This window comes from Arvicanthis niloticus, chromosome 20 (genome assembly GCF_011762505.2).
Source record: "Arvicanthis niloticus isolate mArvNil1 chromosome 20, mArvNil1.pat.X, whole genome shotgun sequence".
Classification (NCBI taxonomy): domain Eukaryota; kingdom Metazoa; phylum Chordata; class Mammalia; order Rodentia; family Muridae; genus Arvicanthis; species Arvicanthis niloticus.
The window spans coordinates 23,093,988-23,225,893 of NC_047677.1; the positions used below are offsets into that span (position 1 = coordinate 23,093,988).

The 131,906-nt window shown below is 39.8% G+C and overlaps 1 protein-coding gene across 7 annotated transcripts; it reads left to right on the plus strand.

Annotated features, from left to right (window-relative positions):
- Nucleotides 1–3,449: 3,449 nt before the first annotated feature.
- LOC117724966 (amine sulfotransferase-like) lies at nucleotides 3,450–81,354 on the plus strand. Of its 7 annotated transcripts, none has more exons than XR_013105440.1 (8): nucleotides 3,451–3,606; nucleotides 5,785–5,936; nucleotides 11,565–11,773; nucleotides 19,310–19,436; nucleotides 20,440–20,534; nucleotides 57,073–57,259; nucleotides 59,730–60,023; nucleotides 80,711–81,354. XR_013105440.1 is itself a non-coding variant. In XM_076917045.1 (8 exons), the coding sequence occupies exons 2-7, from the start codon at nucleotides 5,795–5,797 to the stop codon at nucleotides 57,386–57,388; spliced, it is 792 nt and encodes a 263-aa protein (XP_076773160.1). In that variant the 5' UTR covers nucleotides 3,451–3,606; nucleotides 5,785–5,794; the 3' UTR covers nucleotides 57,389–57,401; nucleotides 80,711–81,354. The 7 variants fall into 7 exon arrangements, 6 of the variants coding, with proteins under 6 accessions (XP_076773161.1, XP_076773162.1, XP_076773160.1 ...); XM_076917045.1 differs by lacking the exon at nucleotides 59,730–60,023 and adding an exon at nucleotides 57,357–57,401; XM_076917043.1 differs by lacking the exon at nucleotides 59,730–60,023 and adding an exon at nucleotides 71,263–71,436.
- The last annotated feature ends 50,552 nt before the right edge of the window (nucleotides 81,355–131,906 follow it).

The following is a 131,906-nucleotide window of genomic DNA, read 5'->3' on the forward strand; positions in this document are numbered from 1 at the left end:
CATATTTTGCACTATGATTTCCTCACAACATGGATTATTTTACAAGCATTTCCTTAGTTTTGTCATTATGTACACTGGGACAAACTCAATATTTAGAGGCTAAAATTACCCTTAGATGATCTCCTATTCTTTTATCGGGAAATATTTGTATGTTGAACAGACCAAGAATCTCTTCTGGGATCAAATTTTGTATTTTGTGGGAAACTGAGAATCATTACCTAACAGCAGTGTATATGAGAAAGAAAGGACTGAAAAATAGGCTAAGAGATGAGATTAAATGGTGGGACAGGTCTCAAACAAAAGCCTGTAATTGTGGAAAACCAAAAGCTACATTTAAGAGGAACAAAGTTGGAAGGAAATCACTAAGGACACTCCAAAGGTGTTGGAAAATAAATTAACATATGAAATGATTTTATAAAACTATTAGAACCTCGTTGGTGTGATCTGTTTTCATAATTGTAGAAACAGATCAGGTGCAAACAAGAACATGGTGTCTTAGGGCTACCATTGTTGTTGACCACAGGAACATTGGAAGGACAGGGTTTATTGGGCTTACACTTCCATATCACTGTTCATCATCAAAGAAAGTCAGGACAGATACTTGAACAGGGCAGGAACCTGGAGGTAGGGGCTGATGCAGAGGCCCTACATCATGGAGAAGTGTTTCTTAGTGGCTTGCATCCTATGGTTTGATCAGCCCTCTTTCTTATAGAACCCAACACTACCATTCTAGGAGAGGTACCACCCACAATGAGCTCGTCCACCAATCACTAATTAAGACAATTTCTTACAGCCAGATCTTATGGAGAAAATCTCAATTTTCTCAAGTGAGATTTCTTTTCAAGTAACTCTAGCTTTTGTCAAATTGACATAAAACTAGGCAGCACAACTGTTCTCTTAAAAGCTTGACATACAAACACATTATTGTTAGCCATAACCTCTTCTTTCCTGTTCTTTACCGAAGATCAATACATAGTATTAACATTACAACATAAACATTCCAAAATTTAAAATTCTCACCATTTAAAAAATCCAAATGCTTAAAAATTCAGTCTCTTTAAAGTCTTTTCAAATTAAACATCTCTCAATTGTAGGCTTCTGTACAACCAAAAAGAAGTTAAATATCTTCTTACTTCAAGAGGTAAGAACCAGGTACAGTCACAATCTGAGTAAAGAAAGTCAAACTTTAAAAGTGTAAATAACTCAATGTTCAATTTTCTGGAAATGACTTATAATTTTGTCCTCCATGTTCTTTTGCAGCACATACAACTTATATTCTAGGCTCCACTCAACTTCTGCTGCTGTTCTTGGTGGTCATTTTATGTCAGGCATCTCCAAAATGCTAAGGTCCTTTGCTGCAGCTGGACTGCAATTCTAAAAATATCTTCTTTGGGTTCTTTTCGGTGGACTCTACCCCTGCCACACTGTGTCAAGCCTCAACTGCTCTCCACAACTCCTTTATGCCTTCAAAGCCAGTACCACCTGGGGGATTCTGAACTACGAAGTTCAGAAGCAAGTGGGAGGTCCAACCTTGTCTGCTTCTGGAACATAGCTTCTACAAGGTGACTCTGAGGAACTTTCCCCCAAAGACTTCACTTAATAATGCTGATGAGTCTTAATGAATCTTCAGCCCCAGCTGACCAGCAGCTATTACTCTTGCAAGGCAAAGGAGTTACTTTGGTGGTTCTGATCCTAGGTGATTCTTCAGTCTCAGCTGACCAGCATCTATTGCCCCAGCAAAGTGAAAGTTTTACTGATCTCTTGTTTAATCACAGCCATTTCTTCAGCTCCAGTTGACCAGACACCACAGATTCTTCACATAAATGGCCCAGTAGTGTCTTCACTTCCCTCTGAAACATCACAAGCTACGCTTCCAGTCTGCATTGTTCTCGACATTTTAATCTTCCAAATTCCTATGGAGCAGCTCACTGAGCTCTCAATACTCAATGGTTCTTCTAGCCCAGAGTTCCAAAGCACATCCTTCCCAAACAACATGGTAACTTCTTTCTCAGAAATACATCACTATCCTGGTACCAATTTATCTTAATTAGGTTTACTGTTGCTGTGATGACACACCATGGCCAAGCAACTTGAAGGAGACAGGCTTTATTTGACTTGCCCTTCCATATCATCATGAATCATCAATGAAAGTCAGGACAGAAACTCAAACAGGGGAGGAACCTGGAGGAAGGAGTTGACATGGAGGACATGGAAGGGTACTGCTTCTTGTTTGCTCCTCTTGGCTTGCTCAGCCTGCTTTCTCATAGAACCCAAGACAAGCCACTGATGGCACCACTTACCATGAGCCAAGCCCTTGATCATCAATCTCTAATTAAGAAAATACCTCATAGCCAGTTTCTATGGAGGCCTTTACTCAATTGAGGTTCTCCCCTTTCAGATGACTCTACCTTGTGTCAAGTTGACATAAAGCTAGCTAGCACATATAGTGACTTAGTTTTCCCTCTGTTGCTGTGATAAAATTATGATTAAAAGTAACTTGGGTAGGAAAGATTATCTTGTAACTTATAGCCCATCGTAAAGGGAAGTCAGGCCAAGAACTCAAGACAGGAACCTCCAGCAGGGGCTGAAGCAGAGGATATGGAGGAATATTGCTTATTGGCTTCCTTTACATGGCTTGCTTACTGTTGTTTATTGTATAACCAAGGACAATTAGGGGGTGGCACGCTCATAGTGGGCTCAACTCTTTACATCTATCATTAATTGAGAAAATGTCCTACTGACTCTCATATAGGCCAATCTGATAAAGCCTCAATTGAAGTTCCCTCTTCTCAGATGACACAGCTTGTATCAAGTTAACAATCAAAACAAACAAAAGAATTAATAAACAAACAAACAAACAAAAAACCTAACCAGCAAAACTGGGATGAAGACAAGAGTAATAAAGCCCTGAAAAACTTATGCTAGCCAATGAGATATTCTTAAAAGTATTTAGTTTCCATCCTGTGCTGGAAGTTATCCAAGCAAGCTGTATCTATAGATGTCAAAGATAATTTGCTGATTACCTAATAATTCTCATAATTAATTAAATATGAAATTTATCTTTCATATCTTTATAATGTTTAACTTCTTTTATGCCTCTAAAACATCTAATAAGATTTTTTTTCTTTACCAAGAAAATATTACCCAATGTATCATGTAACTGTCCAGCAGCTTAAGGTCAAGCAGGGATCTCTTTGATCAAGGCTTAAAGTTTAACAATTAGCACAGTGCTTGAAAAGGGAAAAACCACAAAATCCAAGCCCAGAGCAGGGTGTAATGCAGGTTCGCAATAGCATAGCAGCCAATCTGGTAAATTTCCATTTCTCGGTGACCACTATTTCCAGTAAGTCAAAGCTTGCAGCTGAGCCAAGGCAAATGTATCTGTCCAGGCTGATAAGTCCTGTTGTGGCAAATGTTCAAGGACTTCTTAGCCAGTTCAGGCTGAAGAGGTCACAGTATCACAGGTTAGTTCAGTTTACTTAGAACACTTGCCATTGGCTAAGAAAAATATGGTGGGGAATATTTATACCTCAGCCACCCATCATTTCCTGCTTCTCTTAACATTTCATCAGAACTGGTTTTGCTTCCTCATTTCATCTGCAAACGGTGAGTAGAGCAGAATAGATTCAGATAATACCAAGGTTCTCCCTTTCTGCATAACATATGCACAGTCTGTGTGTATGGTGGTGCATGATTCTAACCCCAACACACTGGAAGAAGAAGAAGGTAGATCTCAGGGAGTTCAAGATTAGCCTGGTTTCTATATTGAGTCTCACGACGGGCAGAGCTACATGAGGAGACTTTGTCACAATATTTTTCTGACTAATGTTGTTTTCCTCCTTTTCTTGAGCTTCAGTGAAAAAATAAGGAGAGACATATATATATATATATATATATATATATATATATATATATATATGTCTTCTCTTTATATAACCATTTTTCTTCCGTCACAAAAATCCTCTGATGTCCATTTGCAAAATGAGCCTTCTTCACTTCCACTTTTCACCATTTTAGAGAGTGAAATTCTACCCCTCTTGTAACCCTACCTCCTTCTATCCTCTCTCATTTCTCCTTCTCTTTCTTTCTTTTTTCTCTTCTCCCACATCTCTGTCTCCTCCTTCTCTTCTTTCTTATGAAGCACAGCCTATTGTGACTGAACACAATAAATAACAAGTGAAAATACCCTTCAGAAGCGTTCAGACACTTCTATCCAGGAAGGTCAAGATAAAATACATAATGTGTATTTAGAGAGTGTGTAGAAGGTATTGTGGATAATAGGTGAGAAGTGACAGTGACTCACTTCTATTTCCTCTTCACTTCAGCAATATTCTCTATGAATGGACTCTCCACTGATCAGGGTTATATCCTGTCTATTCTTTTTAGCATACTTCAAGAGATAAATTTAAGTTTTCATTTTCAATATCAATGTTATCTGTTATCTACTTCCATTAAAATAATAGTGTGTCTGTGTGTGTGTCTTTGTGTGTGTGTGTGTGTCTGTGTGTGTGTGCTTTCTGTCTAGCCTTTCTATCTCCAACACACTGTGGTCAGGATGGTTACATTTGAGTTGTCAGAAAGGGAACTTTTAAAACAGGAGGGCCTCAATTAGATACCTTTAGTTGTGTTCTGGAACCACAGAGATTTACCCAGGTGATTCTAATGTAAGTGATTGTCTGTATGATAGATGTCTGTAGAGATATTAGTCTGGTATGATAGTAATTCCAGTATAGGCAAGATCATCCATGCATATTGAGGCTAGCCTAATCTACATATTAAGTTCTGGGCCAGCCTACACTATACAGAGGGTGCTTGTCTCACTCAGATCATCCACATACAAAATTATATTGTTTATTAACATGTAATTAATTGGACTCTATATTTTCAGGTTTAATCAAATTGAATTTCTTAGAAATAGAATTTTTAAAAATAAACAATTCAAGAGAATACCACTAGTGGTAACATAATATAAGAACTGTTAGCATTCCCTCACTACTTTAACCTTCAAGTAGAAAGAGAGTTCTTTGGAAGATTCAGATCAAACTGTGAGAAGATCAGTTAAGTCTTATGATGGTTTGCTTTATATTTTAGTTCATTTGTTATTTAGACCTCAGTTACATTTCTGATGTCAAATTCTTTGGGTGGAAACTGAAATTATGAAAAGTTTTATAGGAGACTTATAAATATGAGTGGGTAACCTGTCAGAAGCATCCACATTGGTGTTAGTAATTTCAAGTAGCCACTTAGTAGCTAATCATAGAAGCCTCATTCAAAAAGAGCAGGTTATTCAAACTCAAAATTAAAGACAAATACACACCTTAAATAAATAATTTCTTATTTTTTAAGAATGAAAACATGCAGGTAATAAAAATAAAAAATATCCTAGATTAAATGCATGGATTCTGTGCCCAAATTTTTGCTATGAAATCTTCTCGGGCGGGGGCTAGCTCTGTGACTTTGGATAATTTGGTTGACATCTGTGTAGTCCCATTTCCCCATCTGTATGTTTAGATCTATGATAATCCTTCCCACATGTAATTACAAGAAAATATATTTAACATATTACTAGTTGTTTCCTCATGTGTAGTAAGATGATTTATGGCTGCAATAAAGTACTATTAGATTCAGTTAACATCATTGATGTTATTTGTTTCTTTAGAGTAAATATTTGTGCAAATATGATGCTTAAATGGTGCTTGGCACTTATTGACTTCTCAGTAATTAGTGTTCAGGATTGCAATAAATACTTATTTCACAAAATGAATTCTGTGTTTTTACTTCTAGGAGAATAATTATGGACAATACAAATGAATATTTGCTTAACTTTAAAGGATATAATTTTGAGAAAGCTTTTGTGAACATTGAGCAATTAGAAAAAATGGAAGATTTTGAAATTAGAGATGATGATGTCTTCATCATCACATACCCAAAATCTGGTAAGTGCCATCAATGTCTCCTTTGGTTTAGTACTATGTGTGTAAAACAGGTTTCTGTCCACTCACCAAGAGGAGAAAAAACACATTCACATAAGAATTTATGATCAGATAAAATGTAAATGAAACTTCCATCTCTAGGACAGAAGGCCACTTTCAGTGCATATACTGTACACTATGATGGCAAGTAGGAATGTTATGGGAATGAAATGTGCAGCATAGGGCCAAGAGCAGACACTTGTTCAGCACTGACCTCTTCTGGCAGACAGGAATGATACAATCTGAAATATTTTCTTCTGAATGCAAATGCTTCATGATTTAGTATGAATTTTATACTGAATATCATTTACGTTAAAATTTTTCCACAGAAACCAAGATCTACTTAACACAGTTTAAGATGCATGTGTAAAATCTAGTTTTTCCTCCTGGCCCCAGACCCCTGGAATAATGGCTCAGAGACTCAAAATATATCTACAAACACCTTGACCATAAGCTTTGCTTAGTTCCTTGATTAGATCATGACTTAATATACCATTTATTTGAATCTAAATTCTACTATATGACTGGTTACCTCTGTTCAACTCCCATGCTTCAGGTCTTCTCCATATTTCTGGACTCCTTCCCCCCACCCACATGTCTTCCTCTATCTCTGTATCAGATTTCCAAGCTTCTATTACTTTGGATGACATACATTCATGACCCATATGACAGTTCTTTCTACATCTTCTTCTTTTCATGGGCAACTTTTCCCCGAGTCATTATAATTATAGAAAAATTTATCCTTAGGATCTGTTTGCTTACAGTCATTTAGGGAATCACACAACTACAGCAATAGAATTTTTGTGCTGTAATTGTCCAACCATAATTCAATTGTGAGCAATAAACTCTACATCCTCAGTAGTTTTAATCCATTTATAAAGAGGTGTGTTATTTGGCCCTTAAAGGTCTAGAAGCCTTTTTTGTGTATTCAGCATTAACATTTTCAAAAGCTAAAGATTCAATAAAATTTTCCCTAGCAGTTGGATCTCATATTGCTTTTTTTAGAGCTGTAGTAAAAAGATTTATCTGAACCCTGGGTTATCTTTGTATACAATTCAGTTTGTCCCTTGTGTTCAACCTTGTCCCAACCACTTAAAGCTATATTTTATGATACTGTTCCAGGACATTGTTGTAGGACATCATCATCAAGGGTAATCTGTACTCTTAATTCAGAATATGGACCTTCACTTGGTAATTCATTCTTGATGATATCAATGCTTCTAGTCCTATTTTGTTGTTCTATGACTGAAGCCTCATCTTTCCAGAATATCAGCCATTTTAATTGAGGGCAAGGCCATAGGATGGCTATTATTAAATCTCACCAATCTTTTGAAGTTATGTGATTATGTGGCCCAGTTATTAAGTATCTGATCTATGTTGAATATAGGCCATAATTTGTTATTGCTTCCTTAAATCTTTTAAAATCCTGTGCTTCTATAGGTTGCCATTTGAATTCTTAATAAGGTCGTGGGTTTCTCTCATTTCCTGATAATTTCTTTATTGAGGCTTGAAAAAAATCATTTTAAGTTTCTTAACAGATATAGATTACCCTGAAGTCTTGTTACAAGATGGTGTAGTATGTTCTGACCTTGCTTCCTCTGTTCCTATCTTAGTGTTTGTTTTATTTAGATTTATTTGTAAAATTTCAGCCTTTTTTTGTATCATTATCATCTTTGTATCTTTTCCATACTTTTGTTCATCCATCCATTGGTAAATTCATTCACTTTACATTGCAGTATCACCCCCCATCTCCTAGGACTCCCTTCACACAGCTCTTCCCTCCACTCCCCTGTCCCCTTCTTCTCTGAGTAGGGGAACTCTCCCTGCCCAGCATATCATTCTACACTGGCAGATCAAGTTACTGAAAGATTAGATGCATCCTCTTCTAATGAGGCCAGACAACACATCTAAGTTAGGGAAACAGGATCCACAGGCAGGCAACAGGTTGAGGGACAACTACCACTCCAGTTGTGGGACCTATATGAAGACCAACATGCATATCTACTGCATATGTGTGGGAAGCCTAGTTCTAGCTCATGCTCACTCTTTGGTTGGTAGTTCAGTGTCTGGGAGATCCCAAGGGTCCAGGTTAGTTGACTGTTGCTGTGGAGTCTCTATCATCTTTGGGTTCCTCAGTTCTACTTTCAACTGTTCCATAAGACTCCTTGATCTCCATCTGATGATAGGCTGTGGGTCTCTTCATCTGTTTCCATTGGCTGCGGGTGGGGACTCTTAGAGAACAGTTATGCTAGGTTCCTGTCTACAAGAATAACAGAGTATCATTAATAGTGTCAGGAATTAGTTCTTGCTCATTTGTGAAGGTTTCAATTTGGGTAAGCCATTCAGTTGGCCAGTCCTTCCATCTCTGCTCCATCTTTGTCTTTACCTATCTTCTATGGCCAGTGGTTTTGTGGGTTGCTGCCAATAACACTCCACTGGGAGTACTGCTTGGCTACAGAAGGTATTCATTTCAGTCTTCATGTCCCTGAACTGCTAGGAGTCTCAGGTAGAATTATTGTCAGACTCCCTGGGGCCTCCCCCTGTCCCAGGTTGCTGGCACATTCTAGAGGTGGTGCACTGCCCAGTGCTGATTTCTATTTTCTCTCCTCTACTCTTCCTACACCTGATCCCACTGCCCCCATTCCCTTCTTCATCTGTTCTCCCACTCAGATCCCTCCATCCATCTACCTCCAATATCTATTTTATATCCCCTTCTGAGAGATTCAGGTATCCTCTATTGGGCCTTCTTCATTATTTGTCTTTATTGAGTTTGTAGGTTATAGCATGGGTATCCTGTATTTTATGACTTATACCCACTTATTACACACCATGTCTATCCTTTGTGGGTCTGGGTTACCTCATTCAGGATGACAATTTCTAGTTACATCCATTTGCCTGCAAAATCCTTGATGTCCTTATTTTTAAAAGCTGAGTATTATTTCATTGTGTAAATGAACCACATTTTCTTTATCCATTCTTCAGTTGCAGGACATCTGGCTTGCTTGCAGTTTCTGGCTATTATGAATATAGCTGCTATGAACATAATTGAGTAAGCATTCTTCTGGGATTGTGGAACATCTTTTGGGTATATGCCTAGGAGTGATTAGTCTTGAGGTACAACTATTCCTAATTATCTGGGACACTGCCAAATTGATTTCCAGAGTGCTCAAACAAGTTTGCACTCCCACCAACAATGAAGGAGTGTTCCCCTTGCTCCATGTCCCCATTCCTGTTCCTTGAAATGTGTGCTGCTTTTTGAGTCCTTATGTTAGCCACTCTGAAGCATGTAAGGTGAAATATCAGAATCATTTTGATTTGTTTTTCCCTGATGACTAAGTACACTGAACATTTTTTAAAGTTTTCTGGCCCATGAGAGATTTCTCTGTTGAGAACTCTGTTTAACTCTGTACGTATTTTTATCTGGGTTATTTGAGTTGTTGGTGTCTATCTTCTTGAGTTCTTTATATATTTTAACTATTAGCCCTCTGTCAAATATAAAGTTGGTGAAAATGTTTCACTAATTTGTAGGCTATCATTCTGTCCTTTTAGCAATGTTTTTTGCCTTACAGAAACTTTTCACTTTCATAAGGTTGCATTTATTAATTGTTGAACTTAGTGCCTGATCTATGGGTGTTCTGTTCAAAAAGTTGTTTCCTACACCAATGAGTTCAAGACTACTCCCTACTTTCTGTTCTATTAGGTTTAGTATATCCAGTTTTATTTTGGGGTTTTTGATCCACTTTGGACTTGATTTTTGTGCAAAGTAATAAATATGGATCTATTTGCATTCCTCTACATGCAGAATCCAGTTAGACCAGCACCATTTTTTGAACAGGCTCTCCTTTTTCCATCGTATGGTTTTGTGTCTGTTTCTATACCAATACCATGGGGTTTTCATAACTATTTATCTGTAATATAGCTTGAAGTCAGGGATGGTGATATGTATTGTTTCCAGAAGTTGTTTGTTTTTGTTTGTTTTTTTGTTTGTTCAGGATTGTTTTAGCTATTCTTGAATTTCTTTTCTTTACATATAAAGATGAGAATTGTTTTTTCAAGATCTGTAAAGAATTGTGTTGAAATTTAATGGGAACCCCATTGAATCTGTAGATTGCTTTTAGTAAGATGTCTGTTCTCACCATGTTAATCATACCAATCCATGAACATGGAAGCTTTTTCAAACTTCTGGTACTTTCTTCAATTTCTTCCTTCAGAAAGTTAAAGTTCTTGTCATATAGGTCCTTCACTTGCTCTGTTAGAGTTACACCAAGATATTTTATATTATTTGTGGCTATTACAAAGGGGGTTTTCTCCCTAACTTCTTTCTCAGTCCATTTATCATTTGTAAAAAGGAGGGCTACTGACTTCTTTGAGATAATTTTGTGTCTAGTCACTTTGCTGAAGTTCTTTATCACCTGTCAGAATATTCTCGTAGAATTTTGATGAGTCTTTTATATATACTATCATATCATCTGTGAATTGCAATACTTGGACATTTTCCTTCACAATTTGTATTCCCTTGATTTGTTTCAGTTGTCTTATTGCTCTAACTAGGACTTGAAGTACTATATGGATGAACTTCAAGGAAGTCTCAGAGAATATTACCACTGCCTGTGATGCACAGGATAAGGGGACACAATACACGAAATGAATATATTCCTGAAGACCAAGAAAAAATGTGTCATAAGGTTCCAAACAACAGTAATATATAAATGCTACTGACCCTGGTGTAAGTTTAGCACAATATATACATGTAGGGTATAGTAAGACTGTATCTATTAACATCTACAAATAGTATCTGTCTAAGAGAAATTTAGAGTACTACAAAAAGACGTTCCATAAAACATAGAACACAGAGAAATTATAAAAATAATTTGAACAATCACTACCAAGAAATCAGGACAAACATTTTCTATACAATTAAAACATGAAAACAGAGTTGTTGTTCTGTTAAAAAAAAATCCCATTCGATTTTACCAAATGAAGACTCAAGAGCCAGATGATGGGTTAAAAGCCTGTCTAGCTTAGAGAGACAGAGATAGAACCCAGCTGACATTCCTCCTCAACCAATATCCCAGAAAGAGCGTCTGCTTTTGTTCTCTACACTGTCTTAAAAACCCTTCAGATCAAGTGTTTCCCTTTTCTACTTCCTGTGTCTCTCTATTTGACCTCTTGACTTCATCCACTCTCTATGTTTTTTCCTATGTTCACTCTCTGTCAAAAAGATGCTTGTTCGGCTTGTTAACCTACTTTTGACTTTATTTCATCTTGTTTACAATTATCACAAAGCTCTAGGGTTAAACGTAGGTACTAAGATGGAGCCACAGCACAACCAGAGACAGATGTTTCTAGAATACAATCTCACTATGTGATCAAATATCCTGCAACACAGGGCCTTTGTTTCTATCTTTTCTAATTTTATCTAATTATTCAGAAAGACAAAGCAAAAACTCCACATGTGCATTAGTATACATGGAGTGTTTTTTTTTTTTCATGGATTGTTTTTTTAAAGTCATCAATGACTTTGTGATGAATGGCATTACCATGAATACTTATTATTTAAACCCACTTCAGGATTGTTATCTATTTTTACAGGTACCATCTGGACTCAGCAAATCCTCAGCTTGATTTATTTTGAGGGTCACCGGAACAACACTGAAAACATATCAACAATAGATAGAGCACCATTCCTTGAGTACAATATTAATAATTTAGACTATGCCAAAATGTCATCACCTCGAATCTTCACTACCCACCTTCCATATTACTTAGTTCCAAAAGGTCTAAAGGAAAAAAAGACTAAAGTATGTAAGACAGCTTATTACTTTTTGCATAGATAAAATACTTTAATTATTGGATAATATCATTACTTCAGAATTTGTTCTTGAGCATTCTTCTGCCAGCTACCCAGCTATGTGTGGATCATGCATGGAACTGCAGATCCACACATAGCAGAGTACTCAACTGATGGAGGTGGTGTTGTATTTCTGAAGAAAATGAATAATCATGTATTGCTGAAATCAGCAAAGGATGGATTCTGATGTTTTCCTTTAGTAACTTGACACATCAGGCTTAAATTTTCATCAGTGTGGTAGTTATTGGATGATGACTCACAGTTTTAATTTGCATATCTGTACTCAATAATGAGATAAAATCTGTTTGATATTTACTAGCTATGATCAGTTATGATTCTGTGAAAGGGCTCTACTATGTGTCTCGATTCTTCATTACTATAACTTTAGTATAATTTTTCTACTGAATTTAATTCTGTCACTTTTGGATACTAATATAGGTATGCTTGTGACCTTTCTTATATTTTATAAATCTTTATAATTTTGGGCTTTAATTTGACTAGAATCTTCTTATTTATAGTATCAATCATGTTGACTTTTAAAAAATATAAATTCATTACTTAACTATTTTTATCATATTTTATTATTTAAACAATTTTAAATTAAATATATTTTGTCCATATTATACCACTTCCCAAGTCCTTTCAGATCCTTTCCCCATTCCTACCACCCAACTTTAAGTTCATCTAAAAAAACTCAAATAAAGCCCTAATATAATATCAAGACTCTATTTAAGAAATTCTTCCTTGTTTTAAGACTAGAACTATATCTATTATTGATCTAATACTTGTAATATACTTGTTAATGATTATTCATTTCTCACATCCTTCTAGATCGTCTCCCTACTCCTATCCTCCCTACTTTAAGTTCTTTCTCAAAAGAAAAACCCAAATAAAAACCTATTAAAACAAGACCTCATGTAAGAAATCTTTCCTTGCTTCAAGACTAGAAATATATTTATTTTTGGTCTAAAGCTGTTAATATACTTATTAGTTATTATGTATGTTAGTATGATGGAATGTTTAAAATGTATTAATTAATTAATTAATATGACAAATACTGTCCCCCCTCCCAGTTTTCCCATAACAGAGTCCCCTCCCATCCTTCTTTCTCTTCTCCTCTGAGAGGGTGGCCTCCTTGGGTATCTGGTGCATTAAGACCCTATAGGATTGAGCACATCTTCTCCTACTACAGGCAGCAAAGTCTACACAATATATCAGTAGTTCGGTTCAGCATGTGTATGCTCTTTAGTTGGTGTCTTAGTCTCTGAGAGCTTCCAAGTATCTAGGTTAGTTGATTATATTAGTCTTTCTGTGGAGTATCTATCTCCTTCTGCACCTTCAATCCTTTCCACAACTCTTCTGTAAGAGTCCCTGACATCCTTCCAATTGTTGGCTGAGGGTATCTGCATCTGCTTCAGTCAGCTGGTGGGCAGAGCCTCTCAGAGGACAATTATACTAGGCTCCTCTCTGCAAGCATAAAAGAATATCATTAATAGTGTCAGGTATTGGTGCTTGCCAGTGGTGTAGGTCTTAAGTTGAGCAAGTTATTGGTTGGCTATTTTTTTAGTCTCTGCTCCATCTTTGTCTCTGAATTGCTTTCAGATAGGACAAATTTTGGGTGGAAAGTGTTGTAGGTGGATTGGTATCCTTATTCCTCACTTGTGTCCTGCCAGGCTACAGGAGGTAGCCTCTTCTTGTTTCATGTCCTCACTCTCCCACTACATTCCCTTCTGCTCTCTGCCTCCTATGACTATGTTATTCCCCCCATCTAACTGAGACTCAAACATCCTCGATTGAGTGAACCTTCCTTCTTTTTTAACTTCTTTGAGTCAGTGGGTTGTATCACAGGTATCCTGCACTTCCTGGCTAATATCCAGTAATCAGTGAGTACATACCATGCATGTCCTTTTGGATCTGGGTTATCTCACTCAGGATGGTATTTTCTAGTACCATCCATGTGCCTGCAAAGTTTATGATGTCCTTGTTTTTAATAGCTGAATAGTACTCCATTGTGTAAATGAATCACATTTTCTGTATCCAGAAACTGGGTTGTTTCCAGTTTCTGGTTATTATGAATAAAACTAGTATAAACATAGTGGAACATGAATCCTTATGGAGTATCTTCTGGGTGTATGGCCAGGAGCTGTATAGCAAGGTCTCCAGTTAAAACTGTTTCCAGTTTTCAGAGAAACTGCCAGATTGATTTCCAGAGTGGATATGCAAGTTTTCAATCCTACCAGTAGTGGAGGTGTGTTCCCCTTTCTCCACATCCTCACCAGGATGTGCTGGTGCTTGAATTTTTGATCTTAGCCATTCTGATTGTTTTAAAATGGAATCTCAGGGTCATTTTGATTTGCATTTCCCTGATGACTAAAGATGTCAAACATTTATTTAAGTGCTTCTCAGCCATTTGACATTCCTCTATTGAGAATTTTCTGTTTAGCTCTGCACACTAATTTTAATTTGATTCTTTTGGTTGGTTGAAGTCTAACTTCTTGAGTTCTTTGTATATTTTTGGATATTAGGCCTATGTCTGTTTTAGAGCCAGCAAAAATCTTTTTCCAACTGGTAGATAGCCATTTTGTCCTGTTGACATTGTCCTTTGCCTTACAGGATGTTTTCAGTTTCATGAGGTCCCATTCATCAGTTTTTGATCTCAGAGCCTGAGACATTGATATTCTGTTCAGGAAATTGTCTCCTGTACAAATGCATTTAAGGCTATGTCCCATTTTCTCTTCTATGAGATTTAGTGTATCCAGTTTTATGTTAAGGTCCTTGATCCACGTGGACTTGAGTTTTATTCAGGGTAATAAATATGAATCTATTTGTATTTTTCTACATGCAGACATCCAGTTAGACCAGCACTATTTCTTGGAGATGCTTTCTTTTTTCCAATGTATGATTTTGGCTTCTTTGTCGATGATCAAATGTCCACAGGTGTGTTGGTTTATTTGTGGATCTTCCATTGAATTTCATTGATCAACCTGTTTGTTTCTATGCAGATACAATGCAGTTTTATAACTAGTGCTTCATATTACAGCTGGAAATCAGTTGTGATGATGCCTCCAGAAGTTCTCTTATTGTTCAGGATTAGTTTAGCTTTCCTTTTTTTTTTTTTCTTTTCCATGCGAAGTTGAGAATTCCTCTTTCAAGGTTTTAAAACTGTAGATATTGCTTTTGGTAAGATGGCCATTTTCATTGTGTTAATCCTACTGATCCATGAGCATGGGATCTTTCTATTTTCTGATATCTTCTTCAATTTCTATCTTCAGGGACTTGAAAGTCTTTTCATGTTGAACTTTCACTTGTTTGGTTGGAATTACATCAAGGTATTTTATATTATTTGTGGCTATTATGAAGAGTATCTTTTCCTGATTTCTTTCTCAGCCAATTTATCATTTGTGTAAAGGAGGGCTACTAATTTCTTTGAGTTAATTTTATAACCAGCCACTTTGCTGAAGTTGATTGCCAGCTGTAGATATTTTCTTGTAGAATTTTTGGGATTGCTTATATATGCTATCATATCATTCATAAATGGTGATACCTTGACTTCTTTCTTTCCAATTTGTAACCCCTTGATCTCCTTTTGTTGTTTTATAGCTCTAGTTAGAATTTCAATCACCATATTGAATAAGTAGGGAGAGAGTACGCAGCCTTGTATTGTCATGATGTAGTGGGATAGCTTTCTGTTTCTCTAGATTTAATTTCATGTTTGGTATTGACCTTCTGTATTTTGCTTTTATTATGTTTAGGTATGTGCTTTGTATCCCTGATCTAAGACTTTTTTTTTTTTTAACATGAAGTGGAGTTGGATTTTGTTGAAGTGTTTTCAGCGTCTAGTGAGATTATGATGTGATTTTTTTCTTTCAACTTATTTATATAGTGGGTTATGTTGGTAGATTTTCATGTATTGAACCATACCTGTATTCCTGGGACAAAGCCTAGTTGATCATGGTGAATGTATTTTTGATGTGTTCTTGGATTTGGCTTGCAAGAATTTTATTGAGTATTTTGACATTGATGGTTATGAAATTTTCTTTGTTGAGTTTTTGTGCGGTTGAGGTATCAGGGTGACTGTGGCCTCATAGAATTAGTTAGCTAGTGTTCCTTCTGTTTTTATTTTGTGGAATAGTTTGAGGAGTATTGGTAATAGCTCTCCTTTGAATGTCTGGTAAGATTCTGCACTAAAACTATCTGACCTTGGGCTTGTTCTGGTTGGGAGATTTTTTTTACATGACTGGTTTTATTTCTTCAGGGGTTATAAGATTGCATAGATAGTTTACCAGATCGTGATTTAATTTTGGTAAGGTGTATCTGTCTAGAAAATCATCCATTTAATTTAGATTTTCCATTTTGTCTACTACCTCAGACTTTTGAAATAAGACTTGATGATTTTTTGAATTTTCTCAGTTTCTGTCATAATGTTTCTCTGTTCATTTCTAATTTTGTTAACTTGGATATTGCCTCTGTGCCTTTTAGGTATTTTTAGCTAGAAGTTTGTCTATCTTGTTGATTTTCTCAAAGATCCAATTCTTGGTTTTGTTTATCCTTTTTATTGTTCTCTTTGTTTCTAATTGATTGATTTCAGCCCTGAGTTTGACTGTTTCCTGCCATCTACTCTTCTTGAGTGTGTTTGCTTTTTTTTTTTTTTTTTGTTCTAGAGTTTTCAGGTGTGCTGTTAAATTGCTAGTAGAAGACTTCTCCAATTTCTTTATGAAGGCACTTAGTGCTATCAATTTTTCTTTTAGCACTGCTTTTATTGTGTTTCATAAACTTGGGAATGTTGTGTCTTTATTTTCCTGATTTCTAGAAAGTCTTTATTTTCTTTATTTCTTCCCTGACCAAGTTTTCCGTGAGTAGATCGTTGTTCAGTTTCTAATAATATGTGGGCTTTCTGTTGTTTCTGTTGTTAAAATCCAGCCTTATTCTATGGTGATATGATAAGATGCAAGAGTTTATTTCAATCTTCTTATGTCTTTTGAGGCTTATGTTGTTCCTAAACATATGGTCAGTTTTGGATAAGGTTTCATGAGGTGCTGAGAAGAGTTATATTATTTGGTTTTGGGGTGAAAGTTTCTGTAGATATCTGTGACATCCATTTGAATTATAACCTCTATTAGTTTAATCATTTCACTGTTTAGTTTCTCTTTCAATGACCTGTCCATTGGTTAGAGTGGAGTGTTGAAGTCATCCATTATTATTGTGGAGGGTTCAATGTGTCATTTGAGGTTTAGTAATTTTTTTAATGAATGTGGGTATTATCATATTTGGGGCATAGATGTTCAGAACTGAAGTGCCATCTTGGTGGATTTTTCCTTTAATGGGTATGAAATGTCCTTCCACATCTCTTTTGATTATGTTCGGCTTGTAGTGTATTTTATTAGATATTAGAATGGCTACTCCAGTTTATTTCTTCAGTCCATTTTCTTGGAAAACCTTTTTCCAGCCCATTATTCTGAGGTAGTGTCTGTTTTGTTGCTGAGGTAAGGTTTTTGTATGTAGCAGATTGATGGACACCATTTAAGTATCCAGTCTGTTAGCCTTTGTCTCTTTATTGGTGAATGGAGTCCATTGATGTTGAGAGATACTGATGACAAATGGTTGTTAGTTCCTGTCATTTGGTTGTTGGTGATGATACTGTGTGTGTGTGTGTGTGTTTTCCTTATTTTGGTTTTGGTGTAAGATGATTAATTTCTTGTGTTTTCTTGGGTGTAGTTACCTTCATTGTGTTGGAATTTTTCTTTTAGTATACTCTACAGGGCTGGATTAGTAGAAAGATATTTTTAAAAGTTGGTTTTGTCATGAAATGTCTTGTTTTCTCCATCTATGGTGATTGAAAGTTTCAGTGGGTATAGTAGTTTGTGTTGGCATCTGTGGTTTCTTAGGATACGCAAGACATATGTGTAAGATTATCTGGCTTTTATAGTCTCTGTTGAGAAGTCAGGTAAAGTTCTGATAGGTATGCCTGTTTATGTTACTTGGCCCTTTTCCTTTGTGACTTTTAATATTCCTTCTTTGTTTGGTGCATTTAGTGTTTTCATTTTATTATGTTGCAGAAGTATTTTCTTTTCTGGTCCAATTTATTTGGTGTTCTGTAAGCTTCTTTTATGCTTATAACCATCTCCTTCTTTAGGTTAGGGAATTTTTTGGTCTATGATTTTGTTGAAGATTTTTTTCTGGCCATTTAGACTAAAAATCTTCATCCTCTTTTAGTCCTATTGTTCTTAGGTTTGGTCTTTTCGTAGTGTACCAAATTTTCTGGATTTTTTTCTTGTTAGAAATTTTTACTCTTTCATCTTCATGACATAAGATTTAAGGTCTTGCTCTTCATATGCGTTAGGGCATCTGGGCCTTCCTGTAGTAGGAGAGCTAGCTTCTGGTGGTGTCATATTGCACTAGCATCTGTTGATTCTGTTCGTGTAATTTTGGGCATTTTCGTTGACCAATGTATCATTTTCTTCTATGGTATCTTCTACACCTGAGATTTTCTCTTTCATCTTTTATATTCTGTTGGTGATGCTTGAGTCTGTAATTCTTGTTTGATTTCCTAGGTGTTCTATCTCCATGGTTGCCTCCATTAGTGCTTTCTTTATTGGTACTATTTCCATTTTTAGGTCTTGGACTGTTTTATTCATTTCTTTCACCTATTTGATTATATTTCTTTGTATTTCTTTAAGGGATTTATTTGTTTCTATCTGCTTGATTATGTTTTCATGAGTTTCTTTAAGATATTTATTTATATCTTCTTTAAAGGCCTCCATCATCTTCATGAGATGTGATTTAAGGTTAAAACCTTGCTTTTCAGGTGTGTTATGGCATCCAGGGATTGCTGGGTTCTGATGATGCCTATTGTACTGGTTTCTGTTGATTCTGTTCTTGCACTTGCCTTTCAACCTTTGGTTGTTTCTGGTGTTGGCTGCTCTGGTAGTCTCTCTGGGAGTAGTAAGCCTCTGGTTGTCCCAGATAGCTGCAGGTTTCCCTGGAAGTAGGCAGCAATGTGGGGTGACATGTGGGTTGCTGATCCATGATTGCAGGTGGAGGTCTGGGCTGGAAAGAAGACGGAGCTCCCAAGAATTTTCTTTCTATATGTGGGTACAGTTGATGCATGTACCAAGATAATACTTCATTTAAAAATATTTTCTACTTATTTCCAGTGCTACCCTCACTATATATCAAATACATCAGATAACTGAATCAATGTCATCTGGTGTAGCCTTAAAAATGTGCTCACTGTGTTTACCTACTTTACAAATAATATAATTTCTAGAAAGCTGACTTGTTTTCATGTATGCATATGAAATACTATGTAAATAAAAATGTTCATTTATGTTTTATAGTGTAAAACAAGTTCATAACTAATAAAATTTTCATAACTATTACCTGGATAAATATAAAGATTTTTTTTAGAAAATGAATTATGTAATTGTTCAGGATTTATTAGGATAACTAAGAACTACTAAAGCAACTTTGTGTTTTTTTTCTACAGACTCTTTATATTTACAGAAATCCCAAAGATGTTTTGATATCATTTTTTCATTTTTCAAATTGGGTGGTTACCTTTGAACCTACAGATACCATAGACAATTATCTGGAAAAATTTCTAGATGGAAAAGGTAACAACATTTATCCCTCTCACTAATTTAAAAAGGAGTGGTGACACTTAAACCATCTCAATGAAGGGAACATTTATCAAAGAGATGAGGGAGGCAGTGGGATGCATATATAGAGTAATAATTTTGATCAACCCAACCTAATGCAGAACAGTTATTCAGCCATTGGTAGGACCATGTGATAGTTGTTAACTTTACAATGCTGGGTTATTTAGGTGGTATTTTGTAAGACCATAAGATGTTTACAAATACTTTATTCATTTTCCCCTAGCTTATGGCATAGGAAGAGCTATACAGCTAAAGTTGAGAGTGAATGTGTGCTCTGCATAGCATACACTTGGAGGAATACTGAGTTTTTCATTTTTTCCTTTAACTGGAAATCAACAATAAATTAATCTGGCAATTATATTTCTTAACTAGCTAATTCACCAATAACCTCACAGAAAGACTAAGATTTATTAAAATTGCCTTGAGAAAAATACTGAGCAATTATTATTCCATTCTAAAACTCCAAGTTAGTCAGGTTGCCTCTCAGACTATATTCCCATCTTACTTGAAATTTATCAATCTTTCTTGATTCCATTCTCTTCTCCACATGTTTTTCTCCACTTCCCTCATATCTCCTTCCTCCTCCTCTCTTTCTGTTTTTAACTTTCTTAGAATCAGAAGTCCCACCTATTCTGTTTCTAGAGCTTTGTATTGGCTAGGTAGAGTTTATTGGCAAGGCAGAGAATGAAAGAGAAGGAAAGTTCATGCAAAGTTGATATAGGAATTTTAAGAATTAACATAACAAAGCCATATTTAAGTAACACAAGAGTAAACTTTACACAGTATTTAAAAATATTGTGCCTACACAAATAAGTTTTTAAAAGTAGTCATATAGACATTCAATTATTTGGGTTTCATTTTATTTTCCAACAGTCTAATGAAGAAAAGAAAAAAAATCGAGTTTTTTGTTCAGTATGCGTAATGCCTTCACTTTGGTACTCAGTAACTTGCTCTTCAGTTTTAGGAAGCCGTTGGTTTGATCACATTAGAGGCTGGTATGAGCACAGACATGACTTCAATATAATGTTCCTGAGCTATGAAGATTTGAAAAAGGTAAGATGAGAAAGTTGTGTCAAAATTAGTTCTCATCTTTGAGTTTAAACCACACACTACCAGGTATCCTCATACATTACTGTTCCTTGGTCTTCCTGTTGAAGGAGGTTCCTGACACCCAGGTCCTCTTTTATTGACTGGTGTGTTTCTGGGCTCTCTTCTCTCTGTATCCATCCCTTGGGATTCCTACTAGTATAGCTACCTGTGTCAATAAAGACAATCTTAAATATTTAGGGTAGACTTGCCTTTTTAAGAAATTATTAACCTTCATTTGTATTATTAGATTAGTTGTGGTATTTCTACCTATGAACATAGCATGCATGGGCAATCACTCTCTCACACTCTCACCCTTTCTTTGCTCAGGACCCATTGTAATTCCTAGTAATCATAGTTAAACATTAAAATGACAAGTTTTTTTGTTTGTTTGTTTTTTTGCTTTTTGTTTTTCTACATGGGAGAGAGATGTGGCAACTATTTCTCTGCATTGGCTGGTTTCACTTAATTTGGTGTTTTAAGGTTCATCTATTTTCATCAATGGGTCTTTACCTTTCTTAGTGTATTTTTAAATTATATATATATAACATTTTTATTCTTTTCTATATCGAACCATTGCATGCTTTGACTATAGAGAAAGTGGGACAACATTGAATGCTAAAAAGGGTTTGAAATGGTGATGCTATTTCATTGGCTATATAACTAGTACCCTAGTCACTGATCATATGGTGGGCTATTTTTAATTATGAAGATCTACACTGTTTTCCATGGTGGATGCCCTCAATGTCTCATCTGGTATGTCACCTTGAATATCTAGTTATTTGGTTGTTTTGTTTGTTTCTATGCTTATGATTGAAACCAGAGTCTCATACAAATGTTCCACTAACACACATTTCCAGCCAGAATCAAGGGTTTTGGACAATTTTTAATTTTATATTTTAATCTCCTTGAATGTAATACCCAGAGTTATGTTGAAAATTTTCAGTATTTTTAACATGTATTTCTATTATCATATTTATTTTTTCTTGACCATGTTGTCTTACTTTTTATGTCCCTTCATGTTTATTGTACAACAAAGTTATTTGTGGAAATAAGTTAATTACTATGACATAGTTATCATATGAGCCATATAACTTTATTTCACATGATCACTTACAATAAAAACACATAAGGCAGCAGCAAGCTTAGAAAGCCCTTCCTTTGTTCCCAACAGTGATCAGCTTTGTGTTATTGGGAGACTTTTGTGGATCAATCTGTGTAAAGCTTAGTAGTTCTTCTCATATGGAAAGCATTTCAAGTTCCTCTGCACTGATACTTAATGTAGACTCGGAAAGGAAATCAACACATTTAAACACATCTCTTCTCATCATGAAAAATTAACCTCTCTGAGAACAAATTAGAAGATCATCTCTTTTTCTGTCCACTTGTCCATTGTACTGCACCTCCTCCTTCCCTCATCTTGGTGTCTTCAAACCCTTGATTGCTTTGCCATCATGCTTCACTTCAAAGAAAAAATTTCTCCTTTTTACCTTTTTTTTTCTTTTCTTAAACTTATTTTCTACTAATTTCTTAGGTTGGAATACCCAAACACTTTTATTTACATCATCACATTTTCTCATTTCTTGTCCTTCTCCTCCGCAGTCCTTAAACCACCATTTTTCTCTAGCTAGTTCCATTTTGTTCTCCAGTCAGTCCTGCCACCCCTGCCTGCTTTCTTACTATGTGTGTTCAACAAACACCTTTATTCTTCACTTTTCATAAGCCCTTCTCATGAGCTCCTGTCTATTTTGTGATCAAACACACATAGAAATGCATATGCATGTATATAATTTTGTCTGTTTTCTACATTTAAAAGAAAACTTGGAGTGTTTATCTTTGTGAATCTATCTTATTTCAGCTAACATATTGATATGCAGTTCTATCCATTTTCATATAAGTGTCCTGTTGTAATTTTTCTTATTGCTGTACAAAACTCCATTGTGTACCACTTTTTTCTCTATTCGATCAACTATTGATGGACTTTGTGTCTTTTTCTTTTTTTGGCTACCATGAAAATTAAAGCTATAAAAATTGATTCATGGTGTTAGTGAGTGGGCTCAGATGGTAAAGGTAATTGTCTGACAACTTGAGTTTGATCCTTGGGAGCCACAAGGTAGAAGAAACTCACTATGAGACATTACCCTCTGACCTATATAATCATGCATGTGTGTATTCAGAGACAGATGTAACATGCATATACATATACTTGTAAAAAATTTAAAGATATAAATAGATGTCTAAGTGTCTATATGTTGTGCTGATTTAGAAAACACTATCACAAGGTCACACAGTAGTTTTATTTTAGTATTTAAAAAAATGAAACCTTCATGTTGAATTCTATAGTAAATGCGCCAGGTTATAATCTTATTTGCAGTGTATGGCATTCTCTCTGCACACATTTGAGAACATTTATTTTCTTTTTTAAAGAAAATTTATATATGTTTATTTGGTTACATATCAATGTAATAATAACAATTAAACACAAAGAGGCTATGAGTTTAAAGGGGAAATTATGGGAGGGGCTGATAAAAGTAAGAGGAAAAGGGAAAACAATGTTATTATATTTTTAAAAAATAAGCTATAATAAAATAAAATAAAATTTAAATATATTAAAAATAAATTTAAAATTTTTTGAAAGCTTTGCAGAGTTACAATTTTTAATCACCAAAGTGTGCCCATTTTAGGTGTATAAGTTCACAATTGTTTGTGACATCATCATGTTAAGAAATAATAGTTATAATTTAGTTGTAGAACAGTCTTATAATCCCATCAAGAATCTTTGTATCCATTTGTGGTGCCACCTGCTTCCAAACATCACTCCCAATAAGCCATTATCTGCCTATGTCCCTGTAGGCTTGTCTGCTCTGGTTATTTCATATAAAAGTAACCATATGTGTTGGTTGCTCTTATATCAGCCTGGCATGCAATCTAGAGTTTTCTGAAAGGAAAGAAACTCAATTGAGAAAAAGCCTCCATAAGATTCAGCTGTAAGGCATTTTCTTTTATTTTTTGAAAATCTTTATTGGATATTTTATTTACATTTCAGATGCCATCCCCTTTCCCAATTTTCCCTCCCTAGACAACCCCTATCCCATCCCCTCTTTTGCTTTTATACTATTTTAAAAATGTTAATCAAAGGCTTTATAAGTTTGGTAATGCTCAATATCAATCAGAAGTGTAACCCAATACCCAATCTAGATATATCAACTATCTTTGACTGGTGGAGACCTGTGAACATTCACCTCCATGTTCCCCCTCTCTTGTCACCTAGGTCCTCCTCTCCTTCTCCTCCTCTCCTTACTCCTCCCACCTTAGCTCTTCCTACATATCACCCTTCCTGTTAAAATAAAACTTTTCTCTTAGAATACAATTAGAGCATAATTATACCAATTTGTGTCAGTAAGATACAAGATAGTCCTAATACCCAGTCCATCATTTTGTTGACTAAACAGAACCTCTGTTGTCCCTCCTAACTAAAAGACTTAATTCTGAACCTGGCTTTTTTTCTTGGCTTTAGAATGAATGTCAGCTGAAAACTATCCTCTCAAACTTTTTCTCTCAAAGTAAATGGCCAAGAGTGGCTATGAGACTATAAGTCTTCAAACCATCAGAAATCCAGAATGACTGAGTTAACTGAAATTATGGGAAGCACAAAGCATAGCTTCTAAAACTTAGCTAAATTATAGAGACCGCTGAGCACCTGGTCAGTCCCTATACTACAAAACATTGGAGCATTCAATCTTCAGCCTTCTGGCCCAGGATCATCTGACAGACCTTAGTGATGCAGAATTATTAAGGGATGATTACTTTGTCTTGGCAGATATAATCAGTCGACTATTCCGCAAGTGTGTCCTTTTCTGGAAAGTAATTTGTTTGTAAATGAAAAGAGGCAATTCTTGCCTAGTGGCTGTCTCACCACAACTGGAATAACTCCAAAGATGCCCAATTTCTTCTTAGAATCCAAGACAGGAAGCTGTCAGGAACAGACAAGTCTCTAATCAAAATGAACATTAATACAGAAATGTTTGTAATGTCAATTCTGTGGACTTCTGATGTTTTGAAAACCAACTATCCATGTAAGGCAATCTGGACTATTGTTTGTTAACTCCTCTCAGCTAAATAAAATATAGACAACACCCTAACAATAAACTCAAAGCCATGAATTTCCTATAGGCCCTTAACTCACAGGCTAACCATCTCAAAAAAGTTAAAGAAGGACTGGGTCTAAGCCTTGTATTCCTAAATGTGTTATATAGGCACAATGCCTATGAAAGTAACAATATTAATCTTACTTTTATATTAATAAGAAGCTGATACCAAGGAAACCTTAAATTTGAAATCAAAGTAAATTTTGTACCATTTAAGAAATTATAACTTCATCTTGATAACAATTATACAGATTTCTACCACTAGGTTATGGCTATAAAATAAATCCTAGCTAATCCTCCCTGTTCCAACAAAACCATTACTTTTCCCTAGAAAGGCAGACCAATATTAACCACCTCAGTCCCCAAGCCCAGGGAATAGGGCTGCCGACTCTTCATTAACTTCTTCAAGCTGGTTATGGGCGTTGAGATATTAGAAGAGGGGCAGGGAGAAGAGTAAGTTTATAAGCCTCTGATGTCTGTGTCTCCACTGCATCCAGCTGCAATTCCAGGACATTAGAGGATTGAGCAGGTCTGCTCACCTCACTTGATGAGTAGATACACCAAGGCTGTATATTCTGCAATATACAATTCTCAAAACAAATTTTAGTATCAAGATAATTTTTGTTTGAATTCTGGAATCTAGTCTTCTGGCGGTCTGCCTCTGTCATGTCTAATCCATATAATTCTGGGAATTTCTATGAGAGGGTACTACCACCCTCCTCTCATTCCCACCTCCCTGCTCTCGATATTCCCCAACATTTGGGGATCCACATTTTCAGGCACCAAGTCCCTCTACTTTCACTGATGCCTAACCCCTTACTCCACCCCTCTCCTCCAATTACTATGAGGGTGTGCTCCCACCATCCTCTCATTCCAATCTCCTTGCTCTTGAAGTTACCCAACACTAGGGGATCCAAACTTTCAGGTACCTGGGCTGTCCACTTCCACTGATGCCTGGCAAGGCCACCCTCAACTACCTGTACAGTTGGAGCCATGAGTTCCTCCCTTTGTGTTCTCGGGCTGGAGATTTTAGAATGGCTACTTCAGCTTGTTTCTTAGCGCCATTTGCTTGAAAATTGTTTTCCAGCCTTTTACTCTAAGGTAGAGTCTGTCTTTGTTACTGAGGTGGGTTTCCTGTATGCAGCAAAATGCTGGGCCCTGTCTATGCATCCAATCTATTAGCCTATGTGTTTTAATTGTGGGATTGAGCCCATTGATGTTAACAGATGTTAAGGAACAGTGATTGTTGCTTCTTGTTATTTTTGTTATTAGAGGTGAAATTATCTTTGTGTGGCTATCTTCTTTTGGATTTATTAGAAGAGGACTACTTTCTTGCTCTTTCTAGGGTACAATTTTCCTCCTTGTATTGAAGCTTTCCTGTTATTATCCTTTGTAATGCTGGGTTTGTGGAAATATATTGTGTAAATTTGGTTTTGTCATGGAATATCTTGGTTTCTCCATCTATGGTAATTGAGAGTTTTGCTGGGTATAGTAGCCTGGGCTGGCATTTGTGTTCTCTTAGGGTCTGTTTGACATCTGTCCAGCATCTTCTAGCTTTTATAGTATCTGGTGAGAAGTCTGGTGTAATTCTGATAGGTCTGCCTTTATATGTTACTTGGCCTTTTCCCCTTACTGCATTTAATATTCTTTCTTTGTTTTGTGCACTTGGTGTTTTGATTATTATGTGACGGGAGGTATTTCTTTTCTGGCCTAGTTTATTTGGCATTCTATAGGCTTCTTGTATGTTTATGGGCATCTCGTTCTTTAGATTAGGGAAGTTTTCTTCTATAATTTTGTTGAAGATATTTATTGGCCCTTTAAGTTGGGAATCTTTACTCTCATCTATACCTATTATCTGTAGGTTTGGTCTTCTCATTGTGTCCTGGATTTCCTGGATGGTTTGTGTTAAGAACTTTTTGCATTTTCTTTGACAGTTGTGTCAATATTTTCTATGGTAACTTCTGTACCTGAGATTCTCTCTTCTATCTCTTGTATTCTGTTGGTGATGCTTGTGTCTGTGACTCCTGATTTCTTTCCTAGGTTTTCTATCTCCAGGGTAGCCTCCCTTTGTGATTTCTTTATTGTTTCTACTTCTATTTTTATGTCCTGGATGGTTTTGTTCAATTCCTTTACCTGTTTGGTTGTGTTCTCTTGTAATTCTTTAAGGGATTTTTGTGTTTCCTCTTTAAGGGCTTCTACCTGTCTACCTGTGTTCTTCTTAAATTCTTTGAGAGTGTTATTTATGTCCTTCTTATAGTCCTTTATCATCATCATTAGAAGTGATTTTAAATCTAAATCTTGCTTTTCTAGTACTATGGGGAATTCAGGATTTTCTTGTGTGGGAGAACTAGGTTCTACTGATGCCAAATACCCTAGGTTGATGATGCTTATGTTCTTGCGCTTGCCTTTTGCCATCTGGATCTCCTTAGTGCTACCAGCCCTGTCTCTGACTGGAGCCTGTCTTTCCTATTATCATGGATTTATCAGAACAGTGTGCAGTGGGTGTTACTACTGGGGTAAGAGCTGGGGTCCAAAATCTTCTCAGTGCTCTGGTCCAGGAGTGACTTCCTGGGTCCTAGTGGATCCCAGTTACTCCCTGTTTGGGGTGAGCGCTGCTGTCTGCTTACCTAAGATAATATCAGGGTTAGAGCACCTGGGATCCCTGCTTCCATTGAGTTTTTAGAGATTGGGGGCAGAGCTGCCACCCGGGATCTGCTCAGTGCTCAGGCCCAGACTGGAAGACTGTAAGGCATTTTTTAAATTAGCAATTTATGTGGGACAGCCTACATCCAATGGTTGGCTGTGAGCATCCTCCTCTGTATTTATCAGGCTTTGGCAGAGCCTTTCAGGAGGCAAATATATCAGTCTCCTGTCAGTATGCACTTCTTGCCATTCACAATAGTATGGGGTTTGGTGACTGTATATGGAATGGATCTCCAGATGAGGCAGTCTCTGGATAGCCTTTCCTTCAGTCTCTGCTTCACACTTTGTCTCCATATTTTTTTCCTGTGAGTATTTTGTTTCCCCTTTTATGAAGCACTGAAGCATCCACTCTTTGGTCTTTTTTCCTTTTGAGCTTCATTTGGTCTGTGAATTGTATCTTGGGTATTCCAAGCATTTGTGCTAATATCCACTTATCAGTGAGTGCATACCATCTGTGTTCTTTTTTGATGGGGTTACACTCAGTTTGATATTTTCTAGTTCCATCCAAGTGCCTAAGAATTTCATGAATTCATTGTTTTTATTAGCTGAGTAGTACTTCGTTGCGTAAATGTACCACATTTTCTGTATCCATTCCTCTGTTGAAGGACATCTGGGTTCTTTCCAGCTTCTGGCTATGTAAATAAGGATGCTATGAACATAGTAGAACATGTGTCTTTGTTATATATTTGAGCATCTTTTGGGTATATGTCCAGGAGTGGTATAGCTGGATTCTCAGTAATACTCGGTCAAATTTTCTGAGGAATCTCCAGTCTGATTTCCAGAGTGGTTGTACCAGTTTGCAATTCCACCAACAATGGAGGAGTGTTTCTCTTTCTCTACATTCTCACCAGCATTCGCTGTCACTTGAGTTTTTGATCTTAGCCATTCTGACTGGTGTGAGTTGGAATCTCAGGGTTGTTTTGATCTTGATAACTGAAGATATTGAACATTTCTTTAGGTGCTTCTCTGCCATTCAAGTTTCCTCAGTTGAGAATTTTTCAAGTTCTCAGTTGAGAACTTTGCTTAGCCCTGTGCCCCATTTTAAATAGGGTTATTTGATTCTCTGTAGTCTAACTTCTTGAGTTCTTTGTATATATTGGATATTAGCCCTCTATCAGGTGTAGGATGGGTAAAGATCTTTTCCCAATCTATTGGTTGCCATTTTGTCCCATTGACAGTGTCCTTTGCCTTACAGAAACTTTACAATTTTATGAGGCCCCATTTGTCAATTCTTGATCTCAGAGCATAAATTTACCCCTGTGCCCATATGTTCAAGTCTCTTCCCCACTTTCTCTTCTAGTAGTTTCAGTGTATCTCATTTTATGTGGATGTCTTTGATTCACTTGGACTTGACCTTTGTAAAAGGGTATAAGAATGGGTCAATTTTCATTCTTCTACATGCTGACCTTCAGTTGATCCAGCACCATTTGTTGACAATGCTGTCTTTTTTCCACTGGATGGTTGTAGCTTTTTTGTCAAAGATTAGTTTACCATAGGTGTGTGGATTAATTTCTGGGTCTTCAATTCCATTCCATTGATCTACCTGCCTGTCTCTGTACAAATACCATGCAGGTTTTTCACTATTGCTTTGTAATACAGCTTAAGGATGGTAATTCCCCCAGAAGTTTTTTATTGATGAGAATAGTTTTTCTGTCCTGGGTTTTTGTTATTTGAAATGAATTTGAGAATTGCTCTTTCTAACTCTGTGAAGAATTGAGTTGGAATTTTGATGAGGATTTCATTGAATTTGTGGATTTATTTCAGCAAGATGACCATTTTTACTATATTAATTCTGCCTATCTATGAGCATGAGAGATCTTTCCATCCTCTGAGATCATCTTCTAATTCTTTCTTCAAACACTTGACATTCTTGTCATACAGATCTTTTATTTGTTTGGTTAGAGTCACAGTAAGATATTTTATATTATTTGTGACTATAATGAAGGTGTCATTACCCTAATTTCTGAGTGTGGAGATCATGCTCAAGATCTTCTCAGGACACTGGCTCAGACAGGAAGTACATAAATAAACATTTTAAATTACCATACACTGTGCACATACCTATTTCATTGTCTCCACATTCTTTTCAACTGCTAATTGCTATTATGATGGTGGTCTTTTTGTGGGGTGTAAAATAGTACTACACTGTGGCTTTAATGTCTATTTTTCTGATAATAAATAATGTTATTCCAATGATTATTCATATGTAATCTTTAGTGAACTATCTATTCCTGTTTCTGCCTACTTTTCAAATGAATTATCTTATTAATTTGTAAGATTTCTATATTCTGGAAAGACCAGGAGTTCAAGGCATATACTGAAACATAATAAAAGGAATATACAGCAAACAAATAGTCAACATCAAATTAAATGGAGAGAAACTTGAAATAATCCCACTAAAATAAGGGACAAGACAAGGCTGTCCACTCTCTTCCTATTTATTCAATATAGTCCTAGAAGTTATAGCTAGAGCAAATAGACGATAAAAGGAGGTTAAAGTTATACAAATTGGAAAGGAAGAAGTCAAGATATGTTCAATATCTTTACTCATTAGGGAAATGCAAATCAAAACAACCTTGAGATTCCAGCTCAAACAGTGAGAATGGCTAAGATGAAAAACTCAGACAGCGTGAAATGCTGGTGTGGATGTGGAGAAAGAGGACTCCTCCACTGCTGGTAGAATTGCAAGTTGGTACAACCACTTTGGAAATTAACCTGGCGGTTCCTCAGAAAATTGGAAATAGTTCTACCTGAAGATCCAGCTATATACCCAAAAGATGCTCTAACATATAATGAGAACACATGCTCAACCATGTTCATAGCATCCTTATTTACAATAGCCAGAAACTGGAACCACCTAGATGTCCCTCGATTGAGGAATGGATACAGAAAATGTGTTACATTTCCACAATGTAGTACTACTCAGCTAATATGAGAAAGTCATTAATTTTGCATACAAATGGATGGTAGAAAATATCATTCTGAGGGAGGTAACACAGACCCAAAAGGTATGTAGTCACTGAGAAATAGATTTTAGCCCCAAACTCTGAGTGGCCATTATACAACTCACAGATATGAAATGTTAATAATAATGACCAATTGTTGATTCTTCAGTTCTACTTAGAAGGAGGAACAAAATAATCATGGAAGGTAGAGGGAGGGAGATAGATATATGGAGGTAGAGAGGTAGAGGGGGGTAGGGAGGTGAAGAGAGGGAGACAGTAGAGGGAGAGAGAGATCTGGGAGGGAGAGAAGAGAGGGAGGGGAAAAGGAGTGGCAGAATCAGGTGGGAAGAGACAGGAGAGAAGTCCAGAGGGTCAGGAATATGAATAGAAAGATGTAGCAGTGGGGGGGTGGGGATCTGGTGTTGGGGGAAGCCACAGGAAAGCAAGAGGTTTGCAGGATTAAACAGGGATGGCAATAGCCAAAATACCCAGCAGATGGAAGATAGAACCTGAAAAGAATCTCCAGTAGATAGACACAGACCCTGAGTTGAGGAATGGGACCACCCACCTAATTCAAAATTTTTAACCCAGAACTGTTCCTGTCTAATGGAAACTTAGGAACAAAAAGTGGAGCAGAATGTGAAGAAAAGGCCATCCACAGACTACCCTATCTTGGGATACATCCCATCTGCAGACACCAAACCCAGACACTATTGCTGATGGTAAGAAGTGCTCACAGACAGGAAGCTAATGTGGCTATCCTCTGGGAGTCTCAGCCAGCATCTGACTAAGACAGATGCAGATACTCACAGCCAGCCATTTGACTGACCCTGCAGACCCTAATGGAAGAGTTAGGGGGAGGATTGAAGGAGCTGAAGGAGATTGCAACCCCATAGGAAAGACAACAGTATCAACTAATTGGACCCCCAGACCTCCCCCAAAATAAACTACCACCCAAAGTGTATACAGGGAGGGATCCATGGCTCCAAGTACATATGTAGCAGAGGATTGCCTTATCTGGCACCAATGGGAGGGGAGGCCCTTTGTCCAATAGAGGCTTGTTGCCCTAGCATAGGGGGATGCTAGAGGGGTGAGACAGGAGTAGGTTAAATAGCAAAGAGGAGGGAGAATAGGATGGGGGCATTGTGTAGGGAAGACCTGGAAGGAGGACAGCATTTGAAATGTGAATAAATAAAATAACCCATTAGTTAAAAAAGAAAAGAACGGAAGAGAAAAGAAAAGAAGAGTAAAGAACATTTGTTTTCTTGATGAGTTGAATGATATCTAGTCTTAAAAGAGTTGCAGTTTGCATATCTCTGATGATAGGGATTTTGAATATTTTTTTCAAATGTTCATTGACTATTTGTCTTTCTTCTTTTGAGAACTGTCTACTTATCTCAGTAGCTCCTTTACTGACTAGATGATTTGGATTTGGGTGTATTTTTTTTTTTTTTTTTTTTTTTTACATTTTTATGTTTCCTAGATACTAAACACTGTGACTTATGTGTTGTTTTTGGTTGGTTGTTTGTTTTCCATTCTGAAGATTGTCTCTTAACTCATCAGATTATTTACTTTGCTGCACAAAACCCTGAATTTGATGTGATCCTTTTACCACTCTTCCCATTACTTCTTAAGCTAATGGGGTCCTTTTCAGAGTATGCTTTTTGATTCCTATTTGTGTCATTTTATTATTTCTGTGAAAAATTTCCCCAAATTAATCACACTGACCTCTTACCCCACTCCTCTAAGTTCCACCTCCCTTTCCTACCTACTCAAGTTTGTAACCTATATTTTCTCTTTCACTAAAGTACAGTTTGTGCTGCCCAGATGTATTTATAAAAACATATTCTAGCCTCTTCTGTTTTGTCTTTTGAGAACTCTGTTTAGTTCAACTGCATTGTTTTTCCTATGGTGTTTAGTATTTTATTTTTGTTTTTCTTTTAGTTCTTTGTATATCCTAGATACTAATCCTCTGTCAACTGTATGGCTGGTGAAGTTTTCCTATTCTTTAGACTACCTCTTTACTCAAATGATAGTGTCCTTTGCTGTACAGAAACCTATTCATGAAGTCCCACTTATTCCTTGTGCTATCCGGATCCAGTTCAGAAGACCTTTCCTGTCCCACCTTTCTCCTCTATCACATTTAATGTATCCGATCTTATGTGTATGTGATCAATCAATTTGCAGGTGAGCTTTATGCCATGGAGAAATAGGAATCTAGTTTTGTTCTTCTTGTAGCTATCTAGTTTGACAAGCACCATAAATTGAAGATGCTGTCTTTTTTTCTTTCATGTTTGGTTGATGTTCCGAGCCCCTCTGTGTCCCCTTCGCCCTCAAAAGAGACACATGAGGTGGTGTTTGGGTGGTTACTACAGCGAGGCTTTATTCTTGTATCAGCAGAAGCAGAAAGACCCAATGCCTGGAAAAGGCACTGCTTATATACACCCTAGAGTGACGTGTTCATGTCTGATTGGCTGTTCACTCATTACCCATAATACGCCCCGGGATGGGCAGTGACTTTGGCGCGCTTTTTGCCTTTTGCACCTGTGCAGTTAGTTGTTTACTAGTGGGAGGACAGGATGCCCGCGCCATCTTGTGATGGCGAATTCTGTCATGTGCACGCGGCTCCCAACATCTCCTCCTATCTATATATTTAAGATGGAACAGCCTATTGCCTATCAAGGGCGGCACCAACTCAGTGAGGGAAAGCAGAGGCCTGATCCCTTGTGCAAAATGAGATATTATAATGGGTTTCTTCTCTCATTGTCGTGCAATGAGGAATACTTTCCATACCCATCTTGATGCCTTTTGGCGGGGAAAGGGAGCCTCCACCCTGGGGCGCCACCAGGGGAGGTGTTTTGGCATCAAACCTTTGTGCAATCAGGCATACTTTCAGGAAATCTATCCACACTTGTGGAACATTCCCTGTCGAGTACCCACTCGCAACACCTCTAGATATTCAGGTACCACAGTTATTCAGGCAAGGGCTGGCTAGACATAGACCTCTCATCGACCCAGTGCAATGGGCTGAACCCTTGGGGTGCATCGACTGAGGGTCTCAGTCATCAGCTACTTTCTTAGCCTAGATAGCCAAATTTCAGGGGGAGATGCTTGCTCAAGGCTACGAGTGCTTGGGCGATAGCAACCTTGTCACGTTTTTGTTGGGCTCTGAGCTTACAGACCAATCATAACATGAACACTAATCCATAACATAGGGCTGCACCAAACAGGCCTATCCCCACCCTTTAAGAAAGAAGGAAAAGGCAGAGGTAAGCCAAGAAGTAAAATTGCCAGGGGTAACGGGGTCTACTCATGTTCCATTAAGGCTCGAGATCCAGATCTGCAATTGCTGCTGCACCTGGTCCAACTCCCCAGTCCAATTCCCTTGTAAATAAGCAGAAAGATTATGGCTTTGAATAAATGTATCATTCATAAATCTCAGAGGTATAATACCTAGATGTGGGGTTGCTGACATGCAGCTCATTTGAACCACATCCATGAGCTGTTCCACATGGGCTTGGAGCAAATCCACTCTCTGATTGACCAACAGGATGCCTGATGCCAGGTATGCATCCACTTTCTGTAGAATGGTCAAAGCCTCAGAGGTCTTTTCTGAAATTTGATTAACAACAGTAGCTGCTGTAACTTTATTAACCATGCCTGTGCCGGCTGTCACAGCTGCAGCTGCAGAGATAGTAATAGCAGTGATAATGGCTGCAGTAATGCCAAATGTCTCTTTTATGTCTCAATAATGATGTAGTAGGGAAAGTTTCAGGATCAGCTTCTACTGGGATGGGCACAAAGGTAGGCACGTGCACAACCAAGGCTAGGTCTAGTGATCCATTCCAGCACTGTGCCAAAAGGCATGTAACATTCTTACAATCCAAGATATCAGAATTATTTTGAAAGTTGGATAACATAAAGAAAAATGGGGGGTCCACACACACCGACACCGGTTGTGCAGATGTATTCCTAAACACCTTATTAATTTTAATGTTATTCAAATGGCTAGAGATATTAGATCGTGTAGCTGAAACATTTTGTACTTCATGAAATATACCATTCAACAAGACAAAGGCAGATACACCTTTTTAAAACATTCTAAACAGTGGCTACAACACATAATTTAATTGTGTTGAAGCAGGGTAAACTCAAGAAAATACACATATGATTTAATTACATATACTGTCTTCTCAATAGATGAGGCATCTGTAAATATAGTAAATATAGCAAACATTTTTTCTATGGTCTGCATGCATAGTAAATTTTAGGAAACATAAAAGCATGTATAGAGAAAAACTGTAACATATGATTATCAAATTTGTCTAAAATGTTTGTCATGTAATAGGCCAAATTTAATAATTCAATAACCAATTTAATTGTTATGTGGAATAAAGAATAAACCTTTTATCTAAAATGTTTTTAGAATTTTATCATATAAACTTTATTTGTAAATGAAGAAAGACAAATCCATATTAATGGTTTCTTTTGTCAAAAGGCTATTGTGGACATAAGAGTAGTAATAACACAAACAGCCAACAATTTATTATAGTCTATATAATTTATCTGTTGATAACTAACAGCTTACTTTATTTTCAGCAAAGCTATCTATCTTTTATTAGTTAATTGTCAAGGGGAATTAGGACTTGCATCCCTTTGAAAATATCAAACAGAGGTTTAAATCCTCCTATGGTAAGCTTAAGATGAGGTTTTAGCCAATTAATATCTCTAAACAACTTTTAAAAATCACTAAGAGCAAAAAAAGATTAAAAGTAAACCATTTTCTTTTTGCATGTACACTCACAAGCCAGAAGATGGCGTTAGATCCCCACCACAAATGGTTGTGAGCCACCATGTGGTTGCTGGGAGTTCAGCTTTTATATTTTAAATTATAAGTCTAGCCTTTAATGGCTGAGCCATCTCTCTAGCCCCAACTATCTATTTTTATTTGAATTTTCTGTGCCACAATCTGATTAGGATATAAATGAGGTCTCAAATATTGAAAGACACTGTCTTTGAATCTTTTTTGGAGCAACAAGTACTCTAAAAAATTTTTTAAAGCTCATTATATTGGAGCAAAGGCTTGCGGAAAAAACTTCTTTAGAGAAATCCACTAATAAAGTATCACACAATGAATAATATACACTAAAAGATTTAACCTCTTAATTTTTTTGTATTAAAGCAACAACAATATTTATATATATAAAATGTAATACAATTAACCATTTTCTGAAGCAATTATTTCTAACAAATATCACTTCATGGGCTCTTAAAAATTATGAATAAATTTACTGACTGTAAACCTCTCACCTTTACCAGAAATGTAAAGGGATGGTATAAAAACATCTTTTATATCTATAATAATTCTATAAGCATTTACTGAAATGGCAGCTGGAGTAGGCAAGTTAGGCTGTATAAATCTTAAATTTGAACTTTATTTTGGATTAATTTAATAACCAATTTTTTTTAGTCCAATGAATATATCGGATAAAAGCCAACCTTATTCTCTAATAATTGTTACATATATTAGAGGAATCCAAAGCATCTCATTTTTAACAACTTTGAATATAAAGAAATTAAAACAATTTGAACAATATTTTATCAGCAGGTACAGTTATACTCATGGAGGGAAGTCGGCATAATTTTAATGTCTCCAGCATAATCATAACTTTTAGCCCACAGACTGTTGTAAAGTCTTTGGGTCTTAGATTTATCCCTCTTCTCACAAGAAACAATGAAGACAAAAGATGAATTCCAGTAAACACATTTCTAGGACCTGGTCATGAAGACCCAGGACAAAAGGAACTTTTGGCACCTGAGCTGCAGAGCTCAGTCTGCATTGTCTTAATTCAAATGTAAATGCACTTAACCTACCTCCGGCCTGTTCTCTGAGGCTTGGCTAGGCCTGAAATGTGGGAATTTGACTTTAACTTTAACTTTAAACCTTAAATTTAAACTGTAAACTTTAAAAGACACGTGTTGTGTCTTTTCTCTATAAACATAGGCAAATCAAAAATTTTCAAACTCTTGGTTGAACTACCAACTGTAGCCAATGGAATATTGGCAGTTTAACTATGTTTTTAAGCCTCTTTTGTAATATTAGAGTATAACCATATTTTTGAGAAACAAAACCAATCTTTAATGATGTAAGCAATCTATTTTCTCTAAAATCAACACCAAGTAGATTACCTTTATGCTATAAAGTTTTGCTGCCACAAAACAAAGTGTAAAATTTAATGGAAAACTTTTAGCATTATATAACTCAGGCTGCTGGCGGGTGCGCCGTGAGGACGGGGCAACCAAGTAACACTCAATAGCTGTAAACAATGGCAGCACTGCAGAATTTGAATGTACTGGCATGGGAACAGGCCAAGATCTAACTATGGCCCATAGTGGTATACTTATCCCCAAATCAAACATCAGTATCAGGAGAATCAGAGCTGTCATCTTGCAGTCTAGCTTCATTCTTTACAATCTGCACCAGCTGCGTAGGGACCCAAATTGGATTGTCTTCACCTGTGGAATAAACACAAACAGCTCCCCTCCCCGGCCATGGCGGGGGCCTATTGTGTCCCTGACCTTGGAGAAGGGCCGCAGCCATTTCTAAGTTTGCTGCTGAAAGTCCTGCCTTAGTGAGGAGGCCTCCCAGGCCGCGACAGGCTCTCAGCCAGCCTTGTAGCCCCTTGTTCCTACGAGGGACAATGGTTGCATGGCATTCAGCTGTGGCATTTTTAAAGATCATCTGTTCTATCACTGGCATTGCTTGCTCTGGTTCCCCAAAGATTCTGCCATAAAGGGGGGGGGGGTCCTTTTGTCCTCCACTCTCTCTCCACCAACCGGTGGAGGGTCCTTAACCTTAATAGGCTCTGCAGTAGCCCTTGTTTCTTTTGAGTACTCTTTTCTTTCTCCAGGCTCTTTGGCCTGATCCCCAGGCTCCTTGGCCTGATCTTCAGGCTCCTTGGCCTGATGCCAGCTAACACGCTCTGGTTCTGGTATGCTAGGGTGGTCCTCTCCTGAAACCTCTTGACTTGCACTAATAGCTGAAAGCAAAAGCAATGCAAACAAGAGGCTAGCTAGTGGAGTGGCGGCGGTGAGTGAAAGTCCGCTCGCAATGAAGGCTTCCACCCCAGGCATATCTCTCAGAGACGTACCTCGTTCCTGTAGTCTTTTAACCCGCCCCGAGTCTTGGGGGTTCTTCTGTGGTGCCTTGAAGATCCCGGGTTTCGACGCCAGATGTTCCGAGCCCCTCCGTGTCCCCTTCGCCCGTGAAAGAGACACGTGAGGCGGTGTTTGGGTGGTTACTACAGCGAGGCTTTATTCTTGTATCAGCAGAAGCAGAAAGACCCAAAGCCCGGAAAAGGCACTGCTTATATACACCCTAGAGTGACGTGTTCACTTTTGATTGGCTGTTCACTCATTACCCATAATACACCCCGGGATGGGCAGTGACTTTGGCGCGCTTTTTGCCTTTTGCACCTGCGCAGTTAGTTGTTTACTAGTGGGAGGACAGGATGCCCGTGCCATCTTGTAATGGCGAATTCTGTCACGCTCACGCGGCTCCCAACAGGTTGTGAGCCTAGCCTTTAAGGGCTGAGCCATCTCTTCATCTTCTGTCTTTTCTCAAATGTGTGTTGTTTCTTTTTTTTTTTTTTTTGTCAAAAATCAGATAGCTATGAGTGTGGGCTTATATGTAGGTCTTCAATTCTAGTCAATGATCACTGTGTAATATTGGAATATAAAAAAGCACCATTTTATTTATTTATTTATTTATTTATTCATTATTTAACATTACTGTAGCTATACAGTATAACTTCATATGTTCTGGGTAGTTTTTCTATTTATTTTCTTTACTAAATTATTTTTATTGACATTCCAAAAGCTGCTTCCCTTCCAGGTCCCCCCTCCTCGAGTTCTTTACACACTCCTTCCTCCTCCCCACCTTTGAGAAGGTGCTCTCCCATCTGCCCACGTATGCACCCATCCCACTTCACCCTCACCTCACCTTCACCAGCACCAGTCTTCCCAGTGGCATCAAATTTCCACAAAATTAAGCACAACTTCTCCCTCTAGGGCCATACAAGGCAGTCCTCTGTTACACATATGCCAGGAGCCATGATCCAGCCTATATATGCTCCTTGGTGTTTGGCTTAGTCTCTGGGAGCTCTGAGGAATCTGAGTTAGTTGATACTGTTCTTCCTATGGGGTTGCAATCCTCTTCAGCTCTTTCACTGCTTCAACTCTTCCATATTAATTGACCTCAATCTGATGGTTTGATGTAAGTATCTGCATTTGTCTCAGTCAGTGGCTGGTAGAGCTTCTTAGAGGACAGCCATGCCAGGCTCATGTCTGCATGTAAAATATGGCTTCATTAATAGTGTCAGTATTTGGAGTGTGCTTGTGGGATGAATTTCAAGTTGGGCCAGTTACTGGGTTTTCTTTCTTTCAGTCTCTGCTCCATTTTTGTCCCTGCATTTTCTTTAGACAGGAACAATACTGGGCTAAAATTTTTGAAGATGGGTGAGTGGTTCTCTGCCTCAACAGGCCATATCTATCTATGGGAGGTGGTCCCTTTAGGTTCCATTTTCTCACTGCTGTGCATTCCTTCTAATATTATTACCATTGAGTTTCAGCAGCCTCTCACATCCCAGATCTCTAGGGCTTTCTAGAGGCTCCTCCTGCCTCCTGACCCCAACTGTTGCACATTTTGATTCATCTGTCTATCTCTCTGGGAGTCCCTTCTGTATCTCCCCATATCTGATCCTGCTCTTTTTTCCTCCTTCCTTCTTTCACCCAGTTTTTTCCCTCCCTCTGCCTCCCATGATTATTTGGTTCCACTTCTAAGTGGTTTTCAGATACCCACACTTGGGCTTTCCTTCTTGCTAAGCTTTCTACACTCTGTGAGTTGTATTCTGAACTTCTTGGCTAATATCCACTTCTCAATGTGCACATACCATGCATGTCTTTTTGGGTCTGGGTTACCTCACTCAGAATTATATTTTCTAGTTCCATCCATTTGCCTGCAAAATTTATGATGTCCTTGTTTTTAATATCTGAATAGTCAGTACTCCATTGTATAAATAAACCACATTTTCTGTATCCATTCTTCAGTTCAGGGACATCTGGGCTGTTTTCTGCTTCTGGCTATTACAAATAAGGCTGCTATGATCATAGTGGAGCACATGTCCTTGTGGTGTGGTGGAACATCTTTTGTGTATATTCCCAAGAGTGATATTGCTGGGTCTTCAGTAGTGCTATTTCCAATTTTGTAAGAAACTACCAAATTGAATTGTGGAGTGGTTGTACCAGTTTGCAATCCCACCAACAATAGAGGAGTGTTTCTCTTTCTTCACATCCTCACCAGTATCTTCTGTCCCCTGAGTTTTTGATATTAGCCATGTGATTGGTGTAAGGTGGAATCTCAAGGTTGTTTTGATTTGCATTTTCGTGATGACTATGTTGAACATTTCTTTAGGTGTTTCTCAGCAATTTGAGATTCCTCAGCTGAGAATTCTTTGTTCAGCTCTATATTCCATTTTAAAATTAGGTTATTTTTTTTTTTGGAGTCTAATTTCTTGAGTTCTTTGTATATTTTGGATGTTAGCTCTCTATAAGATGTAGGTTTAGTGAAGATCTTTCCCCAATCTATAGGTTGTTGTATTGTCCTATTGCCTTTTGTTTTGCCTTACAGATGCTTTTCAGTTTCATGAGGTCCCATTTGTCAATTATTGATTTTAGAGCCTGAGCCATTTGTGTTCTTTCAGCTTGATAGAAACTAGAGTTATCTTGGAAGACAAATGTTAGTTGTGAAAATGTCATCATCCCATTGGATGTAGATAAGTCTGTGAGACATTTTCTCAATTAATGATTGATGTGACAGGGTCATGACCACTCTTGGCAGTGCCAGCTATGGGCAGGAGGTCCTAGGTTGTATAAAAAAGCAGAGTGAGCAAGGTATGAGCTGCAAATCAATAAGCAGCATTCTTCCTTATTTCTGCTTAGGTTCTTAGCTTCAGTTTCTCCCTTCTCCTTATGATGCTGTATCACTTGAATTGAGAAATAAATATGTTTCTTGCCTCATTGTTTTTGGTCACTGTTTTATCACAATAGAAATGAGACAAATTCGGATAAAATATTCCATAGATAGTTGTCATATCTTTTTAATCTGTGATGTAATTTAATGATGAGTTTTCTACACTGATTTTTTAATTTGGATAGCCTATCTTGAGTCAAAAGTGAGGTATTGAAATCAGCCCATAATATTCTTTCAGGGTCTATGTGAATTTTTATGGTCAGTGATGTTTATTTCATTAAACTAGAAGTCATAATTTTACATTTAAAATTTTACTACAGGTCTTTTTAAATCAAATTCTTTGTTATAAATAGCAGTAATTATATGTATCCAGGCCAGCTGGACAGTCAAGTGGGACCCTGTGGAGAGGACTGAGATGTGAGAAAAAATAAGGAGGCACACAGTAAGTCAAAAGGTCTGATCAAGCTGGCAAAATTTTTATTGTTCACACCAGTTATATACTCTAAAAACAGGATATGTGGAGGGGTAGGAAAGGAAAGAGGGCTTTGCAGGTGGAGGAAGCTAGCTGCAGCTGTGGGGCCTAACTAAGTTATTCTTTTTTTTTTTTTTTTTTAGGAAACCATTGGTATATTTATTTTTTATTTACATTTCAGATGCCATCTCCTTTCCCCATTTCCCTTCCTTAGAAAACCCCTATCCCATGCCCCCTTTTCCTTTTTGCTTTTATACAATTTTTAAAATGTTAATCAAAGGCTTTATAAGTTTGGTAATGCTTGATCAGAAGCTTAACCCAATACCCAACCTAGATATATGGACTATCTTTGACTGGTGGAGACCCGTGAACATCTGCCTCTATGCCCCCCTCTCTTTTTCTCTCTCATCACCTAGCTTCTTCTCTCCTTCATCTTCTCCTCTCCTTACTCCATCTCTTCCTTTCGGTACTCTTTCCCCCTTAGCTCCTCCTACATATCACCCTTCCTGTTAAAATAAAACTTTTTTCTCAAAATACAATTAGAGCATACTTATTCCTAATTGTACCAGTGAGGTACAAGATAGTCCTAATACCCAGTCCATCATTTTGTTGATTAACCAGAACCTCTGTTATCTCTCCTAACTAAAACACTTAGTTTTGAACCTGGCTTTTTTCTTGGCTTTAGAATGAATGTCAGCTGAAAACCATCCACTCAGATCTTTTCTCTCAAAGTAAATAGCCAGGATTGGCTATGAGACTATAGGTCTTCAACCCTGTCAGAAATCCAGAATGACTGAGTTAACTGAAGCTATGAGAAGCACTAAACATAACTTCTAAAACTTAGCCAATTTATAGAGACCGCTGAACACCTGAAAAGCCCCTATACATTGGAGCATCAAATCTTCAGCCTTCTGGCCCAGAATCATCTGACAGACCTTAGTGATGCAGAATTATTAAGGGCTGATTACTCTGTTTAGGCAGATATAATCAGTCAACTATTCTGCAAGTGTGTCCTTTTCTGGACAGTAATTTGTCTGTAGATGGAAAGAGGCAATTCTTGTCTAGTGGCTGTCACCGCACAACTGGAGTATCTCCAAGGATGCTCAATTTCTTCTTAGAATCCACAACAGGAAGCTGTCAGGAGCAGACAGGTCTCTAATCAAAATGAACATTAATATATAAATATTTGTAACGTCAATTCTATGGATTTCTGACGTTTTGAAAACCAACTATCCATGTAAATTAACCTGGACTGTTGTCTGTTAACTCCTCTCAGCTATTTCTAAATAAAATACGGAAAACACCCTAACATTAAACTCAAAGCCATGAATATGCTCTAGTCCCTTAACTCATAGGCTAACCTTCCCAAATCAGTTAAAGAAGTTAAAGAAGGACTGGGTCTAAGCCTTGTATTCCTAAATGTGTTATACAGGCACAATGCCCATGAGAGTATCAATATTCATCTCACTTTTATATCAATAAGAAGCCCATACCAATGAAAGCCATAACTTTGAAATCAAAGTAAATTTTGTACCGTTTAAGAAATTATAGCTTCATCTTGATATTAATTATACAGATTTCTACCAATAGGTTATGGCTATGCAATAAGTCCTAGCTAGTCCTCCCTGTTCCAAGAAAACCACTACTTTTCCCTAGAAAGACAGACCAATATTAACCACCTTATTCCCCAAGCCCAGGGAATAGGGGCGCTGACTCTTCTTTAACTTCTTCAAGCTGATTAAGGGCATTGAGATATTAGAAGGGGGAGGGGAGTAAATTGATAAGCCACTGAAGCTGTGTCTTCACTGCATCCAGATGGAATTCCAGGACATCAGAAGTTTGGGCAGGTCTGCTCAGTATGCTTGATGAGTACATACACCAAGGCAGTGTATTCTGCAATATACAACTCTCAGAACAAGTTTTAGTATCAAGAAAAAAATTTTTTTTCCTAGAGGGTTGACATTTTTTTAAAAGATGTTGGTTCTAACAACTTTTCTTTTTTTCCCTTTTTAAAATTGGTTGTAATATTTACATTTCAAATTTTATCCCCTTATCCCATTCCCCCCACCACCGAGGAACCCCTTATCTCATCCCCCATCCTTGTCTTTCTATGAGGGTGTGATTTTCCAGTTTCTATGATACTGTTTCCATTAACATAAACTGACTCCTAAATTTCTAAATCCTTCCCTATGTGTTATTAAATCTCCTATTTTTCTTTCTTTTTTCTTTTTTTTTCTCTTTTTTCTCCCTTTCCCCCTTTTTTCATCTCTCTTTTTAAAAATTGGGTATTATATTTACCGTTCAGATTTTATCCCCTTACCCCACTTCCTCCCACCATCCAGAAACCTCCTATCCCATCCCCCCTCCTCATGCTTCTATGAGGCAGTGCCCGCACATACCCCCCCACTACCCCCTCCCCACCTTCATATTCCCCCCCGCCCACTCTGTGTTCGTTTGTTATGGGACAAAGAAACCCCTCTCCCACCTATGCCTGACAAGGCCATCCTCACCTGCATATACTGCTGGAGTCATGGGTCCCTCCCTATGTGCTCCCAGGCTGGTGGTTTAGACCCTGGGGGGGGGGGGCTCTGGTTGTTTGGTATTGTTGCTTTCCTCCTGGGGTCACAAACCCTTTCTTCTCTTTCAGTCTTCTCTCTAAGTTCTCCATTGGGAAACCCTTGATCATATCAGTGGTTAACTGTGAGCATCGTCCTCTGAATGTGTTAGTCTTTGGCAGACCTCTAAGTAGACAGCTATTTCATGTTATTGACAGCATGCACTTCCAGCAACCACATCGGTGCCTAGCTTAGGTGACTGTACATGGGATGAATACCCAGGTGGAATGGGCTCCTGATGGCCCCTCCTTCAGTTTCTGTCCCATGTTTTGTTTCTATATTTGCTCCCTTGAGTATTATTGTTACTTGTTCTAAGTAGAACTGAGGCATCCCCTCTTGGTCTTCCTTCTTTTTCATGAGCTTCATGTGGTCTGCAGGTTGAGTTTTCGCTATTCCAAGCTTTTGGGCTAACGTCCACTTAACAGTGAGTAAATACCATGTGTGTTCTTTTGTGATTGGGTTAACTCGCTCAGGATGATAATTTCTAGATCCATCCATTTACCTAAAAGTTTCTCGACTTCATTATTTTTAATAGCTGAGTAATACTCCATTGTGTAGATGTACCACATTTTTTGTATCCATTCCTCTGTTGAGGGACATCTTGGTTCTTTCCAATTTCTGGCTATTATAAATAAGGCTGCTATGAACATAGTGGAGCATATATCCTTATTATATGTTGGAGCATCTTCTGGGTATATGCCCAGGAGTGGTATAGCTGGATCCTCAGGTAATGCTATGTCCAGTTTTCTGAGGAAATGCCAGACTGCCTTCCAGAGTGGTTGTACCAGTTAGCAATCCCACCAACAATGGAGCAGTGTTCCTCTTTCTCCGCATCCTCGCCAGCATCTACTATCACCTGAGTTTTTGATCTTAGCCATTCTGAGTGGTGTGAGGTGGTATCTCAGGGTTGTTTTGATTTGCATTTCCCTGATGACTAAGGATGTGGAGCATTTCTTAAGGTGCTTCTCAGCCATTCGAGTTTCCTCAGTTGAGAATTATTTGTTTAGCTCTGTACCCCATTTTTAAATAGAGTTATATGGTTGTCTGGAGTCTAATTTCTTGAGTTCTTTGCATATCTTGGATATTAGCCCTCTATCGGATGTAGGGTTGGTTAGGATCTTTTCCCAATCTGTTGGTTGACGATTTGTCTTATTGACAATGTCCTTTGCCTTACAGAAGCTTTGCAATTTGATGAGGTCCCATTTGTCAATTCTTGATCTTAGAGCATAAGCCATTGGTGTTCTGTTCAGGAACTTTTCCCTCGTGCCTAGGTATTCGAGGGTCTTTCCCACCTTCTCTTCTATTAGTTTCAGCGTATCTGGTTTTAAGTGAAAGTCCTTTATCCACTTGGAGTTGAGCTTTGTACAAGGAGATATGAATGGATTGATTTGCATCCTTCTACATGTTGACCTCCAGTTGAACCAGCACCATTTGCTGAAAATGCTGTCCTTTTTCCACTGGATGGTTTTAGGTCCCTTGTCAAAGATCAAGTGACCATAGGTATGTGGGCTCATTTCTGGATCTTCAATTCTATTCCATTGATCTTCCTGCCTGTCTCTGTACCAATACCATGCAGTTTTTATTACTGTTGCCCTGTAGTATAGTTTGAGGTCAGGGATGGTGATTCCCGCAGAAGTTCTTTTGTTGTTGAGAATAGTTATCACTATCCTGGGGTTTTTGTTGTTCCAAATAAATTTGTAAATTGCTCTTTCTATCTCTATGAAAAATTGATTTGTAATTTTGATGGGGATTGCATTGAATCTATAGATTGCTTTTGGCAAGATGGCCATTTTTACTAAATTAACCCTGCCAATCCAGGAGCATGGGAGATCTTTCCATCTTCTGAAGTCTTCTTCTATTTCTTTCTTCAGAGACTTGAAGTTCTTGTCATACAGATCTTTAACTTGCTTGGTGAGATTCACTCCATGGTATATTATATTATTTGTAACTATTGTGAAGGGTGTCATTTCCCTAATTTCTTTCTCAGCCTGTTTATCTTTTGAGTATAGGAAGGCTACTGATTTGTTTGAGATGATTTTATATCCAGCCACTTTACTAAAGTTGTTTATCAGGTTTAAGAGTTCTCTGGTGGAAGTTTTAGAGTCACTTAAGTATACTATCATATCATCTGCAAATAGTGAAATTTTGATTTCTTCCTTTCCTATTTGTATCCCTTTGACTTCCTTTTGTTGTCCAAGAGTGTAATGGTAGCTTCATTACCAAGAACATAATGGTAGCTTCATAGAACAAATTGGGAAGTGTTCCTTCTGTTTCTATTCTGTGGAATAGTTTGAAGAGAATTGGTATTAGGTCTTCCTTGAAGGTTTGAAAGAATTCTGCACTGAAAACATCTGGCCCAGACATTTTTTGGTGGGGAGATTTTTAATGACTGCTTCTATTTTTTAAGGGGTTATGCAACTGTTTAGAAGGCTTATCTGCTCCTCGTTTAACTTTGGTACCTGGTATCTATCTAGAAAATTATCCATTTCATCCAGATTTTCCAATTTTGTTGAGTATAGGCCTTTGTAGTAGGATCTGACAATTTTTTAAAAATTTCCTCTGTTTCTGTTTTTATGTCTCCCTTTTCAGTTCTAATTTTATTAATTTGAATACTGTCTCTTTGCACTTTGGTTAGTCTGGGTAAGGGTTTGTCTATCTTGTTGATTTTCTCAAGAACCATTTCATGGTTTTGTTGATATTTTGTATAGTTCTTTCTGTTTCAACTTGGTTGATTTCAGCCCTGAGTTTGATTATTTCCTGCCATCTACTCCTCTTGGGTATATTAGCTTCTTTTTGTTCTAATGCTTTCAGGTTTGCTGTCAGGTTATTAATGTATGCTCTTTCCATTTTCTTTTTGTGGGTACTTAGAGCTATGATTTTTCCTCTTAGTACTGCTTTCATGGAGTCCCACAAATTTTGATATGATGTGTCCTCATTTTCATTTAAATCTAAAAAGTCTTTAATTTCTTTCTTTATTTCTTCCTTGACCACGTTATCATTGAGTAGAGCATTGTTCAGTTTCCACGTGTATGTGGGCTTTCCGTTAGTTTTGTCCATGTCAAAGATGAGTCTTAGTCCATGGTGGTCAGATAGGGTACAAGGGATTATTTCAATCTTTTTGTATCTGTTGAGGCCTGTTTTGTGACCAATTATATGGTCTGTTTTGGAGGAGGTACCATGAGGTGCTGAGAAGAAGGTATATTCTTCTGTTTTAGGATGAAATGTTCTAAGACATCAGTTAAGTTCAATTGGTTCATAACTTCTGTTAATTTCATTGTGTCTTGGTTTCCATGATCTGTCCAGAACTGAGAGTGGGGTGTTGAAATCTCCCACTATTATTGTGTAGGGTGCAATGTATGCTTTAAGCTATTTCTTTTATGTATGTGGGTGCCCTTGCATTTGGGGCATAGATGTTGAGAATTGCGAGTTCCTCTTGGTACATTTTTCCTTTGATGAATATGAAGTGTTCTTCTTTATCTTTTTTGATTACTTCTGGTTGAAAAATGATTTTATTTAATATTAGAATCACTACTCCAGCTTGTTTCTTGGGACCATTTGCTTGGAAGATTGTTTTCCAACCTTTTACTCTGAGGTGGTGTCTGTCTTTTTCACAAAGGTGTGTTTACTGAATGCAGCAAAATGTTGGGTCCTGCTTACATATCCAGTCTGATAGTCTATATCTTTTTATTGGAGAATTGAGTCCACTGATATTAAGAGGTATTAAGGGAAAATGAGTGTTGTTTCCTGTTATTTTTGTTATTGGCAGTGGAGATATGTTTGTGTAGCTACGTTCTTTTTTGGTTTTTGGAAGATTACTTTCTTGCTTTTTCTAGGTTGTAGTTTCCCTCCTTATGTTGGAGTTTTCCACCAATTATCCTTTGAAGTGCTGTATTTGTGTTGAGATACTGTGTAAATTTGGATTTGTCATGGAATATTTTGGTTTCTCCATCAATAATGATTGAGAGTTTTGCTGGGTATAGTAGTCTGGGCTGGCATTTGTGTTCTCTTAGGGTCTGTATGATATCGGTCCAGGATCTTCTGGTTTTTATAGTTTCTGGTGAGAAGTCTGGTGTAATTCTTATAAATCTGCCTTTATATGTTACTTTGCCTTTTTCCCTCACTGCTTTTAGTATTTTTTCTTTGTTTTGTATATTTGATGTTTTGACTATTATGTGGTGGGAAGTATTTCTTTTCTGGTCTAAACTATTTGGAGTTCTGTAGGCTTCTTGTATATTTATGGACTTCTCTTTCTTTAGGTTAGGAAAGTTTTCCTCTATAATTTTGTTGAGGATATTTACTGGTCCTTTAAGTTGGGAGTCTTCACCTTCATCTATACCTATTATCCTTAGGTTCGGTCTTCTCATTGTGTCCTAGATTTCCTGGATGTTTTGTGTTAGGAGCTTTTTACATTTCACATTTTCTTTGACCGTTGTGTCAATGTTTTCCATGGTATCTTCTGCGCATGAGATTCTCTCTTCTATCTCTTGTATTCTGTTGGTGATGCTTGCGTCTATGACTCCTGATCTTTTTCCTAGGTTTTCTATCTCCAGGGTAGTCTCCCTTTGAGATTTCTTTATTGTTTCTACTTCCATTTTTAGATCCTGGATGGTTTTGTATAATTCCTTCTCCTGTTTGGTTGTGTTTTCTTGCATTTCTTTAAGGGCCTCTACCTGTTTACCTGCATTCTCCTCAAATTCTTTGAGAGTGTTGTTTATGTCTTTTTTAAAGTTCCTCCATCATCATCATGAGAAGTAATTTTAATTCTGAGTCCTGCTTTTCTGGTGTGATGTGGTGTTCAGGACTTGCCATGGTGGGGGAACTAGGTTCTGGTGATGCCAAGTGACTTTGGTTTCTGTTGTTTATGTTCCTGTGCTTGCCTTTCGACATTTGGTTAGCTCTAGTGCTACTCTCTCTCACTGGTTCTGACTGCGGACTGTCTTTCCAGTTATCTTGCTTGTGTTAGAACTCCTCAGGGTCCAGATGTCTCTGTGATCCTGTGATCCTGCGCTCCAGCTGCTCTGAGTGCAGTGTCTTCTCTAGGATGTCTCAGGGTAAGGTGACTGCTGCTCTGGGTTCCGTGGCTCCTCTAGGATGACTCTGGGTATGGTGTCCCCTGCTCTGAGGTCGGTGGCCTCTCTAGGATGTTTCAGGATATGGTTTCCACCAGGGTGCAGACCCACAGTGTGTCTGCCTCTCTGAGGACACTGACCACTCTGGGTTGACTCTGGATGCAATTTCTACAAGGGTACAGACTCGCTGGATGCCTGTTCCTGCCACTGGGATCCGAGAGGGGTTGAAGGGGAGTGGAATTCCACAAGGGCAGAGTTTCAGTACTGGGGGGGGGCGGTCCTGAGAGCTTCCTACTCCCAGCTGTGGTTTTGGTGCATAGGGCAGTGCGCAGCTGGCCCTACCTGCCTCCATGAGGACACTGGCCTCTCAGAGATGTCTCAGGATACAGTTTCCACAAGGGTGTAGACCCTCTGGGTGTCTGCCTCCCTTAGGACACTGGCCTCCCAGGGATGTCTCAGGATACAGTCTCCCCAAGGGTGCAGACTCTGCTGGGTGTCTGCTCTCGCTACTGGGATGGATCAGGAGAGGAGCAGAAGGGGGGTAGAGTTCCGCAGGGGCAGGGTTGGGTACCTGTGGAGGGGTCCTGCGAGCTTCCTACTCCCAGCTGTGGGTCTGGTGCATAGGGCAGTGTGCCACTGGCCTTACGTGTCTCCCTGAGGGCACTGGGCTTCCAGGGATGGATCAGGATACAATCTCCCCAAGGGTGCAATCTCCCGCTGGGTGTCTGATCCTGTTACTGGGATGGATCCAGAGAACTAACTAAGTTATTCTTACAAAGCCTTTCTGTTACCAGGGGTTCTAAAAACATCTATCTAGCAGGATGTTGTCTAAATCTAGAGATCAGGAGGAAGGGTTATAAGGTGGGTTGCTATGAGGCCTTGTTTGAAGTTCTGAGAACTGACAAGTGAATCATGGAAGGTAAGCAGAAAGAAGAATAGTAGATTGGAGAACCAAGGGTGAATGTTTGCCAAGAGTAAGGCCTTGCCATGGCTTCCCACATCTCCCCCTTCCCTGTATAATAGAGCACTGAAAGTATGGAGGGGAAAGTAGAGTCCTGATCCCCTTAGAGTTTCGGGCATTGTGCTGAAGGGCTGAGCACTCCTTGGCTGGGGAGGCCAAGCCCCAGCTTCCTGGGTGCTTTTTCAAGGGGATGGGAAGAGTGACTTACACCAACCCATTTGCAATCAGGCATGCTTCTCAGGATACCGTCTTTGAGCGCAAAGGAAGAGGTATCCCTGCAGTACTTTGTCTCGCACTCTCCAGCATCTCCCTTTACAGAAGAGGATCAATGGTAGGACATTCCACAAAGGCAGCTGCTCTAGGGAATTTTGGGGGGTTTGAATTTTTTTTTTATTTTTTGAGACAGGGTTTCTCTGTGTAGTCCAGGCTGTCCTGAAACTCACTCTGTAGACCAGGCTGGCCTCGAACTCAGAAATCCACCTGCCTCTGCCTCCCAAGTGCTGGGATTAAAGGCGTGTGCCACCACTGCCTGGCTGGGGTTTGAACTTTGAAGCACTGCATCGAAGCTGGTGCTTGACAAGTTCTGGAGTGGGTTCATCATCAGAGTCCAATTTTAGGTAATGGACCTGGAGTGGCTTGGCCTCCAGGTTATCTACCTGGATCTCTATGAGAATAATAATGTGAGAGAAGGCCCAGGGGCCAAAAGAAATGAGCAAGAGAAGGCCAATGAGAGGTCAAGGATAGAAGGCAGCAAGGTAGAAAGCCAAAGCAAGGTAGAGAGCGTGTTCTTATACCAGCTCTCGCTCTTTTTTTCTCTCTTTTCTCTAAGCCCTCTCCACCTCTGCAATGCTATCTTTTACTTCCCCTAATTTATCTGCAAAGAAGCAGCACTTTTCCTTTAAAGTGGCACAGAGTCCTTTCTGTTGAAGGAGCAAGAGATCTAGGCCTCATGTTTTCTAGAGGACAACTTTAGCTAAAGAGGAAAGTGACTCACTAAGGGCTTCAATGCTTTACTGTAGCTCTCTGACATCTTGATCAATGGTGGCACTAAGCTCAGAGTAGTAGTGGTTGGGGAGGACAAGGGAGGAAATTCCAGTTCCAGGGCCCACCTCCCCCAGCCCCAAGATGACTGCAATGGTCACTGCAATGATGGGCTCTCGCTTTTGTCAGAGGAAAACTTCATCGTGTCTTGAGGGTGAGGTCCAGGAAAGGCGCTCCTCTTGGTTCCATAAGTGGAAAAGTCATCTGAGGAGTAATAAGCTAACCACAGGAGAACCTGTACAAAAGATCTTTTGAAGCCTTAAAGGTAGTAAGGTGTATACATGGAGTGAGTCCAGAGAAGCAGGGCTACCACGTATCCTCAAGGGAATAAGGTAAAAGTCACCTGTAAGGTTAAATAAAAGAGGTTTGAGTAAAAGACCAAAACTGGATTAGATCCTCTGGTGACAGAAGTTTTATGCAGGATTTCTCTGATGAGTTTGCTGCGAAGAGATGATGGATGTTAGTCAATGGTCGTAAATCTGCAACCTGGTGGCCTATCCAGATTGAACCGGGATGGCAGGCTCTGGAGGCTCTGGAGGCCCCACTGGGCCTGGGACCTTGACAGGAGGGGTGCTCTCCAAGGTGGCTCTGAGAGTGGGCTTTGACCACATCTGCTTAGACAGTGTCAAGTACCTGATGCTCAACTTTGGAACCTTCAAAACAGTGCATTGCTGGCAGCTCCTTCTGCCCTGCGACAATTTGTGGGTGCCAGGCACAGCAAACACACAGTCATAGCATATAAAAATGCCATCTATGTGTTTGGTGGAGACAATAGAAAGACAGTGCTCAATGATCTTCTGCGTCTTAGGGAGGACAGAAACCTCCCATAGGGCAGAAGGGCAAATGCTTGCTAGATCTCCCACATTTTGATGTGAAGGATTACTCCTGGCTGGAAGGGGGTGAATCAATTTGCTTAACCAAATGTTCTGGAAGCTATCTAAGGCCATCATTAGCCTGATCATAAATGCAAGCAGAAACTCGTCCCCATATGAGGACAGGATCAGGCCCATTCCATTTATTGGTAAGTGGGTCTTTCCACATCACTGTGGCATGAGTCTCCTTGGTGTTGGCATGCCAAAATCGATCATCTGTAGAGTGGCCCCCACTGTCAAGTGTGAGAAAATTGAAAATGAAGAGGGCATGTGGGAGGCAATTATGAGGGGTAGGTGCAGCGAGTAGGGGAGGGGAGGAATGGCCAAGTTTAGTGAGCATGGCTTTAAGGGTCTGATGAGCTCTTTCCACAATACCTTGACCTTGTGGGTTATAGGGGATACCAGTGATGTGTTTAATGCCAAGTTTGGCACAGAAGGTTTTAAAGCTAGATTCTGTGTAGCCAGGGCCATTATCTGTTTTTATGATCTTAGGTCAATCCGTGACTGCTAAACAATTTATAACATGAGAAATAGCATGTTTGGAAGTCTCTTCAGTGAGGGGGGGAGGCATAAATGAAGCCACTGTAGGTGTCAATAGACACATGAACATACTGGAGCTTCCCAAAACTAGGTACGTGTGTCACATCCATCTGCCATAAGTCATTTGGGAGCAGACCTCTGGGAATAACCTCCAAATGTGCAACTGGGTGAAAAGGAATACAAGCCTGGAAGGTCTTAACAATAGCTTGAGCCTGTTCATGGGTGATTTTTAAAGAGTACCCGAAGAGAATGTACATTGAGGTGATGGAGGAAGTGAGCCTGTCTTGCAAGCTCAAAAGGATCAGGGCGAGAGGTGAGGTAAATATAATGTCTGGTAGCCAGATCAGCAAGGGTATTTCCCTCAGAAAATGGTCTAGGGAGGCCGGAATGAGTACAAAAGTGGCCAACAAAGAAGGGGAGTGTGTGAGAATGAATCAGGGTCTGTATTTGTAGAAATAAGGGCGAAGCCCCTGAGGAAACTTTAATATAGTGGACAGTCTCAAGGAGAGGTAAGAAGTGGGCAAAATAAGAACTATCTGTATAAATGTTGAGAGCCTTGTGGGGAAAAGCAAAAAAAAACTTGTAATATGGCATATAACTCAACTAGTTGGGCAGAAAAATAAGGGATCTGGAAGGTATGAGGGTCATTATCTACAACATAGGCAGCAATACCATTGGCAGAACCATCAGTAAAGACAAGTTGCATTTATTTTAATGGCTCTAATAAGGTCTTTTTTGGAAAAACAAAGGGATGGATATGAGAGAACTGGAGTAAGGGATCTCCAGTAATGGTTATCGATGGTGCCTGAAAATTGAGCAAAAGCAATGCCCCAATTGTCTGAGGACTAAAAAATCCAGTCAACCTGTTCAGTAGTGAAAGGGACAATGATAGAATTGGGGTCCTTAGCAAAGTACATGCAGGAGAGTTTGCATCCCCTGGAGATCAATTGGGCAACCAGGGAGGAATAGGTAACAAGAACCTTGGAGGGGGAAGAGGGGAGAGAGACCCCAAAAAGGAGGGACCCTATCTTGGAGTGGGGGATAACAGGGCTCTGCCAAAATGCTCCAAGAGGGGAGTGAGGAGTAGCACAAACAACAAAAAACAGGGAAAGCTTATTATGAATTTGGGCAGAAGTCTGGGAATTTATGGCATTTTCTATTTTTTGAAGTGAGGAGTGGGCCTCAATGGTGAGCTCTTGAGGGGATAAAGGATGTGAATCTCCTTTGAGTAGATCATAAAGAGGAAGCATTGTATCAGGGGAGATCTTAAGATAAAGATGTAAAAATTGAAGATTACCTAGAAGCCTTTGGAAATCATGTAAGGTCTTGAGGGATGAGATTTGGAGCAGGAGCTCTACCCTAACCCTGCCAGAGAGAAGCTCATATCCCAGATAACTAAAGGGTATAGAAAGCTGTATGTTTTTCTGGAGCCGCCTTACAATTTGCTGTTGAAAGGGCATACTGTAATTGTTGGAAGCAAGTTAAAAGATGAGTTTGGGACTCAGTTGCCAAGAGGATATCTGTAGTTGCCTGCAACTACAGTTACCAGGTTCTCCTGAGACGAAGCCTGGGAATTAATAGGAAGGAGGGCGAGAGAAACGTGGGGCCAAGACAAAGTATTCTGATCAAGGCCTGAAGTTTAATAATTTGCTTTCACATATAAAGGGGAAGCCCCACCCCCCCAGAGTCTTTTCTCTGTTCAGCCCAGGGGCTGGGCAAGGAGATAGCAGTCCAGAAGGTGTCAAGGCTAGCTCAGCAGGCAGTCCATTCTTCTTAGCTCAGGTAGCAGGCTCCAAGGCACCAAGGCTGGTAATGCAATGCATCCCAGGTCTTACTATTGCTTGGTCTATTGTGATAAAAGACTTGCAGGCCTTCTCAGGCCTGGAGGGAGGGCACAGATATCATCTATGAAATGAAGGATATATACATCTGGCCAAGCATATCTGACAGGTTGTATAACTTGTCCCACAAATTTTTGGGCCAACGTGGGGCTATTGGCCATCCCCTGGGGGAGGACATGTCAATGGTAGCAGGATGTGGGGGCCTGAAAATTAGGCTGTGGTAGGCTGAAAGCAAAATGGGCAGTCATCAGGGTGTAAAGGAATGGTGAAAAAGCAATCTTTGAGGTCAATAATAACTTTGTGAAAACCCTGGGGGATGGCTAAAGGATTGGGGAGACCTGGTTGCAGGGGCCCCATAATCTATGACTTTATTTGTTGACAAAGATAGGGGTGTTCCATAGGGAATTAGAAGAAGGGATGATGTGTCCTGCTGCCAGCTGTTCCTGCACTAAGAGTGTGGCAGCCTCTAATTTCTCTTTTGTAAGGGGCCACTGATCAACCCAGATGGGGGAGGAAGACCTCCATTTTATTTTGTCTGCATATGGGGGTGCAGGAATGTCAATAGTCCCTATGGAAAAGGATATCCCAGACCAAAGTGATTTTTTTTTTTTTTTTTTTTTTTTTTTTTTTTTTTTTTAGGAAATCTCTACAGGAGCAGGGATCCCCTGAGAATGTTTGCCCAAGCCATGTCCTGGAGTGTAGCCCTGATTTATCATAAGACAAGTTACTGTATCATTCGGACTAAGCATGACAACTCCCATTCCTTCCAAAATGTCACAACCCCAAAGATTAATAGGCAAGTCAGGAATAACAAAGGGTGTGACCAGCCCAGAATGTCCTTCCTCATCCAACTAGCGAATGGCCTGAGAACTAACCATGGGATCCCTGGAGTGTCCAATTCCCTTGAGCTGTGTGGTGGAAGCAGTCAGAGGCCAACTGGGGGGCCAATGTTGCATTGATATTATAGTGGCATCTTCCCCTGAGTCCAAAAGGCCAGTGAAGGCTTTGTCATTAAGATAGAGTGTCATCGTGGGCTTAGCCCTGGATACTGGCTGGACCCCAAATGCCTCCTTAGATGGTGAGGCAGAATCTTCTCTATTCTTAAAATCTGCAGAAGCGTTGTCTTTGGGGGCTCTGAAGGTACAGAAGAATTTGCGCCAGGGTTTGGCCAGCAGGAACATATACTGGGGATTGAGTGACAGACACTAACAGTTTATATTCAAAAGAGAAATCAGGATCAAGAGTCCCAGGGTGAACACGAATGCCTTTAAGGGCAGCCAAAGCCTGTCCAATAATTATCCCAGAGAAACCAATAGAGAGAGGTCCGAACACCCCTGTGGGTAGAAGATGTGGACCCTCATCAGGAGCTAATATTGCAACAATGGTGGAACAGAGATCCAATCTGAGGCTATTTTTTGTGGCTTGCCAGAGGTCTGAAATGGATTTTGAATAGACAGGGAGGATAAGGAGTTAATGTCCCCCATGGGCTGTAATGTACCTGGGGAGTGGAGGCAGGGATGAACCCAATTGCTCCAGAGCTCATCTGAGAGTTGGGGGCCTGAGGTTGTTCCCTGATCCAGTTTTCTGACTCACAGGAGGGAAGTAGATTGCCCTGCAGGTCAGTGAGAGAATGGCACTCATTAGCCCAATGGAGCCCGAGCTTACAATGGGGACAAACGTAGCGGGGTGTAGACGGTTAGTAAGAGGAGTGGTTAGTAAGAGGAGTGCTAGATGGAGGGGCAGATGGCGGGGGGTGGGGGGGCCTAGGGGTTACAGCTGGTCTGGGGTGAGGACACTCCCGAGCGAAGTGGCCAGGCTGGCTGCACCTGAAGCATGTTTTATTAGGCCACCCTTGTATGCCCACCCTCTGGAGGGCAGCCCTGATAGCCAGTCCTATCATATGGCTAGAGCCTATCCCTGAACAAAGGCGGACATAATCAGAAAGAGTACTCTTGCCATGATGTCTCAGGGCATCCTGACAAGCTGGGTTAGCATTTTCAAATGCAAGTTGTTTAATGAAAGGTCTATTGTCTTCCTGAGGCCCTAGGAGGTGGTGAGCTCTCTTCTCAAGCAGCTAACAAAACTACTAAAAGGTTTCTCAGGACCCTGTCTGATCTTAGTCAATGCTCCTGAAGCAGTATTCCTAGGCGGGAGTTTCCTCCAAGCTCCCACTGCCACTTGGTGAACCTGAGCCAAGAGACAAGGTGCATAACATCTCTGGGCATTGTGGGTATTGTAAGGTGGTTCACCCATAAGTTTGGCAGCTGTCCAATCACGAGTATCAGGGTTTTTGGTATTCTGAAGGGCCAGGTTACGATACAGGATGACCGTTCATTAAAATGATACATAAAATTCCAGAATACAAATTTGTCTCGCATGTCCTATTTATATAATTACTGTATAATATTGAGTACAATAAGGTTTTTCCTTCCTTTTGATATCTGGAAGTTTGAATACAACAAATTGAAACTCGCCTTTTAAGGTTATTTACCTATACAGTATCTTTTCAAATAAATTTTATGATTTTTTTCCCCATTTTTAAAATGAGATTTTAAGAAGCACTGTACTGAATGTAGATTGTTTTATAGGTAATCTTAAAATTACTGTTTCACACTCTTAACATCAAACATTTGTCTGCTTTATTTGTTTTTATTGAGCAATATTTGGTTAATTTCTGACTGTCTTTGTTAATTTTGATGTTAAGATTATTGATCTTTTTTAATGCAGTGCTGATGCAGTTCCCTCACTAATTTATCATTGTATTGGTGTGGTTTTGATTTTGTACTCTAAATTACTGTAAAATGTCATTGTTATTTTGTTAGCATTTTCTGCATTGAAATACACCAGACTTGCAGATTCTTTATTTCCTGTTATTGGCCAATTATTCTGTTCCTTATATATTTCCAGGATTGTATAAGTAGAGGAAGGAAAGTTTGAGTTATTCCCAATGTCAACTGAAAAATCTTTATGTTTTTCTACTGTGTATGATTTCATGTATAGATATTTTACATGTAGCCTTTTGTGTTTGAAGTATATTCTTTCTATTGCTGTTTGCTGTGTTTTACTGAAAGTTTTTATTTCTAAATCAATACAAATAATCATATTAGGTTTTTGTCCTGGGATTTATATAATCCCTATTCACAAATTTGCTTATGTTGAGCCACCTTTGCATTCCTAGAAGGAATCTTACACCATTGTGTCTCATGTTTGACTGTAACTCATATGTCCACTATAAGGTCAGTAATTTCTCAACTCATGACTATTTCAGGACCTCAGAAGCTCAGTGCTTAAAATTTGCAACTTTCTGGAGAAAGAACTAAGTGAAGAAGATGTGGATGCTGTTGTGAGACAAGCTACCTTTCAGAACATGAAATCTGACCCAGTAGCAAATTACAATTATATTATGAATAAAGAAGTCGGGGTGAGAAACAATGATGGCTATTTTCTACGCAAAGGTGAGACTCAATGATTTGTTCTAATGAAAGTACATAAACCTACCCAGAGTCTGTTTCCTCAGAGCAATAACACTGGGCTTCCAATTTTTTCTCCAAGTGACAAAGACACTGGGAACCTTGAGAACATAAAAATATTTCAATGGTAAGAGAACAAGGAGTTTTTCAGGAATTCGATAGTAGTTTATTAAGAAAAAAGATATTTTTAGTTATTTAGTAAGTGTGGGTCTCCATCCATCTAGCTCATATGACTCAACTCCTTTAAGGTATATCAGTAATATTGACCTACCCAGTGGATATCTTAGAAGAGACAGTTATAAATTGTGTTATTTTATTTTGAAAAAAACATCAAACTACTTAGTCCAGGCTGGCATTATAGTATGACAATATGTGATGTAGCTCAGTGTAGCCTGGAACTTTATTTCTTCCTGCCTATAGCTTGTATAAGGGTTCATAGTTCACTGAAGAATGATACCCCAAACTGAAGTAGTATGCAAAAGAAAAGAGCTTTTTCTACAGAAGTCCAGCATGCTGGTGTTTCCTATTACCAAGTTGGAAACACCACACTGAACCCATAAGCCCAATTTAAAGCACATTAAGAGAATTCTGGGGAAGGGTAGGTGGCCTCTATCTTAATTGTTGGCTCTATCTCTAGTGACATTCCAGAACCATTGTTGGGGTATGGGGGGCTGGAAACTGTTGCTGAGGAAGTCTGGAAACTGCTACTGACCCACTGTTTTTGCCTCAGGCCAGGTAGCAGGGCAGATTCTGAGTCCTGGACTTGCATGGACTTGCCTGGTCTTACCCAGTACTTGGAAACAGAGATTTAGGCCTAGTCTCCTGAACTGCCAATTTGAAAACTGTCATGAAGTCAGCCTAGCCTGTCACACTTGCAAGTTTTGTGTAGTGCATGTGGGACCTTGTTACCAGACATGTATAAGAATGGAAAGTGTGAATGAGATCAAATCTGAAGAATCTCAGAGTTGAGAACATCAGGAGTAGAACCATTCCTTACCTGCCACTATCTGCTCTGGAACAAGTAACTAGGACACCCCACTGGGTCAAGTAGCATTAATACCTGGATTTCCCCATGCTAATGAGGTATCTAGATAGCCCCTGAGCAGTCAGTGAGCTTTCTTTCCTGGGCATTCCTTCTGGCAAAAGGCATTTAATACATGGTTTACCCTGAATAAAGTGTATGCATTCACATTCACTATCAAATAAACCAGTATGAACAAGCAAGGCTTGTATCCTCAATAAAGATCAACTGGAGGTTGGGGAAGGCCTTTGTCTTAAAGATCTGGACCTAAAACTCACTAGGAAGTCATTCTCTTTTCTAGCCTCTTGTTATTCTCTGCACGCAGTCTGAATCAGACTGGGTTCTGCCAGTCCAGGGCTCTGCCTTTCCCTTCTCTGGCTGGTGCTAAGACATCTGGAAGGAATGGTAGACCTTTGGGTACATCTCTCCTCCCCCCCTCCACTCCTCTACCCCAGGTTCCTGTCTGTCTATCTGTCTGTCTGCCTGTCTGTCTGTCTGTCTGTCATCTGTCTTCTTCTTCCTCCTCCTCCTCCTCCTCCTCCTCCTCCTCCTCCTCCTCCTCCTCCTCCTCCTCCTCCTCCTCTTCTTCTTCTTCTTCTTCTTCTTCTTCTTCTTCCTGGATATTTTATTTATTTACAGTACAGATGTCATCCTCTTTTCCCATTTCCCCTCCCTAGAACCCCCTATCATATACCCCCTTTCTTTAAGGCTTTATACCACTTTGATTACATACATGTAATAAGGCCAGTTCTAGGATGATGTTCTAGCAAGACAATAGATGCAAATAGTCAAGGAACAAGCAGTATAATAAACACAAATAGTCAAAGAAAAAGCAAGTCATTAATCCTAGTTACATGAACACTCCCATGATCACTGTTTCTAAAGGCTTATCAGGATAACCAAAGTATCTGAGCCTATTTTCCTATCCTAGCCCAAAGTCATTTTCATGTCTGAAGCACACTTTCTTGTATCAGTCTAAAATCTAGAATCCTGTCTGAAATTACTTCTTTGTTCTCGCCTAATATTTAGATTGCTTCCTGAAATTACTTTTGTTGTAGCCTATGACTTATACTCCCACCTGAAATTACTTCTTTGGTCTAGTTTAATGTCAGATTCCTTCTTGAAGCCTACTTCCTTGTCCTTGGTCAATGTCATATTCCTGTCAAGCAGCCCCTTTCCTTGTCCTTGGCCCATGTCACCTTCTTGCCAAGCAGCCCCAAAGGCTCTCCACCTTTTTTTATTTCATTAACAAGACTGAGCCTGTCTTAGGTTGTTCTGACAAGAATGCCTTCCTTACCTGTCATGGAATATGCATTATCAAATGCAATGCACTTTTGTCTTAGGTTGGTAAGGCTACTCTCAGAATCTTACCTGTCCTTGGCTTGCCAGTCTGTTCTTTTAATAACTTTGTCTGGGGGGGGGGTCTATTTTCAGGTTTAAGCCATGTACTTTGGCTGCCAACATGTTGATGTTGTTAAAGATAAGCTTTAACATGATGGGCAGGAATAAAAGTATTCCCAGGAGAAGAAAGGCTAGCCTGATCAAGATATATATGTCATTCCTGAGGTTTGCCCAAAATGGAAATACTGAGCTCAAGCCATGGATAATTTTATCAGGATTATCTGCAGCATCAAAGGTCAACAGAGCAGCATTCTTTAAATTCATAATCCCATTTTGCAAAGTTAACACATCCAGAGAGGTCTTAGGATTAAACCAAATATACTACAGGTATCTTTAAACTTTTTTCTAATTATAATGACAACCATTGTGAATTTTAAAAGTAACACTATTCCAATAATATTTGTCATAACACTTGGGATGGTCCTAACTCTTGAACCCTGAACCTCCTTCAGATAATTTGAATGGGTTATAGAGCATCACTTGTTGTTTCAGATACCTATATAAATCATTTTGTATACTCAATACATTAGTAACTTTTTTTGCTAGATGATTAACAAAAGTAGTTGTGTTAACTCCTTGTGTCAATGCTATTGAAGAAGCAGTGGTACTAGTAATTAATGAAATTAAAGCTGTTATGGCAGCAATAATCAACCCTGCTACCCTCTTGCTTCTTTTTAAAGCACAACTTACTTCTTCCAGCACTTTCACACTTTTTTTTTTTCTTCAGAGAATCAAGGTTTTCTAATCCTTAGGGCAGTGAGACAAAAGCTGGTTGATAGATTTCATAACAGCCATGCCAGGTTTCAATACACTGACATAATTGGAAATTATACAGTTAATGAAACTTAACAATAAATTCTGTAGAAGAGACAAAACCAACTTTAGCTGGACAATTAAAAGAACCTTAAGACGTGCATTAACCCTTGTTTGGAATCCAAATCCTGTCCCAACATTATCTCTTGCTGTCCTAACATCATAGCAAGCTACAACTAGCTTCCAAATATGTTCCTGACAAAGTACAGATCTAGTCTTCCAAAAGTAGACTGTTATTTTCCATATTGGATTGATTTCCAGATCAGTACATGATTGAGTCCTAATAGCTGGGCACCTTTAAGAAGAATACAAGAAACACTTTCTCTTTTTGATTCTCTATATCACAAAGACTAAAACCTTGAGGAAAGGCATCTTGCCCCATCTGGGATAGTCAAGCAAAGGTGGGTCAGAAACATATGTCCAATACAGCTCCCCAGTCACCCTCGTCAGGTCACACAGCAAGCTCACAGGTCAGCATCGTTCTTTGTTTCAGCAACAGTATGTCTCACCAATCTTTTTAAAGTTCCATGGGCCTCTTTCACAATACCTTGTCCTTGAGGATTATATAAAATCCCCATAATAAATTGCTGACAAAAAGTCTTGACTGCTCTACTACAATTACCAGACCAATTATCTGTTTTTTTTTTAAATTGGGTATTTTATTTATTTACCTTTCAGTGTTATCTCCTCTCCAATTCTCCCAAAACCACTTACCCCATTCACCCTCCTCCTATTACTATGAGGGTGTGCTCCCACCATCCTCCCATTCCCACCTCCCTGCTCTCCAATTCCCCAACACTAGGGAATCCAAACTTTCATCACCAAGACTGTCCACTTCCACTGATGCCAGGCAAGGTTATCCTCAACTACCTTTATAGGTGGAGCCATGAGTCTCTCCCTTTGTGTTCTCGGGTTGGAGATTTTAGAATGGCTACTCCAGCTTGTTTCTTAGGACCATTTGCTTGAAAAATTGTTTTCCAGCATTTTACTTTAAGGTAGAGTCTGTCTTTGTCACTGAGGTGGGTTTCCTGTATGCAGCAAAATGCTAGGTCTTGTTTACGTATCCAGTCCGTTAGCGTATGTCTTTTACTTGAGGAATTGAGTCCATTGATGTTAAGAGATATTAAGAAATAGTGATTGTTGTTTTCTGTTACTTTTGTTATTAGAGGTGGATTTATCTTTATGTGGCTATTTTCTTTTGGATTTGTTGGAAGAGGATTACTTTCTTGCTCTTTCTAGGGTATAATTTCCCTCCTTGTATTGGAGCTTTCCCACTATTATTCTTTGTAGTGCTGGGTTTGTAGAAAGATATTTTGTAAATTTGGTTTTGTCATGGAATATCTTGGTTTCTCCATCCATGGTAATTGAGAGTTTTGCTGGGTATAGTAGCCTGGGCTGGCATTTATGTTCTTTTAGGGTCTGTATGACACCTCTCCAGCATCTTCTCCTTTTTATAGTATCTGGTGAGAAGTCTGGTGTAATTCTAATAGGTCTGCTTTTATATGTTACTTGACTATTTTCCCTTACTGCATTTAATGTTTTCTTTGTTTTGTGCATTTGGTGTTTTGATTATTATATGATGGGAGATATTTCTTTTCTGGTCTAGTCTATTTGTTGTTCTATAGGCATCTTGTATGTCCATAGGCATCTCATTCGTCAGGTTGTGGAAGTTTTCTTCTATAATTTTGTTGAAGATATTTATTGGCCCTTTAAGTTGGGAACTTTCACGCTCATCTATACCTATTATCCTTAGGTTTGGTCTTCTCATTTTTTCCTGGATTTCCTGGATATTTTGTGTTAAGAACCTTTTGTTATTTTGCATTTTCTTTGACAGTTGTGTCAATATTTTCTATGGTACCTTCTGCACCTGAGTTTCTCTCTTCCATCACTTGTATTCTGTTGGTGATGCTTGCATCTATGACTCCTGATTTCTTTTCTAGGTTTTCTATCTCCAGGGTAGTCTCCTTTTGTGATTTCTTTACTGTTTCTACTTCCATTTTTATATCCTGGATGGTTTTGTTCAATTACTTCACCTGTTTGGTTGTATTCTCTTATAATTTTTAAAGGGATGTTTGTGTTTCCTCTTTAAGAACTTCTACCTGTTTACCTGTGTTATCCTTAATTTCTTTGAGAGTGTTATGTCCTTCTTAAAGTCTTCTCTTATCATCATTAGAAGTGATTTTAAATCTGAATCTTGCTTTTCTGGTGATATGAAGAATTCAGGACTTTCTAATGTCTGAGAACTAGGTTCCAATGATGCCAAGTACCCTGGGTTGCTGATGCTTATGTTCTTACACTTGCACTTGCCTTTCACCATCTGGATCTCCTTAGTGCTACCTGTCCTGTCTCTGACTGGAGCTTGTCTTTCCTATTATCTTGGTTGCTTCTATTTCTTTATGGGTTATAGGACTGTTTACATGGCTTGTCTGATCTGGATTTAACTTTAGTACCTGGCATTTGTCTAGAAAATTGTCCATTTCATCAAGATTTTCCAGTTTTGTTGAATATAGGCTTTTGTAGTAGCATCTGATTATTTTTTGATTTTCCACAGTTTCTATTGTTGTATAACCCTTTTTATTTCTGATTTTGTTAATTTGGATAATGTCTCTGTGCCCTCTGGTTAGTCTGGCTATGGTTTTTGTTTTTCTCAAAGAACCAGCTTTTTTTTTGTTGATTCTTTGTATAGTTCTTTTTGTTTCTACTTGGTTTATTTTAGCCCTGAGTTTAATTATTTCCTGCCTTCTACTCCTCTTGGGTGTATTTGCTTCTATTTTTCTAGAACTTTCATGTGTCCTTTTAAGCTGCTAGTGAATGCTTGCTCCAGTTTCTTTTTGGAGGCACTCAAAGTTATGAGTTTTCCTCTTAGTATTGTTTTCATTGTTTCCCATAAGTTTGGGTATCTTGTGTCTTCTTTTCATTAAATTTTAAAAAGTCTTCAATTTCTTTCTTTTGTTCTTTCTTGACAAAGTTATCACTGAGTTGGGTGTTGTTCATTTCCATGTGTATGTGGGCTTTCTGTTGTTCTTGTTGTTATTGAAGACCAGCTTTAGTCTGTGGTGATCTGATAGAATGCATGGGAATATTTCAATGTTCTTGTATCTGATGAGGCCTGTTTTGTGACTGATTATATGGCCAATTTTGGAGAAGGTACCATGCGGTGCTGAGAAGAAGGTATATTCTTTTGTTTTAGAATGAAATGTTCTGTAGATATCTGTTAAATCCATTTGGTCCATAACTTCTGTTAATTTCACTGTTTCTCTGTTTAGTTTCTGTTTCCATGACCTGTCCATTGATGAGAGTGAGGTGTTGAAGTCTCTCACTATTGTTATGTGATTTGCAATGTATGCTTTGAGCTTTAGTAAAGTTTTTTTATGCATGTGGGTGCCCTTGCATTTGGAACATAAATGTTTAAAATTGAGAGTTCTTCTTGGAAGATTTTAAATCTGAATCTTGATTTCCTAGTGATATGAGGAATTCAGGAGTTTCTAATGTGGGAGAACTAGTTTCTAATTATGCCAAGTACTCTGGGTTGCTTATGCTTATGTTCTTGTACTTGCCTTTCACCATCAGAATCTCCTTAGTGCTACCTGCCCTGTCTCTGACTGGAGCTTGTCTTTCCTATTATCTTGGTTGTATCAGAACAGTGTGGGGTGAGTGTTACTACTGGGGTTAGAGCTGAGACCCAATATCTACTCAGTGCTCAGGCATAGTCTGAAAGGAACCAGTGCTTCAGGCCAGGAGTAAATTCCTCAGTCCTAGAGTGTCCCAGTTACTCCTTGTTTGAGGTGGGTGTTGCTGTTCCCTTACCTAAAGTACTGCCTGGGTAGCTCCCCAGTGTCTAAACCACCAGCCTGGAAGAACATAGGGAAGGACCCATGACACCATCTGTATATGTAGGGGAGGATAGCCTTGTCAGGCATAGGTAGGAGAGGAGATCCTTGGTCCTATGAAGGCTGAACACCGAATGTGGGGGGGATCTGAGAATGGGGAGGTGGGAGTGAGGGTAGGTGGGGGCATATCCTCATAGAAGCAGAAGGAGGGGGATGGGATAGGAGGTTCCTGTGTGGTGGGGTTAATGGGGTAAGGGGATAAAATTTGAAATGTAACTATAATATCCAATAAAAAGGGAAAATAAAATAAAACAAAATGAATAGACTGGCATATGTTAGCAATATCTGTGAACAGTGAGGGTTTTTTTTTCTGGCTAGGTACTGTGCATGTTTTAGATTCATTCAATCCCCATAGGAACCATATTGTTGTGGGCTTGGTCTAATACTGCTTGTATTATGTTAATTTGGGTTCCCCAAATCGCACATAAGGCACTGAGGGTACTCTGCCCCTTGTTGGTTTTGGTTGGTAAACAAAGTTGGCAGCAGCCAATGGCTGGGCAGAGGGACAGAAGCAGACTTATAGGATTCCCAGGCAAGGGACAGAGGAAAAGAATGGAAGAGGGAGATCTGACACCCCAGGAGGAGAGGAGAGACACCAAATCTGAGAGATGCAGGATAGAGAACAAAGCCGACCTGTGGGAGCTGGGGGATCACTGTGGCCCATGAGGGCTGCATGTCTGGGTCTAGGGCAGTAAAGATGGAATATAGATTTTAATAATAAGTAGTAACATGGGAATATTAGAGGCAGTGGATTAGCCATGTAGAGGTTAGAAAGTGGCCCAGCCATTGAGCTCTTTTAGGCATATCAAAATATTTTAAAAAAAGATACTGCCTGGGTTAGAGCTCCTGGGAGGCCCTGCTTCCTCTGGGTTTTGTGAGATTGAGGGCAGAACTACTGCCTCCTCCTCCTCCTCCTCCTCCTCCTCCTCCTCCTCCTCCTCCTCCTCCTCCTTCTCCTCCTTTTTCTTTTTCCTCTCTCTCTCTCTTTCTCTCTCTCTGCAATACTGATGGCACTTGAGTTCCCAGAGAGGAGTCCAGGAATCATTGTGGACTCCTGACTTCCACATTTTCCCTGCCTTCTTCTGGGAGGGCTTGTTGGCAGAAATCTGGGCACCCATAACTAAGAAGCAAGATAGAATACCAGTTTTTGGATTTTAGACTTGAGGCATGTTGCATGGCTTAGTCCAGAAGAATTTTTTATTGGATATTTTATTTACATTTCAGATGCCATCCCCTTTCCCAATTCCCCTCCCTAGAAAACCCCTATCCCATGCCCCCTTTTCCTTTTTGTTTTTATACAATTTTAAAAAAATGTTAATCAAAGGCTTTATGAGTTTGGTAATGCTCAATCAGAAGTGTAACCCAATACCCAACCTAGATATATCAACTATCTTTGACTGGTGGAGACACGTGAACATCTGCCTCCATGTCCCCCCCTTCTCTCTCTTATCACCTAGCTTCTCTCCTTCTTCTCCTCCTCTCCTTTCTCCTTCTCTTTTTCTCACCTTAGCTCCTCCTACATATCACCCTTGCTGTTAAATAAAACTTTTCTCTCAAAATACAATTAGAGCATAATTATACCAGTTTGTACCAGTGAGGTACAAGATAGTTCTAATACCCAGTCCATCATTTTGTTGACTAACCAGAACCTCTGTCATCTCTCCTAACTAAAACACTTAGTTCTGAACCTGGCTTTTTTTCTTGGCTTTAGAATGAATGTCAGCTGAAAACCATCCAGTCAAATCTTTTCTCTTAAGGTAAATAGCCGGGATTGGCTATGAGACTATAAGTTTTCAACCCCGTCAGAAATCCAGAATGACTGAATTAACTGAAATTATGAGAAGTACAAAGCATAACTTCTAAAACTTAGCCAATTTATAGAGACTACTGAACACCTGGACAGTCCCTATACTACAAAACTTTGGAGCACCTGATCTTCAACCTTCTGGCCCAGGATCATCTGACAGACCTTAGTGATGCAGAATTATTAAGGGATGATTACTCTGTCTAGGCAGATATAATCAGTTGACTATTCTTCAAGTGTGTCCTTTTTTGGACAGTAATTTGTCTGTAGATGGAAAGAGGCATTAGTCCAGAAGAATTTTAATTTTTACTTCTGATCATTTAATTCAGGATATTATAAAGAGTCTATATTTGAAGTGCAGGAGGTTAATTGCTCTTTCCTTGTGTGTCATCATCTTTTAAAATAATTACACAACAATTCATATAACCTCACAATAATTATAATAGTGTCTTACTCACACTATCTTCTGTAATTATATTATCTATCAATAATTGAGATTTCACTTTCATTTTTTAAACAAAGTCTCATTCATGTGGCTCAGACTGGTTTTGAATTTAGTATGTGTAACTGACCATTACCTCCATATCTTAGTCCTGCCTCTACCTTCCAAATGATGGGAACAGAGGCATGAACAACCATATCCAGATAGTGTGGTCTCATTCTGTAACATTGTAAAGCAGGACTTAACATGTATCTTGATTACTTTAAGTTATTCATCCCCTATCCTGATGATGATGGACATTGAATTATACAAAATTTTAAAATGTTTTATTAAAGTTGCTCTAGATATTGATAATTTACAAAAATGCTTTTTTTCTCTTCTCTTATTTAACATTGTTTTTACTACTTATTCTCCAACTAAACTAAAGCTCTCCAATCCTCATATCAATATTAATTTGCTATCTATTCCAAATTCAAGAAATATTCTTTGTAAGTCAGATGTGACATCAGAAAATACCATGTTACTGTTTCCATTTTAAAAGTTTCTTAATATTTGTTATGAATATTTATCCTGAGTAATCACAGTAATCACAGTTCTGGTGCCCTTTGTGAACTTGACATCATTAATTGAAAGTCTTTCATTCTCATTCTTCACTAAAATAGTTAAATTCACAATGTTGAACTGTATTTTATATATATCATACATTTATATTTGGGTAATAAGTATTTAATTTTTAAAAGTTCCTGTATTATGACACTTAGCAATTGCAATTGTTTCTAGTCTTTACATTGCTTTTTAATTCTTTATTTCAATTACATTACACCAGGCATGGTGGTGGATGCATTTAATCCCAGCACTTAGGAGACAGAGATGGGTAGATCTCTGTGAGTTTGAGGCCAGCCTGGTCTACAGATTAAGTTCCAGGACAGCCAGGGCTACACAGAGGAACCCTGTCTCAACCTCCTCCCCCAAATATTTGTATATGCATATATATGAATATACATATATAATATGTATATTTATATATTTATGTGTAAAATCACTTTCCTCCTTCCGTTTACTATTTCTAAACCTTGCCATGATTTCTACTTCCAAATTCTCCTATGTGATGTTGTCACTCAATCTCAAAATGATGGTTTTATTTTGTTTTATATAGAAATGCATGTCATATATTCATATATATATATATATGTGTGTGTGTGTGTGTGTGCATACACATATATATGTGTGTTATGTGTATTCATATTATATATAATATATATCAATATTTAAATACAACTCACTGAGTTCTATTAATATGGGTTGTATCTATATAGTTTTAGGGCTAACCACTTTTTTTTCTTAAATTGGAAATTTTCTTTATTTACATTTCAAATGTTATTCCCTTTCTTGGTTCCCCTCCAGAAACCCCCTATCCCATCCCCATATCCTGCCTCTATGAGTGTGCTCCCTCATCTACCTACCCACTCCTGCTTTCCAGCTCTGGTATTCCCCTACACTGAGGCATTGAACCCCAACAGGACCAAGGGCCACTTCTCCCACTGATGTCTAACAAGGCCATTTTTTTTTGCCACATATGCTGCCAAAGCCATGGGTCCCTCCATGTGTACTCTTTGGTTGGTGGTCCAGTCCCTGGGGGCTCCAGGAGATGTGGCCAGTTGATACTTTTGCTCCCCCATGGGGCTGCAAACCCCCAGCTCCTTCAATCCTTTCTCCAACTTGTCCACCAGGGACCCTAAGGCTCAGTCCAATGGTTGGCTCTGAGCATCCACCTCTGTATTTGTCAGGCTCTGGCAGAGCCTCTCAGGAGACAGTTATATCAGACCTCTGTCAGCAAGCACTTCTTGGCATTTGCAATAGTGTCCAGGTTTGGCGACTATATATGGAATGGAACCTCAGATAGGGCAGTCTCTGGATGGCCTGTCTTTCAGTTTCTACTCCATAGATTATCTCCTTATTTACTCCTATGAGTATTTTGTTCCCCCTTTTATGAAGCACTAAAGCATCTACACTTTGGTCTTTCTTGTTCTTGAGCTTCATGTGATCTGTGAATTGTATCTTGGGCATTCCAAGTATTTGTGCTGATATCCATGTATCAGTGAGTGAATACCATGTGTGTTCTTTTGTGATTGAGTTACCTCACTTAGGATGATATTTTCAAGTTCCATCCATTTGCCTGTGAATTTTATTAAGTCATTGTTTTTAATAGCTGAGTACTATTCTACTGTGTGAATGTACCACACTTTTTGTATCCATTACATTGTTGAGGGACATCTGGTTTGTTTCCAGCTTCTGGCTATTATACATATGGCTGCTATGGACACAGTAGCACATAAATCCATATTACATGTTGGAACATTTTCTGGCTGTAGCTCAGCCCTCAGATAGTACTATGTCTAATTTTCTGAGGAACTGCTCACTGATTTCCAGAGTGGTTGTACCAGCTTGCAATTCCACCAGCAATGGAGGAGTGTTCCTCTTTCTCCACATGTTAACCAGCATCTTCTGTCACCTGAGCTTTTGAACTTAGCCATTCTGACTGGTGTGAGGTGGAATCTCATGGTTGTTTTGACTTGCATTTCCCTGATGACTAAAGATGTTGAACATTCCTTTAGGTGTTTCTTGGCTATTTGTGTTTCCTCGGTTAAGAATTCTTTGTTTAGCTCTGTTCCCCAATTATTTAATAGGATTATTTGGTTCTTGGTTGTCTAACTTCTTGAGTTATTTGTATATATTGGATATTAGTCCTCTATTGGACGTAGGATTGTTAAAGATCTTTTTCCAATCTGTTGGTTGCCATTTTGTCCTATTGACAGTGTCCTTTGCCTTACAGAAGCTTTCCAATTTTATGAGGTCCCATTTGTCAATTCTTGATCTTAGAACATAAGCCGTTGGTGTTCTGTTCAGGAAGTTTCCCCTGTGCCCATATGTTTGAGGCTTTCCCCCCATTTTCTCTTCTATTAGATTCAGTTTATCTGGTTTTATGTGGAGACCCTTGGTCCACTTAGACTTGAGCTTTGTACAAGGAGATAAAAATGGATCAATCTGCATTCTTCTACATGCTGACCTCCATGCTGGGTCCTGTTTACATATCCAGTCTGTTAGTCTTTGTCTTTTTATTGGAGAATTGAGTCCAGAGATGTTTGAGATATTAAGAAATAGTGATTGTTGCTTCCTGTTAATTTTGTTGTTAGAGGTGGAGTTATGTTTGCTTGGGTATCTTCTTTTCAATTTGTTGAAAGATTATTTCTTGCTTTTTCTAGGGTGTAGTTTTCCTCCTTGTGCTAGAGCTTTCCATTTATTATTTTTTATAGGCCTGGATTTGTTGAAAGGTATTGTGTAAATTTGTATCTTTTGTTATGGAACATCTTGTTTTCTCCATCTGTAGTATCTAATAGTTTTGCTGGGTATAGTAGCATGGGCTGATGTTTATGTTCTCTTAGGGTCTATATGATATCTGCTTAGGTAGATTTCATAGTCTCTAGTGAGAAGTCTGGTGTAATTCTGATGGTGTGATTTTTTTATATGTTACTTGATATTTTTCTATTACCACTTTTAATATTCTTTCTTTTTTGTACATTTGGTGTCTTGACTATTATGTGACAGGAGGAATTTCTTTTCTGGTCCAGTCTATTTGGAGTTCTGTATGTTTTTTGTATGTTCATGGGCAACTCTTTCTTTACCTTAGGGAAGTTTTCTTCTATAATTTTGTTGAAGACATTTACTGTCCATTTAATTTGGGAATCTTTACTCTCTTCTATACCTATTATCCTTATGTTTTTCTTCTCATTGTGTCATGAATTTCCTGCGTGTTTTGGGTTAGGAATTTTTTGCATTTTGCATTTTCTTTGACTGTTGCAATGTTTCCATGGCATCTTCTGCCCCTGGGATTCTCTCTTTTATCTGTTTTATTCTGTTGGTATTGCTTGCATCTATGACTACTGATCTCTTTCCTAGGTTTTCTATATCCAGGGATGTCCCCCTTTGTGATTTCTTTATTGTCTCTATTTCCACTTTTGATCCTGCATGGTTGTGTTCAGTTCCTTCACCTGTTTGGTTGTGTTTTTATGTAATTCTTTAAGGGATTTTTGTGTTTCCTCTTTAAGGGCTTCTATGTGTTTATTTGTGTTCTGTACTTCTTTAAGGGAGTTATTTATGTCTGTCTTAATGTCCTCTATCATTATCATGAGATATGATATTAAATCAGAGTCTTGCTTTTCTCATGTGTTCCAGTATCCAGGGCTTGCTGTGGTGGGAGAACTGGGTTCTGATGTTGCCAAGTAGCCTTGAGTTTCGTTGCTTATGTTCTTGTCCTTTCTTCTTGCCATCTGGTTATCTCTGGTGTTAGCTGGTCTTGCTGTCTCTGACTGTGGCTTGTCCCTCCTGCAAGCCTGTGTGTCAGCACTCCTGGGAAACCAGTTCACTTTGAGAGGAATTTTGGTATGGAGAGCTGTGGCACATTTTCAGCTCCAGAGTGCAGATAAAAACTGGAAGGATTCTGTCCCCAGCTGTTCCTTGGTTCCCGTGTCCTGATGTCTCTGGGCTTGTCTTTCTTGGGCCAGAAATTTTAGCAGAAGTGTAGTCTCACCTGTTCTCACATGTGTGTTGCACTCCTAGGAGACCAGCTCTCTCCCAGCAGTATTTGGGTATGGAGAGCTGTGGCACAGGGTCAGCTCTGGATGCAGAGAAAAACCAGAAGGATTCTGTCACACACTGCTCCTCATTTCTTGTGTCCTAACATTTCTGGTGGGTCCCTTGGAGCAAAAGTGGTAGTTTTACCTGTGCTCACAGGTAAGTCAGCACTCCTGAGAGACCAGTTCTCTCCCTGCAGTATTTGTGTATGGAGCTCTGTGACACAGAATCAGCTGCACATGCAGATAGAAAACTGTAAAGATCTCTCTCTCTCTCTCTCTCTCTCTCTCTCTCTCTCTCTCTCACTCTCTCTCTCTCTCCCTCTCTCAGTCCACTGGTTACCCCTTTCCATTCTGCCCTCTGATAGTTCCTAATTCCGTTCCTCCTCCCCTACTCCCAACTATACCTTGCCTGTACCCCACCACACCTCCCCATTCCCCCAGGCCTCAAGTCTCTCAAGGGTTAGGTGCATTTGATGACAGACCAGGCAGTGCTCTGCTGTGTATGTGTTGGGGGACTTGGATCATCTAGTGTATATTGTCTGATTGTTGCCTCAGAATCAGATAGACCTCAGGGGTCCAGGTTAGTTGAGACTGCTTATCTTCTTATAGTATCGCCCTCCTTTTTTTTGCTTCTTCCAGCCTTTTCCTAATTCAACCACAGGAGTCCCTGGCTTCTGTCCATTGGTTGGATGTAAGTATCTGCTTCTGTCTTAGTCAGCTGTTTAGTGGGCCTCTAAGAGGACAGCCATGCTAGGCTCCTGTCTGTAAGTGCATTATAGCATCAGTAATATTGTTAGACCATGGAGTCTCCTCTTGAGATGGGTCCCAATTTAGGTTGGTCACTGTACCTTCTTTCCCTCCTCTTCTCCATTTTTATTGGATATTTTATTTATTTACATTTTAAATGTTATACTTTTTTTCTTGGTTTAGTTTTCCCTTCAGAAACCCCCACCCTATTCTCCCTTCTCATGCTTCTATGAGGGTGCTCTTCCACCCACCCACCCACTCCTGCCTCCCTGCCCTGGCATTCTCCTACCCTAGAGCATCCAGCCTTTCCAGGACCAAGGGCCTCTCCTCCCATTTAGACACGGACAATTCTGAGTCAGAAGTTTTAACTGTGGGATGGCATCCCCATCCCTCCACTTGATGCCCTGTCTTTCTACTGGAAACTTGTAGATTCTACAAGTTTCTTCTCCCCACTGTTGGGCACTTCATCTAAGGTCCTTTCCTTTGAGTCTAGAGATTCTCTCACTTCCCAAGTCTCTGGTACATTCTAGAGTGTCTCTTCCACCTCCCAACTCATGAGGTTGTATGTTTCCATACATCCTCCTGGCTCTCAGGGCTTCACTCCTGGTCCTTCCCACATACCTATGTTCCTTTTTCCCTGGCCCTCCCCCTTTCACCCATTTTGCTTCCTCCGTCTGCCCTCTGTTTTTTTCTCTCTCCCTAGTGAGATTGAAGCATCGTCACTTGGTTACTTTTTTTTTTTTTTTTTTTTTTTTTTTTTTTTTTTTTTTTTGGTTTTTCGAGACAGGGTTTCCTGGCTGTCCTGGAACTCACTTTGTAGACCAGGCTGGCCTCGAACTCAGAAATCCACCTGCCTCTGCCTCCCAAGTGCTGGGATTAAAGGCATGCACCACCACCACCCGGCGTCACTTGGTTACTAAGGCTTGTTAACCTTTTTGAGTACATTGGATTGTATCCTGAAAATTCTATGCTTTTTTGGCTAATATTCACTTATTAATAAGTTCCTACCATGCATGTCCTTTAGGGTCTGATATACCTCACTTAGGATTATATTTTCTAGTTCCATTCATTTGCCCACAAAGCACATGATGTCCTCATTTTTAATAGCTGAATAGTATTTCATTGTGAAAATGAACCATATTTTCTGTATGTATTCTTCCATTAAGGGACATTTGGATTGTTTCCAGCTTCTGGCTATCACAAATAAGGCTGTTATGAACATGGTGTAGCACTTGCCCTGTGGCATGGTGGGACATATTTTGGTTATATGCCCAGGAGTGGTATAACTGTGTCTTTAAGTAGATCTATTTCCAATTTTGTGAGGAAATTGATTTCCAGAGAGGTTGTACCAGTTTGCAGTCCCACCAGCAATGGAGGAGTTTTCTTCTTTCTCTGCATTCTTGCCAACATGTGCTGTCACCTGAATTTTTGATCTTAGCCATTCTCATTGGTGTAAGGTGGTATCTCTGACTTGTTTTGATTTGCATTTTCCTGATCATGAAGGACTTTGCATATTTCCTTATGTGTTTTTCAGCCATTCAAGATTCTTCTGTTTTGAATTCTCTGCTTCTTAGTTCTATACCCCGTTTTTTCATTGGTTTTTTTTTTTTTTTTTTTTAGGTTAGCTCAAGGAGTTCTTTATATATTTTGGATATTAGCCCTCTATCAGATGTGGGGTTAGTGAAGATTTTTCCTATTCTGTAGGTTGCTGCTTTGTCCTAATGACTATGTCCTTTTCCTTACAAAAGCTTTTCAGTTTCTTGATGTCCCATTTGAGCCATTGGAGTTCTGTTTAGGAAATTCCCCCCAATTCCACCTCCAGGTCATAGTTTGAGGCTTTTTCCCAATTTCTCTTCTATTAGATTCAGTATATCTGGTTTTACATTGAGGTTTTTGATCCACTTGTACTTGAGCTTTGTGCAAGGTGACAAATATGGGTTTATTTTCATTTTCTACACACTGACTTCCAGTTAGACCAGCACCATTTACTGAAGATGTTTTCATATCATCTGCAAATAGTAATACCTTGAATTCTTCTTTGCCAATTTGTATCCCCTTGATCTCCTTTTGTTTTCTTATTTCTGTGGCTAGAACTTTGAGCACTATATTGAATAGATATGGGGAGGGTGGACATCCTTGCTTGTTCCTGATTTAATCTGATTGCTTCAGGTATCTGTCCATTTAATTTGATAATGGCTGTTGGTTTGCTATATGTTGCTTTTATTATGTTTAGTTAAGAACCTTGAATTCTTGATCTGTCCAATACTTTTAACATTAAGAAGTGTTGTATATTGTCGAATGCTTTTTCAACAGCTAATGAGATGATCATGTGATTTTCTTCTTTTAGTATGTATATATAGTGGATTGCATTAATGGATTTTCATATATTGAACCATCCTTTCATCCCTGGAATGAAACCTACTTGATCATGGTGAATGATCATTTTGATGTTTTTTTGGATGTGGTTTGTGAGAATTTTACTGAGTATCTTTGCGTAAATTTTTATAATCAAAATTGGTTTGATCTGAAGTTCTCTTTCTTTGTTAGATCTCTGTGTGGTTTAGGTATCAAAATAATTGTGGCAACATAGAATGGATTAGGCAGGGTTCCTTCTGTTTCTATGTTATGAAATAGTTTGAGGAGTATCACCATTAGCTCTTCTTTGGAAGTCTGTAAAATTCTGTACTAAAGGGATCTGGTCCTTGGCTTTTTTTTTGTTGGGAGGTTTTTAGTGAATTCCTCTGTCTCTCTAGGGAATATGGGCTTGTTTAGACATTTTTCCTGGTCTTGATTTAACTTTGAAACATAATATCTGTCTAGAAAATTATTCATTTTATCTAGATTTTCTAGTTTTGTTGTATATAGGCTTTTGTTGTAGAATCTGATGGATTTTTAAAATTTTCTCAGTTTCTGTTATGTCTCCCTATCCATTTCTGATTTTGTTAATTTGGATACTGTCTCTAGGCCCTTTAGTTAGTTTGGCTAGGGGCTTATATATCTTGTTGATTTTCTAAAAGAACCAGCTTCTGGGTTTTGCTGATTCTTTGTATTGTTCTCTTTGTTTCTATTTGGTTGGTTCAGCCTTGAGTTTGACTGTTTCCTGCCTTCTACACCTCTTGGGTGTGTTCACTTCTTTTTCTTCTAGGTCTTTCAGGTGTGGTGTTAAGTTGGTAGTGTAGGATCGCTCCAATTTCTCTATGAGGGCACTTAGTGCTATGAATTTTCCTCTTAGCACTGCTTTCATTGTGTTCCATAAGTTTTGGTATGTTGTGCCTTTATTTTCATTGAGTACTAAAAAGAAAGTTTTTAATTTATTTATTTCTTCTATGACCAAATTATCATTGAATAGAGAGTTATTCAGTTTCCATGGCTATGAAGTGTTTGGTTGTTGTTGTTGGCCTGTGGGGATCTGATAGGATGCATGGAATTATTTCAATCTTTTTGTATCTGTTGAGGCTTGCTTTGTGACTGATTATATGGTCAGTCTTGGAGAAGGTATCATGAGGTGCTGAGAAAAAGGTATATTCTTTTGTTTTAGGGTGGCATGTTCTATATATATATATATCTGTTAAAGCCATTTGGTTCATAACCTCTATTAGTTTCACTGTATCTATGTTTAGTTTCTATTTCAAGGACTTGTCCATTGGGGAGAGTGTGGTGATGAAATCTCCCACTATTATTGTGTGGTGGTTAATGTGATTTTTGAACTTTAATAAAGTTTCTATTAAGAAAGTGTATATCCTTGAATTTGGGGCATAGATGTTCAGAAGTGACACTTTCTCTTGATGATTAAAAATATATTTCATTGTATATTAGGATTTCAAATTCTACTTGTTTCTTGAGATCATTTGCTTGGAAGACTTTTTTCCAGCCTTTAACTCTGAGGTAATGTTTGTCTTTGTCACTGAGGTGTGTTTCTTGTATGCAGCAAAATGCTGGATCCTGCTTGCATATGCAGTCTGTTACCTTATGTCTCTTTATTGGGGAATTGTGTCCATTGATATTGAGAGATATTAAAGACAGATGATTCTTAGTTCCTGTTATGTTTATTGTTAGAGGTAGCATTACGTGTATGTGATTCTCTCGTTTTGCTTTTGTTGTGACATGATTAATATCTTGTTTTTTCTATGGTGTAGGTATCTTCCTTATTTTGGAGTTTTCCTTCTAGAATCCTCTATAGGGCTGGATTGGTAGATAGATATTGTTTAAATTTAGTTTTGTCCTGGAATATTTTTGTTTCTCCTTTTATGAATATTGAGAGTTTTGCAAGGCATAGTAGCTTGTTTTGGCATTTGTGTTCTCTTAGGGTCTGCATGACCTTTGTCCAGGCTCTTCTGGCTTTTAGTGTCTCTGTTGAGAAGTCTGGTGTAATTCTGATAGGTTTGCCTTTATATGTTACTTGGCATTTTCTCTTACAGCTTTTAATATTCTTTCTTTGTTCTATGCATTTGGTGGTTTGAGTATTATGTGATGAGAAGATTGTCTTTTCTAGTTCTATATTTTCTTTTAATGTTCTGTAGGCTTCTTACATATTTATGGCCATCACTTTCTTTATTTTGGGGATGTTTTCTTCAGTGATTTTATTGAAGATGTTTTTGGTTCCTTTGAGCTGTGAATTTTCACTTTCTTTTATTCCTATTATTCTTAGGTTTGGTTTTTTTATTATATCCTGGATCTTCTGGATGTTTTTGGTTAAGAGATTTTTCTGTTTTGAATTTTCTTTGACAGTTTTGTCAATATCTTCTAAGGTATCTTCTACACCTGAGGTTCTCTTTTTTATCTCTTGTATTTTGTTGTTGATGCTTGCATCTTTAGTTCCTGACCCCTTTTCTAGGTGTTTCATTTCCAGGGTTGCCTCCATTTGTATTTCTTTATTGTTACTACTTCTACTTTTAGGTCTTGGACAACTTTGTTCAATTCTTCTTCTGTTTGATTGTTTTCTTTTTTTGTAATTCTTTAAAGGGTTTGTTTGTTTCCTCTTTAAGGGTTTTTTACCTGTTTACTTGTGTTTTCCTATATTTCTTTCAGTGACTTATTTACATCCTCCTTAAAGATGTTGTTATCTTCATGAGATAGGATTTTAGGTCAGCATTCTGGTTTTCTGGTGTGTTGGTGTATCCAGGGCTTGCTGTAGTGAGATACCTGGGTTCTGATGGTGCCAAAGTATATTGGTTTCTGTTGTTTATGGTCTTGTGCTTGCCTCTCACCATCTGATTATCTGTGGTGTTAGCTGGTCTGGTAGTCTCTTTCTGGAGCCTGCCTCCTGTGTCCCTGGGTTGCTGCAGGTCTTCTGGTAGGCCTGTGGCCATGGCTTTAGCAGGATTTCTGGGGGACCTTTAGACTGTGCTGTCTTCAGAAGAACAGAGAATCTGATGGTCTTCCCAGGTAGAAGGCACATCCCAGAAAGTGAGTAGGGTTTGTGTTGACAGTAAAGTTTGGGGTGAAGGTGGGTCCTGAGTCTACTGAGCTCCTCAGGGTTTCCAGCTGCTCTGGTTATTTGCAAGGGTACCTTACTTTTGGCCTGGCTGTTGCAGACCTCCTGGGGGGCCTTCAGACTGTGGGATCTTCAGAAGAACAGACATGCTGATGGTCTGCCCAGGCAGTGGCCTAACTACTTTGTATTCCTTAACCAACTAGGGGGCTCATTACTAGGAGAGGTGAATTCTTCTTTTAACAGCAATTAATAGTTGCCTGTACCTCTTTTTTTAAAAAAATCTTTTTATTGATTCTTTATGAATTTCACCTAATGCATCCCAATCCAATTCACAGTTATATTTATTCATATTAGTTAAAAGAAGAAAAGAAAGCTTTCCATGGAAGCTGTAGTGTGTCATGGTGTTTCATACAGTATGCACTTTTGTCCAAACAGCTTTACTTGCTAATGTTCATTACAATGAGTCTTTGGTCTGGTTTGAGGAATCTGGTTTCTGCTACATTATCAATACTTGATTCTCATCTAGACTCCTCTCAGATATTCTGTTACTACCCTATGTCATGGAGATCCTATATGTTTGGATCTACAACTCCTTCATATTCTATAGCAGTTTGTAGATGGGGTAGATGTAGGGGTGGACTAACTCAAAGCCCACTATCTGGCCCTGGGTGGAAGCTCTCTTGGTCCTTCAACCATCTCTCCTGTACCCACACCACCAGAGCCAGCTCTACTATATTGCCCTGCTGAGGTGCAAGTTTATTCTCCCAATGGTGCAGCCAGTTTAGGGCAAGACTAGCTCTCCTGCTCTCACATCTTCAGCTGCTCACCTGGGCTACCACCACCAGGGTCAGATTTCTTATGCTGCCCATAAAGTGCAGGCCTGCTGTCCTGAGTGCTGAAGCCAATGAAGGGTAGGAACAGTTCTTCTGCTTTCATGTCCTTGGGGCCAACTCACTCACCTGCTGCAGGCATAAGAAGGGGTTATAGCTTTCCCGCATCTACACCTGCTCTTAGGTGTAGATTAGGAACTGTTGGCTCACCAGCAGTCTTGCCACTAGGGCCAGTTTTACTGTGCTGTGGAGGTGGGGTGCAGACTTGCTCTACCAAATAGTGTAGCTGTAGCTGGTGTGAGATGGGGCCAGTTCTTTGGCACTTACACCACATGAGTCAGCTTTCCAATGCTGTCAAGGCAAGGGGTGGAACCATGTCTTCCACTGCAGGCAAGGGGGCCTGTAGTTCTTGATGTAGAGGTGGGATGGTTGAAATTTTTAATTTTCTTATTAGCACATCTATTGATATCATAATTGTTCAGGTGTTTCCATAAGCAGCTATGTTGTTGAAATATCAGGAATATCTCTTCTCTTATAGCTTCTCTGTGATTTTTAGAAGGCACAATTATTACCCATAAACACTTTTGGTTCACTTTTCACAATGCTCCCCGAGTCTTAGATATATAATTCGTGTTATTGGTGTGTTTATTATACATGAGCACAACAGTAGCCATTGATCTCTGCATTATGGACTGTTATAGTTTTTTATAATAACCTCTGTTTGCTATAGAGAATATCCTGCTTGTAAGAGAAATTTCTTTGGTGACTGGTGAGAGCTACATTTATCTATGTTATATGAATATGCTTTAAATTTTGAGTATGAATTATTCTCATTTATTAAATTGGTGGTATTAGTTCTTTTCTAAGAACTATAACCTTCTTTATCAGGGTGTCACATGCTTTTGATCCCAGCACTCCAGAGTCATAGGTAGGCCTTTCTCTGAGATCAATAAGCCACGGCCACACAAAGAAACCATGCCTGAAAACCCAAGAAGTAAAAAGTAAAATAAAATCCATTGCCTTACAAGTCGTAGGATGTTAGCTCTTCACAGAAATGCAGGCTTGATTCAACATGTAAGTTTATAAATGTAATCAGTCATATAAATGAACTTAGTGAGAAAAAATAACATGATTATCCCAATAGATGCATAAAAAGCCTTTGACAAAACTGAACACACTTTCATGAAAAAAGCTATAAAGTGTAGAACTTTTAGGAACATACTTCAACTTAATAAAGAGTATATATGCCAAGCCCAAGCCAATATCCTAAACTGAGAAACATTTTAAGCTATTCCATTAAAATAAAGAATTACACAGGGCTGCCAACTATACCCACTGTTTTTAAATACAGTCCCTGAAGACATAGCTAAAGCACTAAGACAAGAGAAAGAAATTAAAGAGATATAGAAAGGGAGAAAAGAAGTCACATCATCCCTATTTATATGATATGATATTGTATCAAAAATTCATTAGAAAGCCTGTATTAATAAAATTTTGAAGAGATGCAGGAGACAAAAGCAACTCACAAAAACCAGTAGCCTTTCTACATAACACCAACAAAATCATGCTGAGAAAGAGATTATCAGTATAATCTCATTTATATGAGATCCAAAGGCAATAAGCCATCAGGAAAGAACCTAACCCAAAAGCTGGAAGAGTTTTTTGAAAAACATTTAAGTCTGTGAGGACTTTCAGGAAGATATTTGAAAATAGTAAGACTGCCCATGTTCATGGATTGGCAGAATTAATATAGAGAAATGACCATCTTACCAAAACAATGTATAGATCCAATGTAATTTCAATCAAAAGTCCCACAACTTTCTTCCCAGAAATGTAGAAAAAGGCATCTTAAAATTAATATTTTACTAAAAAATCTGGATAGTTAAAGTAGTCATGACTACCATCACCAACAATAAAATAATGGAGGGATTTCCATTTCAGACTTCTAAGTACATTATAGAAATATAATAATAAAAACAGTATGACACTTACACAAAATAGACATATAGCCAAATGGTACAAAATAGAAGACCCAAACATGAACATGTGTAACTACAGCCATGTGAAATGTTGTATTTTATTGGTTAAAATGTGTGGTTAGTATGATGCTTGACATATGGTAAAATACACTTCAAAATTTTCATGTATTTATATTTGTTAAAGTTTTTATTTTTTCATAAAGATTGGTTATGATTTGTCAGCTAATATATGAGACAATGAAGTACTGGATTGTTTAACATGTTATTGCATACATTTCTTTTACTGAATATTCTTCTATAAAAATTGAGGTATGAAACTCTACAGAGAAGTCATAATCAATTTATTTGGGTTGGAGAATATACTGAGGTTGATAAGAGTGACCTTTGCTTTGAATGTTCCATATACTTACACCTATGCTGTCCCTGTCCTTATTCTATTAGGTACCATAGGAGACTGGAAAAACCATTTGACTGTGGAGCAGAATGAAAGATTTGACATGATATTCAAGAAGAATATGAAAAACTTTCCCTTGAAGTTTATCTGGGATATAAATGAGCAATAAAAGTCTAATGTCAGCCTAAAATAAACACAATTAAGAAAAAATTCCATTCAGAAGAATACATGCTTTAATATCAACATTAATATCTTCTATATTTTAATCATTAAATACCAAGCTTTATTAAGGATCAAAATGAATAAGCTATATCTTGGCTACATTGAGATTAAAAAATGATTTTTCAAATTTCAAAATTACAATAGTTTGGGTTCTAGCTAGCAACTGTATTGTGTACTAATGTTATAAATTATGGTGCTTTCTGATATAGAAAAATGTCTACAAGGAGTAGTTTGCAATGCAGTTTTTTCTTATCATCTACAATACAATTTTGGATGAAGAAACATTAAACAACTTCTCATTATTCCAATAAAACTTTAACTTTCACTGAGTCAAGAATGTGTGAGTTTTTAATTTGGAAAATTATACCTGAGCATTGAATAAAGGCAGAATAGCCACTTAGGTTAAGAACTAGAAAAGAAGAAAGATGTACTCATCTCCTTAATAAAGTATAAACTTTTTGTTGATGAATTGTGTTCTTTGATGAGTTTTGTATTTTTACACAATAGATTTTATTACTAATTTTACCAAAATTTGTGAATAATGCACTTAAGATTTAATTTTGTCGTTTGCCTCTGTTTGGCTGCTTGTGGGCTGGGAGTCCCTGCAGTGGGCGGTGGCATAGGGGACACTCAGTGGCTTCTCACCAAACAGCAGAACCTGAATGATGCCTATGGGCCATCCAGCAACTTTCTTGAGATCTATGTGAGCAACCCACAGACCATGGTGGTCGGCCAGGGCTGCTTCACCACCTAAGAGATCAGAGGACAAATCTTCCTATCTTCAAGCTGAAGGAATCTGCTGTTAGAAGAAGATAAGGTGACTTTGAGTGGCTTTGAAGCAAACTGGAATGAGGAAGGTTGTTGTTCCTCCACTCCCTGGGAAAGCATTTTTGTGGCAGCTTCCTTTTAGAGGAGACAATGAAATAATATTTGATGACAATTTCATTGAGGAAAAGAAGCAAAGGGTGGAACAGTTCATAAACAAGGTTGCTGGTCATCCTTTGGCCCAGAATGAATGTTATCTTCACATGTTTTTACAGGATGAAATTATAGATAAAAGCTATATTGCACCTAAAATAAGACATGTCTGCATTTGGCAAGAAGAAGCAAAACCCAAGACCATCAGTGATTCAACCACACCAATGAAGAAGTTGCAACTAACTTAGCATGCTGCGCAGTCACTGGTATAACATGCCCTGGGTATCCAACACTTCCATGCTCCCTTCCATTCTCTTTGTTTTGGCAATTGACAAGATGTTAATTTGCTTTAGTAAAAACTCCCTTGCTCTAGCCTTCTTTCTAAGTAGCTCTTCTTGGTGTGTCCTTGTGCACACTGTAGCCTCCCAGCCCTGTAGAACCTGCAGTGTCCTGACTAAAGCTGCTGACTTGTTCTCACTTACAGTTCCTGGGTCTGTTTGTTTCTTGAATCTGATTGACTAAAGTATTTCTCCCCCACCCCTTGATGTGTGATGGGACCACTTGGTACTAATTTATGTGCAGGAGCACAAAACCATTTGTCTCCAGTGCCACCCATAGGAGGTAAACTTTGTGTGCAGAATGTGTCTTTCTTCTGGCCTATAATCCCCTTCACATAAATGATTAATGAGGAAAATCTTTATATTCTGTATAAAAACAAAATCAAATTTATATACTAAAATCATTTGTCTACAATTTATGTTGTTTTCAAATAAAAATTGAAATGCAAAAAAGATTTCATTTTGCTTTTAAATATAATGTTATTGATACTGTGAACTAAATTTTAATTTCTCTGTATTCATTTGGGTGTGTGTGTGTGCATGTATGCATGTGTGGGTGTATGTGTGTGAATATATTGAGTAAGTTTCAATAGACTTACACCTGCGGAACCCAGTAGTCACAATGCCCTTGCAACTGCACAGCCAATGTAGCCCTACAACACCTGTCTGAGCAAGCAATGTGACAATCTTTGTTAGACAGACCACAAAGGTGAATGCCCAAACAGTCCCAATCAGCAGTAAAAGCCTGGAAGTTCCCTGAAGAGACATTGGCCCCTCTCTGCAATGAAAGCCTGGAAACACTGGTTCTGATATCAGGAAAGGAATCATCATCATCATCATCATCATCATCAGCAGCAGCAGCAGCAGCAGCAGCAGCAGCATCAGCAGCAAGATGGCAAATTATCTGAGTGCCAAGAGAACAAATGAAGGAATGATTTTGCTTCTTCCATACCACTGTATCTGCAGTACTTAGGATGTTGACACAATTGGGGAGAGTCTTTCATTCAACCATGGCAGGACACTTAGTTTGTAGATGCATTCTCCTCAAATATTTTCATATATTTATGGGAAGTGGACATTAAAACCAACCATAATAATAGCCATTCTTGATTCCAGTTAATGTGTTTAGGCCTCAGTTTGTCAATGATATGGATGTTTGTGTTATGCACACCCATGATGAAGGTCAAGAAACTGCAATATTAGAGAAGTCTGGGGCAGAGCAGAAAGAGAGATGAATATAGTTGATATTTGAAGGGAGGACATACGTAGGTGTTAAATAGTGTCTATCAATGTCCCTGAGTGAGGGAGTTTTTTGACTCAATACCAATAAATAAATAAATAAATAAATAAATAAATAAATAAATAAGAGAAGAAACAAGACAAGAAAATGTGTTTAAGAAGCATAGGAGATAACAAAAAATTAGAGACAGGGGTTGTAGAAACAGAAATAATAGATATATTTTAGAAGAGACTGTTTAGTGAGATTTTAGATTTCTAGTAGCTTTCAAAATTCCTAGCAGAATCTTGGTATCAAGAGAGTTCTTGGTTCATGTGATAAATGGGGATTGCACAATGGATTTTCAGGTGCAATGAAGATATAAGGCATAGAGTCCCAGAGGAGCTTGACTGCACTTATCACACAATGCCATTGGGCAGGTGCTGGGCTTCAGAGAAGCACTGAGCACTGCTCTAGAGAGTGGGAAAGAACAGTCTAAAATATGAAAAAGCTGAAGCTGGTATTCCCAAACTTACAGGTATCTAGTTATTGCTTGAAAACCACACAGAGAAGTCAGGAAAGAACTATTTGAGGTCAATGGAGCCACAAGGAGGTTGCAACCAGGCATTCCCAAACTCCTGGACATTCAGGAGCCTCTGAGATATTCAGGCACCTCTGAGTCATGAGGAGTTTAGAGTAGAGCCGATGCCACAGGCTGGGGATGGTGTCTAGTTTGAGGCTGGGTGTAATGGTAGCTCTGGCTTTGCTCATTGGTGAATTCCTTAGGTTGGCAGCAGTTAGGGCTGGGAGAGCATATGAGCCTTCTGCGGGAAATTTAGGCAGTGGATCTGAAGGAAAAGGCCTGCTTCATTCTCCCCACCGTGGTTCTCAATGAAAGAGACAGTCCTTGATTTCAAACTGTTTACTGATTGTTCATCATGGAAAATGGATGCTTACCATACAAACTTCTCAGAGTTGACCTGAGATTAAATAGCTATTGCATGGAGGAATCCCTGAGAGGGGAAGCTTATTGGTTAAGCCCTCAGTTCCTATAGGTACCTCATTAGCATGGAGAACTCTGTTCTGGGCCTACATGACCACAGGTCACATTTCCTTTCATGGGAAGTGTGGCATATATTTCAGGCCTGAAATTTGACAGGGAACAAGGAGGTGCCTACAGTTGCAAGTGTGAGTTTCTGGGGTCTCAATGCACTCTACCCACCAAGCTTCCTGCCATAATTTACCATACCACATCCTGGGAAAAATGAGTACCCAATAGCAACAATAGACAGACATCAAAGGAACACAGTATTCTGTCCAAGAAAGTATGAGGAGAAGAGAAAGCCAAGAGAACAGGAATGATCCTTACTTAGAGAAAGTAGTAAAAGTTCCAGGCCACAGCATATGGTTCAAATGGATATAGATATTTTAGCCACCTTGAAATAGTACAACCTTACACTCCTACAATCCAAATATGTACTTACCAGCTTTAATGAACAGATGTTATGGTGATCATTTATAAATTGTGCTCATCAATTACTCCCTTTAATCAGAAGGTTTGAACTGTGCAGAGAGCAGTAACTGGGATCAGACAGGTAAGAGGTCTCTAAGTAACATTTAATTCTATTAAACACATTTAACCACACTTTTGCTCAAGAAATAAATAAACTTTTGATCACACAGCAAATGTAAAGGAGGAAAAAGAGCCTGAAAAAAATCCAGTCAGGGATATATTCTGTCATTACCTGAGTAACCATCCTTATGAACAGAAGTATTGAAACAGTCTTCCCAATTGTCTCATCTTTCTCTGGCTTCTTATTCTTGGCCAATTGAAGCACAAGAAATTAAAACAAATCTGATTTTTTAAAGGTCATGATGTTGGGATGGTGTGTCCTGAGTGATCCATAGAGTTTAGAAGCAAGGGTAGTTATGATCAAAACATAATATGTACATTTAAGAAGTTCTCTTGTTATTGAGAAAACTGTAAAGTGAGAAACAAGAGCTCTGTCTTCATAATTTAATTTTACATATCAAATCAAGGAAAGAAATTTGGACCAATGGTTTAATTCACAGAGTAAAAAAAGGAAGCTCAGGTCAAATTATAAAAATAATATAATCTTAAGTTTGTTGATTAACTTGCATATGTGAATTCTAATGCCCATAATTGTAAGGTGACTTTCTGTTACCTTGGATGTAAGGCTTAATGTTCATGTACTACAGCAGGTTAGTAAGAAAAATTTCATGTTTCCCTATAAAATTCGTTAAACTACTCAACATAGAGTATTGTGTTGCTTTCAATTGCTAATCATGCCACGCAAAACTGCTAAGTGTACATGAAAGCAAATACTAACAGTGTCAGTTATGAGTTTTCTCAAGTAAGGTCTATATTGTTGGCTGATTTCATATCACTATGGCTCTGGCATTTTAAGAACTTTTGAGCTAGAACTCTTGTTCACTATGTAAAACATTTATCTGTCAATAAAAAGCTGAAAGGACAATGAGCTGAGCAGGATTAGAAGGTGAGAAAACTGAAAAATAGCGTGAGAATTCTGAGATTAAGTTAGGTAGTGGTCTTCAGTAGGACACAGAGGAAGATGATGACATGAAACTGAGAACCATGTGACTAGACACATGGCAGGACTGAGAATAGAACAATTGGGATCATTAAGTCATAAACTTGTCAACAAAGAGTCTCAAGTTTATGGCCTAAACATTTATTCATGAGGATAATAATGTCTCACAGTTGTTCTTTCAGAGAATAGAGAAGCCAGGTGAAAGAGCCCTCTGTTACAATTGATGTCCAGCCTAGAGCATAGAATCCAAACTTAGAAAGAACTAGGCTTAGAGCCCAAAGAGTTCCCAGTAGAGGGCACAAACAAGCACTGCTCTGAATCAGAGCAGGTTCCTAGAGAGGTAAGGGAAGGTCAAAGGCATGGCTTCTTTGAGAGAAAGTACCACTTTCCAGTGAAGCCAGCAGAGGGAAGCAAGTGGAAGTCTACGAGTAGTGAATATGAAGCCTGACCCAAAGCCACAGGTGCACCCTACAGGCAAATGTCTCCCAAAATTGGGGCTGATAGGTTTGGCTCCAAAACTCTATCAGCTGGTGTGAGACCAATTATTTATAGAAGGACACTGGCTTCAGCTCAGAGCCAGCAAGGGCTGCCTCCTGGACAAACAACATGCTAACTGAGCAGCAGAGAGCTGCCAGTTATAGACACTTGGAAGAGAGATGCCAGACATTTCAGGAAATGCTGAAAAGTCACCAGACTTGGTAAAATACTTGGGAACTTTTTCAGGAGAGAGCTAGAGGTTAAAAGAAATTTTCTAAATTTTCTGGAGAAGGCACAACAGTTCTCTTGGCACATCACTCAGAACCAAACTGGATTCCTGCCTGTCCCAGGCTCAGCCATCCTCTTCTTGCCTGGAAGAGAGGTGAAGAACAGACTCACCATTCACAGCTCCTTGAGGTACCCAGCATCATTGGGTACACAGGAAATTAGAAACCACAGCAATTGTCTCAGATATCATTGTTTCTTGCACAGAAGAACACTGGCAGTAACCCCATCTTAGACTGCATTTGCCTTTCCTGAGTGTCATGGTGGTGGTACTCTGTCATCCCATTGGTGAGGCAGACATGCCACTCACCAATGTATAAACTGTTTTCAGGTATTGTGCTTATGCAATTCTTAAAAATGCAACGACGAGTTCTTGTCATTTTGAAAGCTGCTATTACAAACTGTTTCGGATAATTAAGAAATGCAAGTTAATAGTTCATCAAATTCATGGTCATGTTACTTGCTAGTGTAATTAATTAAAATAATGTGTTTTCAAAGTTGAGAAGATAGTAAATAGCTAAAAACAAGCAATGCTTGCTAATTCAGATATACTATACATATATGGTCTTCAAAATCTCAGAGAACCTTAGAATATGACATTTGAAGATATTTTTTCATTAAAATATTTTATGACAATGAGCTAGGTCTCCTCCTGGCAATAGCCTATTGTACTTCAAAGAAGTGGTGAGCATCAAAGAACCTCCATTTGGTGTTTATATCAAATGTTGCAAGCAAGCCACTGAGCAAAAAATCTACCCTTGCTTCAACTGCTGAAAAGATACCATCAAAAATGGACAAATGAGATGCAGGGAAGTCAAGTGCCAAGGTAGGCTAAATAGTCCTTTATAATTCCTGCTTCACAGAAAAGTCTTTCAGTTATTCTTGACCTCATGGCTGAAGATGAATGCTCCTATGGTAAAGAAATCTTTGGTGACTCTCCAGTCATCCAGCTCCTCTGCCATAGTTTTGGAAGATGGTTGCCTGCACTACTGCATGCTCAGGTAATATTTATTGCTTCATGAGTCTCTGATGGGGTGGAAGACTAGATATAGTTTCGCAATTAAGCTTAAGTTGTTTAGGATTTAAGAAAATGTTCTTAAGTCCAAGAAGATGTTTTAGATGGGTAATGCAAATCATGATAGAAATTGATTTAGGTACAGAATACTGAATTCACCAAGATAGCGAAGAAGTCACTCAAGAACTTTGCACAATTCTACCAGAGCCCTTCCCTCCTGGAAGAGAAAGGTTATAGAACACCTAGGCACCCCTTCCATCCAGAAGGGAGAGGCTAATTAACATTCCTCAGACCACAGATTGTGGGGACCTACCTGTGAGTGGGGGAGTCCCAGAGCCCGTGGGCACATTCCACAGGATGGATTATTGGCCTCTCACAGATAAGCAAAGTCCTTGTCACCTCATTCCATAAAGACCAATCAGTTTAAAAGTCACAGTGTTGTGCCAATTATATTATTGCTAGTTGCTGTTTCTCTAAAAAATGTATAAATGTTCATTGAATGAGCTGCTCATGGTCAACACTGCTCCTTTGGGTGCAGGATGACCCCAAGGCATTGGAACAATAAATTCCTCTTGTTGTTTGCATCGATTCTTGGCACCATGTGGTTCATGCAGGAGGACTGACGTTTAGTGCATGGGCCAGGAATCCAACCTCAATACTTTCTACAAGGTTGCCAAATACATATATGTACTGAACACCATGAATGAAAATCTCACATGGTAGTTTTCATAATTGTTGCTGTATTCCACCTTTTATTGGACTAAAAGGAGGAACTGTAGAGATAATACTAGTGCATTGTGTAAAAGCATTCACCTGTCAATAAATAGCTGATTGGCCAATGAGCTGAGGCAGGATTAGAAGGCAGGACATCTGGAATAGATAGAGGATTCTAGGATTAAATCAGGCACCAAAGATTTGCTCAGATACAGAAGAAGACAGTTATATGAAACTGTAGACTCAGTAACCAGCCATGTGGTAGTGCATACAATAGAACAAATGTGATAACTAAGCAATGAAGTAGCCCTAGAACAGGCCCAAGCTTATGGCTGAAACATATATTCATCAATATAATTAAATCTTAGAAAAAAACTGACATCTACCAAATAGTAATAAAATGCAATAGAATAAGATCAAACAAACATAAACATTTCATAAAAGGATATAACAAACAAACTGAAAGTGTAAAAAAAACTGTGAGGACCCCCACCCCCATAAATCCAGAAATACACATGCTAATACATAAACATAAGACTAGATGTCATAATTTATAAATGAAGAACTTGAAAAGTTAGAAAAACCTGACAGTATTTTATGCCATAAAGAATCTCTAAAGATGCCATTGGTTTCATTTTGATTGGCTATTTTCTGCTGTAAGGGTCCATGATTCGCTGACAATGATAATCCAAACTGAAATAGTATGCATCAGCAAAGAACATGTATTCTGCAGATGGAAGATAGAGTTGTGAGATTTGCAGTGTCAATTTAAAGTTCATTCATATAGCGATGATTGATTTATTTGTCATTCCCTTGATTGGGTGACTCTAACTCTAGGGGTATGGGTACTTTTTTGGTTAGTTAAGGCTCTGAGGAATTTGGTGAGCTTTCTAGAACCTTTTCTGATTAGCTATTCTTGGCTCAGGCTTGTGTCAGGCCAGGTGGCAGGGCAACTTCTGATTGGCTGCCTGTAAGGGGTAATTTTTCTTGAAATTGACTTATTTTGGACTTTCCTAGTCCAAACAGAAATGTAGGCCTAATCTTTTAAACTGCCAGTTTTCAGCCTGTCATGGACTCATCCTGGTTTAGCTAACTTACTCCTCTCACTCCTAGGCATATCATCTGCTCTTAATAATTTTTCTTATCCCTAGTGACACTCCATTGAAGAAAATTAATATTTTATTTGTGAGTGATTATGATTGGAGAAAGTGTCTAAATGAGGTATGGGGACTTGCATCTCCTCTGCTATCAATGCAGACCAAGCAGGCCCTGTGCATGCTGCAGTCTCTTGGGAGTCCACATGTGTATCAGTTCTTCTGTGCTTAGAGGGTCTTCTTTTTCTTATTGTCCTTCATCCTCTGAGATTCTTACCCTCTTTCCTTCTCATTGTCCCCAGAGTTTTCTGATACCTGAGAGTGTGGGGAGCTGACAGAAGGTGGCTATCATCCTTGCAGCCATCTTGAGCCATATACCCTGATAAGAGACTTGATTACATCTACCTACAACAGCTGAACACACTCTGATAACATCTTGGTTTAGATACCCAGGATCTTCCCTTGGGTGTGTGAGACTTAAAGCTGTGATTTAGAGCCGAGACTTAAGGGTGTGACTTAGAGATCAGATTTAGAGATAAGACCTAAGGGTGTGACTTAAGGGCATGACTTAAGGGCGTGGCTTATAAGTGAGACTTATAAAAGGCATGAGGCAGACAGAAGAGTTCAGTACAACTTGGAGTAGGAATTAGGCATTGAGGAAGAAGACACTTGGACTAGAGAACTCAGAAGAAATTATTATGAGGTAGTAGGCACTTGAGTCTTGGCACTTGGAGAAAGAACTTGGAACTTGGAAAGAGACTAGCAACTGGAACTAGGATTAGTTGCTAGGAACTAGGGACCTGGAACTAGGGACTTGGAGAGAAGAAGAGAGACTGAAGAATAAACGGGATTGAATCACACTCTTTCTGGTCTCCATTCTTTGAGTCTGTCCTCACTCTCTCTCTTGCTGAACCCCAACCCTTGGACTGGAGCAGCTTGGGGCAGTGCGGGCTCTAACAGTTTAGCCCCCAAAGCTTTTGGCAGTGCGAGTTCCAACATTGACAGAGCAGTCTGAGACACTCTGGCCCCCAAGTGTGGGGTAGCTCGGGCCAAACATTTTGGCCCTCAAGCATGGGGCAGAGTGGCCCACAATATTTTCTGGTGCCCAAAGTGGGGCACCTAGGGGCCGCAACATGAGAGGAAGGATTTCGTGATGAAATTCCAGTTATGAATGAATGTTTTAAGTCTTTGTATTGTCTGGCTGTGGATCTCTGTAATTGTACCCTTCGATTACAGAAGAAAACTTCTCAGATGATGGCTCATCAATGTACTAATCTAGGAATATAACAAGATGCCATTAGTAGTCATTTTATTGATAGAATCCTTGACAGTGGTTCTCAAACTTCCTAATAATGTGACATTTTATTACATTACTTCAGGTTGTGGTGATCCCCAACAATAAAGTTATTTTGTTCTTACCTTATAACTGTAGGTTTGCCACTATTGAATTGTAATATAAATATTAGACATGTAGAATATCTGACATGTAATGCTCAAACATTTTGTAACACTCAGAGGAGAACTACTTCTTTAGGATAATAGTAATATTTGCTTTTACCTCAAGTCCAAAGGCATCTAATCTTGGGTTCTTGGGTACTCCATCAGTGCTGAGCATGGGTTCTGTCTTAAGAAATGGGCTTTAAATTCAATCAGGTATTTGTTGGTGACAAACTTTGTGCCTCTATTGTACTCTATTGTACTTCCAAATTTCACAGGAAGATCATCATTATAGATTAAAACATTTGTAGCTGGGTTGATGATTACTTTTCTCTTCTGGTAGAGTGCAGATCCATCTAGTTCCAGGAATACTAGTCAGGAGTGGAGATTCTTGGTTGACACAGGCTTGACTTCTCCATGTTTAATTAGTTGTATAGGTGTTGTCTTCAGCAGTATGGACCTACCCTCCAACTTTAGAAAGAAACAAATAAAAAAAATATATATATGAAAGAAACTAATAGACTTGGCAATTGCCTGTGGTGTTTCTTGTTCAAATGGGGTCTCATTGACCAACAAGTTGTTTAGGTTTAACACATTTCTGGTGCTGGAAGCTTGATTTAGAGACAAGAGATATCTATTTTGGGCTTTGTATCTCCCCCTATTTTTATGGCTTTTGTTTAAACTCAATTATCTATATGCCATGGTTGTCTATCTGTGTCTGTCTATTCATATCTATGTCTGTCTATCTCTATTTCTATCTCATCTTTAATGTATTCTACTGTGTTCGCTTCTCTCAAATGGCCCTTAATTTTTGCTACTTCTCTTCACACTTACTCCCTTGCTTTCTACTTTATTCCACTTTCCTATTTGAAGAATTTAACAGCTAAAATCCAAATAATAAGTGAATATTTACAACAGTTCTCTTTCTGGGTCTTGATTACCTCAAGTCTGTTTTTTCTTCTTAGCTCAATACACTTACCTATGGATTCCATGATTTCACTTTTCATGGCTGAATAATATTCCATTGTATATATACTTATGATTGTAAAATGAGTAAACATCTAAAGTCTTTACCTCTGCTTTAAAAATATTTTTTCATTTGAGAATTATACATAAACGTACCTGTTTCTACTTTCTTAAGTTGTTGATTCTATTTTTAAAAAAATATGTAGCATAGTTTTAATGAGTGATATATTACCTATAGATTTGTTTCCTCGCAGTACTTAGTGATTGAACCCATGCATATTTCATTTATCTGATATCTTTGTCTTTAAGCCAAACTGTTACAATACTAAAATGACTCATATTCACATATGACTACTCCAAATAACATTTTCTTGCCTTTTGATTATTTAACTGGCAAAAATTAGCTCTATTCAGACCACAAGATTAACATTGAAACTTGGGCACAAGCAAAGGGTTTCCTGAAGACAAATGTATGACAGAAAATGGCTGCAAATATTTCCAATGAGATTATATGAAATTAAAATGTCCTTACAGAAGAGGAAACAATCTTCAGAATGAGGAGATAGTCCTGAGAGTATGAAGCATGATTGGTAACTACACAAAAGAATGGAGGTTAATATCAAGTTTAAAGAATTGTAACATATCAAACTAACTTGTTTAGTCAATGATTGAGCTAGTGAAATGATTAGAAAATTCTTAACATATCCAATATGTATTTAAAAAAGTATTCCACAATTTAGAAAAATCCAATTTAAAAGTGCTTTGAGACGCGATTTCACTGCAGTCAAATTTTCTATCACCAAGAAACACTTTCCATGGTGCAATGGGGTGGGGAATATGCAGGCAATATTTATATCTCAGCAGCCAATGGATTCCATTCCTGTTTCTCTCAACATCTCATCAGAACTGGTTTTGCCTCATCCATTGATATACAATTCATGAGTAGAAAAGAATAGATTCAGACATTACCAAGGCTTTCCCTTTCTTTTGCATAATATGTGTATACTTATCTATTTATAATCTGTCCATGGTGGTGCATGACTCCAATGCCAGCACTCTGAAGGCAGAGGAAGGTAGACTTCTGTGAATTCACTATGAGCCTAGTCTGTACAGTGAGTTCCAGGCCAGCCACAGCTACAAGAAGAGATTTTGTCTCAATATATTTCTCTCACTAATTCAGTAAAAAATAAGAAGGGATCATACATATGCCTTTTCTTTACATAACTTTCCTTGTTCCATCACTAAAACTGATGTCTATTTGCAAAATGAACCTGTTTCATCCCTCCTTATTCTCCTTGTTTTAAAGAATTAAATACTCTCTCCCCTTTCTACTCTCTACTTCCTCTCTTCACCATTCTTTTTTCTAAAACACTGCCTAGCTGTGTAACTAACCACGACAAATTGCAAGTCAATATTTCCTTCAGTGTGCTTCCAGAGTCATTGTGACACTCCTAGCCAGGAAGGTCAAGATCGAATACATCATGGGTGTTTAAGAGTATGTGAAAGGTATTGTGTGTGATAGGTGAGAAGTGACAGTGACTTCCTGCTATGTTCTCTTCACTTCAGCAATATTCTCTATAAATAGACTCTCCATTCATCCATATAATGTCATGTTTTAAGCACACCTGAAAGGATAAAGTTAAGTTTTCTACAGAGTTAAGGATAGGGATATGGTTAGGGTTAGTGCCAGGATAAGGGTTAGGGTTAGGATTAGGGATAGGGCCAGGATCAGGGTCTGGGTTAGGGAGTTAGGGTTGGAGTTGAAGTTAGGGATTAGAGTTACGGGTTAAGATCAAGGTTAGGGGTTAGAGTTAGTGGTTGGGGGTTAGGGTTAGGGGTTAGGTGTTAGGGTTAGGATAGGGTTTAGGGTTGGGGTCAGGATCAGAGTCTGGACCAGTGTCGGGGTTAGGGGTTATGGTCATGGTCAGGATCAGGGGTTAGGGTTAGGGTTAGGAATCTAGAACTAATTACCTTTATTACCGCTAAAATACACTATACTAAGTAATGAAGAAACTTTCTGTAACGATACATAAAAAGAAAACCATACATTTTTCCTGAGGTGAATGAAAACAATTAGTAAGCAGAAAACACTGAATGCATCTCATAGGTGATGTCTCTGGTAAGAAACATTGTTTTGATTTTTGCATAAATACAGTACCACCAGGGCATGCATATTTTATTGATTTGTACAGAATCTACTTGTAAGTACCTGTATTACAGCTGAAATGCACTGTGGTAATTAATGAATAAACTTTGTATCAACACACACACATGCAACCCTACATTGTTCTGAGTTAAAAGAAAACTATCAGCAGGCAGAAAACACTGAATGCATCACATTGATGATGTCTCTGGTAAGAAACATTGTTTTGATTTTTGCATACACACTCCTTTACTTCTTTTACTCTCTAAAGAATATAAAACTAACACTTTTCTGGTTATTAGCAGAGCAAGTACCACCTGAGTATGCATATTTCATTGATTTGTGTAGAACCTAAGATTGAGTACCTTTATTTCATCTGAAATGCACTGTACAGTCTAATGAATATACTTTCTGACAAGATACATGAAAAGAAATCCATACATTGTTGCCAGGTTAAAAGAAAACCATTAGAAAGCAGAAAACAATTAATGCCTCACATAGGTGATATTTCCTGTAAGAAACGTGGTTATGATTTTCAATTTTTGCATAAACACTGTTCTACTGGCTAAGGAATGTAAATCTAACCTTTTTTTTTTTTTTATTAGCAGTGAGAGTATCACCTGGGCATGCATATTTCATTTATTTGTCTAGAATCTTTGAGAACATTTATTCCAGCTGAAATGCACCGTATAATGTAATGAAGAAACTTTCTGTCAAGATACATGAAAAGAATATCATACATTGTTCCCAAGTTAAAATAAAACTAAAAAAAATGCATATCAGCTTCTGCTGCTTTGCTTCATTAGATGTCTTAATGGGTGTATTTTAGAATTAGAATAAACCCTCATTCAATTATCAAGATTTATGAGAGTTTATGATTTAAGATTTATCTTATAATTTAATATTATGTGTTTCTGCAGAACTTCCCCTATTGGTCTCATCATTAAAAAGGCTTTTCTCATTATTAGCAGTCACACAAACATTTTTCATATAAGATTGAGACCCTCATTGGTACCACTGTGTTTCTGTGTTTTCTTTCTATATCCTGGAGTGCTTGATTTGCAGGCTTTGAAAAATCAAATCAGAGGCCAGAGAAAAATGTGGGTGTCCTGGGAAGTCACTCAGAGATCTGTTCCACCTGGATTTCAATTCCTCATTTGTTACTTGACTTTCTGTGCCACTGATTATTTTATTTTTACCATACATAAAAGGACCTGGAATTACCCAAGTTTTTTGTTTCTTTGTATGTGTGACTTTCTCCTGTAGTAGAATACAAAGCACTTCCGGTAAAATTGACTTGGTGAATACTTTTCTCTATTTCATCTAATATTGCTTGCATTTAAGAAGTGCAGTCAAGAAGTATTATGAGTGGATCAAATGTCATTTCTTTTAAGTTTCTACTGTAAGGCTTTTAAAAATGAATGTTTTAGGCATAAAATTTTCAGAATTTCCTCTCATACTTAACTTATGGATTGCAATATGGAAGGTTTCTTCTGTCCTTACAACTTTTGAAATGTTACTGTGAGAATTTTATTTTTAATCCATAATTGAATAATCAATATTTTGCAACTTATTAATTGTAGGACAAAAACTGCAGCAGAGACCGAGGTTGGAGGTCGGGGGGAAGATTTCTACACTGGCAGGTCTCAAGAACTTGAAAAAGTCCAGAATTCTAAAGGCTGGAAGCTTTAGTGGCAGACCCCAATAGATACAAGGGAGTCCATGAGTTTCCAAGACTTTATTGTTCATGGGCAATGTAGACTGAGTGTGCACATGCCACTTAAGCCAGACTGGGCCTGGCTTGAGTAAAGAGGGGTAAGTGGGGAGGATCTGGGAGAGAGTAACTTAATTAGCTATCCCCTCTGGCCTTTAGATAACTCATTAATATGGAAAATTCTCAAGGCTGAGGCCTGTAGCCACGCCCTCTACCTGTGTCCTACATGACTGAATGGTACAAATTAAATGAAGATTAGTCACTGTGTCAGGACTCTGGGTTCTGGGGGGCATGGCCTAATGCCTGCCTTTTCTCCCTTGGAGTCTCGCAATTCCAAGCCCATGCCCACCCTAGAACCAAGATACCCTTTCACATCCCGACAAATAGTGTAATCTATTTGAGTTCTATCTTCTATTAATGGAGTATAAGCATGCTATTGCAAGGTATTTCTTGTTTTAGTTATAAGTATATCTTTGGGGCCTGAAAAAATGTAGGGCATATGGGAGTGTTCTATTTATTACTTACTGAGCATAGTAATCCATAAATAGGCACATCTGTCCAAGTAAATTAATAAACTAGAGTGAAAGTTGTAAAGGACCATCTATAGTATTTTATAAGACTTAGCTTTTAACATGGGTAGCACATGTTCTCTCTTCCCTCAATAGCTCATGATATCCCCCACACTGATTCTGGCTAAGATGTGTTTATATGTCAAAATGTAGTCAGGCTGGAAATTGGCTCCATTTTTTTAGGACCAATTCTAAACATTTGTGCTGAGCCAGATACCAACTTCCTTCCTGACAGAAACACATGCCCTCACATAGGCTGAGCCCTGTTCTACACAGGCAACAGTGGGTCTTCCTAAAGCCCAGCATTATGAAGGGGTAGGTTGTTGAAGAGATTTCCACATGGAGGGTTATTGTGACCATGAGAATAAGGACTTGTGGCTGTCCCACCATAGAGGGATACTCACAGACACAAGTCAGGGCACTGACCCTAGGCAGCTGCCCCAGGACACTCCATATACCTGTCCCTATAAGCACATATGCAGATAACAGTTGTGTCCACACTGCCTTTCATCAAGGCCTGAGTTGTGGGACCCAGAGCAGGATGGCAGAGTGACTTGCTGGCAGTCAGGTTTATGTGACTGCAGAAATTCCTCCATGTAATAAATCAGGGCCTAGCACAAACCAGGAAGAGTTGGTTAACTGCCTCCCTCCTTGGGAAGCTGCTGGAAGTCACACTTTTGGTTAACAGACTCTCTGTAGGTAAAAACTTATGGAGAAGAATTACTTTTTATGAAAAATAAAAATAAAACCTCCAGGGAAATCAAGGGTCATCAGACTGTTTTTCTAGTGTCCTTACCACAATTATATATTTGGAGCCTCTCAGCTGTGCCATACTTTTCTGTGTCCTGCCTGTAATGCCAGCCCCAGACCTAAATTTTATGCCTGGTCAGCTATGTGTTTCTCTCCTAGCAGCATGCTCTTCTGCAGGCAGCTCATCCCAGTGCCCAGCAACAGCTTCAGTTCCAAGACAGCAGAGTAGCTGGAACCAGACTGAGTCACTCAAACACAAAGGTTGGGTTCTATAGAAAGGGGACTGAAGGAAATAGGACAGGAGGCTTTGTAAGTGTCTGAAAACACACAGGCAGCCAGGATTTAAAAAGACAGAACTTCAGAGAAGTGACATGAGTTGTCTAGTATTTTCCTTGCTCAGTGCTGACTCCTAAGATCCATACCATCTGGGAAGGAGGATTGAAGATACCAAGTAAGAAGCAAGGCTGAGAGACAGAAGGATGACAAAGAGTAGAGAAGTAACTGATATTTGTTTAATGAATTGATAAGTAAATGGACAGGTAGAAAAACAGATGCTTAGATGGATGGCTAAACATATGGTTGGATCAATGGATATATCAACAGATGGATACATGGGTAAATGGATGAATGGATGCATGGACAGTGGGTGGATGTTTAAACAAATAGATATAAATGGATGCTCAATCAGTGGATGGGTGTGGAGATAAATGAGTGGATGTTGCCTGGTTACATGATGGATGGAGGAACAGAAGAATGCATATGTATAGATGGATAAATGAATGGCAGTACAAATTGTGGGTGGGTAGATGAGTGGACATACAAATGGGTGGAATTTTCAAAAGCTCATGCCTCTTAGCGTCTTCTGACCCTGTCTGGATCAGAGGAAAGAGGATCTTTGAGAAAAGCCCAGAAGCTCAGACTTCCTGAAGATTAGGTGGCCTGGAGTCATGCTGTTCACCTAGAGAGGGCTTGGAAACAGACCCTGAACATGGACAGTGGGTTTCCAAAATTAAGACCTTGACTCTCTAGGGCTCCCAGGAAGGAATGCTCACTACTTGTTTTCAGGCTGCACCAGGGGGCAAGAGCTTGTGGCTCTGCCTTCCCATTGGTGTGCCTCTGCCATCCATCTCTGTAAACCCTCTGTGTATTGCATTAAGCATTGATAAGTAGAAAGTGATTTCTGGGTCACATCTTAAAGCTCTGCTGCCTGGTGTGTGCCTGCAGGGCCAGGGGCTTGACTTGGCTCTTCATAGCCTACCTCATACCTGAGTCCCCAGCTTTGAAGCTGCAAAGCTGCCTGGTGGCTCTCTGCCTCAGGCCACTTATAAAGCCAGGGCCTGTGAAACTAAAACAGTTTGATATGTAATTGCAAAGGGAAATGGGGAGCCTACTGAGCTTTGCTGGATGGAGTGGCTTCTCACAATCCTCTGCTTCTTGCTGCAAGTTCCAGTAGATGTGCATGATAGGCAGAACAGTGGCATTTTTTATGGGATACTGTGTTCTGAATCAACACTCTGTGGCAAGTGTCTTCTGCCCTCCTTCCCCCAAGGGATGGTACTAATCTCAACCCTACCAGGGATGTAGCTTGGGCTGTCTCTTACCTAGCTGTTGTATGTAGATTAATGACTAAAAAATCACTGGTGACTGACACTCACTGACCTAAAGTCATCTGAGCTCTGTTTAGTTTAACTGTCTAAGCACACAGAGAATGGAGACATCCCCATTTTAAAGATGGGAACATACAGGCAGAAAGGCTAAAGAGCTCCAGATGGGGACGGTAAGAAGGTTTTCACTTTTTCCATATTGTCTACTTTCTTCTTTTAAATTTTATTTATTTTTAAGTGTGTGTGTGTGTGTGTGTGTGTGTGTGTGTGTGTGTTTGTGTATGTGGATGCCATGTGTATGTAGGTAGCCAGGAAGGCCAGAAGAGGATATTTGACCCCTAAAGCTGGAGTTACAGGTAATTGAATGTTACCTGCTCCTCCCTATCTTAAAGCTATGGAGAATGGGGGAGAGCTGGAGGGGACATGCCCTCCCCTGAGAAAGTTTATGCAAGATTTCAGCTCACCCTTGTGTTGATGTAGAGGATACAGACATTAGTATGTCAAGCTTGTGTGCAAGGCTCACTGAAATCCTCAGAGTCACATCAACACCTAGAAACTAACCTAAATAGTCAGCTTCTGATGCTGCCTCTTTCTCTTTAATCTAAGCAAAGTGTAGAAGACAGCAATGCCCTCCTTGGATGGGTGGACAAGAATACAGTGCCCTAAGATACTTTTCAGGACAGCTTGATGATTTGGGCCCAAATAAGAAAATCTATATTTTCTTTCAATATCATAATTTCACTTCTAAGAATTTATCTCAAGGAGCTAACTGCATGAATGCAAAAATAACTGCACACACACACACACGCACACACACACACACACTCATCTTTGGGTATTTAACAATGAAAAGCTGGAAGCAACCTAAATGTATTTGGCTAAGTAGGAGAAATGGTGATCCAGAATAAAACTACTAAACTTCTCACAGAGCTCTGTGCTTGTGGAGTACTAGCAGTTTACTGATGTGCTACTGATTAAATGGTTGAGTGGAAAAGAACAGGGAGCTTGGCTCTCTTTATGTCTCACACTTGCATTTTTATTCATTTAAAGACAGAGAAGCTAGCCATGCCAACTCTTACTTTCAGTTTCCTCAGACTTGGGAGGTGGAGGCAGGAGGATCATAACTTCAAGACTAGTCTCCGATGTTTATCTGGGCCACAAGAAACTTTATCTCAAAATGAGCAAATATATAAACACAGAGAGAGTTATCTGATGATATAATCTTTCAAATGCAACAGAGACTAGTTTACAATGGTAGGCTTTATTTCTGATGTTCATTGGGTTTCTTTGTTTTTCTATTTTTGCAGGGAACATGCATCTCCTTTAAAGATAGTAGGACAAAAGATGCTTGGCATGGAGCCAAGTACTTAGGGGCTGTTTAGGATGAAACTTCCACATGAAGGTGTTGGGAAGGACAGCAGATTTAATAGTGTCATCTCAACTGCATGCTTCTGCAGGTGAAGTTGCATGCTTCTTCCCTTACCCAGGGTGCCTTGCCTCATTTTTCCTCCTTTGAGCCACAGAAAGAAGATGTGACTTGGAGAAACCATGGTCTTCAAACTTAGAAAAAAGAGCCACCTGGATAATGCTAAGTCATATTATAGACCTCTGAGTTTTGGTGCTCGTGTGTGTGCGTGTATGTGTGTGTGCATGTGTTGTATGTGTGTGTGTAAGGGGGGATATGGTGTTGAACTGTACAATCCAAAACCAGGGGACATGCTCTCCCAGAAACTTACATAGACAGAATTCACTGCAATAACATGAGGTTTAATGATAATAATAATCCAGTGCACTGGGGTTCTCTTACATGAAGGCAAGAAGAACCCCAAGTTGAGGTTAAGGGTAGTTTTTATACAGCTTAAGGGGTGGAATAAGGAAACAGTGTCTAGGCACAATGTGATTGGTAGAACAGTGTGACTTTAAACTGATTGGTCTTTGGGGAATGAGGTAGCAAAGACCTCCCTTGTCTGTAAGTGGCAGAGATTGGTTAGTCCTGAGGAATGTGTCTATGTGCTCTGGGCCATTCTCACCTGCAAGTGGGTTCCATCCCTTGTGGTCTGAGGAATGATAATTGGCTTTTCCTCTGAATGTTAGTCTACCAGGGTAATCCAGCAGGTATCCTTGGGCTAAGGAATGTGGTCCTCCCAGTATATGTCCTGGGGCAGTTAAAAATTAACTGTAACTAAAAATTAAGTTTAACCAAATTTCTACAGTGGATACAGGAGATCACCTGACCTAGGACTCCCTCTGCAATAGGTGCCCCCTCCTTGGCCAGGGTTCCTTGCTCATGTCCATCAGAATAATATTTTACTTTCCAACTAAAGGGATCATTCTGAAAGTACCCAAAAGAATTTTCCTCTGTGGATGAACTCCTTGGAGCCTTGGGGCTCTGGGTGATTTAACAGCCATGAACTGCACTGCTTCCTAGAGCAGTCCTTCTGAGAGAGTGTTAACTTCTTCTCAGTGCTCTCTGACACTGGAGGGACTCCATCTCCTGGGTGGAATTCTTCTGCTTTAGTTGATTCAAGCAATTGATCTTCGAGGTGTTTGGGAAGAAGGAGAAAGAGAAAGGTGAAGGCAGAGGCAGAGGAATAGGAGGAGAAAGAAAAAGAAAAAAGAGAGGGGGAGGGGAAGAAAGGAAAAATAAAGGTCCAGTCTGCCACAGGTCTGCAAGAGAGATGTACTTCAAGGACAGTGACTTTTATGATCTTAATGTTTGTGTCTTCTAAACATCCATATGCTGGAAGGAACCTTTGTTTCTAAAAGTGATGAGAGGAATAGAAACTTTTTGAGAACCCTAGCAGATAAAGTGGAGCTAGGCTAATTCCAGAAAATTAGCTGATGACAATAAGTTGGAACCAAGAATGCAGGTCATCTGGTTCACAAGCTCTAGGTTCTGGGAACCTGGCTAACCAAAAAGTAGATGGTTGAGCAAGATTAAATTCTTGAGGAAAACGTGTACATTGTGTTTCCCACATGACTGACTAAATGATGGGCTGGTACTTTCTACTGGTATTACCCCTCACCCTCTAGTTTGTGTTTTTTTCTTTTAAATACCCTTCTCCCCCTGGGCTCAGGGTCAAACTCTTCTACCCCTGTGTAGGTTAGGAGTCTCGACCTCAGCCAGCTGACCATGAAATAAAGCCTCTTGCTGTTTGTATCGAGATTGGTGTCTTGTGAGTTATTGGGTGGTAGTGATATCCTGAGACTTGAGTGAGAGTCTTCCTTTTTGGGGGTCTTTCATCTTTGGGGGCTAATCTGGGATTTGCAACTGCTACAGTCTCCAAGAACCCACTTGGAGGTAAGATTTCATCTGCTTCATTCTGGTTTGTCATTGTGTGCTGGTTCATTTGTTTGGCTGTTCCGTTTCTGAAAAGTGCACTTTCTGTTTACAGCTGTGGTTGTTTCTTGAGGAAATGAAAAAGAGTGATCACCAGAAGTGCTGGTGGATCACTGGCTGTAGTGCCAGGAGACATCCCAGAAGGTAAGGGACTCCAGGGATGCCTTTGTAATTCCCATCTGAGTTCCGGCAAGGACATGATGGTCCTCTTGGAAGAGGGGTCTCAAGAGACTGCCCAGCCATATGTTTTTCTGGACTGGTGTTGGCACTCACGATTGAGACTGGTCTTTGTTAGTCTCTTTGTGTGCTTGTTCTGTCTGTGTTTTGTATTACTTGTGACAATGGGTCAGACTGTGAAAACCCCTTTAAGATGACTCTTGAGCACTTGACTGAAGTAAGAACTAGGACCCACAACTTGTCTATAGAGTCTTCTGACCCTGTCTGGATCAGTGGAAAGAGGATCTTTAAGAAAAGCCCAGAAGCTCAGACTTCCTGAAGATTAGGTGGCCTGGAGTCATGCTGTTCACCTGGAGAGGGCTTGGAAACAGACCCCGAACATGGACAGTGGGTTTCCAAAATTAAGACCTTGACTCTCTAGGGCTCCCAGGAAGGAATGATCACTACTTGTCTTCAGGCTGCACCAGGGGGCAAGAGCTTGTGGCTCTGCCTTCCCATTGGTGTGCCTCTGCCATCCATCTCCCTAAACCCTCTGTGTATTGCATTAAGCACTGATAAGTGGAGAGTGATTTCGAGGGCACATCTTAAAGCTCTGCTGCCTGGTGTGTGCCTGCAGGGCAAGGGGCTTGACTTGGCTCTTTATAGCCTACCTCATACCAGAGTCCCCTGCTTTGAAGCTGCAAAGCTGCCTGGTGGCTCTCTGCCTCAGGCCACTTATAAAGCCAGAGCCTGTGAAACTAAAACAGTTTGATATGTAATTGCAAGGGGAAATGGGGAGCCTACTGAGCTTTGCTGGATGGAGTGGCTTCTCACAATCCTCTGCTTCTTGCTGCAATTTCCAGCAGGTGCACATGATAGGCAGAACAGTGGCATTTTTTATGGGATACTGTGTTCAGAATCAACACTCTGTGGCAAGTGTCTCCTGCCCTCCTTCCCCAAGGGATGGTACTAATCTCAACCCTACCAGGGATGTAGCTTGGGCTGTCTCTTACCTAGCTGTTGTATGCATATTAATGACTAAAAACAGCACTGGTGACTGACACTCACTGACCTAAGGACATCTGAGCTCTGTTTAGTTTAACTGTCTAAGCACACAGAGAATGGAGACATCCCCATTTTAAAGATGGGAACATACAGGCAGAAAGGCTAAAGAGCTCCAGATGGGGACGGTAAGAAGGTTTTCACTTTTTCCATATTGTCTGCTTTCTTCTTTTAAATTTTATTTATTTTCAAGTGTGTGTGTGTCTGTGTTTGTCTGTGTGTGTGTGTGTGTGTGTGTGCGATGTGTATGTAGGTAGTCAGGAAGGCCAGAAGAGGATATTTGACCCCTAAAGCTGGAGTTACAGGTAATTGAGTGTTACTTGCTCCTCCCTATCTTAAAGCTATGGAGAATGGGAGAGAGCTGGAGGGGACATGCCCTCCCCTGAGAAAGTTTATGCAAGATTTCAGCTCACCCTTGTGTTGATGTAGAGGATAGAGACATTAGTATGTTAAGCTTGTGTGCAAGGCTCACTGAGATCCTCAGAGTCACATCAACACCTAGAAACTAACCTAAATAGTCAGCTTCTGATGCTGTCTCTTTCTCTTTAATCTAAGCAAAGTGTAGAAGACAGCAATGCCCTCCTTGGATGGGTGGACAAGAATACAGTGCCCTAAGATACTTTTCAGGACAGCTTGATGATTTGGGCCCAAATATAAAAATCTATATTTTCTTTCAATATCATAATTTCACTTCTAAGAATTTATCTCAAGAAGCTAACTGCATGAATGCAAAAATAACTGCACACACACACACACACACACACACACACACACACACTCATCTTGGGGTATTTAACAGTGAAAAGCTGGAAGCAACCTAAACATATTTGGCTAAGTAGGAGAAATGGTGATCCAGAATAGAACTACTAAACTTCTCACAGAGCTCTGTGCTTGTGGAATAGTAGCAGTTTACTGAAGTGTAACTGATTAAATGGTTGAGTGGAAAAGAACAGGGAGCTTGGCTCTCTTTATGTCTCACACTTGCATTTTTATTCATTTAAAGACAGAGAGAAGCTGGCTATGGCAGGTCTTACTTTCAGTTTCCTCAGACTTGGGAGGTGGAGGCAGGAGGATCATAACTTCAAGACTAGTCTCCGATGTTTATCTGGGCCACAAGAAACTTTATCTCAAAACGAGCAAATATATAAACACAGAGAGAGTTATCTGATGATATAATCTTTCTAATGCAACAGAGACTAGTTTACAATGGTAGGCTTTATTTCTGATGTTCATTGGGTTTCTTTGTTTTTCTATTTTTCAGGGAACATGCTTCTCCTTTAAAGATAGTAGGACAAAAGATGCTTGGCATGGAGCAAATTACTTAGGGACCATTTAGGATGAAATTTCCACATGAAGGTGTTGGGAAGGACAGCAGATTTAATAGTGTCATCTTAACTACATGCGTCTGCAGGTGATGTTGCATGCTTCTTTCCTTACCCAGGGTGTGTGCCTTATTTTTCCTTCTTTGAGCCACAGGAAGAAGATGTGACTTGGAGAAACCATGGTCTTCAAACTTAGAAAAAAAGAGCCACCTGGATAATGCTAAGTCATATTATAGACCTCTGAGTTTTGGTGCTCGTGTGTGTGTGTGTGTGTGTGTGTGTGTGTGTGCGCGTGTGAGTATGTGTGTGTGTAAGGTGGGATATGGTGTTGAACTGTACAATCCAAAACCAGGGGACACGCTCTCCCAGAAACTTACATAGACAGGATTCACTGCAATAACATGAGGTTTAATGATAATAATAATCCAGTGCACTGAGGTTCTCTTGCATAAAGGCAAGAAGAACCCCAAGTTGAGGTTAAGGGTAGTTTTTATACAGCTTAAGGGGTAGACTAAGGAAACAGTGCTTATGCACAATATGATTGGTAGAACATTGTGACTTTAAACTGACTTGTCTTTGGGGAATGAGGTAGCAAAGACCTCCCTTGTCTGTAAGTGGCAGAGATTGGTTAGTCCTGAGGAATGTGTCTATGTGCTCTGGGCCTTTCTCAACTGCAAGTGCATTCCAACCTCTGTGTTCTGAGGAATGATAATTGGCTTTTCCTCTGAATGTTAATCCACCAGGGTAATCAAGCAGGTGTCCTTGGACTAAGGAATGTGGTCCTCCCAGGATATGTCCTGAGGCAGTTAAACATTAACAGTAACTAAAAGTTAAGTATAACCGAATTTCTACAGTGGATACAGGAGATGACCTGACCTAGGACTCTCTCTGCACTAGGTGCCCCACTCCTTAGCTAGGGTTCCCCTCTCATGTCAATCAGAATAACATTTTACTTTCCAACTAAAGGGATCATTCTGAAAGTACCCAATAGAATTTTCCTCTGTAGATGAACTCCTTGGAGCTTTGGGCCTCTGGGTGATTTAACAGCCAAGAACTGCACTGCTTCCTAGAGAAGTTCTTCTGAGAGAGTGTTAACTTTTGCTCAGTCCTCTCTGACACTGGAGGGACTACATCTCCTGGGTGGAATTCTTCTGCTTTAGTTGATTCAAACAATTGATCTTCAAGATGTTGGGGAAGAAGGAGAAAGAGAAAGGTTAAAGCAGAGGCAGAGGAAGAGGAGGAGAAAGAAAAAGAAAAAAGAGAGGGAGGAAAGAAAGGAAAAATAAAGGTCCAGTCTGCCACATGTCTGTAAAGGAGATGTATTTCAAGGACAGTGACTGTTATGATCTTAATGCTTGTGTCTTCTAAACATCCATATACTGCAAGGAACCTTTGTCTCTAAAGGTGATGAGAGGAATAGAAACTTTTTGAGAACCCTAGCAGATAAAGTGGAGCTAGGCCAGCTATGTTCCAGAAAATTAGCTGAGGACAATAAGTTGGAACCAAGAATGCAGGTCATCTGGTTCACAAATTCTAGGTTCTGGGAACCTGGCTAACCAAAAAGTAGATGGTTGAGCAAGATTAAATTCCTGAGAAAAACATGTACATTGTGTTTCCCACATGACTGACTAAATGATGGGCTGGTACTTCCCACTGGTATTACCCCTCACCCTCTAGTTTGTATTTTTTTTCTTTTAAATACCCTTCTCACCCTGGACTCAGGGTCAAACTCTTCTACCCCTGTGTAGGTTAGGAGTCTCGACCTCAGCCAGCTGATCATGAAATAAAGCCTCTGGCTGTTTGTATCAAGATTGGTGTCTTGTGAGTTATTGGGTGGTCATGATATTCTGAGACTTGAGTGAGGGTCTCCCTTCTTGGGGGTCTTTCATCTTTGGAGGCTAATCTGGGATTTGAGACTTCCAAATCTCCAAGAACCCACTTAGAGGTAAGATTTCATCTCCTTCATTCTGTTTTGTCATTGTGTGCTCGTCCATTTGTCTGGCTGTTTAGTTTTTGAAAATTCCACTTTCTGTTTACAGCTGTGATTGTTTCTTGAGGAAACAAAAAAGCGTGATCAGCAGAAGTGGCTTTGCCACTGCATGCCTACGGGCCTCCCTCTGGAGACCCTGAGGCTCTACAGCCATTACAATATTGGCCCCTTTCCTCTGCTGATTTATATAACTAGAAGACTAATCACCCTTTTTTTTCAGACAACCCAGCCAGCTTGATGGGACTGGTGGAGTCTTTAATGTTTTCCCACCAACCCACCTAGGTTGATTATCAGCAGCTCCTGCAGGTCTTGTTCATCAAAGAGGAATGGGAGTGGATCCTGTTGGAGACCCACAAAAACGTCCCTGGCAAGAATGGGACTCCTACTAACCTCCCCAATGAGATTGACACTGGATTTCCCCTTGATCAACGTAACTGGGAGTACAACATGGCTGAAGGTAGGGAGAGACTGGCCATCTACCACCGGACACTAGTGGCAGGTTTCCGAGGGGCAGCGTGATGCCCGACCAATCTGACGAAGGTAAGGGAGGTTCTACAGGGACCAGTAGAGCCACTGTCAGTTTTCTTAGAGAGACTCATGGAGGCTTATAGGTGCTATAATCCTTTTGATTGGACCTCTGAGGATCAACGGGTGGCAGTGGTCATGGCCTTTATAGGATAGTCAGGACCTGATATTAAAAAACAAACTGCAGATTCTAGAAGGACTGTAGGATTTTACATTACAGGATCTTGTGAAGGAAGCAGAGAAAGTATATCATAAGAGAGACTGAGGAAGCGAAGCAAGAAAGAGAAAAGAGAGAGAGACGAGAGAGGGGATAGACAGGATCACAAAGAAGAGAGGAATTTGACTAGTATATTGGTAGCTGTGGTAGAAGATAGAGAGAGAGAGAAAAAAAGAGAGGACAGGGACAGGGTCTAGAAAGACAGGGAACCTGGGCAACAGAAGACCCAGACCCAGTAAAAACAGAAAGCTACAGCTACACATGCTGAACAATGATCCGTGTGTCTATTGCAAAGACAAACAGCATTGGGCCCAAGATTGCCCCAAGAAGAAGGCTAGGACTCCTAAGGTCCTGGCCCTCATAGAAGATGATTAGAGTGGATGAGGCTTGAACCTCCTTCCTGAGCCTAGAGTAACCTTGAGCATGGAGGGGACACCCATGGACCTTCCAGTAGATACAGGAGCTGATTATTCAGTCTTGAAACAACCATTAGGGAAGCTTAACGACAAACAGACCATAGTGGGGGGGGGGCGCCACAGGACAGAAACAATATTGTTGGTCCACTTCCAGAATGGTAGAACTGGAAAGTGACAAAGTGTCCCACTTGTTCCTGGTTATACCTGAGTGCCCCATACCCCTTCTAGTGAGGGACTTGCTAACAAAATTAAAGGCCCAGGTCCAGTTTACACAGATGGGCCTGGAGGTTACCTGGGGGACCACCACCTCAGTGATACTGGCCATTAAATTAGAAGATGAATATTGGCTTCATGAACCTCCAGAAATGCAGGATGTTTCAGAAATTAACAAATGGTTGACAGAATTTCCAAAAGCATGGGCCAAGACTAGGGAGTGAGCATGGCAGAAAGAGTTCTCCCTATCATGGTTGAACTAAAAACTGGAGCCCTCCCCATCGAGGTGGGAGAGCACCCAATGAGTAAAGAAGCCAGAGAGGGAATTAGGCCACATATCCAAAGGCTGCTTTAACGGGGCATCCTGGTTCCTTGTCAGTCACCATAGAATACTCCCTTTTTGCCAGTGAAAAAGCCAGGAACTAATGACTACAGGATCTGAGAGAGGTTAACAAGAAAGTCCAGGATATTCACCTGACCATAACAAACCCCTATAATATCCTCAGTTCACTGCCACCTTAAAAGAACTGGTATACTCTTTTGGACTTGAAAGATGCTTTTGTCTGTCTAAAACTACATCCTTCTAGTCAGTCAATTTTTGCTTTTGAATGGAGGGACCTAGATCCTGTTTTAACTGGGCAACTGACCTGGACCAGGCTGTCTCAGGGATTTAAGAACTCTCCAACCCTCTTTGATGAGGCTCTTCATCGAGACCTGGCCTCCTTCAAAGCTGAAAATCCTCAAATAACTTTGCTTCCATTTGTATATGACTTACTTTGGGAATCATCAACTGAATCTGAGTGTCTCCAAGGGACCAAGAGACTACTGACAGAACTGGCTGAGTTGGGATATCAGTCCTCTGCTAAAACAGCTCAGTTGTGTAAATCTGAGGTCACATATCTGGGCTATACACTGAGAAATGGAAAGCAGTGGTTGATGGAAGCTAGGAAAAAGAGTGGCGCCCAGATCCCTGTGCAACCACCCATGCCAGATGAGAGAGTTTTTGGGCACCACTGGCTTTTGTAGACTGTAGATTCCAGGTTTTGCAACATTGGCAGCCCTTTTGTACCCCCTCACGAAAGAAAGAGGAAGATATACATGGACTCCTGAACACCAAAAAACCTTTGAAGACATCAAAAAGGCCTTATTGACAGCTCCAGCTTTGGCTCTGTCTGATTTAACAATGCCTTTCACTTTATATGTAGATGAGAGGACAGGGGTTGCTAGAGGGGTCCTGACACAGACCTTGGGTCCATGGAAAAGGCCAGTGGCTTATTTATCCAAGAAACTAGACCCAGTTGCCAATGGGTGGCCCATCTGCTTGAAGGCCATTGCTGCTGTAGCTCTTCTCATCAAAGACTCTGATAATCTGACTTTGGGCCAGCAGATCACTATAGTAACACCTTATGCACTGGAGAGCATCATTTGGCATCTTTCTGACCAGAGGATGACTAATGCCTACATGACACACTACCAAAGCTTGTTGTTAACAGAGTGACTTTTGCCCCATCAGCTGTTCTAAACCCAGTCACTCTTCTACCCGAAGAGAGTGACACCCCCCAAGCACACCAGTGTCTTGAGATACTGGTGGAGGAAATGGGAATCTGGAAAGACCTGACAGATCAACCATGGAATGGTGTCCTCAGTTGGTACACAGATGGTAGTAGCTTCATGGTAGAATACGGTAACAAGCATTTGCTAGTTTTTATAGATACCTTCTCAGGATGGCTATAGGCTTCCCCCACCAAAAATGAGACTGCTAATATAGTGGCCAAAAAGATCTTAGAAGAAATCTTCCCCAGGTTTGGAATACCTACGGTAATAGGGTCTGATAACGGACTCACCCTTGTTGCCCATGTAAGTCAGGGCCTGGCTGCCAAACTGGGGATAAAGTTGAAATTTCATTGTGCATATAGACCTCAGAGTTCAGGACAGGTAATGCATAGAACTCTAAAAGAGACCTTGACTAAATTGGCCTTGGAGACCTGCGGGTATGACTGGATAGCTCTCCTTCCCTTTGCCTTGTTCTGGGTTTGAAATACCCAAGGATGGTTTAAGCTGACCCTTTATGAAATTCTGTGCAGCCACTTACAGAGGTGGGTGGGCTGTATAATCCTGGTGCTGTTCTTTCTAAATTCTTGTTCGCTCATATGAAAGCACTTGAAGTGGTCCAGCATGAAGTCTGGGAACAGCTGAAAAAGGCCTATGAGACTGGAGATCCGAGTGTGCCACACCAGTTCCAAGTAGAAGACACAGTCCTAGTCTGGCATCACTGAGCTGGGAACCTTGAGCCACCCTGGAAAGGGCCATACCTGGTGCTCCTGACCACCCCCACAGCGGGGAAAGTGGGAAGCATTTCTGCTTAGATTCATACATCCCACGTGAAGAAAGCTCCAAAATCCTCCAAAGATGAGTGTCTACATCGCAGAGACTGTTCTGAGTGAGAATACTTATCTCCATGCCCCTCAACAGCTTACTTGGCAGATCATAGACCCAGGTACTGGCATCATTGTAAACAGCATTCAACAGATTGCCCCTCCAGGGACACGGTGGCCTGTCTTACACTTTTGTTTCTGACAGATCAACTCTACAGCTGGGAGTACTCCCCCCAACTTAGCATGCAGTTATGGGTTTTACAGCTGTCCTGGTACTGACAAAGATACATATTGTAGGGGTCCCAAGACTTCTTTTGTAGAAGGTGAACCCATGTCACCTCAAAAGATGGAGATTGGCGGTGGACTACATCATCCACTAAAGATAGATTGACTTTTTCTTTCATCAACTCAGGGCCAGGCAAATGTGTGATGATGGAATTACATATAGGTAGGCTATGCTCTCCTGCTGCCTTAGTTTACATAAAAATAGAGTTTACTTAAAAGGGAAAAACAACTGACCTTTCTAGATGGCACAATGGCATGACCTGGGGTTTAGTCTTTTATAAACATGGGGGAGGGGCAGGATCTAACCTTCTCATCTGCCTGAAAATACAGAGACCCCCTCCCCAGCCAATAGGCCCCAAAAAAGTATTACCTGAACAAGGTTACCCGGCCCCTGTTGTACCCCCACCTAGAGAGACTCATGTCCCTTCAAGGGTTCTTACACCTAACCTCTCTCCAGAACCAGCTAGTACTTCTTTGCCCTTTAATCCAATAGGACAAAGAATATTTAATCTGATCCAAGGAGCATTTCCTGTGTTAAATGGATCCAGTCCTAATATGAAAGAATCTTGTTGGATTTGTCTCACCTCAGGACCCCCTTATTATGAAGGAATTGTGGGATCTGGAACCTTTAACAATACTACCAGCCATGATGCTTGTGTCTGGAACAATAGAAATAAGCTGACACTTACTGAGGTCTCGGGAAAAGGGACCTGCCTAAGAAAACCACCAGCTGCCTATAAACATCTATGTAATGGATCTCTTGGGAGCCTGAGAACCTCTGATACCAGGTATTTATTCTCTGGGATAGATAAGTGGTGGGCTTGTAGTACAGGGTTAACCCCTTGTGTGTCAACTTCTATCTTTAATGACACCGAAGACTATTGTGTACTCATGCAGCTAGTACCTAGAGTCTATTATCACCCAGCCACCACCTTTGAAGATGAATTTGATATACATCCGAGGTGTTTTCAGACAGAACCTGTCTCTTTGACTCTGGCTATAATCCTAGGGCTAGGAGTGGTGGCTGGTGTCAGGACAGGAACTGCTGCCCTAGTACAGGCTCCTCAGTACTTCCATACAATAAGATAAGCCATAGATGAGAACCTAAGGGCCCTAGAACAGTTCATATCCAAGCTTGAAGAGTCCTTGACTTCCCTATCAGAAGTGGTCTTACAAAATAGACAGGGATTAGACTTGCTGTTTTTAAAAGATGGAGTGCTATGTGCTATCCTCAGAGAAGAATGTTGCTTTTATGTAGACTATTCAAGCATGATTAGAGACTCAATGAGTAAACTTAGAGTAAGATTATATAAAAGGCAGAGAGACAGAGAAGCACAACAAGGATGGTTTTAAAGTTGGTTTGGTAGATACCCGTGGATGACTACTTTGATATCTTCCCTTATGTCACCCCTTCTGATTTTGATTTTGCTACTAACTATAGGCCCCTGTGTGTTAAATAGATTAGTTACCTTTGTTAGAGAAAGGGTAAGTGCTGTTCAGATGTTAATGCTTTGACAACAGTATCAGGCTCTTCAGGGTCAGGAAAATCAGAGATATGACAATGCTGAACTGTAGCTCTATGATTAGAGCTATTTATTAGAAGGAGTAGGGAATGAAAGGAATAGAAACTTTTTGAGACTCCTAGCAGATAAATAGGAGCCAGGCTGGCTATGTTCCAGGAACTTGGCTGACCACAATAAGGTGGAACCAAGAATTCAGGTCATCTAGTTCCTGAGCTCTAGGTTGCAGGAACCTGGCTAACCACAAAGTAGATGATTGAGCAAGATTAAATTTCTGAGAAAAACATGTACATGGTATTCCCCACATGATTGACTAAATGATGGGCTTGTACTTTTCACTGGTATTCTTCACCCTCTGGTTTGTGGTTTTTTCCTTTAAATACCTTTCTGACCCTGGGCTTAGAGTCAAACTCCTCTACCCCTGGGTGGGATATTAGTCTTAACCTAAACCAGCTGATCCTGAAATAAAGCCTCTTGCTGTTTGCATCAAGATTGGTGTCTTGTGAGTTATTGGGTGTTCGTGACATTCCAAGACTTGAGTGAGAGTCTGTCCTCTTGGGGGGTCTTTCAGTGACAGTACATAGAAGTGAGGCCTTCTATGGGCTGCTAGGTCATTAAGGCAGAACTGTTCCCACCCACAGTTGGACTAGCAACCTTGTAAAATAAGCTCCAAGACCTGTTTGCTCTTCCTGTTTTGTGAGTTGATTATATATAAGGAAGTAGGGCCCAGCCAGACCCCACCCCCAGCCCGTACCTTGATTTCAGACTTCTCAGCCTGTGCAATTATGAGGAATAAATGTCTATTGTGAGTAAGCCTCCTGGTCTAAGACATTTTGTTACAGAAGCCCTAGTGGACTGCAGCAGTTGTGGAAAATTCAGAAGTCTACACCAATAGCTCAAGGGCCAGAGCAGTCTGGTCTAGGACAATGCAAATGGTGAAACCTACCCAGCCATTGCCAGAGGCATGGACTCACCAGAGGTCTGGTCTCACTAGAGCTGTGGCCTCCAAGGTGTCCACTGTGGGAATAGAGAGGAATTAAATCCCAGAATTGCTAAAGAGACTGTCTAGTATAATGAAGAAAATATATGATGTCAGATTCTTGTCACAGCAGGCTGGGCAGCCAGTGAGATGGAGGTCCATATGAAAACAACTTAAATTTATTCTGTAAAAATACTTGTAACTGTGGAGCAAGTTCAAGCCACCCTCTTTCCCATGTCTAAATGACACAATGTGTCCTGATGCCTTGACACCCCTCCAGTCTCCACTTACTTAGTCACCCACCTTCGTCATACACAACACACCCATGGTGTGAGGTCTTTTGCCCTTGCCACTTTTTAAAACACTAGCAACATAGTACCATGGATTGGGTTCTGAAGGCCAGAAATATAATTTACATGCTTCACAATCTTAATACATTTAAAGATTATTTATTTACTTATTTGTAATTGTTCACTTATTTACTTACTTTTTTTGATTTTTTGAGACAAAATTTGTCTGTGTAGCCCTGAAACTCACTATTGTAGAGTAGGTTGGCCTCTATCTCAGAGATCCACCTGCCTCTGTCTCCTAAGTGCTAGCATTAAAAGGCATGAGCCGCCACCATCGGGCTTATTTATTTATTTATTTACTTACTTACTTACTTATTTACTGAGACAGGATCACATCAGTTGTGTCATTATGTCTGGCAGGACATCGTTACTAAACAATAAAAAGGTAGCTTCCTCTTTCCCTTGCACAGATGTCTTTCTGCCTCCTTAGTCATTCTCCTCTGGCAACATTTGAGCCTCAGGAGCTCATTTCCCTAGTGCTCTGGTCCAGGTGTGCTGTCACTTAAGTATGGTTCCACACAGGACAGACTGGAAATACTGTTTTCTCCACCAAGCTATCCGGCAGAGGTTTATTTACCCTGAGTGTGTTTAATAGTAGCAAAGCCAGGAGGTGTGGGGAGGTGAGCCCTAAACTCAACAGAACTGAGTTTGCCATCCTGTCTCCCAGGCCTTAGAGCCTCTCCTGATCTTTGCACTCATGTGTTGCCCATGACTGTGTCTACATGTTAATAACAATCCTTTTCAAGTTGGCTGTAGTGACCCATAGCTTTAACCCCAGCACTTGGGAGGCAGAAACAGGAGGATCTCTGTGGGTTTCAGGGAGTCTGGTCTATACATCCAGTTCTAGGACATCCAGAATGACATAGTGAGACTTGTGACAGAACAAACAAAAACAATACTTGCCACTTGTATTGCATGTAATGATTTCTCATGTCACTTTTACATGGCCTCTTTGCATTAATTAACTCTTGCCATGTGAAATGCATGGGACACATATTATTCCCACACCTCAGGTAGGCAACTAAGGCCCAGGTTACAGAATTCTCCAGACTCTTAGAATCAAAGCTAGTGAACTCACCTTTCATGCCATGGTACAGACTTGGGGCCAGGAACACTAGGGCATGTAATCTTTGCTCTGATGAGGGTAAGTTTGTTTAGGAGTTTGGGGGACTGATAAAGACACTACAAAAGGAAAACATTCCTGTCCCAAGCTTAGCAAACTAATGCCCCACTATTATGTCTTTTTCTTATGACTCCATGACACCATGCATCTTAGGTGGCTAGTTCCCCACAGGCCATTGAGACAATGGAATCTCTGTAGCCCAGTGAGGGAGGGGTGGAAGAATGTAAGAGGATGAGAGGGAACTGGGAGGGCACTGGGAGGGTCCTGTTTCATTTTCTCTCCTGGAAATGCTGCCAGCTCAGGCCTCACACCCAATTCTGAGTCTCCGGTCCCTGAATTTTTCTCTATTCTACAATCCCCAGCTGGGAGTCAAGAGAAAGTGGACACATGTTGGATTTGGCAGTGAGCTAAGGGGGTGCAGTGCCGGGAGCCAAACCCAGGAAATTACCTGCTGTTCTGGAAAGACTAGTCAGTACAAGGTTAAGAAAGGACTTTCTCACTCCTCAGGTCCCAGGAACTTAAAGAACATCTGACATTTCCTGGGAGCCAGTCATGACAATGAGATGGTCTAGGGCAATGAGGATATAACAGTGCGATGGTCTTAGACAATAAGAACTCAATAGTCAATAGCCCTAAACAATGATCCTTGCCCAAACTTCCTAGTTTGCTGTTTCTTTATAACCTGCCCCTGAAATTAAAGTTTCAGAGCTTGATCAGAACCTCAGACTAGCTCTCATTCTTTGTACCTCCTGTCCCTTCATTCTTTTGTCCCCTTCCCTGGGGTCTTGTCAAATCCCTGCAGGCTGGGGCAGTTGGCGCCTGATGTGTGGCCTTTGGGTTGGGTCCCATTGAACGTTGCTCTCACATGGACATCTGTCAGGCATAGGATTGACACTTCACCATAAAGACTTAACCATGAAGGTGGGTGAAGAGAGAAGATCTGCATTGTGATTGCCACAGAGTAGAACAGCTGTGAGATTGATTTATTTAAGGTAAGATAGAGCAACACAATCATTGGAACAAGCATTAAGCAAACATGATTTACTCTTAAATGGTCTCAAGGAGTCCCTCAAGACACAAGGATTAAGGGTTAAGAAAAAAGGATCTTTAAAAATTTCATAGGTGATGTTTCCCCAAGAGGAGACTATTGATGAAAAAAGGTTACACCTCCTAAGGAGGAGATAAAAAATTAAACCTTGAAGATGAGGGAGAGAAAGGTCTAACAGTTGTCTGCTTTCCAGCTGCCATAGCAAAAGAAAAGAAAAAGGCTATTTTAGAGCCCTCCTGGGAGCAGGAAAAAATCAGGATGCATACAGCTTTTTCTCTGGCTCCTATGGAGAGATGCTCAGTTCTGCTTTCTGTGTCTATTGTCTGTCTTTCGTGCACCAATCTGTCCATGTCAGTCAGTTTATGTCTGTGTTTTTGTTTCGTTGCTTGAATATTGTCCGTGTTTCGTGTTTAAAAGAAAAATGGTTAAAACTTTATCTACTGGTTGTTTAGCCCTTGATTCAGTTTTTAACTAGTTTCAAAAAAGAGATTAAAAAAAAAAAAGCAGTTTCAATTGGCATTTGGAGTCCTGCACGTGTGGTTAGGAATTTAGCACAGGTAGAGAAGACCTTCCACAGTCTCATGAATGTAAAAGCTGCTCTTGAAAGGGAAAATGTTGTTTTTTTTTTTTTTTTTGCTTCTATTGTAAGGACCTGATGGTTGTTTCTCCTAGAAAAATCTCTGACTGTGATTATTGAGTTCATCAGGTGATAAGGTGCTTCTCTTGGAATTACACCTAGAAAAAGTATGAATTTTGTCCAGTTTAAATAAGTAAATGTGTACAGCCACTTTATTTGTTTCTGACTGGTTTTATAAGTATAAAAATGTTCTACATATCTTGGTTATAGATCATTAGCATATAAGTTATTGGGTATGATTAAAAAAATTTGCAACTTTGGGAATAGAAAGTTGGCTTAAAACTGGTAACCGAGGATTAGAGTCATTCAGAAACCAGATGTGTAAAGATAGGATTTAAAACGTCTATTTAAGAGGTATTAAAAGTTGCACTATCATGCATTGATATATAAGTACTTGAAGACCCCCTCTCTGGGGAGACCCTCACTCAAGTCTCAGGAAGTCACGGCCACCCAAAAACTCCCAAGACACCGAATCTGGATGCAAACAGCAGAGGCTTTATTAGGGAGAGTTAGCCGGCTAATGGTCAATTCGTTTGCCCACGCAGGAGCTAAATTAACAAAGACCAGCTTGCTGAAGGGCTTTTTAAAAGGGGGAAACCACAAGCCAGGGGAGTAAGGAGGGGGTGAGGGGTTGCTAATGAAACATAACATAAAAATAGTGGAAAATTCCAGAGGAACCCAACCTAAGTGAGTCAGGGTCATGTGGAAAACACTCTGTGTACTCATTCTTCTCAAAAAATGTGGTCTTTCCATGTCACTGTGGCCTTTCCCTGTCACTTGCTCAACTATTTCTCAGTTGCTCCAGACATGGCCCTGCCCTGTCATCATGGTCACTAGTTTCTCAGCCCCACCTAGATGAATTGCATTCTTCTCTTCACTTTTGGTTAGCTGGTTCCTGAAACCAGCCAGTCTACATTTTTAGTTTGCTTCTGAAAAAATTTTCCATTTCCTTTAAAGTGAGGCCTAAGGAAAAGCCTATATACATTATATAAAATGATTTTTTATAGCCGGGCGGTGGTGGCACACGCCTTTAATCCCAGCACTTGGGAGGCAGAGGCAGGCGGATTTCTGAGTTCGAGGCCAGCCTGGTCTACAGAGTGAGTTCTAGGACAGCCAGGGCTATACAGAGAAACCCTGTCTTGAAAAACAACAAAAAAAAATGATTTTTATAATTTTTCACTCTACAAACTGACATCCAAACTTTCTGAGATGAAAGTAATCCACTTGGTGTTGATTTTAGAGAAAATGGATTGTTTACATTGTTAAAAATTTGTTTTGTTTCCTCCAAATTATGGTTACACACTAATATTGCAAAAGAAACTTAAAAGTATAAACTGCCAGCATTCCATTGGCTGCAGTTAGCAGTTCAATCGTGAGCTCAAGAATTTTTGACTCACTCATGTTTATGGTTCAGAAGAGGATTGAGCAGGTGGAGATGATTCCAAGAGTAATGAAGGAGTTAAAAACAGCTGTAGCACAGTACAGCCCTGCCACCATTTTTACAGCTTTATTAGATACAGTGGTAGAGACAAATTTAGCCCCCAAAGATTAAAAAGACTTTCATATTTGAGTTAAGACAAAGCTCAGAGTGGGCTCAGCAGAAGCTTGTGTGACATTCCTTTTGTCATGGTCACCCTGACTAGCCCTTAGAAAGGTGTTTTCTGGAATTTGTTTTATTGTTTTGCTTCTTCCTTGGGAAGGAAAGGTCAGGCTTAGACCCAAAGACTTTCACAACAGATGGTTTATGGGTCAGGAGTTATAGATAATAATCATGCTGGAGAAATTAAAATTATGCCTGCTTCCTTCCATGGCATAGTTGTGCCTGCTAATAAAAAATTGCTCAAAACAAAGAATTAATCCAAAGCAAAGTTCAAATTTAAAATTTATGAAACTTGTGGGGCATTGCTGCCTGATTTGCCTACTCCAGCTGCCATTCCAAGAAATGCATATAGAATTAGTATAGATTTAGAAGAGTGTTTTTTTTTTTTTTCCATTCCTTTATAATCTGGTGAAGGTGGGAGGTTTACATTTAGTGAGTATGCTTGTAAGTTTTGAGAGCTCATGAAGCAATATCACTAGAAATTTTGCTTCAATGAATGGCTAATAGCCTTACATTATGTACAAAAATTTTTGTTGCTTAATACAAGATGTTAAGAGTTTGAATCTTTCAGTGTATATTGTTCATTGTATGATATTTTATTAGTTGATCTCTCTGAAGGAGTTTCAATATAAGCCATCACATTCATACAACAAACTTTAAATTTTTGGGGAGTGCTTGTTGTTCCAGAAAATATTCAAAGGCAGAAAATATTTACAGACAGCTCATCTAATGGGAAGATTATATATATATATATATATATATATATATATATATATATATATGGATCATATGTTCATTTTCTTGTCTCCCCCTGCTTCAGCACAAATAATTGAATTAGCTGCTGTAACCCACTGTTTGAAATGTTGAAAAATCAAGATTTCAACTTGTATATTCATAGCAGGTATGTAGCTTATGGTTTATAATTGCTTAAATTTGTTCCTTTTTTACATATTGCTATTTCTCAAATTTTACAAATACAGCTTAACTTAAGATACATGTATTTTTTCTTAACTTTATAAGACATTTAAGAACTCATATTGGATTGCCTGGACCCTAGGGCAATGCCACAACAGATTTGTACACCAGGCAGATTATAAGCCTTACACAAACAATTGAACATACAATCTTATTCTTTAGATCATCAAAAAAGTAATACTTTGAGACAACAATTTGATATTTCTAGAAAGTGTGCAAGTCAAACTGCAAAAACTTGTTCTCAGTGTCCTTAATTTTTTCATAATGGTGTGAATCCTTGAGGACTTCTGCATAATCAATTATGTCAAGTGGATGTTACTTATTTCTAATTTTGGAAAATTAAAACATGTACATGTGAATTGACACCTTTTCAGACTTTCTAGTTGCAACTGCTTAAACAGTAGAAGCAACTAAAATGTAACTTGTTATTGCCTACGTTATCTTTCTATGCTTGGTGTTCCATATCAGATTAAGAGAAAATATAGAACTGGTTTTTGCAGTTGGACATTTGAGATGTTTTGTTGACAATTTAATATTACCCATATTACTGGGATTCCTTATAATCCTCAAGGACAGTCATTGTAAAACAGTTATTGTGGAACTTTAAAATAATATGTTTATAACTCTCTGAATGTGAGAGGAGGAGCTACTGGTGCTTTTGCCCTGGTTTTGCAAGCAAATCCAAAAAATTAGCTTTTAAAAAACAAGAGTGGGAGTTATACCACCAGAAGGGGTCTCCTAGAAATATTCTTCATCATGCCTTGTTTGTTCTCAATTTTCTACATCTGGAAGCTCATGGCAAATCTGCTGCCAATCACCTCTGGCACCCTGAGACCAATAAAAATTATGCCACAGTTATGTGGAAGGACCCTCCTACTTTTAAATGGAATGGCCTAGATTCAGTTCTCATATGGGGACTAGGATCTATATGTTTGTTTGATACCAAAGAAAGCTTGGCTAGATGGCTGCCAGAAAGATTAGTGAAACAAACAGATGTCTCCATAAAGCCAGACCCAATTGTAAATAAAATGGATAACAATTGAGATCCAGGGAAGAGAGATATTCCTGAGAATTCCTTTCTTTTTTCCTTTCCAGATAAAAATGAGCCACCCATCGTGTTTACAGTTGGAAGTTCTGATCCTGATTCAGGTGTCAGGAACTGCACTACTCAGAAACTTGACAGGCCATTGACAAGGACATCGAACAGCTAGAGATTGGCTTCAGAGAAAAATCCCTCATCTGCTTTTCGTTTAGAAAAGGGGGGCTATGTGCCATTCCCAAGGAGGAATGCTATTTTTATACTGACCACACTGGGGTAGTTATCCATAGTGTGGCCAAGATCAGAAAGAGATTAGAATGGCAAAAGAATCATCAAGAACAAGAAAAACTGGTTTTCTGCCTCTCCTTGGCTTACCACCCTTATTCCCTCTATCCTGGGCCCTGTGGTCAATCCCTTTCTCCTTTTGGCTTTCAGCCCTTGGGCCTTTAATAGATTCACTGGCTTTGTAAAAACACCAAGTTGACTCCATGGCATCTAAACCTCTACAAGTATATTATCATAGACTTGATCTGGCTGAAAGAGTCTTGGCTAAGCATTTCAATGACATATCTCCTTTAGGAGCTGCATAGAACCCAGATCTATGCACATTGGTTTGGCATGGCACGGGCACAACAGACACAATGTGGGTAACTGCAAGGTGTGCATGACAAGGTACTATAGGGGGAGGACCCAAATTGTCTTCTTCTTAGTCCCCTGAAAAGCAAACCTGATTACATAGTGGTTGGTGTCTCAAAGCAGCCGGCTAGGACCCTCAATATCCTATATGGTACTTGAGACAAATAACACTCTCCTCCCCCAAAAGACACCATTACAAATAATACTGAGATAATCAGGGCAATGCTTTCCCCCTCTGGTCAATGCCCATTTATCTGCCAATGAGATTTCTTAATGTCCATATTTAATTGCCATCCTCATTTAAAATTGTTAAAAGGAAGCAGATGCCTGGAGCCAAACCCAGGAAATTACCTGCTGTTCTGAGAGAATCTCAGGAAATTACCTGCTGTCTGGAATGACCTGCCAGTACAAGGTTAATAAAGGAGTTTCAAAGTCCTCAGGTCCCCAGAATTTAAAGAACATCTGGCATTTCCTTGGAGCCAGTCATGACAATGGAATGGTCTAGGGCAATGAGGATATGACAGTGTGATGGGCTTAAACAATAAGGGCTCAATAGTACTATAACCCTAAGCAATGATCCTTGCCCAAACTTCCCAGTTTTCTGTGTCTTTATAACTTGCCCCCAAAATTAAAGTTTCAGAGCTTGATCAGAACCACAGACTAGCTCTCATTCTTTGTGTCTCTTGTCCCTTCATTCTTTCGCCCCCTTCCCTAGTTTCTCATTGAATCTCTGCAGGCCTGGGCAGTGCATGTCTGAGGACCTGAGACACAGACATTAGAGATGATGTGTGTGTGGGGGGGTGGCTAGATGGGCACTAAAAATTTGGGAAGCTGAGAAGACTAACAGTTTGAAGGCAAATGGGAACAGTGTCCTGAAAATTCATCTAGAAACTCCAGTGCTGCTATATTCTGGTCACTCCTAGTCTGCTCTCTCCATGTCTTTTTCACTCCTTCAAAGCACCAAGCTAGTAGGCCTTCCTTCCTCTCTCAGCCTTGGTCTTGGTCTTTCTCTGTCACTCCTTTCCCTGCCTTCATGAGTTTCTTCTCTATGACTCTCTGTTTCCATCTCAAACTCTACCAGATGATGTGGGGTAGGGGGCACTTGAGAAGCAGGAAGGGAAGTGAGGCATGGTGTCTCAAAGAAACTCATATCTGTAATGTCAGCATTTACATGAGTTCATGGCTACCCTAGGTTAGAATGAGACCCTGCCTCACAATAAACAGACAAACAAACAAACAAACAAACTCCTGGAAAAATGTAAAATGTCTCTGTACTTTGGTTTGAATAAAATATTCCCATTTGGTTTCCCTTTTCATAATGATCATAGTCAAAAAGACACATTTTATTATTTTTATTTTTAAAACAATTTTATTTTTATTTTACATGCATTTGTGTTTTGCCTGCATGTATGTCTGTGTGAGGGTGTCAGATCCTCTGGAATTGGAGTTACAGACAGTTGCAAGTCACACTGTGGGTGCTGGAAATTGAATCCAGTCCTCTGGAAGAGCAGCCAGTGCTCTCAACCATTTAACCACCTCTCTAGACTCAAAAGATACATTTGAACTGTCTCATGGCTGCCATTTTATTTTTCTTGTCCTTGATGGGCTAAGGTACCGAAAAAAATTTTTATGTGTCCCACAAAAACTAATAAAATAGCAGGGCCCTGTATATTCCTTCTCCCAAACCCAAGTAACTTAAAAAGCCACCTTCAGTGTTTGCTAGTTAATCCATTACCAAGGAATGTAGAGTTACAGGACAAAGGGCAAGGCCTTCAGGGTGTGATAGCCAGAGGCTTGTAGAGTGAAAAATTATAAAGACCATTTTATGAAATATGTGTAGACTTTTTTTGCCTTAGACCTGAGAGAAAAAGTGCAGGTTCCAGAACGAGGAACTGAAAATAAGATTTCAGGCCTTCATTGCCTCAGGGCACATTCCAGGTGGAGGAAATTATCCCTGAACCAGAGGACACTTGCTGGATTACATTTCTCAAGCCTCAGGCAGTAGGCCCACCTGTGGGTGGGAAAAGGCCAAAGCAGGCAGACACATTCCTGAACACAAAGAAAGATGCAAGCCATCTTGGTGGGGCTATAGCCGGAAGAAGTGAAAAATAGTTTACCTGAAATAGTTGGTAATGATAGTTTAGGGTAGGTTCCTCTGAAATGTTCCACTGTTCTGGGTTAAACTCCCCCCGCCCCCATCTTTCCAGTGTTACAACCTGTTGGTGTTCAAACTTTGTAAAACAACCAATCATGTGTAACCTTGAGAAGATTCCTCCCTTTCCCTATAAGAGAAACCCCTCAGCTTGCTGGCCTTTTGTCAAAATTCTGTTCCTATGTGGACAAGCAGTTTTGACCTTGGTTAGCCAATTCCCCAATAAACCTCTGCTGATTGCATCCAGGTATGGTTTCTTGTGGTTTTGGGGTGGTCGTGATTTCCTGAGACTTGAGGAAGGGTCTCCCGAGTCTGGGGGTCTTCATTGAGAATGCTTAGATCTACCTACTTCTCCCCTCTCCCCCTCAAGTCCATTCCCAAGGCCTGGCCATTCCTGAAGGAAGAATACAACCATGGAAACCTCTGAGAACTCACAGGTTCCCACACACAGCCGAGACCAACTCTCATGCCTGTCCCCAGCATGCATACATATATTATCTGTCCTTGGATAGTTTTTATACATCTATGTTTTTCACTTTCTTCTGAAAAATATTCACATACAGTGCTCCCCATACAACACACACACACACATAGTCTTCCATCCACATATGCATCAACACTTTCTGCTTTAAGGGACCATCATGGCTGCACACATGCCCTTCCACATCTGTGCAGACACATGCTTTCCATTTCACACAAGAGAACTCTGAGGAGGGCGGGCCTGGGCTAACTTGATTCATGGTGTGTCATATATGTCTTGGGGAGAGTCTTGGTTACCCCTCCCTCCCTTGGTCTTCCCAGTGTTATGTTCAAAATTTGCAAAACAACTAATCATGTGTAACCATGCAAAAATGCCTTTTTTTCCCCACACCATGCTATAAAAACCCCCTCAGCTTGCGGGACTTTTGTTAAAATTCTGTTCCTGCGTGGATGAGTTGTTTTGACCATTGACTAGCCAACTTTCCCCAATAAACCTCTGCTGATTGCATCCAGGTATGAATGCTGGACCCAGAGCACTAATTGCCAGTAATGAGCTAAAAAGTGCTCAGAGCTGGCCTCAGACATGGGATGACGATGTTTGCAGATACCAGCCAGAATCTGCCCTGCTGTTTTGCTGATAAATAATCTTTCTCCCCTGGTTCCCCTCTCAGTCTCTGTCTCTCCTCCTCCCTCCCATGGCTCCTGAAGCTTCTGAAGAGTCCAGCCTTTTTCTATCCTTGACTCTCCCATCATCCTCTCTGCCTCCCTTTCTTCTTCCTCTTACCTTGCATTAATCTTTCTCTCCAACCTGCCCTCTCTCTACTCTTAAATGGTTTCCCTTTAGGGTGTTCACTGCTACATAGGAGGCAGGAATACTGAGAGTCCTGCTGTAGCTCTGGGCTTAGTGGAGAAACTTATAAAGAGGCAGGTTTTAACTGGTTCTAAAGAGAAACTTTCTCCTAAGATCTGCTCAATAATGATGCTGAACAGCACCCAGCTCTCAACACCAGGCTTCTCCACTATGGAGGATGATATAGAAAAACTGCCCAGCAGAAGGAAAGTTGCCTAGGATACCACCATGAGACTTCTTCCTCAAATTGTTATTATAGTTACTCAAAAATTATTGATACAAGCATTCACTAGTATTAATTATTATAGCTACTACGGGTCAAGCAACTATAAAATGCCAGGCACTTTACATTTCAACTTGTCTCCCATCCTGTGTCTTCCCAGAGCCCCTCCAAAGCAGATATTATTATCCGAGTTTTATAGACAAGTGAGACTGGGAGGAGTTGAACCATGGACAGTCACAGAGCTGGGTTTTAACCAAGTCTGACTCTAATACCCATGTTGCTTTCATCAAAACTCAGATTTTTTTCAGCAAACAGTTATTCATGCAAGTGAGAATTTATGATATTGTAAGGGCAAGGGGGTTAGATAAAGGACCCCAAAAGCTTAAAGAGATTTGAGGGAGTAAGAGCCAGTTTAGCACAGAGGGAAAAACCATCACAAGAGACCCCTCTGTCGTACAAGTGGCTTGACATGTTAGGTAGACAGTCTACACAGCACCCATGTGTGTATATGAACAAGTATAGTCATATATGTGTGAGTTTATCTGAGAGCACTCAGAACCTTCAGCCAGAGAGCTATTGGAGAACTGGGAGACCCAATAGCATGGTGCTCCAACCTGCTGGTTTGGCGGATGACTATCTGTAGTCTAAGATGACTAATTCTTCCACTAGAGTCATCCAGTGAGGGCCAGAATAGGCCAAAGGGACTTTGGGAGCAAGAGGCTTTGGGGTCTTGTGTGCACATATCAGCTCTTTTTTCCATGTACATGTGGAGCAGGGACTGGTAGAGAAAATGGAAGGAAGGAAGGAAGAAAGAAAGGAAGAAAGGAAGGGAAGTAAAACAAGGACAGTGTCCAGATTAGATAGGACAGAGGTGACAACCAGAGTTTCAGAAGCTGTTTATGATGCAAAGATGTGGAAAAGCCTTGTATTGTTTCCCTGGACAAAGGAGCCTAAAACTGAAGTCTAATTATAATGAATGATTGTTAATTAGTTGTCTAAACATAATAGATGGAAAGAATTAAACACCCATAAGAAGCAGGGTTTCATTAATGCACAATAAACAAACCACAAATGGGGTGAATGGCACCCTTCCCTGTTGTGCAACACATCCTCTCTTTCCTCTGTGTAGGCCTGGCAGGTGGCAGCCAGCCAGGCCCCACAACAAGGAAGCTTGCAATTTTCAGGGGACACTGAACATTGCAGGCAATGTTTGCAAGAGTGGGAATTGCCTGGGGCCATACATTTCTTACTTTATCTCTATGTAGGTACATACTTTATGGAATGTAACTGTAGACCAGTGAGCTTTGGTTATAGCAGTAGTGTAAGTGTGAGCCATGTGTCTCTTCCCAGAGTGGATACCAGTGGTAGATAGTATATGGATCATCAGACTCTAGTTGGGGAACAATCTCTGTCTTTTAGGGCTGCTGTGGTAGCCAGCCTTCTGCTAAATGTACCTTAGATCTGTGGGAGGGGAAATAGCTGGGAGAGGAAATGGGCACTTCTAAACACACATGTAAGACTCTGTAGGTCGGGACTCAACCACACTCATTGGACCTCAAGCTAAAATAACATCAGAGCTCACTTAGTGCAGACCACATCAGCTGATGCTCCAAAAAGGGCAAAAAACAAGCCTAAGGTCACACATCTTCAACCATACCTTCTCATACTAGTCCAATATACTCTTTTTTTTCAGAAGCCATTTCATACCCATGGCTTGCTCACCAGCTACACACACAATAAGGTAAGGTTGTACTACTAAATACATACTATACCTCAGAAACCTGGCCCAGAATCTTCTGGGTAAGGCAGAAATCTTTAGAAGGTTTAGCATCAAGGCAAACCAGCCATGTTTGCACAGGGAGATGCTACAAGTGGCCTTGAATGGAACAGTGTGCCAGAGCTTGCAGGACAGGGGTTGTTCTAGACTGGAGTGAGAGAGCTAAAGAGTATCAGGCTTTGACTGACAGGTTAATGAAGTGCTTTATACTGATGGTGTAACTGCAGAGGCAGGAGGGGAGCAGGCTCTCACATGACAACCACCCAAACATATACATCTTACTACACAGATGACATCCAGAAGGGCAGATTCCAGGATAGCCAACCTGTATTACCTGTATCTAGGTATTACACCTCTGAGATTTGTGAATGATACATTTATTCAAAGCCATGATCTTTCTAGTTATTTAAAAGAGAATTGGACTGGGGAGCTGGACCAGGTGCAGCAGCAATTGCAGATCGGGATTTCGAGCCTTGATGGAGTGCGGATGGACCCCGTTACCCCTGGCGATTTTACTTCTTGAATTTCTTCTGCCTTTTTCTTTCTTTCGTAAAGGTTGGGGATAGGCCTGTTTGGTACAGCCCTATGTTGTGGATTAGTGTTCATGATGGTTGGTCTGTAAGCTCAGAGCCCAACAAAAACGTGACAAGGTCGCTAGCGCCCAAGCACTCGCAGCCTTGGAGCAAGCATCTCCCCCTGAAATTTGGCTATCTAGGCTAAGAAAGTAGCCGATGACTGAGACCCTCAGTCAATGCACCCCAAGGGTTCAGCCCATTGCACTGGGTCGATGAGAGGTCTAAGTCCAGCCAGCCCTTGCCTAAATAGCTGTGGTACCTGAATAGTAGGTTGACAGCCCTTGCACTCCTGGGAGCTATACTCCATTGCACAGGGACGGGTGTCAATTCCTCTTTACATCCCCTTAGCCCTTGCACCCAGAGGACTTGTTTCCATTGCACCTGGTAGGGTAAGGGAGAATCTTCGGGCTGTAAGCTTTTGATCGCTTATTCCCCCAAGATGGAGTTTGCTTGATCGGGCTTGAGTTCGAATTTTGATTGGTGCTGCGTTTGATAGGCAAAAGACTGTTTCATATTAATAATTTAAACAGGGGGAGATGTAGGAAGCCACTGTTAGCGGTGGTATAATCTGCCATTCCAAGATGGCACGGACATCATGTCCTCCACTAGTAAACAATTAACTGCGCAGGTACAAAAAGGCAAAAGCCCGCCAAAGTCACTGGCCAATCACGAGGGGTAATATTGGGTGATGAGTGAACAGCCAATCAGAAGTGAACATGTCACTCTAGGGTGTATTTAAGCTGTGCCTCTTCCTGTCTTTGCCCCTTCCACGGTCTTTCACGTCTGCTGATACAGATTAAAGCCTCGCTGTGGTGATACCCGAATACTGTCTCACATGTCTCTCTTCCACGGGCGGAGGGGACACGGGAGGCACGTGGAACACCAACCTCTAAAGTGGCCTCTTAGATCCAGAAGGATGCCCTCTCCTCTCTGCTATTTCTTTTTCCAGGGATCTTAGAGTTGGGGAGATGATGCAATACCAGTAGTGTTAAGTGTAGACCACACAAAAATGAGAAGTATGGAAGCCAAGTGCACTGGCATCCTTTGTGATTATAGTCAGGGTGTATCACCTACAGAGGGAGTAAAGATAGGTTCAAATTGAGGCTAAGCCACCATACCCAGGTAAGCTTTGTGATGGTAATGGGATTCTGAGTGTGCATGAAAGACTTTAACTAATGTTGCTTATACCCATCCCAGACCTGGCAGCCTATCCTCCCCCAAACTTTGCCCTTCTTTTGACCCTGTCCCTTTGGAGCCTTTATTGATGGGCTGCTTTGCAGGCAATGAGGGCCAACCAGCCCCTGCAACACCAAAGAAGGTTAATTTGGAGTTCTGGTCTCCTCCCAGGATACATTTGGGTAGCTGCCCATAATGAGATACATAACTGCAGAAGGCTACCAACAAAAGCAGGCTGGATTTAATTGAGTCAATGCATGGCCATTAATAATCTGACAGCAGTCCTCCTCACACACTCTAGCCCTACCCTCCATCATCTAATGTGTTACTTCCCCCAATTTACTGGGCTCCCATCTTGGGCTGGGATACAGAACTAACCATTTCTCAGACTGCCCCAGTGTGCAGAAAGACCAGACCTCCTGAGGACATCATGTTAAATCTGCTCATTTCTCCATCACTGTATTAATCTACCTTGATAGGTTCCTTTATCCAACCAAACTCTTTGTTCATTTAGTGACTGCACTAATGTTTCCTAGGCTCCTCTCATAGGAGTTTGGACCTGGAAACACAAGTCAATACAGTCTCCACTAGTGTCTTGGGATTCAGTGTTGCTTCTCGCCAGTGCTCTCATGGTCATCATGTACTTGACTCTCAACTTCAAATACCCACAGGTGCATCAACACCTCACAGTCTAGCCTTCACCCCTCTTCTGCAGCTGCTGGCTACCTTGTCCTGTCCTCCAAAGCTTTCCACAGCTGTCCCATAAGGCCTCACTCAGATGCTTATCCACCACATACTTGTCCCCAAGCCTGTATTTCATAAATAGCCCCAAGTGTCCTGCCTGTCCTCAACCATAATTCCCATAGGAACCCTGGCCATCCTGCTCCTCCTCCCCCATCTTTCATCATCAGGACAAACTTCCAGGATCTTTCTCTACCTGCTTCCCTGCTGTCCTTTCTCTGGCCCCCTTCCCTGCCCCCTCTTTGTACCTCCTTCTACCTGTCTGCCAACATAAGCTACTCTCTCCCCCATTAGGTCTACCTTCTAGTACTGGTCCTGCACCTGCAAAATAGAAATACTAAATGCCTCCAGGGGCTGTTGACATTGTTTTTGAGATGACCCTTATAACCAACAGTTCAGAGCCCAGGAACACAAGCTGGTGCTTTTCACTGGTCTTCTGTGAAGGCATTGATTGATTCTCCACATGTACCTAGTTCTGGACTGCTCAGCCACCCAAGTGAGCCTCAGGATAACAATTCTCTGGACAAGGTTGAACCCATTTTGTTTGCTCATTTTGAGGCATAGTCTTACTCAGTAACACAGGCTGGTATCTCAGCCATCTTCCTGCCTCAGCCTCCAGACAGTCCCGGAATTACAGACATATGCCACCATGCTTGTCTGGGACTATCCTTGAGCCTGGCCTGAAATCACCTCTCCCTCTTTTCAGGAAGGTGTACCTGGTCTTTCCCAATTGTGCCACAGATACCTGTGTGCCTTCCTTTCCCACAGGAAGTGGAGGGATCTTTATGTAAATATGAAGAGTAAGAAGACACAGGCAAGCCCCTGTGAGGTGGCACATTAGCTTGGTTTGTGGATTGGGTGGGATTATAGTGATGGGACATTGGGCAACAAAGGTTCTTGTGAAATGACAATCAATCCCCCTTCCCACCTGCTGGGGTTCTTCTGTATAGTTTTGGTAAAAACAGAAGAAAGAACTCCTACATTTGAAAAATGAAATTAGCACCCAAGCCCTTGTGTGTATCCTCAACTCAATAGCTACCCTCTGTATGCCAATATAACTTAATCATTGTTTTCAGAATTTAAAATTTGCTCAGTTCACTAACACAGAAAGACAACTTTGATAATCTGATCTATAAATACTGGAGTACGTTTCCTGGTTGTAATATTTCCGAGAAAATATTTCAGCTACTTTTGCCTGTATTTAAGGGTCTACTTACTGTTTTGAATACACTAAGAACTCTACTCTTCTGTACTTAGTTACCTACAAAAGTAGGAAAAAAACACCTTCAGACTGGTTATTGGATCTAAGGCTCCCAAGACTGGTGATAAAAACATTGCTCAAAACTTTACAAACTCACAGAAGGCCATGGTGGTCTCTTCTTCATAATAAAAAACTAACCCCCTTAAAACAAAGTTTCCCAATAAACAAAGACATTCTAACTTGATTCCTACCAACCCATCATGGGGAAGGCTTGAGTTATTGGCCATTAATTTCTACCTGGACTTCCTTGAAGTCTCTGAAATCAAGAAACTCAGTGATTACAACTCATTGCCCACATGCCCAGTCCAGATGGGTACCTAGTTATTCTGGCTCACTGAGGGTCTCTGGAATCAACTTGTCCACCTGGAGCAATGGAGGTGATGGTGGCAATGACCTGGCAAAGGCAATGCTGGTTATATGACCATGCAAACTCCTAGTCTTAAAATTCAGGCCATGGAATGACCGACACTAGACAAAACATCATTAGAACAGCTAAACAGAAATGAAAAACTGCTTTCACTTGTAAACATGGATGAAGTGGCTGGGACACAGAGCCATATGGGCTTGGGAGGGAAAGATTAAGACAAATAGGAAGTAAGACCCATGTTCTAAAATCAGGCAGCCATGGATTTGGGAGAGCACAACAAGACATATGCATGCAAGAGAAGCAAAAATAGAAGTAAGGAACTTTCTTGCTTCCTTGGAATTAGGGTTACTTTTTTGCCATCCCAAGATTCTTATATTTACAATCACAATTGTTTTGCCTGGTGTGCTTTGTTTTGCTGAGCCCAGACTGAAAGACAGAAAAATGTCTGCCAAACATTTTATTGATGACCATCTATCTGGAATGGTTAGGCTACAACTAATAATGTGATACTATACACCACAGCCCACAGTTTAACATTTTTGTCTCTGTATCCATAGGAAGCAAGAAGCTCCAGGGCTTCTAAGAAACTCATGGCTACTATCTATTGTGGCTTTTACTGCATCATTCTTTTAGTTCACTATGCTTTTTGCCTTTAGCAGACTAAAAAAAAATGTAACTATCTGCCCAGAAATAGGAGCTAAAAAGGGTGGCAGCATCCTTGATGAACCATGCAAAAAATAAAATGGTAAGAAGAAGAAAACTATGAACATAAGCTCGAGGAATCCAGTCCATGATGAGCAGCACACAGAGGAGTCAGAAGTTTCCAGTCCATGAACAGACAACCCTTTTAAAGACAAGACAACCCCTTTGAAAGATGAACATACTTAGCTTCCTCCGCTACCTCCACTTCGGCATGAGCTGTGATCAGTGCATTGGAGTGAGATCCAGTGGGGTCATCAACATTCAGCACTCTATTAGTTGAGCTTACCACCTGAAACAGAGATAGACTTCAATAAACAACATGGTCATATGAAGTGTCTGCTACAACCAGAGTAGATTAAGAGAGGTTAGGCCTCAAAGTACTAGCCAGGCAGGCTATAGAATATGTGTTTACTTGGGTTAAGGGAACAATGTTCTGATTTAGAGAGGGTTTCTAGACCTATATCAAGTCAGAACATTTAACTCAATGATATAGTCATTGACAATCACTTTCATATTGAGTGACTACTTTGTGGCTAGCGCTTTGCTATTCTGTATGTATAAATTGATCCTTACAAACTTCTTACTTAATATTTTACAATTATTTGTGTGTTTTCCTTTGTGTGTGTGTGTGTGGGGGGGGGCAGACAGGGTGGGGGCGTGTGTTGGTGTGTGCATGTGCCCATGAAGTCCAGAGGTGACTCTTGGTGTTACTCTTCAGGAGCTTTCAACTTTATTTTGGTCAGGGTCTTTCATTGGGACATGCAGGTTGCTGATTAGGCTAGGCTGGCCTGTGAAACCCAGAGTTTTCTAAGTCTCCACTTTCCCAGCACTGGGATTGCAGGGGAAGCTACCATGAGTAGCATTGGGGATAATGAAACAAACAACCCAAAAAATCAAAAACCAAACCAAACCAACAACAAAACACTAAACAATAGCAAGAAAACAAAACCCAAACAAACCACAGGTTCTAGGACTCCAACTGAGGTCCCCAGGTTGCCAGCTTTATCAACTGACCTATCTCTCTGGCTCAATTACTTACAACAAAGCAAGTCATACTGATATGTAAGTAAGTGTGAAGACGCAGTGTCAAGTGCCA

Bases quoted from the DNA above. Each gene is read 5' to 3' on its own strand.
- LOC117724966 (XM_076917043.1), top strand. From the start codon at position 5,795: ATGGACAATACAAATGAATATTTGCTTAACTTTAAAGGATATAATTTT. The intron at 5,937-11,564 runs GTAAGTGCCATC...CTATTTTTACAG, and splicing joins CATCACATACCCAAAATCTG to GTACCATCTGGACTCAGCAA. The intron at 11,774-19,309 runs GTATGTAAGACA...TTTTTTCTACAG, and splicing joins TAAAGGAAAAAAAGACTAAA to ACTCTTTATATTTACAGAAA.